The sequence below is a fragment of the Haematobia irritans genome, chromosome 3 (assembly GCF_050003625.1).
Source record: "Haematobia irritans isolate KBUSLIRL chromosome 3, ASM5000362v1, whole genome shotgun sequence".
Taxonomy (NCBI): Eukaryota; Metazoa; Arthropoda; class Insecta; order Diptera; family Muscidae; genus Haematobia; species Haematobia irritans.
In genome coordinates, this window is record NC_134399.1 from 213,117,584 (window position 1) to 213,261,762 (window position 144,179).

General features: G+C 29.8%; 7 protein-coding genes and 1 long non-coding RNA gene across 15 annotated transcripts; 4 read left to right on the plus strand and 4 right to left on the minus strand.

The window, feature by feature from the left end:
- Positions 1-6,337: 6,337 nt before the first annotated feature.
- On the minus strand, positions 6,338-7,425 carry LOC142232010 (pyridoxal phosphate phosphatase PHOSPHO2-like). Its single transcript, XM_075302692.1, has one exon. It carries the CDS (start codon positions 7,364-7,366, stop codon positions 6,509-6,511), a length of 858 nt encoding a protein of 285 aa, XP_075158807.1. The 5' UTR covers positions 7,367-7,425; the 3' UTR covers positions 6,338-6,508.
- A 4,005-nt stretch (positions 7,426-11,430) lies between these two features.
- MKP-4 (dual specificity protein phosphatase MPK-4) lies at positions 11,431-16,353 on the plus strand. The gene is made up of 6 exons (XM_075302693.1): positions 11,431-11,764; positions 11,835-11,966; positions 12,103-12,202; positions 12,262-12,497; positions 15,311-15,760; positions 15,829-16,353. Exons 1-6 carry the CDS (start codon positions 11,605-11,607, stop codon positions 15,930-15,932), a joined length of 1,182 nt encoding a protein of 393 aa, XP_075158808.1. The 5' UTR covers positions 11,431-11,604; the 3' UTR covers positions 15,933-16,353.
- A 4,740-nt stretch (positions 16,354-21,093) lies between these two features.
- Ctr1A (Copper transporter 1A) lies at positions 21,094-57,910 on the plus strand. 5 transcript variants are annotated; one of them, XM_075302695.1, is made up of 7 exons: positions 21,095-21,286; positions 21,342-21,414; positions 43,524-43,609; positions 43,703-43,917; positions 43,982-44,226; positions 49,937-49,966; positions 57,017-57,910. In XM_075302695.1, exons 3-7 carry the CDS (start codon positions 43,576-43,578, stop codon positions 57,216-57,218), a joined length of 726 nt encoding a protein of 241 aa, XP_075158810.1. In that variant the 5' UTR covers positions 21,095-21,286; positions 21,342-21,414; positions 43,524-43,575; the 3' UTR covers positions 57,219-57,910. The 5 variants fall into 5 exon arrangements, with proteins under 5 accessions (XP_075158813.1, XP_075158810.1, XP_075158811.1 ...); XM_075302696.1 differs by having other exon boundaries at positions 21,359-21,414; XM_075302694.1 differs by having other exon boundaries at positions 21,095-21,414.
- Positions 57,911-60,826: 2,916 nt separating this feature from the next.
- MED20 (Mediator complex subunit 20) lies at positions 60,827-62,081 on the minus strand. Of its 3 annotated transcripts, none has more exons than XM_075302699.1 (2): positions 61,965-62,081; positions 60,827-61,702 (listed from the first exon to the last, which is right to left on the minus strand). In XM_075302699.1, exon 2 carries the CDS (start codon positions 61,622-61,624, stop codon positions 60,902-60,904), a length of 723 nt encoding a protein of 240 aa, XP_075158814.1. In that variant the 5' UTR covers positions 61,625-61,702; positions 61,965-62,081; the 3' UTR covers positions 60,827-60,901. The 3 variants fall into 3 exon arrangements, with proteins under 3 accessions (XP_075158814.1, XP_075158816.1, XP_075158815.1); XM_075302701.1 differs by lacking the exon at positions 61,965-62,081 and adding an exon at positions 61,765-61,958; XM_075302700.1 differs by lacking the exon at positions 61,965-62,081 and adding an exon at positions 61,756-61,958.
- Positions 62,082-71,471: 9,390 nt separating this feature from the next.
- On the minus strand, positions 71,472-86,824 carry LOC142232026 (uncharacterized). Of its 2 annotated transcripts, XM_075302725.1 has the most exons (4): positions 85,282-86,824; positions 72,389-72,970; positions 72,245-72,323; positions 71,472-72,178 (listed from the first exon to the last, which is right to left on the minus strand). In XM_075302725.1, exons 1-4 carry the CDS (start codon positions 86,377-86,379, stop codon positions 71,724-71,726), a joined length of 2,214 nt encoding a protein of 737 aa, XP_075158840.1. In that variant the 5' UTR covers positions 86,380-86,824; the 3' UTR covers positions 71,472-71,723. The 2 variants fall into 2 exon arrangements, with proteins under 2 accessions (XP_075158840.1, XP_075158839.1); XM_075302724.1 differs by having other exon boundaries at positions 71,473-72,323; positions 85,282-86,821.
- A 22,793-nt stretch (positions 86,825-109,617) lies between these two features.
- Positions 109,618-120,199, plus strand: LOC142231420 (uncharacterized). Its single transcript, XM_075302028.1, has 6 exons — positions 109,618-110,205; positions 115,968-116,319; positions 117,118-117,416; positions 119,007-119,294; positions 119,469-119,820; positions 119,886-120,199. Exons 1-6 carry the CDS (start codon positions 109,939-109,941, stop codon positions 120,191-120,193), a joined length of 1,866 nt encoding a protein of 621 aa, XP_075158143.1. The 5' UTR covers positions 109,618-109,938; the 3' UTR covers positions 120,194-120,199.
- Positions 120,200-124,730: 4,531 nt separating this feature from the next.
- LOC142229662 (uncharacterized) lies at positions 124,731-126,456 on the plus strand. Its single transcript, XR_012720453.1, has 5 exons — positions 124,731-124,789; positions 124,918-125,069; positions 125,135-125,498; positions 125,563-125,894; positions 125,959-126,456. It is a non-coding gene; the product is annotated as an uncharacterized LOC142229662 (long non-coding RNA).
- A 9,899-nt stretch (positions 126,457-136,355) lies between these two features.
- eIF2Bbeta (eukaryotic translation initiation factor 2B subunit beta) lies at positions 136,356-142,054 on the minus strand. Its single transcript, XM_075302726.1, has 6 exons — positions 141,912-142,054; positions 141,744-141,830; positions 141,552-141,684; positions 140,618-140,941; positions 136,613-137,001; positions 136,356-136,542 (listed from the first exon to the last, which is right to left on the minus strand). Exons 1-6 carry the CDS (start codon positions 141,968-141,970, stop codon positions 136,470-136,472), a joined length of 1,065 nt encoding a protein of 354 aa, XP_075158841.1. The 5' UTR covers positions 141,971-142,054; the 3' UTR covers positions 136,356-136,469.
- Positions 142,055-144,179: the final 2,125 nt, after the last annotated feature.

A 144,179-nucleotide genomic window follows, 5' to 3' on the forward strand; every position in this document is an offset into this window, starting at 1 on the left:
ATAAAGTGACACCATGCCGGAAAGTAGCTTCCTAGGACTATACAACAGTGGTCATCCCTTGTCGGCAGGATAATTCGTTCCCAAGATATGGCCACTGCTCCCGGCCAGAATCTGCTATGAAATGGGCCACATTTGAACAGGCGTATCTGGGTATACCGAAATCAATTCTGCAATAAAGTGACACCATTCCGGAAAGTAGCTTCCTAGCACTGTACAACAGTGGTCATCTCGTGTCGGCAGGATATTTCATTCGAAAGATATGGCCACTGCTCCCAGCCAGATTCTGCTATGAAATTGACCACTTTTGAAAAGGCGTATTTGGGTATACCGAAATCAATTCTGCAATAAAGTGACACCATTCCGGAAAGTAGCTTCCTAGCACTGTACAACAGTGGTCATCTCGTGTCGGCAGGATATTTCATTCGAAAGATATGGCCACTGCTCCCGGCCAGATTCTGCTATGAAATTGACCACTTTTGAACAGGCGTATTTGGGTATACCGAAATCAATTCTGGAATAAAGTGACACCATTCCGGAAAGTAGGTTCCTAGGACTATACAACAGTGGTCATCCCTTGTCGGCAGAATAATTCGTTCCCAAGATATGGCCACTGCTCCCGGCCAGAATCTGCTATGAAATGGGCCACATTTGAACAGGCGTATCTGGGTATACCGAAATCAATTCTGGGATAAAGTGACACCATGCCGGAAAGTAGCTTCCTAGGACTATACAACAGTGGTCATCCGTTGTCGGCAGGATAATTCGTTCCCAAGATATGGCCACTGCTCCCGGCCAGAATCTGCTATGAAATGGGCCACATTTGAACAGGCGTATCCGGGTATACCAAAATCAATTCTGGAACAAATTGACACCATTCCGGAAAGCAGCTTCCTAGTACTATACAACAGTGGTTATTTGATGTCGGCAGGATAATTCGTTCCCAAGATATGGCCACTGCTCCCGGCCAGAATCTGCTATGAAATGGGCCACATTTGAACAGGCGTATCCGGGTATACCAAAATCAATTCTGGAACAAATTGACACCATTCCGGAAAGCAGCTTCCTAGTACTATACAACAGTGGTTATTTGATGTCGGCACGATAATTCGTTCCAAAGATATGGCCACTGCTCCCGGCCAGAATCTGCTATGAAATGGGCCACATTTGAACAGGCGTATCTGGGTATACCAAAATCAATTCTGGAATAAAGTTACACCATTCCGGAAAGTAGCTTCCTAGCACTATACAACAGTGGTCATCCCTTGTCGGCAGGATAATTCGTTCCCAAGATATGGCCACTGCTCCCGGCCAGAATCTGCTATGAAATGGGCCACATTTGAACAGGCGTATCTGGGTATACCGAAATCAATTCTGGGATAAAGTGACACCATGCCGGAAAGTAGCTTCCTAGGACTATACAACAGTGGTAATTTGATGTCGGCACGATAATTCGTTCCAAAGATATGGCCACTGCTCCCGGCCAGAATCTGCTATGAAATGGGCCACATTTGAACAGGCGTATCTGGATATGGCCACTGCTCCCGGCCAGATTCTGCTATGAAATTGACCACTTTTGAAAAGGCGTATTTGGGTATACCGAAATCAATTCTGCAATAAAGTGACACCAATCCGGAAAGTAGCTTCCTAGCACTGTACAACAGTGGTCATCTCGTGTCGGCAGGATAATTCGTTCCAAAGGTATGGCCACTGCTCCCGGCCAGAATCTGCTATGAAATGGGCCACATTTGAACAGGCGTATCTGGGTATACCGAAATCAATTCTGCAATAAAGTGACACCATTCCGGAAAGTAGCTTCCTAGCACTGTACAACAGTGGTCATCTCGTGTCGGCAGGATATTTCATTCGAAAGATATGGCCACTGCTCCCGGCCAGATTCTGCTATGAAATTGACCACTTTTGAAAAGGCGTATTTGGGTATACCGAAATCAATTCTGCAATAAAGTGACACCATTCCGGAAAGTAGCTTCCTAGCACTGTACAACAGTGGTCATCTCGTGTCGGCAGGATAATTCGTTCCAAAGATATGGCCACTGCTCCCGGCCAGATTCTGCAATGAAATTGACCACTTTTGAACAGGCGTATTTGGGTATACCAAAATCAATTCTGGAATGACACCATTCCGGAAAGTAGGTTCCTAGGACTATACAACAGTGGTCATCCCTTGTCGGCAGGATAATTCGTTCCCAAGATATGGCCACTGCTCCCGGCCAGAATCTGCTATGAAATGGGCCACATTTGAACAGGCGTATCTGGGTATACCGAAATCAATTCTGGGATAAAGTGACACCATGCCGGAAAGTAGCTTCCTAGGACTATACAACAGTGGTCATCCCTTGTCGGCAGGATAATTCGTTCCCAAGATATGGCCACTGCTCCCGGCCAGAATCTGCTATGAAATGGGCCACATTTGAACAGGCGTATCTGGGTATACCGAAATCAATTCTGCAATAAAGTGACACCATTCCGGAAAGTAGCTTCCTAGCACTGTACAACAGTGGTCATCTCGTGTCGGCAGGATATTTCATTCGAAAGATATGGCCACTGCTCCCAGCCAGATTCTGCTATGAAATTGACCACTTTTGAAAAGGCGTATTTGGGTATACCGAAATCAATTCTGCAATAAAGTGACACCATTCCGGAAAGTAGCTTCCTAGCACTGTACAACAGTGGTCATCTCGTGTCGGCAGGATAATTCGTTCCAAAGATATGGCCACTGCTCCCGGCCAGATTCTGCTATGAAATTGACCACTTTTGAACAGGCGTATTTGGGTATACCGAAATCAATTCTGGAATAAAGTGACACCATTCCGGAAAGTAGGTTCCTAGGACTATACAACAGTGGTCATCCCTTGTCGGCAGAATAATTCGTTCCCAAGATATGGCCACTGCTCCCGGCCAGAATCTGCTATGAAATGGGCCACATTTGAACAGGCGTATCTGGGTATACCGAAATCAATTCTGGGATAAAGTGACACCATGCCGGAAAGTAGCTTCCTAGGACTATACAACAGTGGTCATCCGTTGTCGGCAGGATAATTCGTTCCCAAGATATGGCCACTGCTCCCGGCCAGAATCTGCTATGAAATGGGCCACATTTGAACAGGCGTATCCGGGTATACCAAAATCAATTCTGGAACAAATTGACACCATTCCGGAAAGCAGCTTCCTAGTACTATACAACAGTGGTTATTTGATGTCGGCACGATAATTCGTTCCAAAGATATGGCCACTGCTCCCGGCCAGAATCTGCTATGAAATGGGCCACATTTGAACAGGCGTATCTGGGTATACCAAAATCAATTCTGGAATAAAGTTACACCATTCCGGAAAGTAGCTTCCTAGCACTATACAACAGTGGTCATCCCTTGTCGGCAGGATAATTCGTTCCCAAGATATGGCCACTGCTCCCGGCCAGAATCTGCTATGAAATGGGCCACATTTGAACAGGCGTATCTGGGTATACCGAAATCAATTCTGGGATAAAGTGACACCATGCCGGAAAGTAGCTTCCTAGGACTATACAACAGTGGTAATTTGATGTCGGCACGATAATTCGTTCCAAAGATATGGCCACTGCTCCCGGCCAGAATCTGCTATGAAATGGGCCACATTTGAACAGGCGTATCTGGATATGGCCACTGCTCCCGGCCAGATTCTGCTATGAAATTGACCACTTTTGAAAAGGCGTATTTGGGTATACCGAAATCAATTCTGCAATAAAGTGACACCAATCCGGAAAGTAGCTTCCTAGCACTGTACAACAGTGGTCATCTCGTGTCGGCAGGATAATTCGTTCCAAAGGTATGGCCACTGCTCCCGGCCAGAATCTGCTATGAAATGGGCCACATTTGAACAGGCGTATCTGGGTATACCAAAATCAATTCTGGAATAAAGTTACACCATTCCGGAAAGTAGCTTCCTAGCACTGTACAAAATTGGTCATCTCGTGTCGGCAGGATAATTCGTTCCAAAGATATGGCCACTGCTCCCGGCCAGAATCTGCTATGAAATGGGCCACATTTGAACAGGCGTATCTGGGTATACCAAAATCAATTCTGGAATAAAGTGACATCAATCCGTATAGGTGTTTCTTGGAGCTTTATAATGGTTTTTATGCTATGTCGGAAGGAGATCCCGTTCCATCGATATTAGCACTGCTCCTGGCCAAGCATCTGGTGCGAAATTTTTCTGCTTTGCTTCTGTTCAGTTTTGTATTTTTTGGTCTGAAAAAGGGTCATATTGATGAGGAGCTGGAGCAATCCCAAAATCAATTCTTGATTCGCTGTTTCTTTTGTTCGAAAAGGCGTCTTTAGGAGTATGGATTTGTGTGGGAGCTATGTCGGCAGGATGTACCCCACTCCTCCTGGACGCATTCCTCCCCTCCGAAAATTCATAGGTAAAATAACCAATATTGGAGGAACAATTTTGGAGTTCTGAAATATCGCTTCAACAAATGTTTACCCTCTGATTGAAGGGTGTTACAAGCACATTAATTTGTCATAAATTTTAGGTCAGAGGGTAGCTTCGTTCCTGAGATATGGCCACTGATCCCCTCCAGAAATTTAGGATAATAAATACAGAAATTAAAAGAGCGTATTTGGTGTCTTAAAAATCAAATCTTGATATATGCTATACCTTGTTCGATAGGTATTTCATAGGACTATACACTGCCGCATAAGTAGTCCTGGCAGGATATCCCGTTCCAGAGATATGATTCCCCTCCCATTGCCAAATGTCCCACCACATATCTCTTGCGGTGGTTAATGTATTTCCAAAATAAATAAACCGTTATGTAGGGTGTTCCCCTGGCATTGTTCCTGCGAAATTTTAATTTTAAATTCCCAGTAGTTTTTCCAAAAAATCAGTTTTTCGAAAAAATCCCAAAATGTTTTTACCCTAATCTATTACAATTGGTTTGTGTCTAGGGTTTTAAATACGTATTTATCTTCACACACATTATATATATATATATATATATATATATATATATATATATATATATATATATATATATATATATATATATATATATATATATATATATATATATATATATATATATATATATATATATATATATATATATATATATATATATATATATATATATATATATATATATATATATATATATATATATATATATATATATCGACCGATATAGACTTATATGGCCCCAGAAGACAGAGTTTTAGCCCAATTTGATTGAAATTTTGCACTAGGAGTACAATTAGTAGCGTAGTCAAGTGTGCTAAATTTTATTGAAATCGGTTCAGATTTCGATATAGCTCCCATATATATCTTTCGCCCGATTTTCCGTCAAAGTTGTAGTCCGATTTACGTGAAATTTTGCACAGGGAGTAGAATTAAAATACTAAGTATGCATGTCAAATTTGGTTGATATCGGTTCTGATTTGTAGATAGCTTCCATATATATGTTTTTCCGATTTGGGCAAAAATGGCCAAAATACCCACATTTTCCTTATGAAATCGCCACTGCTCGAAGTCGAAAACTTGTAAAAGTAACTCAAATTTTCCTTTATTTCTAATACATATCTATCGACCGATAAATCATAAATACACTTTTGCGAAGTTGCCTCAAAATTGGTACAGATTAAAACGTTTCCCACCCAAGGGCATTAGCCGACTTAAATTTTAAGTCTATAGATAAATTTTGTTCAGATAGATTATAAATTTTTGTGGAGATGGATGCAGATTTAAATGTATGCATTTGGGACAAAAACCTTTATATATAGCATCCAACATATTTGATTTGATATAATATCGAAAATGTGGATTTACAAAGTGGTGCAGGGTATAATATAGTCGGCCCCGTCCGACTTTAGACTTTCCTTACTTGTTTAAGTTAAATTTAAGCGGAGGGAAGATATCTGCAATTTACTTTCTGTTATCTGGCAGTTAAAGCCTGACAGAGCTACATGAAAACAGCCGTAAGCATATTTTCCGACAAACATACTCTATAAACAATTTTTTTAACTCTTAGGGATGCTCAGACTTTCCTTGTTCCCATTTTCTAGATACTCTCTACCTATTTTTAGGAAGACAGCTCCATTATTATTGAGGCCATAGCGTAATTTGACAGATATTTCGACAAAATTCTTAGAATTAAATTGTAATCGGAAACTAATTGATACAACTTCATTTGTACTCGCCCATTCTTTGTTAAAGGTACGAATATGGATTTGGATTTAATTTTGAGTACATAGATTGTCGCAAAAATCAAATGTATTAAAGGGTTTTGATACCAAATTTATATGGTTTACAAAAATCCACAGCAGTAAACAAAACAAACATATTTACCACATATATCAACATCATCATGCAACAGATTTATTTGTTTCAAAATTAATTTAGCACATATTTCAGATTATAGATACTTATAGCATTTTTTAAAACTTAATTTTTCTAATTTCTCATATTTGTGTTAAAATAAATCTACATTTACCCATAAGTGTAGATAACTTAATTAGCTTCCAGATTTTGGCGGACTTTCGTCTCTTTCACTATGCTTTAAATTCTCATCCTGTTGAGTTTTTACTTTTTCCATGTGCCGTTCCAGCTTTTCTAAAAGATCAAATCCTGTCTTCCAAGTAATTAGTTCTGCACGTACCTTTAATTTTAGGGGATTCTTTGTTAAAGTTTTATCCATGGAAAAACCTTCACGAGGGCAAGCAATATCGCGGGATCTTAATTTTGTCACTGGGCAAATATCGTTGTTTCCATCGCCCACATATATAACGTGATCATACCTCAGATTCAAGCGCAAATCTTGTTCTATGATAAAGTGTTCCAATATTTTTCCCTTGCACAAATTCACAGAGCTAAGATGACACTCTGTTTGATGATGATACGGTTGAATGGACAACAAACCGTTTTCACCAAAACGAGCTGGATTTGTGAATACTTTGCTAAAACATTCTTGCAGACCATGATATTTTAGCCACTCTTCTATAAAAACGCTGTTACTATCACTTATGATAATCAGGTCACAGTTATATTTTGTTTTAAGCCTTTTCAATAATCTCTGGAATCCTGGAACCTCTGGTATACTATGTATGGTTTGTATAATTTTTTCTGGTTTTGTATCTATATCGTGTAGTCTACGGAACACTTCAGCCATATATGCTGTCCATCCTTTCGCATCGATAATATCCTGGAGATCCTTGGTCTTTTTGTTGGCAGGTAATAGGTCTCGGATAACCGTATCCGTGTTTTGACTCACTACCGTATAATCGAAATCAAATGCTGCCAAATAGGCCTTAGTAGAAAACATCTTCTCTTTGTTGAAACGTTGTAATAAGTTTAAATATTTCCTGACACTCATTCGGACACCTGTTTTTCATTGTTTTTGTTTTCTCCCAAGGTCGGAGGCCAATAACAGCTGTTCAGTTTTAAAATCTGCAATCACTGTATTTGTGCCAGATTATTTTAATTTGCCTTTGTTTACGCACATGCTACAATGAAAAGCGTTTGTCGGCAAAATATATAATAAAATTTTAGCCTGAAATTGACTCGAATTGGACAAAAACATTTCAAAATCTACAAATCGCCGCTTTTACATATTATTTTATTTTACAACCAGAAATATTACATCCACACCCGGTTTAATAAGAACACTTTTCGTCTGAGGTGCTCCCTGCCAACATTTTTTGAATTTGACGGCACTACTGGGAATCCCCACCATAAGCCTAGTACTAAGATCACGTTTTCGCACGAAAAACTGTTATACTCCATATAAAAAACGTTAGTGCGGAATAAATGCGAAATCTTTATTTTGCGCATTTTTAAACACATATTTAAACAACCCTGGACTTTTCGCACGAAAAAATATGCAGGCATATTATTTCGCATAAATAAGTTAACATTCCTGCGTTTGAGACCCTATTTACGGAGATAGATGAAGATATTCGTTTTTCGCACAAACGAACTTAGTACTAAGCAATATCGAAAACAATCGTATACGACATCAAAAACTTGTCGGAAAAGCGCCGTCACACTGTAAGAAGAATCTTATGCGCTTTACAGACTATCAGTTATTCCGGACGGAATGTCGGTGTTTGTAAAGAATCTTACAGTGTGTCCAATCGATACGACTTGTCGGCGATGACTAAATAATCGGTAAATGTGTTATCGATCCCATAAACATGCAGCAGTATCGATTATGCCTTCGGAATTAACTTATAATGTGCACAATATATGGGATATGTTCGACACGAGAACTGTCGTTCGGAATAAATGACAGTCTGTAAAGCGCATTACAGTGTGTTGGATCGATACGACTTGTCGGCGATGACTAAATAATCGGTAAATGTGTTATCGATCCCATAAACATGCAGCATTATCGATTATGCCTTCGGACTTAACTTATAATGTGCACAATATATGGGATATGTTCGACACGAGCACTGTCGTACGGAATAACTGATAGTCTGTAAAGCGCATTATGGGATATATGTATTTCTCCGATGCTGATGGGAAATTTCTAATTATCCTGCCAGCATTTCAATGTTCCATTTCATCCTCATCGCTACCACAGACTCGTAAGTGACACTGCAACAATCGCCAACTGTGATAGTATTTTGCCATCACTATTGTTACAAGAGCCATTTTATATTTTGTGAAACACCAAGCGCAACTGGCTTATTATAATTTATGTCAATGAAAACGAAAATAAAGTGCTGAAAACATAGTTATTACGCTTAAAATTGTGAAAAGTAAATTGGTGAACAATTTTTGACTTTCCAAATGGAATAAAGTGATAGTTTTTCAAATATTTTTCCAGACACGCTGCCTCCATTGGGAATAAAGTACTGGCTGATAGACGCTACAACATTTAACTTACAACTTGTAACTCAACATCAATCTCTTATTAATGCATAAAAATGTGTTAAATGTGATGTGAGGGTTTAAAATTGCTGACTAATATTCATTTCCAATATGCGTTGTTGACTATGACTGCGGAATGATTTGAGAAACAAAATGAAATGAAACGAATGTGCACAAAATGATTGCGTTTGCAAAGACAACGACTTCGGAAAACACATATGCATAGTCAACAGCCACAAGCATACGAAGTAAAACGACTAACGACTGAAATATTAGCAGCAAATTTATTAACAGCAAAATGAACTGTCAATGAAACGACTAAAATGACTACGGTAAAAATATTTTGACTATTAAGGCAAAGTAGGTTTTTTTCTATTTTGTTCGCACTTCGAGTTGTTTTTGTTTTGTTATTAATGCAAAATGAAGTCAAATCATAGCTATCATTTAATTCAGTGATTTATTTATATTGATATTCAGCCAACAATTTGTTTGTTAATTATACCCTGCGCCACACTGTGGAACAGGGTATTATAAATTAGTGCATATGTTTGCAACACCCAGAAGAAGACGAGATAGACACATGGTGTCTTTGGCAATAATGCTCGGGGTGGTTCCCTGAGTCGATATAACTATTGATTTTGGAAGAAATCGGTTCAGATTTAGATATAGCTCCCATATATATCTTTCGCCCGATATGCACTTATATGGATCCAGAAGCCAGAGTTTTATCCCGATTTGCTTGAAAATTTACACAAGGAGTACAATTGGTAGTATAGTCATGTGTGCCAAATTTGATTGAAATCGGTTCAGATTTAGATATAGCTTCCATATGTATTTTTCGCCTGATATGGACTTATATGGCCCCAGAAGCCAGAGTTTTGGCCCAATTTGGTTGAAATTTTGCACTAGGAGTACAATTAGTAGTGTAATCAAGTGTGCTATATTTTATTGAAATCGGTTCAAATTTAGATATAGCTCCCATATATATCTTTCGCCCGATATGGACTTATATGGCCCCAGAAGCCAAATTTTTGAGCCAATTTGGTTGAAATTTTGCACTAAGAGTACAACTAGTAGTGTAGTCAAGTGTACCAAGTTTGATTGAAATCAGTTCAGATTTAGATATAGCTCCCATATATGTCGTTCGTCCGATTTACACTCAAATGACAAAAGTGACCAATCTTTTAAACCGATTTACTTGAAATTTTGCACAGGAAGTAGAATTAACATTCCAACTGTCTGTACCAAATTTGGTTGCAAATACCAACGTTTTCCTTGTAAAATCGCCTAAAACAATTTTTTATATATTTATTGGTATAATTAAAACCCCTACACCCGAAATTATTTTTTAACGAATTTGGCTATATTACCGCACTAATTGAACGATCTCCTATTCTATTTCTTCTAATGTAAATCTTAACTTTGTGCTATTCCACGGAAGTATCATAGAATATGCAATTTTCACAAATATCATTCAAGCCACCAACAACTATTTTTAAAATCCATGTGATATTTTATATATGTATAAACGGGCGGGCGGGCTTACGTTTCACAAGAGAAGCCCAAAAATAAAAGTAGAGATTAAAATGTTTCCCATATTTTTTACTAACATAGTGTACCATCTCAGGGCATTAGCCGACTTAAATTTTATGTGTATAGATTATAAATTTATAAATTTTGTTCAGATTTTTTTACATTTTACATTATGCATTTTCATTGTCTTCACAAATGTTAAACTTCTCTAATATTACACTTTTGTTTAGCCTTGGTGCCATTATGATCATTTTCTGCACTGCTTGTTGCGAACAAAACACACGACTAAACAGCAAACTCAAACGACTTACGCATATTCATTCCCTAACAACTACAACACAATTATCATAACTACCGTTAGTCTTTAGTCATTGTCGTCAGAATTATTGTTGCTACTGCTATCGACTTGTGTCTTTACGAAGTCGTTGTTGTTGCAGACGAAATCATTTTATGTGTAACTGTTTCATTTCATTTTTGTTCAAGTCATATTCATGGTTGTAGCTGTAGCAGTAGTCTTTTGACAAAATGTGTTTATGCGTTCGGTATGCATTAGTTAATTTTTGTCTGCTATTGCTATTTTTTCGTCAGCAATTCAAACCCTGTATAAATGTTATATTTATGAGAATTTATAAATGTTTCATAAAATTAATAAACATCTAAACAATCGTGTTTTACTTGACCACAATGATTCTTTTACAACTATCTTAAAATGCACTTTGTCTGATTGTTTGAAGGGGCTCTTATTGGCGTCCTTCTAAATGTACCCAGAAGGGCTCCTAATAATTGCACTCATGCGATACTTTTTTGTAGTAACTTGGCGTGGTACAACTTCTCAATAGTGACGGCGCTTTTCCGGGGAGTTTTGGATATCGTATACGACTGTTTTCGACGTAGTGGGGATTCTCTGAAGCGCCCCCAAATTCAAAAAATGTTGGCAGGGTAAAAACAAAACTTGTTCTTGCATGTATGTGAGCTTTGGCAATACTGGAATACAAATTACTTGGAATCTGGCATCTCTAATGGTGTACAGCTGTCTTTTGTTTTGATTAATCCTGAACTTTCCTTGAAACTGCATGTAGATACTGAGAGTGTTTAAATCCACTCCCATTTGGAAAAAATACCCTAAAGCATAAAACAAAGTTGGGGTTATCTCCTCAAATTAAAATAGATAAGTAGATAGTGCGCAAAGAAGTGACCTATAGAATGTCGGAAATAATGAATGAAAATGCAACCACCGGTATCAACAACAGTCCTCCAATTATAAATTCTAAGCAAAAACTAAAGGATGTAGGCAAATTGTCACGAGAAGATTTTGATGGAGGACCCATAAGCTTGGATGAAATTGTACCAGGACTTTTCTTAGGTATTTTAATAATGTGACATCATAAGTATATTACTACGTTCCATCTCATCCTTTGTCTATAATATTTTAGGAAATTTAACAGCAGCAACACATATGGAAACTTTAAGGACATTTAATATATCACATATATTAACATTGGACTCCATACCATTACCACAACATATAACAGAGGCTTCGTTTTTGACAACAAAATATATACATAGTAAGTTTTGAAAACCAACTATAACATAAAAAAGGGAATCTATATTCTAACTATATAATGGGGAAAATAATTGAATAATTAATTTATCGACTTGATTTTGTTAAAAAAAAAAAAACTGTTGTTTCATTGCTTTCAGTTGCTGATATGCCAAAAGAAGATATCTTACATCACTTGAATACTTGTGTTGACTTCATTGATGGTGCTATCAAAAAGGGTGAATGCATTCTGGTGCATTGGTATATATAGTATATTTACCAATAACTGATTATTATATTAATCCTAGTCGTGATTTCAGCTATTTCGGTGTCAGCCGTAGTTCATCTGCAGTGATTGCATATATCATGAAGAAAAATAAAATGGATTACAATACGGCTTATGAATTGGTCAAGTCCAAGCGACGTTTTGTTCAGCCCAATTCTGGTTTTATTGCACAACTCAAACTGTGGTATCGAATGGGCTGTACTATCGACACACAATATCAAAAATATAAAACATACAGATTGCGTTTAGCAGGCGATCAAGTGCGTAAAGGTATGTAAAAACTAAAGTTTGGAAAAATTGAAAACTTAAGTTTTGGAAAAAATTCGGAAAGTCGACTTTACAATGGTTTTTGCAAACATGGCATTTAGAAATTTTGATTTCGGGATTCAAAGTCGGTTAATCAATTTTGGAACGAATCAAAATTAGAGCAATTGATAGCAAATTAAACTTGAGATTTCTATTGCTAAAGCCTCCGGATTCATCGCAGTCGATAGTGGGATCCTGTTTTTACATCACTATTTATACTTCATACGGATTTTAGATTAACAAAGGTTTTGTTAATGGATGAAGCAGAACGGGTGTTTATTGATTTTCGCTACTATTTTCCGATAATGGCGCTGCAGGTGGTTAACCCTATTTATAGCTTCTTTGTTGGAGCGTGATATCTATGCAGTCGTCCTCGTCGTTTACGCGAGGTAAACTTGTTTCCAGCACATTCCCTAATCACCGTATTTATTCCCTAATCACCGATTATGTGATTTTTAACATTTTATTTATATTCTCTGAAATTAAACCAGGTTGTGGCTTATTCAGAAAGTGTCTTCATTGAAGTGGAAAAGGATTTAAGGTGCACTGCCCTATATCAGGTGCTGGTGGATGAAGAGTTCACAATCTTCACTCACCGAGAGTTTTTTGGACCCATGATGCAAATGCTTTTCAAGTGTCGGTTGCAATCAGCAGCGTAATATTTTCCACCGCTTGGAGAAAGATTAGCTAAGAGGGGGAAGTCCATACGAGGACTGCATAATCAAAAATACTCGTTGAAGACCTACATTTGTATCTCGAGCTGTCTTTAAGATATTCAACAGCTCTTCAAACTTCACACCGAGAAAGGGTTCTTGACACGGATGCTACTCGTGCCAAAAATAATCGACCAAAATTTGAAGAAAAATTGACCAAAAATCTACCACACTGAATAAAAAATCAAAATATTATTATTTTTTTTTTTTCAAAATATTATTTCTATGGAAAATATCGTTAAGAATTTATTTCTTAGCAAATTTTGTCAAAATTTATAGAAATTTTTCTCAAATTTTTATTTCTATAGAAGAAATTTTTGTCAAAATTTTATTTCTATAGAAAATCTTGTCAAAATTTTATTTCTATAGAAAATCTTGTCAAAATTTTATTTCTATAGAAAATCTTGTCAAAAATTTATTTCCATAGAAAATTTTGTCAAATTGTTATTTCTATAGAAAATTTTATCAAAATTTTATTTCTATAGAAAATTTCATCAAAATTTTGTTTCTATATACTATTTTGTTAAAATTTTATTTCTAAAGAAAATTTTGTCAAAATGTTTATTTGTCAAAATTTTCTTTCTAAAGAAAATTTTGTCAAAATTTATAGCAATTTTTACCAAATTTTTATTTCTATAGAAAATTTTCTCAAAAATTTTATTTCTATAGAAAATGTTCTCAAAATATTATTTCTATAGAAAATTTTGTCAAAATTTTATTTCTAAAATAAAAATTTTATTTCCATAAAAAATTTTGTCAAATTTGTATTTCTATAGAAAATTTTGTCAAAATTTTATTTCTTTAGAAAATTTGGTCTAAATTTTATTTCTATAGAAAATTTTGTCAAAATTTTATTCTATAGAAAATTTGGCAAAATTTTATTTCTATAGAAAATTTTGTCAAAATTTTATTTCTATAGAAAATTTTGTCAAAATTTTATTTCTATGGACAATTTTGTCAACATTTTATTTTTATAAAAAATTTTCTCAACATTTTATTTCTATAGAAAATTTTCTCAAATTTGAATTTCTATAAAAAATTTTGTCAAAAATTTATTTCTATAGAAAATTTTGTCAAAATTTTATTTCCATTGAAAATTTTGTCAAATTTTTATTTCTATAGAAAATTTTCTCAAAATTTTATTTCTATAGAAAATTCTCTCAAAATTTTATTTTTATAGAAAAATTTCTCAAAATTTTATTTCTACAAAAAATTTTCTCAAAATTTTATTTCTACAGAAAATTTTCACAAAAATTTATTTCTATAGATAATTTTCTCAAATTTTTATTTTTATAGAAAATTCCGTCAAAAATGTATTTCTTTAGAAAAATTGTGTCAAAATTTTATTTCTATAAAAATTTTTTTTCAAAAATTTATTTGTATAGAAAATTGTGTCAAAATTTTATTTCTATAGAAAATTTTGTCAAAGAATTTGTTTCTAGAAAATTTGTCAAAATTGTTGGTTCTATAGAAAATTTGTCAAAACTTTTTTTCTATAAAAATTTGGTCAAAATTTAGAATATTTTCTCAAAATTTTATTTCTAAAGAATTTTTGTTTATTTTTATAGAAAATTTTGTCACAATTTTATTTCTAAGGAAAAAATTGTCAAAATTTTATTCCTATTGAGAATTTTGTCAAAATTTTATTTTTATTGAAAAGTTGTATTTATAGTGGTGCAGTACAGTCGAGTTTAGAAAATACCAAAGCTCAAAAATATGGAAATATAAACAATCATTGCTATAATTTCCAAATTTTGTTTCAACTAAATAATATTTTCTCAAAAAAATATGCAAAATTTTTACTTTTCCTACGACTTCTAACACCAGGAGGTATTGATAATGTCATTGTATCATACCTTCGCTTGTAGAGGCGTTTTTGTTACATGATAATCAATTCTTCAACGTTGTACTGTGGATTCCGCAATCCGATCTTCGATCTTTTTCCGATCTTCGTCTTTTTCAAGTTGAATTATTTGGTTGTTGATCATTTTAAAAAAATAACGAATTTAACCTTTGAAAACACCATGAACAACTTTTCACAATAAATATTTTCATTATTTTTAGCAAAAATTCTTCCACCAAATTTCAATGACCTCATAAAACCCGATCCAGCTATTACGCAAGAGAACCCTGAACCTATTGTTTATCGATGTCGTAAATGTCGAAGAGTTCTGGCATCTAAATCAAATATATTGTTGCATTTGCCCAAAAATATGGCAGCAGAAAAAGAAGCAACTAATGGCAGTAATGGTAATAATGCAACTGAAAACAATCAAACATCAGAACAAACACCCACTGGCGGATCACCTCGACTTCTTGAGCAAATAGCTCAACAGATACGCAAAGTCTCATTGGGATCGCCTGGTGAAGGACAGAAATCAGAGTTATCATATTGTCAGAGTATATTATTTGTGGAACCGATAGCATGGATGAAACATATTGGAAATAATACTCAAGGTCGTTTGCATTGTCCAAAATGTGATCAAAAATTGGGTAACTACAGTTGGATAAATGGTATGTATATGATATTCACAAAGTGTTTTATAAACGGATTTGATATGTGTTCGTTTCTCTTTTTTTAGGATGCCAATGTCCATGTGGGGAAGAAGTATCACCTGCATTTTATATGATACCTTCCAAAGTAGAACTCTCGAAGGCTGTTCAAAATGTACAAACAACTTTGTAATCATTTATACTCCCACATTGTAGTTAAATACAAATATTTAATAATTTATTTATACATATTCTTATATAGCTATGTGTTTTTACATTTTAAGATATATATGTCTGTAAACAAATGCTTCCATATTGTTGTGGTTATGAAATAGTGTTTCCTAACATTAGATGTTTTAAGCAATATTTCTAACAATATATACTTATACATGTATGTACAATGTCCCTTTTTGAAATTCCCACTCTTGCAATCTTCAAGAATGCACACCCTGTTCCACAATAAATTGGAATTCCCCAGATAGGTTTATAAACTCACAACATTTTGTTCCAGACCTTTGTGTCATTAATAGATAAATAATATTCTACAACTGTTTAGTACATTTGTTAAATATTAAATGTTAAATATTTGGTAATATACAATAAATATAAATCAATTTTTTTATTAAGAGTTCTAAATGTGAGTGTCCAAAGAACATGCAAGTGAATATCACAATTTATAAAAGAAAATATCAATGTATGTTTGTTTTCTTAAATTTACTAAAATCATATGCTTTAAGCAATAAAAAAAAATGTTTATAATTCTAATAACATTGTTGTTAATGAAATATTTCAAATACTACGCAAAAAAAAAAATGTAATGTAAGAATGTAACTGTATATACAAAAAAAATATTTTCGTGAAACTTTTTTCTGTGTAGATATCTTTTGCCATCCATAAAGCCCTTGGAATTAACGTGAAATAATCGATAACTTATCTTCGAAGCGCGGTATATCCGGTATGTAACTGAAAATTCCTGCTACATCCCAATAAGTAATACCTAAAGCCCGGTATGCACCTCTAATGAAATCTCCTCTGAATCGAAATGCATTGCTATATTTGCTAACGAAAATTCCGTGAGGCGTTGTTTACATTTTGGTCCCATAAGAAATACGCGACAAAAATGTGTAAGGGTCACGCAAATGAAATTTTCTCTAGAAGTGCATACAAAATTTATTTGAGAAATGTATACATCTAGCAAACAATTCCTTACAAAAAGTAACGGATATGAGAACATCTCATATAAAGGGTGATTCTTTTGAGGTTAGGATTTTCATGCATTAGTATTTGACAGATCACGTGGGATTTCAGACATGGTGTCAAAGAGAAAGATGCTCAGTATGCTTTGACATTTCATCATGAATAGACTTACTAACGAGCCACAACGTCGAATTTTCAGTGAATGGGCCCTAGAAAAGTTGGCAGAAAATCCGCTTTTTTATCGACAAATTTTGTTCAGCGATGAGGCTCATTTCTGGTTGAATGGCTACGTAAATAAGCAAAATTGCCGCATTTGGAGTGAAGAGCAACCAGAAGCCGTTCAAGAACTGCCCATGCATCCCGAAAAATGCACTGTTTGGTGTGGTTTGTACGCTGGTGGAATCATTGGACCGTATTTTTTCAAAGATGCTGTTGGACGCAACGTTACGGTGAATGGCGATCGCTATCGTTCGATGCTAACAAACTTTTTGTTGCCAAAAATGGAAGAACTGAACTTGGTTGACAAGTGGTTTCAACAAGATGGCGCTACATGCCACACAGCTCGCGATTCTATGGCCATTTTGAGGGAAAACTTCGGAGAACAATTCATCTCAAGAAATGGACCGGTAAGTTGGCCACCAAGATCATGCGATTTGACGCCTTTAGACTATTTTTTGTGGGGCTACGTCAAGTCTAAAGTCTACAGAAATAAGCCAGCAACTATTCCAGCTTTGGAAGACAACATTTCCGAAGAAATTCGGGCTATTCCGGCCGAAATGCTCGAAAAAGTTGCCCAAAATTGGACTTTCCGAATGGACCACCTAAGACGCAGCCGCGGTCAACATTTAAATGAAATTATCTTCAAAAAGTAAATGTCATGGACCAATCTAACGTTTCAAATAAAGAACCGATGAGATTTTGCAAATTTTATGCGTTTTTTTTAAAAAAAAAGTTATCAAGCTCTTAACAAATCACCCTTTATAACGAAAATTCTTGGCGCAAAATGTATTTCTAAAGGATAGCGGAAATTTCGCTAGAGAAGAAACCGCTTAAGGCCCGTATGAATAACGAAGTGAATTAGTATTCATATTCATACTTTCACCCATGTTCGGATATCTACTTCAATTCCATTTCCACTATTCACGTTAAATCCACGAACGTGAAAATTTGGTGTTCTTAATTCCACTTTATTTTTTTAACTTTTCTGTAACCAGCTGCGTTGCACAAATCACCCAAAAATTAACTAAGGCGGAAATCAAAATAAGTGGAATCAACAGACTATTTTAATTAATTATTTTTTTAATTAAAAATGACGCAGTTTTAATAAAACTCATGTATTAAATATAAAACATTTCAAATTTTTTCGCGAGTACCTTTTTTTTAACCGGAAATACACCCATCTTGGACATAATACAACAACAAAAGTTTTTCAGCGGTGGATTATCCCACCTCAGTAATGCTGGTGACATTTCTGAGGGTTTCAAAGCTTCTCTAAGTGGTTTCACTAGAATGTGGAACGCCATTCGGACTCGGCTATAAAAAGGAGGTCCCTTGTCATTGAGCTTAACATGGAATCGGGCAGCACTCAGTGATAAGAGAGAAGTTCACCACTGTGGTATCACAATGGACTGAATAGTCTAAGTGAGCCTGATACATCGGGCTGCCACATAACCTAACCTAACCTTATAACAAAATTACACAGACTATAGCCTTCTAAAAAACTACAGTCTTCAGTCTACTAAAAAATACATAAATTCAAAACAGAATTGCAGAATCCTTAATGCTTGCCCTAAACTCTTAATAGTAGATACGTACACACAAAAAAATATTTTTTTGATTCAATCACGAAATTAATTGATCCAATTAATTTTTTAATTGAAATGTCTTCAATCACAGAAATGATAGTATCAATTAAAAAATTAATTGACAGTCAATTAAAAAATTAATTGATCCAATTAAAAAATTAATTGATAATATTAATTTGTGTGAACACCGAAAATTATTTCAGCGTTGGATTATCCCATTTCAGTAATGCCATTTCTGAGGGTTTCAAAGCATTTCTGAGGGTTTCAAAGCTTCTCTAAGTGGTTTCACTGCAATGTGGAACGCCGTTCGAACTCGGCTATAATAAGGAGGTCTCTTGTCATTGAACTTAACATGGTATCGCCAATGTGGTATCAATGGACTGACCTAACCTATCCCCTTGGGGTTCGCGTTAGCCCACTTTGGACCCTGTCCATAGAAGAAAGTCTCAAACCCCGCCACCTACAAGCCAATTTTCAAGGGTCGGTATCTCGAAAACGATGCTCTTCCGACAAAATTTTTACTTTAAAATGTACTATTTTCACCAAAAACGCAATTTCATTCATTTCATGAAAAATTGCTGTCAGAATTAACAAAAATATAAAGGAAAATACCGATTTTCAGATGTCGATATTTTTGAAAACTATACTGTTCCGACAAATTTTTTACTTTAAATTTTCGCTTTAAAATCCCTTCTCCTACACTCAAAAAAATTGTTTATTTTTAACAACTTTTGCTAATACCGTGTTCCCTCGAAGCATGTTTTGGCGTTTGAACTGTTTTCCCTTTATAAGCACTTCAAAACGAGTCGTTTTCGCCATACTAAAAAACAAGTTCAAAACACAAGTTTTCCTCCAAAACACGTCAATTTTAGAATGTGAACCCACCTAATTTGGAATATACCGCGAATAACAAATGTCAAAATATTGAAATAAGTTTCATAGAAAAAAAAGAATAAACAAAGGCTTTTAAGAACATGGAAATGTGAAAATAACATAAAAAAATTTTTCCCTTTGCGCTCGCGGTAATTATTTGGACATAGGTTGCATATATGTGAATTTCGAGTAAATGTGAATTTCTAGTTTCCATGGTAACTGTCAAACTAAAACATCTCAACCCGGTGTGAACGAAACGAGTCGGTGGGAACATAGCATAAAGTAGATTTGTTACATTGTTAACATTTTGCTGCTAATGTGAAATATTTGCCTTATTGGCATGTTACAGAAATTTTTGTAAGAGCTTCATACCGGGCTATATGATTAACCGAAATTTTACTAGAGGTACATATCGAGCTTAACAACCAATATCTCATACTAGAAGGGAACGCTTTCGTTCAACTGAAAAGCCAAAAACAGCTGATTTTCGTTTATAAATTCAGCTGTTTGGGGAATCCTATTCGAACGAAAGCATTTGTTTATGATATTAGAAATTGGTTGTAAAAACCCATGGGAAAGTGCTTTATTGGGATGCAACAAGAATTTTCGTAACAGATACAAACCGTTTTTGTTTTTCTTTGAATAATTTATTAGAAGCTATTTTATCTTGGTATTTCAAAAAATATCAAAATACTTGCAAAAAAACATTTGGGTACATATCCCCATTATGCGCTTTACAGACTATCAGTTATTCCGGACGACAGTGCTCGTGTCGAACATATCCCATATATTGTGCACATTATAAGTTAAGTCCGAAGGCATAATCGATACTGCTGCATGTTTATGGGATCGATAACACATTTACCGATTATTTAGTTATCGCCGACAAGTCGTATCGATCCGACACACTGTAAGATTCTTTACAAACACCGACATTCCGTCCGGAATAACTGATAATCTGTAAAGCGCATTAGAGTTGGCGATTGTTATAGTGTCACTTAAGAGTCCACGGTAGCGGTGGGGATAACAACGAATTTTGAAATGCTGTGTGGATAATTATAATCTTATTTTATGGTTTTAATTAAATAATACAAACATTTCTTGGCTGCTTGTATTTATTGGGCTATAAAAATTTACAAATATTCTTTCGATGTGAACATCCCATTATAAAGAGGTTATTGAGCATTTGTTTTAAGTGTGGCAACACTACCTTTAATTCTAGGATCCATATGATTGTCAAATTAGTTCAAAGACAAAGTGACATTACAAACAAAATTTTTTTTTCAAATAAAAAAAATTACTAGGATTTAAAGAAAAAGTATTGCTGTGGCAATTAGAGCTTACAAATATTACAAATTTACAAATACAGACAATATATGAACTTTTTTTTAAATCCAAATATATATAAAACTGTAATTCTAGATTTAATTAATTAAGTTCTTTTGGATTCTCACTAGCCAATGTTGTTATGTATGTTGTTCACATGTCAGTAGGTTGAACGGGTTGAAACGGAATCGTTGCAGAGGGTGTTTAGCGGATGAAAAAAAAGTTAAAATCGGTAAAGTGAAAATTTCTTAAATTGTCAAAGGAAAAAAAAATAAACACAAACAATTTGAAACATGTAATGAGTGGAAAATATCAGTGGAAGTATCACATAAATCGATTGAAAGTGGTATGGACAAAACGGTTCTTCCAAAATCTTCAGACAGCTAAGATTAATATTCCAGAGGACTTTTGATTTCAGTGCCCACTCAGTCAGTGTTAATAATTCCGACCAACCCCCCGGATATAGTTACAAAGGTAAGTTATAGAACCCTTCTTCAATTTTGCTGATTAGGTGGGTTAACATTTATTGCAATACTCTCCTCTTATCAATGTTTTCAATGGTTGGTTGAGTACGAACTTTATCGGAACTCTGTTTGTATTGTTATTAACTAAAACTATATAAAGTCATAAAGTGAATGCGATTGCATTAAAAAAAACCCTGCCTAAGCATATCGGGCATTGTATGCATTTAGTTTTTTCTATAGATATTAAAAATGTGTTGCCCCGAAATGTTTTATCTTGCAGCATTCCATAGGAAAGTGATGTAACTGCAAACTTAATTGGTTGAACATAAACCAATAAATAAATGAAATCAATGTTGCTGTTAGCAACTATATCCAATATTCCGGATAAATGATAGGCAAAAGATTAATTTAATGTATATGTATATCTTATTATTCTATATATTCCATGTCATTTGATTTCGACGATAAGTTATGTTCAATCCTATTATATCTACAACCCCTCGGCACGTTTGTAACAGGTTGTTGTAGGTCCCTCAACTCAACTCTTTGGGTTCTCTTTCTGCGTATTCAATGAAAATAACAGACGTCAACAACATCCCATTAAATTAAATTGTTCAATCAAAGTTGGGGCGTATTCGCATTATTCTATGTGGCCAGAATTGTGATTCGCTGAATTGCATACCAATGTATTTCAAATTCAGAAATTTGTATGTAAATTTGTTGTAGATATTTTCCTTATTACTTTAAACAGATGTTACGTTAGTTATTTTTTATTTACATCTGATGGTGTGTAATTCATCAGCGCAATGGATAAATAAATATGTTTGTTATAGTTGATGTTAATAAGATAATGCATGGTGCAATGGTTGGAATTCCTTTCTCGGAAGCTGAGTGTCATTGGTTTAAGATAGGTCGTGACGAATTTTCCAAACAAGGATGCTAAATCCTTCAGTCATGTGAACCATTCTCTATAACTGGTGCTTGACATTGTATGTCACCCGTTTCAGAATGGTAATCGAGCTGGTCATATTGATAGTAAAGAAGATCTCCAGTCTTCGAATGTATCGATAGAAGACAACCGTGAAACGAAGGAAAACTAAACCAAAAGCTACGTTCGTCATTGAAGTGGCTAATTACCGTTGCTTTTGTTGGTGGCACAATGGAGTAGTTTGAATTTTATACACCAAAAGAAATTTGTAAGTAGACACAACAGAAAAGTCTGCTGAAAAAGGGAAAGCAGTTACTGTTTGCTGAAACAGCAAACATTTTCTGCCCTTTTCTAAGGTCGATTCCTCTAAAATATATTTTAATTTGGCAAAACAAAAAAAAACTAATCTAGAGCCTATCGTAACGCAACAAAATCAATATTTATACCCTGCGCCACACTGTGGAACAGGGTATAATAAGTTAGTGCATATGTTTGCGACATCCAGAAGGAGACAAGATGGCAAATATAGCTCAGGGCCGGCCCCTGAGTCGATCTAGCCATGTCCGTCCGTCCTGTCTGTGCGCACATTTTTGTAATCAAAATCTAGGTCGCAATTTTAGTCTAATCGACTAATCAAATTTGGCACAAGTATGTATTTTGGATCAGAATAGAACCCTATTGATTTTGGAGGAAATCGGTTCAGTTTTAGATATAGCTCCCATATATATCTTTCGTCCGATATCTATCAATATGGCCCCAGAACCCAGAATTTAAGCTTGATTTGCTTTAAATTTTGCACAAGGAGTGCAATTTATAGTGTTGTAAAGTGTGCCAAATTTGGTGGAAATCGGTTCAGATTTAGTTATAGCTCCCATGTATATCTTTCGTCCGATTTACACTCATATGAACACAAAGTTCAAATTTTTAATCCGATGCATACCAAATTTGTTTGAAATCTGTTTAGTTTTAGATATAGCTGCTAAATATATCTTTCGCCCGATATCAGATTTGGCTTGCGGATCCTCTTGGAGGAGCAAAATTCATCCGATCCGGTAGAAATTTGGTACATGGTGTCCATATCGGTCCATAATCGGTCTATAATTCTATGTAGCCCCCATTTAAACCGATCCCCAGATTTGACCCCCGGAGCTCTTGGAGGAGCAAAAATCATCCGATCCGGTTGAAATTTGGTACGTGGTGAAATTTGGTACATTGCGCTAGTACACAGAAAAAAATATCACCAAAATATTTCCAATTAAAAAATTAATTGAAGTTGAATGTTTTTTCAATTAATAAATTAATTGATACAATTAACTTTTTAATCAAGACAGAAACATTAAGTTAATTAAGTCAATGATTGAAAATTTTAAAATTTTTAATTAAAAAATTAATTGATACAATTAACTTTTTAATCAAATTCGGAAGACTAAGTCAGTTAAAAAAAGTGATGAACATTTCTTAATCCAAATAAAAACTCTAAGCCATTTCAGAAAGTAATTGAAAATAGTTACATTAAAAAAAATTATTTGTGGTTTGCATTCAAAATCAATTAAATTTTTAATTGAATCAATTAAAAAATTAATTGAAAATTGCTAATGACATCAATTAATTTTTTAATCAAGAATTTTTTCTATGCCCAATTAAAACTGTGATTGATACTATCATTTTCGTGATTGAAGACATTTCAATTAAAAAATTAATTGGATCAATTAATTTCGTGATTGAATCAAATTTTTTTTTGTGTGTATATGGCTGCTAACAACCATGCCAAACTTGGTCCATATCGATCCCAGCCAAAAAAATTTGGTAGTTCTTCCAAAGGCACAACTTTAAAAGCACTTCCAGAAGATGCACTCCCAATGATGTTTTTTATTTTAACTACCCAGGAAGTTATTTTTGTTCAGTTTTTTATAACTTGGTTTTTTATACTTTTAATGGATAATTTGGATAATTTTAACTTTTTTTTTCAAATAATATGTCAAAAACAGAGTAAGAATTCATAAAATGGTACAAATCATTTAAATTTTGTCGACAAAAATGCTAAATCCAATCTGATTTAGCATTTTTCAATGTTTTGGATGCAAATTAAAAAAATTCTGTGACTAAACTACAAGTGTAGCTTAACCAACAGAGGAAAAGAATGTTTGTCAAATTTATTTGGGCAAAGCCCTATAGACTGCAAGATGGTTGAATGGACGCACGTTTCGGTATTACCACATTCCTCATCAGCATCCTCTACTTGCAGCAAAACTATCAACCAATTATCAGAATAAATTCAGGCAGTTCATTAAACCCAACAATGAACCACACTTGAACCTTCCGGAAAAAGGTTTTGCAGCGGTTATGCCGAAATAAATTCGTACAAACATATCTTGTTTCCTCTACCACTGTCAAATCATCGATTTGAGTGCAGTTGGCTGGGTTTATTTTGAGCGTGCTTCCTCTTTTTTTCATTCGTTTTGTTTTGTTATTGTTGGTTTTGTTCTTTAAGCATTGTTGTTGTTTTTTTGATTTCAGCTTAAAACCATGCATTGACTAAACTACAAGTGTAGCTTAACCAACAGAGGAAAAATAATGTTTGTCAAATTAAGATATGTTTGTACGAATTTATTTCGTACATCCTCTCCTATTACAAAAACTTTTAAAACCCTAAAATCATATTTCCATATAGCCCAATATCAGTTTTACTTCTTGAGCAACAAAAGTATGACCTATGAAATAAACAGTGGTTCTCCGTAAGACACGCAAATGAACCATTCAAATGCATGGTGAAGAATATATCAGCTTAGCTTTCGAATTCAATAGATTACCAACAAAATCTGCTATTAAGATCACAGAATAATAGATTGAATGTATAGACTTCAACTACCACACGTAGTCTATTCTGGAGATCAGTTTTATATAAATACCTTTCCAAAATACCTACAATAAATTTATATTACAAAAATTATTCATGTTACTATAATTATCCGGAAATTTAAAATCTTCTTGAGAACTGATTTCATTTTACAAAACACAGAAAGCTTTCTGTGTATGCTTTGTTGCAGCGCTTCATTCAATTCAATCATGTTCAAAAAATCTGTGTCAGTCAAAGCAATGATTCAAGCAATTTATTTCATGAGTTGATATTTTACTTTCTCACTGTAGGTTTTTAGTGCAGTCCGTTTAGTTAGTTTATCACGTCCATTGACACTTTATGCACTGTGGCAGATAAAATTGTAGGCAATCTATATTTTTTGGATTTTTCGTTTAAATTATAGTTAAAAAATGATTTAACGGCATGAAAACGTTTGGAAGTAATGCAAATTATGAGTTCGATGTGCCCTTCCATAAAAAAAAACTAAATATAAGGGATAAGGAAAATTCTTAAGATAGCGGTTCATCCACCATTAATAAAATAATTTATTATTTAAAATTTTATTTATATTATTTTTTTTTATATATTAATAATTTTTTGTTAATTGCGTTTCAAATTCTGTTAGTCAGTTATTAATACTATTTATGTAAGTTTTTTCTTGTGTTTAAGATCTTTTACCTTTTTTAAATTTTATGATTGTTGTTTAATATTTGTAGATTTGGAATCCGTATATGGCCTTGCGGCTTGGAAAGAATAAATAAATAATAATTATTATCAAATAAGATCTTACAATTCAATTAGCATCATCTAGTCTAATTCATGGGAGCCACCGTGGTGCAATGGTTAGCATGGCCGCCTTGCATACACAAGGTTCTATTCCTGCTTCGACCGAACACCAAAAAGATTTTCAGCGATGGATTATCCCACATCAGTAATGCCGGTGACATTGCTGAGTGTTTCAAAGTTTCTATAAGTGGTTTCACTGCAATGTGGAACGCCGTTCGAACTCGGCTATAAAGAGGAGGTCCCTTGTCATTGAGCTTAACGTGGAATCGGGCAGCACTCAGTGATAATAGAGAAGTTCGCCACTGTGGTATCGCAATGGACTGAATAGTCTAAGTGAGCCTGATACGTCGGGCTGCCACTACACCTAACCTAACCTAATCTAGTCTAATTCATCGGTGGGATAAATTCGTCCTAGTAGTTTTTGTTTTTTTTTTTTTTTATTATTGAAAGTTGAAGCGGGTTTCAAATGGTATATTTTGAAAGATAGGTACACAAATCCCATACCTCCTTTACCTCTTGAAAGTACTAAAAACTGATACATCATCCAAATAAGAGACACAAAATCTTTTCTTTGTTTTTTTCGCAAAGGTCGATTTCTGTCGATTATTTATAAATAGTCGATCGCACGATTTCTTTTTTTTTTTTATTGACAAAAAGTCATAAATAGAGAAAATCAATTTTATATGAATTAAATCGACTGTTTGTTTATGTTGACAAAGGTCTAAATCGATGTTCGTCAATATCGAATGGTCACCTTATTACGTAGTAAACTTCGAAGTTGATTTTTCGACTTTTTTTATTTATTTAACTCATTTTACAACCAAGCCGAAATGGCCATATACGGTTACAGGGATACTCAAAATAAAGAATTACATTAAATTTACTTAAAAAAATATAAAAATAATCAAAGACTACAAAAAAATAATTACACCTTAATACTAAGTATATATCTTACTACTATATGTAGACTACGTTACAAAAACAATTTGATATATAAATATGAAAATTTAGGAATTGATTACTACTCTCAAATGCCTACTTACAAAGGTTGTACTATAAATTTTGTTATATTATTTGCTAGACTTGTTTTTTATTTTATCTTATTTTATTTATTTATTTTTTTTATGTTATTTTATTTTTTTATTTGTTTTTTTATTTTTATTTTATTTTTGTACTTGTTTTTTTTTTATTATTATTATTTTTTTTTTTTCAAAAAGTTGAAAAGTCTTTAATAGGCAAAATCGACTTTATATGTTGGACAAAATCGACAGTTTGTTTATGTTGACAAAGATGTGCTTTCGATGTTCGTCAATATCGAATGGTCAGATTCTTCCATAGTAAACTTCGAAAAGTCAACTTTTTATGATCTTTAAAGGTCGATTTCGGTCCCTATAAAACGTCAATTATTCGTAAATAATCCGAATTTTTGTTTTTATTTTTTATTTTATACTTATTGTAAAAATAACCAAGCATTTGGGCCAAAAAGTCTTTAATAGGCAAAATTATCTTGATACACTGGTAGAAAAATTTTCGTTATATTAATGAAATGTGTCATTAAAATTGAGCCAATGAAACAAATTCATTGATATAACGAAATTTTTCGTTATTATAACGAATTTTCTGTTAGTCTATGAAACGTTTCGCACTAATAACGAACATTTTCATTGTCTTAATGGAAATGTTTCGTTGTATCAATGAAAACTTTTCGTTGGCTCAATTTTAATGAAATTTTCTTTGTGTGTATGTTAAACAATATCGACAGTTAGGTTAAGATCTACATTCGATGTTCGCCAAAATCGAATTGTCAGATTCTTACGAAAAATTATGTTCTTTAAAGGTCGAATTCTGTCTCTATTAAAAGTCGATTATTCGTAATTAGTAAATTTTTCGACTTTTGTGTTTTTTTTTGTCGAAAAGTCTTTAATAGGCAAAATCGGCTTAATATGTTGGACAAAGTCGATCGTTTATTTATGTTGATAAAGATCTACATTCGATGTTCGCCAGAATCCAATGGTCAGAGTCTTATGTAGTAAACTTCGAAAATATTACATTTTTATATCGACACCGAAAATGTGGTTTAAAATGTTGGTAATTTTTCCAAGTTGTAATTTTTCTTCATTTCAGCCTCAAATCGGCCTATAATATCTACTTATTTTAGATCGCACCTACTCCATCTGAGAATACGGTGGTCGTTATTTTTCCAGCCGTCTGAAACAATTTTCTCACGAGGCCTCAGTGGGGTCGATGTACACCTCATTCGAGTTTACCTGCCGCCTCTCATTAATCCATCCTCTTTCATGAATTCCGTGTCAACAGAGTCAAACACTGTCATACACTTGTCCTCAGTGAAAAAAACGTTGTAAAATAATCGAAAAGGTAAATCCCAATAGGTGGGTTGACACAGCTGTTCACAAAAATTGCCGTACACTCACCCTTTCGCATGCGGTAAAACCAAAATACTGATCGGATCTGGCTGAATTTTCTACAGTATGTAACATACTACAGAATGTACTACTAAATTGCTCAAAAATGACAACAAAAATGGATATAGTCTCTAATATAATTTCTGTATAATAAAGTTTCTATATAATGAAAAAATGTTCTGGTCCCGTCAAGATTCATTATAGGGAAGTTCGACTGTATTACTTTTTACATTATATACGCACTCTACTTTAATGATAATATTTACGTTATAAATTCTTTAATAGTGCCCTCAACTATCCATAGTAGCCCATGTCATATTATGAATTCTGGGGAACAAAATCCCCTGATTGGAATCGTTTTTTGTGAAGGGATGGAACATATAACGCTAATAAAATTTCAGTAATCTCTCGTATGAAGTGATATAGAAAAATTAACGAACGTTTTCCTAATTACACTAATAAAAAAAATTCACCAAACACCATGAAAGGGGTACATACTAAGTACCAATGAACACACCCATTAATTGAATGATTTAGCTGCTTGGGTTAGTATTTGGCGCATTTGATTCCGCCACATCACTTGGCAAAAAACATTATCTAATAGGTATTTTTTTCTAGCATATATTGAAATGAAGCTGAGACTTGTTTTTAACCAAAAAAGAAACTGGTGTTCAGTTGAATGAATAAAATACCTAACACAAATAATAAGAATCCAAACTTTTTCAGGTTTAAGCTTAGAAATCAAAAATTAAGTTTAACCTTTCAAAAAGCTTCCAACTGCATGCAACTGAAGCAATATTTATATTGTTTCACAGACAATTGTTTACACTCGAAAATAATGTAGTCATATTTATTTGCATGTTTGCAATTAAAAAAATACAAAAAAACTATATCAGATACTAAATGTAATATTGATGTCACTAACCGTGAAAATTGCTCAATGGATTAGAATTACATTTTGCACGAGTATTTAATTTGAGCTGGAGATGGTTTGTAACTAGTTTTTGATGATATTGGATAAAAACTTAATACGTCAATACGTCAATTTTATAATGTAAACGCCCTTAATTTGGAATATGCTCTACCTGAACATACTCTTTTCTAAATATATGTATGTCAACTTAAAATATTAAATTAAAATAAATTTCATAAAAAAATGAATAAACAAAGGCTTTGAAGAATATAACTTAAAAAACGTGCTTCCTCTTTTTTCATTCGTTTTGTTTTGTTATTTTTGATTTTTTATTTCTGCTGCAAGTAGAGGATGCTGATGAGGAATGTGGTAATTCCGAAACGTGCGTCCATCCAACCATCTTGCAGTCTCTAGGGCTTTATCCAAATAAATTTGACAGACATTCTTTTCCTCTGTTGGTTAAGCTACACTTGTAATTTAGTCAATGCATGGTTTTAAGCTGAAATCAAAAACAACAACAATGGTTCTTCGGCAATTTTAATTACTTTTAAATTTGTTAAATTAAAAATTAAATTGAGTTTTTGTTGCCACTCGAGCCACAAAAAATCTACCAAAATTTGGAGAAAATTCTACCAAACAAAAAATCTTCTATACAAAATTTTGTCAAAATTTTATTTCTATAGAACATTTTGTCAATATTTTATTTCTATAGAAAACTTTGTCAAAATTTTATTTCGTTTTGTTATTGTTGGTTTGTACTTCAATCATATTTGTTGTTTTGATCTCAGCTTAAAAACCATTGCGTTGACTAAACTACAAGTGTAGCTTAACCAACAGAGGAAAATAATGTTTGTCATATTTATTTGGGCAAAAGCCCTATAGACTGCAAGATGGTTGGATTGACGCATGTTTCGGAATTACCACATTCCTCATCAGTATCCTTTATTTGCAGCAAAACTATCAACCAATTATCAGAACAAATTCTGGTAGTTTGCAAGATGATTGGATGAACGCACGTTCTTTTCCTCTGTTTTTTTCTATAGAAAATTTTGTCAAAATTTTATTTCTATAGAAAAATTTGTCAACATTTTATTTCTATAGAAAATGTTGTCAAAATTTTATTCCTATAAAAAATTTTGTCAATATTTTATTTCTATAGAAATTTTTTTCAATATTTTATTTCTATAGTAAATTTTGTCAAAATTTTAAATCTATAGAAAATTTTTTCAAAATTTTATTTCTATAGACAATTTTGTCAATATTTTATTTCTATAGAAAATTTTTTCAATATTTTATTTCTATAGTAAATTTTGTCAAAATTTTATTTCTATAGAAAATTTTGTCAAAATTTTATTTCTATAGAAAATTTTGTAAAACTTTTATTTGTATAGAAAATTTTGTCAAAATTTTATTTCTATAGATAATTTTGTCAAAATTTTATTTCTATAGAAAATTTTGTCAAAATTTTATTTCTATAGAAAATTTTGTCAGAATTTTATTTCTATAGAGAATTTTGTCAAAATTTTATTTCTATAGAAAATTTAGTCAAACTATAGAAAATTTTTTCAAAATTTTATTTCTATAGAAAAATTTGTCAACATTTTATTTCTATAGAAAATATTTCAATATTTTATTTCTATAGAAAATGTTGTCAAAATTTTATTCCTATAAAAATTTTGTTTCTGTAGAAAATTTTGTCAAAATGTTATTCCTATAGAATTTTTGTCAATATTTTATTTCTATAGACAATTTTTTCAATGTTTTATTTCTATTGAAAATTTTGTCAAAATTTTATTTCTATAGAAAATTTTGTCAATAGTTTATTTCTATAGAAAATTTTGTCAAAATTTTATTTCTATAGAAAATTATGTCAATAGTTTATTTCTATAGAAAATTATGTCAATAGTCCATTTCTATAGAAAATTTTTTCAATATTTTATTTCTATAGAAAAATTTTTTCAGTATTTTATTTCTATAGAAAATTGTGTCAAAATTTTATTTCTGTAGAAATTTTTGTCAAAATTTTATTTCTATAGAAAAGTTTTTTTTTAAGAGGAATACATTGTAAAATCTACCGAAACATCAAGAATTCTACCAATCTACCAAACAGAAAAAAATCTACTATTTTTGGCAGAATTCTACCAACTGTGGCAAACGTGATTGAGATACCCAGCAAAAGATCTTCCAAAAAAGTAGTGTTTTTTGTATAATGTGGTAATAACTTCTGGTCTGACTGAGTATACGAGTATTTTCAGTGTCAAGTTTCTTAAGAAAAAAAGTAAGTAAAGGCTAACGTCGGGCTGGGCCGACTATATTATACCCTTCACCATTATGTAGACTAAAATTAGTGTTACCATATCTGATTTATATCTGAAAAGATTTGGAGACAATTTTTTGTACTTCTACAAAATCGCTAGAATTAAAAACTAAACCGCTAATACCCTGGGAAGAAACACAATGTTAGTAAAAAAATATGGGAAATATAAAGCTAGAGCAATTTTGATGCAATTGTACAAAATAGCATTTATGAATTATCGGGCGTTACATATGTATTCGAGATATAGGACAATTTGAGTAATATTTACAATTTTTTCTACTCAGCAGTGGCAATTTTACAAGGATATTGGTTAAATCTCGCCAAGATATGTGGTCAATTGTGGGTTGTGATATATTATTTAGGCAATTCGGGCGATATTTCCACAAGTCGGAGGTTTATTGAAAATTCGACCATTCTGTGGAAAGTTTGGTATTACAGTGTGTAAGATATGACGATATAGAAAAATTTGAAGCAAATCATGGCAAAACCTCTTGCTTTTGAGGCCATATGAGTCTAAATCGGGCGAAAGATATATATGGGAGCTATATCTAAATCTGAACTGATTTTAACCAAATTTAGCACACTGAATTAGACTCTTAAACGTACTCATTGCGCAAAATTTTGAGCAAATCAGGGTAAAACTCTGGCTTTTGAGGCCATATTAGTCGAAATAGGACGAAAGGTATATATGGGAGCTATATCTAAATCTGAACCAATTTCAACCAAATGTAGCACAATTAACAATACTATTAAACGTACTCCTTGTGCAAAATTTGAAGCAAATCAGGACAAAACTCTGGCTTTTGAGGCCATATAAGTTCAAATCGGACGAAAGATATATCTGGGAGCTATATCTAAAACTGAACCGATTTGGCTGATATTTATTTTGCACATCTTACGAAAGCCCCAAAAATATTTGGCTGGCCGAAATTTTGAGACGGACATCGCTAAATCGACTTAGAATTTAATTCTAAGACGATCGGTATACTAAACGACGACGACCAGACTTTTCCTTCTTGGCGTTACATACAAATGCACAAACTTATTATACCCTTGTACCACAGTAGTGGTGAAGGGTATAAAAAAACGGAATGAGTACTTCAACTGTATTCTCTTTTTATTATAAAAAAACAAAAACAAAACATAACATAACATAAAAAAACTATCACACTGAAAGTATTGCATGAATTATTCCTTAGTTTAGTTTCTAACGATCATTTTATTACAATGAATTGTTAATTTGAATAACTGTTTAAATCTCATTTTCACAGATTTAAATTTGTTTGTATTTTAAATGGTTTTGAAAAAAAAACAAAAACTGGTTTAAAAACTGTATTTTCGAAAAAACGAAATAAATTATTTAAACATCCTAGGTGTAAATCTTGTTTGAAAATATGAGGGTGGTCGAAAAAGTTTACATCCCTTAAAATAAAAATATTTATAACCCTGTAAATATTGTAGAATAAGTTTTCATAACAATCAATTTTTCAATGTGAACAGACATTTTATTTCGAGCTTATAACGATATATAGGTGTTTTCATGCAATTCAGTTGGACAGATCTCTGTTTTTTATGCTAGTGTGTTGTGAGCTTGTATCTATCTGTGTGTGTGTATATAAACATTATCGGTTTTGTTTTGTATTCTCTTTTTTTTTGCTGTATTTTATCTACGAATCGGTTGTTTAATTTGTTTACTTAGTTTGTTGTTTCTGAGTTGTCAAGTTGTGCGCTTTAGAGCTGTTGGTTCCCCCAACAAAAAGCTAGTCTCTCGTTTAACCCCTTTTTGTTGGGCTTTGCCAAAGAATTGCTCGATATTTTTTGGTACATTTTGCGATCAAATTGTGTAATTTGGAATTGGATGTGTAACTGATACCTGTTTGGTTTTACGAAACAATCTCATATTTTTTGCCAATTATAATTTTGGAATTTCCCAAAAGGGTATGTAGACATAGAGAATACGTTTAATAATGTACAACACTTGTAAATTGCAAAAAAAAAAATTATCGTGGCGCGAGAAATTTGTTGTGGGTATGTGTGCTGGTTTTTATCTTTTCGTGAATAGGAAGAATCTTTTTGGTGATAATTTTCAAAACATCTTTATGAAGATCTTCTTCATTTATCTAAATGTTATCTTTGCAACACTGGTATGTTTTGAAATTTTAAATGCTCTTACTAATTAAATTTTAATTAGTAGATAATGAAGTACTAACACATTTGCATTCCAACATATACAAGAGACATCAGATGAACCATTCGAATCGGGGGAAAAAAGACATCGACTTATTCTAAATTGTACCAAGATTGTTTTTTACTATTTATTTTGGTATTTCTAGACGATTCGATTCGTTTCACTTGAAATACCCTTTCACAAAAAATATCTACCAAGAATTGGAAATGAAATCGAGCTTAGTGTTTGTAAAGGGTCATTCACGTTCATAGCTATCAAGTTTTTGATATTGAAGGCCAATTTAACCGCAAAATTATCTTCACATGTAAACTGTAATCAAAATATAATTTTTTTGAATGCTTTCTTTACTAACAAAAGACATAGACGTAAAGAACATAAATACCCCTAAACATTAAAAAAATTGTTTAACCCAGAAAGATAAAAGTACACAATTTCACAAAATTCTAATTTCGTACCAAAAAGTTAATAACATTGTAACATTGTGTCTGTCTATGACGTTGTTGATCTCTACACAGAAAACATATTCACGAAATTTTTTCCAATTAAAGTCTTAATTGAGTTTTAAAAAATATTCAATTAAAAATTTAATTGATTCAATAAATTTTTTAATTGAAACAAAAATTAATCACAAAAATTGATAGTATCAATTAATTTTTTAAATGGATCAATTAATTTTTTAAATGGGTAAATTAATTTTTTAATTGATACTATCATTTCTGTGATTGAAGACATTTCAATTAAAAAAATTAATTGGTTCAATTAATTTTGTGATTGGATCAGAAAAAAAATGTTTTTGTGTGTATATATACAAAAAAAAACTTTTCTGACTCAATCGCGAAATTAATTGTTCTTCAATCACGAAAATAATAGTATCAAACACAGTTTTAATTGGGCATAAAAAATATTTGATCAAAAAATCAATTGATTTGATTTGAAAATTTCAATTAATTTTTTAAATGGTTCAATTAAAAATTTTATAGGTGTTGATTGCAAAACTCAATTTCTTGGAATAAAAACGTAACTTTTTTCAATTACTTTCTTATCTGACTTTGTGTTTTTAGTTTGCTTAAAAAATTGATTGTTTGAAATAATTTTTTATTTAAAAATTCAAATAAAAAATCCATCACTTTTTATACCCTAAACCAAATAGTGGTCACGGTATAATAAGTTTGATCTGCCAAAAAATGTGCCTAACAGAAATATTGATTTTAGACCCCATAAAATATATACCGATCGACTCACCTCCTGAGTCCATCTAGCCCTTGGTATCCGTCCGTCTGTCCATGTATTTGTTGTTCGCAGGATTCCGGTCGCAATTATTAAACGATTTTGATGAAATTTGGTATATGACATTTTTGTTTTTGGCACAAGGACGAACACTATTGAATTTGGAAAAAATCGGATCAAATTTAGATATAGCTCCTATATATATGTATCGCCCCATATCGTTTAGTAAATAAGCGCCCGATATCGCTTATTTACTAAACGATTGTCGTCAAATATGCCACAAAGTAATCTAATTTGCCACCCTTTAAGTGTGCAAAATTTCATTGAAATCGGTTCCGATTTAGATATAGCTCCCAAATATATGTATCGCCAGATTTTCCCAAAATTTTCCATAAGTCCCTTATTTATCAACCGATCCTAATCAAAGTTGGTCAAATCTAATTTTCTGTAGTACTTACTATATGTGCCCAGATTTAGCTATAGCTCCCATATATATGTATCGACCGATTTTCGAGAATTCGGTCTTAATAGCCTTATTTATTAACCGATCTTCCTCAAATTTAGCACACAGTAACCTTCTGTGGTATCAACCAAACTTGCCAAATATTCAAATCGGTTCAGATTTATATAGCTCCCATATATACATATCGCTCGATTTTCGAACATTAAGTCAATGATTGATTTTTTTTTTTTAATTTGTAATATATTTTTTTTTTAATTTTAATTAAACTCGGAAGACTAAGTCAATTAATAAAGTGTTTGAAAGCAGTTAGGTTTTTATTAAATAATTAATAGAGTTTTGCAATCAACATGAATTAAATTTCTAATTGAATCAATTAAAAAATTGCTCATGAACTCAATTAATTTTTTAATCAAGTATATTTTTTTATGTCCAATTAAAACTGTGATTGGTCTTATTATTTTCGTGGTGGAAGACATTTCAATTAAAAGATTAATTGGATCAATTAGTTTTGTGATTGATTCAGAAATAATTTTTTTCTGTGCATTTACGTTTTTAATTCAAAAAAATAATTGAGTTCTGCTCATGAAATCAATTAATTTTTTAATCAAGTATATTTTTTATGTCCAATTAAAACTGTGATTGATCTTATCATTTTCGTGATGGAAGACGTTTCAATTAAAAGATTAATTGGATCAATTAATTTCGTGATTGATTCAGAAATAATTTTTTCTGTGCATTTACGTTTTTAATTCAAAAAAATAATTGAGTTCTGCAATCAAAATCAATTAAATTTTTAATTGAACCAATTAAAAAATTAATTGAACTTTTCAAATCAAATCAATTAATTTTCTAATCAAATATTTGTTTATGCCCATACGAATTGTATGGTACTAAAGACAATTTTGAAATTTTTAAGGACAATTTTTTTCCAATAGAAAATAATTAATCAAGCTTGAGCTCGTTTTTTCACAATTAAATTTAATTGCTTCATAAGGAGTCGATCGAATAAAATCAAAATTTCTAAATAATTTTTAATTAATTTTTTCTTCAAACTTCGACATTTTTTTAAAGAAGTAAGAATAAATTAAATTAAATTCTTGAATTTTTTGAAAAATATTTATTTATTTTTGTGTAATCGTTGTGACATCTGCGTATGTTAGTTAAATTTTTCTAAAATTACCTTAAAAATAGCCGAAATGTTCTTTTCTTGTGGGTTCACTGTTTTTTGAGTGTACGTACTCGGTTATTAATATTATTCAAAATACTACGAAGTCATTTAAAATTTAATTTAATAATAGATATCATCACAAAGTATGCCATTTTCATATTTTATAAATACATACTTCCTAACAATAACAAATTCAAATATTTTGAAATTATGCAATTATAAACGTGCGGTTTTGAAGGACTTACTTAGTCTCCCAGCAAAAAATTTTGGAAGTTCTTCCAACGGCACAACTTTAAAAGCTCTTTCAAAAGATGTACTCCCAAAAATGACGAGCTCATGTTAAATTCATCGCTTCTGCTCCAATTTTGCACTACTTCCGGATCCAAAAAGAACATTTTCACTACTTTTTTGGCGACGCTTTTGTTACTGGACTACTTGTCCATCGAAATGCGCGCTCATAGAAGTATCACGAACGGGCTCCCTTTAAAAGAATAGGCAGCCCGTTAGAATCTGAACTAGAGTACACGACCGCATGAAATACTGTGAAAAAATTCCAGAAATTCCCATTTTTAATACCCGGGAAACCGGGAGAAAAATATGGCCAAATCTCGGGATCCCGTTCCCGAAAAAAACTTCTAGTTATTAGACTCGCATTTCGTACCATTTTTGTATTTTATCCCAAGATAAACAGTAAGATAATTGCACGCAAAAACAAAAATTAAAACGTTTGGAAAACAGGTGTCGCTAACATTGTTCTTTTGGGAGCCACCGTGGTGCCATGGTTACCATGCCTGAAATTTTTTATTTCAACTCAATTATAAAAACTCATCAAAACAGACATTCAAGACCTTGAAGTTCAAAGCGTTCATTGAATATATACAAAAGTAACTGATATTAACGGTTAATGCCATTATTATATTTAATTTATATTTTTATATTTGAGCAACAGAAAACCAATGCAGTCGTTTTACGATTCTTTATCTGTTATGCAAATTTTGTTAACGAGAAGCAGCATCTTAAATATCTTTAGCACTTAGATGTCCAAAAAGCCATATTCTTAAGATGTTTTGATAAATGATAACACTTTTCATTGTTTTTGCAATTAAAATAACTTTTTATCATGGTAACGATGCATTTAGGTCAAATGAATGTTGTGCGATATTAATAACTTACTCTCAGAAAAAAGACAACGAAAATTTCAATAGCCGATTTAACTTTATTTTAGTCCACTAAAAACTTATTTTAAAAAGTTTTTTTTTTACTTAAAGTTTTGTTCACTGTACCATTTCATAATTTCATTAATTTTTATTTTACTTTCAAAAATTAACGGTAACACGTTATCAATATAAAATGAAAGCAATTCTAATCATGACAATCAAAAAGTAATTGTATAATTATTTATCTCTCTTTTTACCCTTTCATATCATTGTACAGCAGATCGTTACAGATATTAAATCACTCCCTTAGTGGTAGTGACCCATATAAAGCCTTACTCCATTTTGACCATCAAAATTATCTCACTTGACTGTTGTTTGTTATCCATTCATTCATACATTGTTATTATCCGATACAGAAGACAATCACTTTTGGTATGTGGCTTTAATTCGTTTCGTTTTTTTTGAGGTTTTTAACATAAACATAAACAGTGTCAAACACAAAAGGAAAATAATTGAAATTTTTATGGTGGTATTTTAACCAAAAAAAAAAGGTCTTATCTCAAAGATACATTCATTTTGTAGTAGACTAAATCAATCTAGAACACTTTGTACAAAAATAATAATAATTGCTTTTTGCTGTAAATACGATTCTTTGGAAGAAACGTTTGCCTCTTTTACAGGATGTGAAAACTTTACTAAAGACTACAATTTTTTCCAGATATTTGTGGCTATGTTTTAATTCCTTCTCACCTCTTTCGGTTCTGTAATCACGGTTGCCACAGTTGGTAGAATTCTACCAAAGATGGTAGATTTTTTACTGCTTGGTACACCGAAATAAATATTATCGTGAGGCCAAAGATTTCATGTCCTGAACATACGAATGCACATTTTGCTTAGCATAGAAGACGCATTTCTATAATATACAGTTTATTTCCTTGTCCAAAAGTCGATAACCTTTTCAATGAAGTCGTATTATCCTTATAATTAAGTGATTTGACTTAAAAATGTGTATCATAACACGAAAGAAAATTTTTATGAGGTAAGGTCAACTTGACTTTAGTAATTCAGAAAAATTCTTTAAAATTAATGAAACTGTCTTTAAATTTGTTATCCTTTTGCATCTTGACTACAAAGCAAAAAATCGTTCAAAAATAGGACATGTTTTTCAACACTTTATTTTAAAGACATTTTTTACTTGAAACATAGTATAAATTCTACCAGAAATCGAGTCTGAATTTGGAAAATAAAGTTATCGTTAACTCGTTTTTAAGGGACTTTGATGGCATATGAAGAGAAATAGCTGAAAAGCGAAAAATTTAAAATAAAATACACAAACGGCAAATTTAAAAGAGAATTGTCCCGTGTAAAAATTGGGGGATCTGATTTGATATGGTTAGATCTGAGCCAAGATATGGTCAGATCTGAGCAGATCCGAAAAATGGTTATATCTGGTCAGATCTAAATACTATGAAATTGGATCTGATCAGATCTCAAAAATGAGACACATCTAATCAGATCTAATTTGATATAATTGTATATTATTTGATACAATTGTATCTTTCGAGATCTTTCAACACATAAAAGCCCATAATTTGTATATAAAATGAGATCAATTGTTTTATTTAATAATACAGACAAAAAGTATGTGCATAATAAATATGTTTAATTTAAATTGATCCATCAAAGCTATTTAAGAGTATTGACAGTTCAGTTAGAGTGTTGTCCAAGGGTTTTTCGTTTGTTTCTTCTGCTTTGGACTTAGACACGCGACTAAAGTAATACAGCGTTAAGGCAATCTGCAATGAAATTAAGTAAAAAAAAACAATTATTAAACAAATATAGGAATAAAAAAATATGGGAATATATTGAACTATGTAAGCAAGTATTAGTATTTTTTTGGATCATTCTTCTTTAAGTTGCAATAAAAATTGTCATATAATTTTATACTCACATTTAAAGTGTATTCGGGATTAGGTTAGGTATAGCGATAGGCTGTTATTTTAGGCTCATACATACTATTCAGACCATCATGACATCACAGTGATCAACATCTCACTTATCACTGACTGCTGCTCGATTCAATAATTAGCTCAATAACATGGGACCTCCTTGCTATAATCGAGTCCTATCGGCATTTCACGTTGCGCTGAAACAACTTAGAGAATCTTTGAAGCAGAAATGTCACCAACATTACTGCGAGGAGATAATCCACCGCCGAAATAATTTTTGGTGTTGGTCGGAACTGGGATTGAACCCGTGACCTTTTGAATGCAAGGCGGGCATGTTAACCAGTACACCACTGAGGTTTCCTTTTTTTCTAAATCTAGAAAATAGTAAAACAATGTGAAAATGACTACTAAGGAAATAACAAATACAATCTACTTACCTACATAATCTCCGCAATAAAGGAAACGATATACACTTTATCAAAGGAACACATTTAAAACAATTATATTAAATTTCTTAATTTTCTCAGCTAGTCTGCCGTTATATTTGTTTAGAAGTGATGCCCCTGACGGCGTTGACATTTGACATAATGACATTGAGGTTTAGACGTGTATTTCAAAAATCTTTTTAACTTGTTCATGATTTTTTTTTATTATATTTTGGACCGTATTTAACCCCATATATAGTCAGATATGATGTTATATCTACCATATCTTATTAGATATAGTGCTATATATGGCCCCATCCAAGCATATATTATTAGATATGCCAGATATAATTAGATATACTATATATGATGAGATCTGCAATTATATCTAACCAGATCTAGCACCATATATAGCATATCTGTGCATATCTAATTATGTCTGAACCAATATCTGAACAGATCCAATTTGATATTATTAGATAGGATTGGATCCTCCAATTTTTACACGGGGTGTCTTAAAAGTATCCTTACTTGTATTTTCCGCGTCTTTGACTCGGAATCAAAATTTTTTTTGGAACCTGGCATGCTTTTTTTTCAGTGCAGATTGGTAGAATTTTTAATGTTCTGGTAGATTTTGCAATTCATATATAGAAATAAAATTTTGACAAAATTTTTTATTGAAATAAAATTTTGACAAAAATTTCTATAGAAATAAAATTTTGACAAAATTTTCTATAGAAATATAATTTTGACAAAATTTTCTATAGAAATACAATTTTGACAAAGTTTTCTATAGAAATAAATTTTTGACAAAATTTTCTATAGAAATAAAATTTTGACAAAATTTTCTATAGAAATACAATTTTGACGAAATTTTCTATAGAAATAAAATATTGACAAAAATTTCTATAGAAATATAATTTTGACAAAATTTTCTATAGAAATACAATTTTGACAAAATTTTCTATAGAAATAAAATTTTGACAAAATTTTCTATAGAAATAAAATTTTGACAAAATTTTCTATAGAAATAAAATTTTGACAAAATTTTCTATTGAAATAACATTTTGACAAAAATTTCTATAGAAATAAAATTTTGACAAAATTTTCGATAGAAATACAATTTCGACAAAATTTTCTATTGAAATAACATTTTGACAAAAATTTCTATAGAAATAAAATTTTGACAAAATTTTCTATAGAAATAACATTTTGACAAAATTTTCTATAGAAATAAAATTTTGACAAAATTTTCTATAGAATTAACATTTTGACAAAATTTTCTATAGAAATAAAATTTTGACAAAATTTTCTATAGAAATAAAGTGTTGACACAATTTTATATAGAAATAAAATTTTCAAAAAATTTTCGATGGAAATAAAATTTTGGCAAAATTTTCGATAGGAATAAAATTTTGACAAAATTTTCCATAGAAATAAAATTTTACCAAATTTTCTATAGAAATAAATTGTTGACAGAAATTTGTATAGAAAAAAAATTTTACAAAATTTTCTATAGAAATAAAATGTTGACAAAATGTTCGATAGAAATAAAATTTTCTATATAAATAAAATTTTGACAAAATTTTCTACAGAAATAAAATTTTGACAAAATTTTCTATGGAAATAAAATTTTGAGACAATTTTCTATAAATCTTTCGCCCGATATAGACTTATATGGCCCCAGAAGCCAGAGTTTTAGCGCAATTTGTTTGAAATTTTGCACTAGGAGTACAATTAGTAGTGTAGTCAAATGTGCTAAATTTTATTGAAATCGGTTCAGATTTAGATATAGCTCCCATATATACATATTTCGCCCGATTTTCCGTCATATGACCACAGAGTTCAAAGTTGTAGTCTGATTTACGTGAAATGTTGCACAGGGAGTAGAATTAAAATAGTAAGTATGCATGTCAAATTTGTTTGAAATCGGTTCAGATTTCTATATAGCTTCCATAGATTATTTTTCCGATTTGGGCAAAAATGACCAAAATACCCACATTTTCTAAGTCGAAAACTTGTAAAAGTAACTCAAATTTTCCTTTATTTCTAATACATATCTATCGACCTATAAATCATAAATACACTTTTACGAAGTTACCTCAAAATTGGTTCATATTTAAATATTTCCGATATTTTTTTTTTACTAACATTGTATTCCACCTCAACGCATTGGCCGACTTAAATGCAAAATCTACAAGTATTGTAGAACTCGGTCCAGATGTCGTCAGATATACAGAATATATATGTATGGGTGCATATAGCATCCAACACATTGGACGGATTTGATATGGCATCGAAAATGTGGATTTACAAAGTGGTGCAGGGTATAATATAGTCGGCCCCACCCGACTTTACACTTTCCTTACTTGTTTTATATTGATAAATGGACTTGCATTCATCAACATCAAATACTTTAAATGCTTAAATATAAACATTATTCAATTTAGGGCGGAATATAAAATATGTTTGCATAATTTTTTGTTTGCTCGAAGCAGATTATGTTTGGGAGTATATGTTACACAGGCGATTTTTTGAGAATGTAAACTTATATGGAGATATTATATTATTATACTAAGGTTGCGATTTATTATATATTCATTATATTTTTCAAGCATTATACAAATATAAAACTATGATAATTTATCAAAATATAGTAAACCCAACTGTGGTTTTTGGCTTTATCGTCGATTTTGTCTTCTGTAATTATATATAAGTTCTGGAATAATTAGTTGTTTATAGTATTTTCGAATAGTTACATTAAAAACTGTCGTTATAACAAGCCAAAAAGACGTAAGCAATAATCGCCGCTGTGAATATGAATTGCTACAACAAAACTCAAAAGACATTTCTCGAAATATGATTTGATTTTAAGATCACTCTTTTTGTTTCGAGTGTGTGACCCATTGAATAAAGCTGTTAATTTCTCGATAACACTGATTGTTATGGAGTAGTGATACGCATTTTCGGATAGAATACGGCCTTTGTTATAGAATATGATAGTTTTAATAAATTAATTTTGAAATTACAAAATTGTGCATATAAATGCAATGAAAAAATGAAATTTTTGCATTTTGCACAAATTAAAAATAATTATTCACCATAAATCAATTATAATGTAATATAATAGACATATTTTATAACGAGATCCATTATAATTTATTTTTCACAGAATTGGTTTTATTTGGTACTGCTATCAACAAAAATTAATTCACTTTGTCTTTATTTGCTTTTTGAAGACGAGCAATTTACTTCTTTAGTTACTTCTTTACTCATTCAAATTAATATCAATGACTATTATTTTTTATTTTATTTCAGAATATTTACGGTATTAACCTGTTATCTGCTCATATAACCTAAATAGTTTGCAATGGATCATTCGGAACATAATATGGATCACCATGGTAAGTTTTTTTATTAAATACTTTTATAAAATATTTATTATTTATAGTTTACTTAACAAAATATTTATCATTGTTATTGTTATTTTCTTCCAGCCGGACATGATCATGGTCATAGTATGCACGACTCTCATGCCGGCCACGGTATTTTATCATTAACCACTACAACAACAATGTCGCCTGCCGATGTCATAGTACCCGCCTCTCATGATCATGCCCATATGCATCATGCACCAGCAGAACAAAATAATATGATGGGGGGACACATGAATCATATGAATCACATGGTGAATCATATGATGTCCATGTCGGTAAAGTTATAGATATAAACACATTGTTATCCTTTATTCTATATGCATATGTTTTTAATTCTAGTTTCATTTTGGCTATGAGGAAACAATACTTTTAGATTTTTGGAAAATCAATAGCATCGGTGGTTTAATAGCATCTATGGCTGGTATATTTATATTGGCCGTATTATACGAAGGTTTGAAATATTATCGTGAATTTTTGTTTTGGAAAACCTATAATTTATTGGAATATCGTCCTGTTACGGGACCACAAGCTAATCCAGAATCAGGACAAATGCCACCAGCTCCAAGTAATCCATCACCCGTGCAGTAAGTTTGTATAATGGTTTTGGTTTAAAAAAATCCCATATTTATATACCCCTCACTATATTGTATTGTAGAAATTGTGAAGACTAGTAGAAATTTTGGGAAAACCTAACCCTTCGGTCTCGGTTAAAGTCCGATAAATACTTTTAAAAAGCCAAATACCAAAAAGAAAAATGGGGTTCGTTTTTTGTCATGTTGTCGAAATCACCATAGCTTCTATCTGTGGGTCAAAGATATCCCATATATGGGTCAGAGTTCCAATATTCATATATACCCTCCAATATATTGTATTTTAGAATATTTTAAGCCTAGAAAAAAATTTGGAAAACAGAAAGGTTGGTTCGAAGCCCGATAAATACTTTTAAAAAGCCAAATGCCAAACAAAAAATGGAGTCCGTTTTTTGTTATATTCTCGAAATCACCATAGCTCCTATCGGTGGGTCAAAGATTTCCCATATTTATGAAGAAATTGTTAAGCCTAGAAGAAAAATTTGGGAAACAGAAAGGTTGGTTCGAAGTCCGTTAATACTTTTAAAAAGCCAAATGCCAAACAAACAAAATGCGGTCCGTTTTTTGTCATGTTCTCGAAAGCACCATAGCTCCTATCGGTGGGTCAAAGATTTCCCATATGTGCGCCAAAGATTTCCCATATTTATATACCCCTCACTATATTGTATTGTAGAAAAATTTAAGCCTAGAAAAAAATTTGGAAAAACAGAAAGGTTGGTTCGAAGTCCGATAAATACTTTTAAAAAGCCAAACAAACAAAATGGGGTCCGTTTTTTGTCATGTTCTCGAAATCACCATAGCTCCTATAGGTGGGTCAAAGATTTCCCAAATTTATGTAGAAATTGTTAAGCCTAGAAAAAAAATTTTGGGAAAACAGAAAGGTTCATTCGAAGTCCGATAAATACTTTTAAAAAGCCAAATACCAAACAAACAAAAATGGGGTCCGTTTTTTGTCATGTTCTCGAAATCACCATAGCTCCTATCGGTGGGTCAAAGATTTCCCATATTTATGTAGAAATTGTTAAACCTAGAAGAAAAATTTGGGAAAACAGAAAGGTTGGTTCGAAGTCCGTTAATACTTTTAAAAAGCCAAATACCAAACAAACAAAATGTGGTCCGTTTTTTGTCATGTTCTCGAAAATAACCATAGCTCCTATCGGTGGGTCAAAGATTTCCCATATGTGGGTTAAAGATTTCCCATATGTGGGTCAAATATTTCCCATATTTATATACCCCTCACTATATTGTATTGTAGAAAAATTTAAGCTTAGAAAAAAATTTGGAAAAACAGAAAGGTTGGTTCGAAGTCCGATAAATACTTTTAAAAAGCTAAAAACCAAAAAAACAAAATGGGGTCCATTTTTTGTCATGTTCTCGAAATCACCATAGCTCCTATCGGTGGGTCAAAGATTTCCCAAATTTATGTAGAAATTGTTAAGCCTAGAAAAAAAATTTTGGGAAAACAGAAAGGTTCATTCGAAGTCCGATAAATACTTTTAAAAAGCCAAATACCAAACAAACAAAAATGGGGTCCGTTTTTTGTCATGTTCTCGAAATCACCATATCTCCTATCGGTGGGTCAAAGATTTCCCATATTTATATACCCCTCAATATATTGTATTTTTGACATTTTTAAGCCTAGAAATAAAACAAGTATATAAAGCTGTAAGTTTGGCCTGGCCGAATCTTAAATACCCACCACCATGAATCAAATATTATAGTTTCCTGTGAAAATTTCAGGGGGATTTGGTGACAAGCGGATCAGTTTAACCAATACACTTCGCGAAGATAAATTCAAAGATATCACCTATGAAGACTAGATCAGATTCTGGATTTATAAGAACCATATTTGTTTGAGTTTTAGAGGAATCATAAACATCGTGAGCAAGTGTGCAAGAAAATGAAATAACGCCTTGATTTAAAATCTAACATCTGTAGATTTTTACCCCAATTATTTAAATGATTACCAAAAGTAAAATCTGGAAACTATAATTTCAAGCAATTTTCATTATCAGTGCACATGGACCGATATTCACCATTTTCGGCACACCTCTTTATGTTCCTAAAATACTTCTAGATTTAAAATTTCATGCAAATTTGATAAAAACTATGGTTTCTAAAAGCCCAAGAAGTAAAATCGGGAGATCGGTCTATTTGGGAAATAAACCAAAACATGGACCAATACATGCCATTTTCGGCTCTCATATTTAAGGTCCTAAAATACCTGCAGATTTCTCATTTCAGGCAAATTGGATAAAACTACGGATTCTAGAAGTACACCCCCCATATAGAGATCGGTCTATATGGGGGATATACCAAAACCTGGACCGATACTCACCATTTTTAGCACACCTCTTTATGGTCCTAAAATACCTCTAGATTTCAAATTTCAACCAAATTGGATAATAACTACGGATTCTAGAAGCCCAAGAAGTAAAATCGGGAAATCGGCCTATATGGGGGCTATACCAAAACATCGACCGATAGTCACCATTTTTTGGCACACCTCTTTATGGTGCTAAAATACCTCTAGATTTCCAATTTCAGACAAATTGGATAGAAACTAAGGTTTTTATAAGCCCAAGACCCCAAATCGGGAGGTCGGTTTACATGGGGACTATATCAAAACTTGGACCGATATAGCCCATCTTCGAACTTGACCTACCTGCAGACAAAAGACGAGTTTGTGCGAAATTTCAGCACGATTGTTGAAGACTGTAGCGGGATTACAACAGACAGACAGCCTTAGAATTTCTCCCTGATCAAGAATATATATACTTTATATAGTCGGAAATCGATATTTCGATGTGTTACAAATGGAATGACAAACTTATTATACCCCCGTCACCATTCTATGGTGGTGGGTATAAAAATTGGGAAAACAGAAAGGCTGATTCGAAGTCCGATAAATACTTTTAAAAAGCCAAATACCAAACAAACAAAAAATGGTGTCCGTTTTATGTATGCATACACTAACCATTGCCTCACGGCGGGTTTTCCGTTTGGGAATAATCGGATCAAATTTAGATATTGGTAGCATATATAGGTATCTTATATTTTTTTCTATGGTCATGTTACACTCATTATTAATCGATCTTGTACAAATTTGTCACGACATAATCTTGTGTGAAAAATGCCTACATCGGCAAAATGCCAATTTAGATTGTTAGTCAAATTGAAACATAGTTCAACAAGTGAAAGGAAATCTGCTTCCTTCGAAATGTTAGGAAATATGTTATGGTTCGCAATTCTTACCATCAAATATGAAGGCAATTTTTCGATACTTTTTTGTCATCATTTTAAAGAAAATTGAATATATTTGGGCAAAGCCCTATAGACTGCAAGATGGTTGGACGCACACAAAAAAACAAATCTGATTCAATTACGAAATGAATTGATCCAATTAAATTTTTAATTGAAATGTCCCCAGCAAAAAAAGCGTCGCCAAAAAATTAATGAAAATGTTCTTTTTGGATCCGGAAGTGGTGCAAAATTGACGCAGAAGCGAAGAATTTAACATGGGCTAGTCATAGTACGGAAGTCCTCCATTTCAACAGCCGTTGCACTGAATTTGCATCACTTCTTTAAGTGTGATCCGAATTCAATGTTTTTAATGTGAATTAAAAAATTCTGTGATATTTTGTCAAATAAATAATTTTTATAATTTTTTTAAATGATTTGTACAATTTTATGAATTCTTACTCTGTTTTTAACCTATTTGAAACAAAAAAAAAGTTAAAATTATCCATTAAAAAAATGAAAAACAAGTTATAAAAAATTGAATTAAAAGAACTTCCTGGGTAGTTAAAATAAAGAACATCATTGGGAGTGCATCTTCTGGAAGTGCTTTTAAAGTTGTGCCTTTGGAAGAACTTCCAAATTTTTTTGCTGGGTCTTCAATCACGAAAATGATAGTTTCAATCACAGTTTTAATTGGGCATAGAAAAAATATTGTTAAAAAGTTTATTAATTTCATTAGCAAATTTCAATTAATTTTTTAATTAAAAAATGTAACAATTTTCAAATACTTTCTGGCTTAGACTTTTTAGTTTGATTAACAATTGATTGTTTGAAATACATTTCTAATTAAAAATTTAAAAAATGTTTATCACATTTTTTAACTGACAGTCTTCCGAATTTGATTAAAAAGTTAATTGTATGAATTATTTTCTTAATTAAAAATTTTAAAATTTTCAATCATTGACATAATTAAGTTAATGTTTCTATCTTGTTTAAAAAGTATTGTATAAATTGTATCAATTAATTTATTAATAAAAAAATTTCAACTTCAATTAACTTTTTAATTGGACATATTTTGGTGATATTTTTTTCTCGAAATTACCACAGTCCTCATCAGCATCCTCTACTTGCAGCAAAAGTATCAACCAATTATCAGAATAAATTCGGGTAATTTACTGAACTCATAGGGAACTACACTTGAAACTCCCGAAAAAAAATGTTTTAGATAGTCGGCTTTGCCTCAACAAATTTACAAGCCTATCTCTTTTCCTTTTTGCTACAAGTAGATACTGATGAGGAATGTGGTAATTCCGAAACAACAGTCCATCCTACCGTCTTGCAGTCTATAGGGCTTTGCCCATAAAAAATTGACAATCATACTTTTCCTCTGATGGTTAAGGAACTCTTGTAGTTTAGCTAATGCATGGTTTTAAGCTGAAATCAAAAACAACAATGATGGTTGAACAAAAAACCAAGAATAACACACAAATCGAATGAAAATTTAATATTTCAAAATTTGTTATTTGTCACAAATTTTAGATAAACTGGCGGCAAGTAAGGTCATCCAAATTGTGCGCTTTGTTAATATACCTCAAAAAGTAAAAATAATGTAGATGGGAAGAACACAGAATATTTAGTACAAGTATAGATAACCATACAAAAATTTTAATTCAGCCTTTGGAATTTTTTGACAAAATATAAATTAGCAGAAACGTATATTTTTGGCAATTTAATGTCAATGATGATGCCATCAATTCTGCAGGAATGGTGGTATACTCCCTACTTTATATATTTCATACCTATTTGTAAATAGTTTTCAAACAGTGAAGGACGTATATAAAAATGCATGTTAACAAAAAATTCAATATTGTTGGTCTTAATAATCAAAAATGGGTCTGTTTAAAATATCTTCAATGCATATGGGAGGAAGAAATTATTAAATACATTTAGAAAGTGATAATTAGTGGATTATTACGTGGCACTAGAAGTATATCTTCTTTCGTCCTTAGTTTTACATATTTTGTACAAACTTATAAATATAAATCCCTGTAAAGAAGAGTAATGGTGTAAGAACTAAATCCCTACCCCCTTCCAAAAAAAACCGATTTCGAACTTGAAATATGAATTTACCCTAAAGCAGATGATATACTCAAACAAATTTGGAATGATTTTATAGTATTGTCCCTATTACAGCAAACAAATCTAAAACTTTCAATATAAATGTGGTGAGCGGTACCTTAAAGGTTGGCCTTTGTCAACTATATCAATTTTTGTGATATATATATATTTTATATTGTATTATACATATTTATTCATAAACATTTGTTTTTGTCTCTTGTGTCATTTTTTTTCTCTCCTGGATTAAACAAAAATTCCGCCATATTCCATCGCTTTTTCCCCATAAATGCACATAATTCACTGTATAAACATTTTCCTACTCATCCCTTGTAATGTTCAACCATAGATATGTCGGAGAAGTTATACATAAACAACCGTAAGTATTATTTATATAATAAATACATTACTAAGCAATAATTCAGTAGATGTTAAATACTTTTAAAATCCCTAATTTTTTATTTAATTTGGGCGTAAATTAAAATTGAACATTTCTTTGAACAAAAAGCAAAAAATAGTTGAGTTCGTGTTCTATTGTATAAAAAAATAATTTTTATTTTTGTTTAAACTGTAATTTTCCCTTATAAAATGTATATATATTTTGTTTAGTATTCATGTATATTTTGGTATATACGCAAAAGACCTATAACAAATTAGGGTATGCATGAATTAGAGATGCGCGCGTGACACGCGTGAATCACGTCAGTCGTGAATAAAATCCAAAGCAACTCTCGTGAATGTGCGTGAATGAGACTAAAATAAAAATGTCGTGCGTGAGAAATAAATCGGTTCGTGAATGTGCGTGGACAAAATCTCTGCAAAATCACGCTCACGAAAATAATTAAGATTTAATTCACACTGAAATTAATTTGACTCTCGAAGTACTATATTCTACTTTTGAATTTTGTTACCTTTGCTGATTTCCGTTTGGAAAATATCGTGAGTCTCGTTAATTTGTCGTGAATCGCGTGAATTGTCGTGAATCGTGCGTGAACGTGAGTCTTTAAAAGTAGTTCGTACTCACGGGTTTTCATTTCGTGAATGTGCGTGAGTGGGATTCGCTACCACACGTATCGTGCGTGAATAAATATTTTGCTTCATGAATGTGCGCGAGTGTTAGTGAAATTTCAGTCACGCGCACATCTCAAAGTGGCAGATTGAGCTGAGATATAATATTCTTACCAATGTTAGCATAATTAGAAAGCCACATTGCCACCTTACATACAACGTCTCGTGGGTTTAATCCCAGTTTTGACCAAACACCCAAAGGTTTATTTTGCGATGGTTTATTCCCTCTCACTAATGCTGCTGACATTTCTGACTGCAGCTCAGTTTAATCGTAATGTGAAACGCCATTTAGACTCGGTTATAATATAAAGGTTTCTTGTCATTGACAAATTTTAAATTAAAAAATTTATTGAAACAATTAACTTTTTAATCAAGCTCGGAAGACTCAGTTAAAAATGTGATAAAATTTTTCAATAAAAATTTATTTCAAACAATCAATTTTTTAATCAAACTAAAAATACAAAGTCAGATAAGAAAGTAATTGAAAATAGTTTCGTTTTTAATTCAAAAAAATAATTGAGTTCTGCAATCAACATCAATTAAATTTTTAATTGAATCATTTAAAAAATCAATTGAAATTTTCAAGTCAAAAAAAAAATTAATAAAAAAGTTTTTATGTCCATTTAAAACTGTGCTTGATACTATATTTTTCGTTATTGAAGACATTTCAATTAAAAAATTAATTAGATCAATTAATTTCGTGATTGAATCAGAAATTTTTTTGTGTGTAGACATATTTTTCCATTGCAATAATAAATGTATGACAGATTTCATTGCAAATATTATATTGCGGAATTTAATTATTTTATTGCCCTTTTAATAACTTGAAAACTCTAATAATTTGAAAAAATATTTTTGTGGAAAACAGTTGGGACGTATACTGTTTCATAAAAGTATGATTTTAATTCATTGAAAAATCGAAGATTTTGAAGACCAAACCCTCTTACCCAGAAAACTGATTTCCTGTTTTCATCACAAATTCCACTTTTTAAGCAAACTTAAGGACGCATTATATTTCCTTGTGGAAATGTTTATAAGATATAGATATCTTCCTATATATTAAAAAAATTAGGAAAAATCATTTAAATTTTCTTCTATTTTTTATTTCTTTTGTTTTTTATATACATGATTATCCGTTTATTTTTGTAAATACGCAATATTTATTTCCCTGTGCATTTGTCTTGTATAGTATGTGTTATGATTGCATGTTTTGTGTCTGCTTTAATATTTTATAAGATAAAAATAAAATTATGATTTTCTGTGTGTTCCAGTTTTATTGTCCATAGTAAGTGGCAATGTCTGCTTAATCGATATAATGTGTATTATGAATTTTTATCAATTCAATGAGTATGTTATATATAATTTATGAAACATATACACATAGTTATGAATGAGCGTCTATCACAGCGCTATTCAAACACTCATTTGGGAGGTCAATTGGCTTTTGAGATCCATGGTCGTTAAAATTTTGACTTTCGACGGATTTTTCTAGTGTGCAGTAATTTTAATGAAAATGAAGTGACTTCGATTTTTTCAGTTTCATAAGGCTCGCAATTCTGAAGCCCATGACTCAAAAGGGCATGGGAAACCTTCTTGCATATCTATATGTGTCCCCTCTTCATGAGGCACAGCATGTAAACCTAAATCCGCGATGAATTTTTTTACTATTTTCCGGTATTTATGATATTATCCATAACCCTTCGCGAGCAAATTGCTAGAAGCTATTTTTGCATACCCTTAAATGCATGAGTTGTATGTTAATTTCATTTCTAGTAATTTTGATGAAATTTCTGAGTGTTCTGAAAGTTCTTCCTATTATTTGCACACATATTGTAAAACTTCATATTTCTCCGAATACACTTCATACTATTGCAGACGAAATTTCGACGAAATTTTCTATAGGAATAAAATTTCGACAAAATTTTCTATACAAATAAAATTTTTATAAAATTGTCTAAAGAAATAAAATTTTGGCAAATTTTTCTATAGAAATATAATTTTGGCATAATTTTCTATAGAAATAAAATGCTGGAAAAACTTGCTATATAAATAAAATTTTGGCAAAATTTCCTATAGAAATAAAGTTTTGCCAAAATATAAATGAAATAAAATGTTGGCAAAATTTTCTATAGAAATAAAATTTTGGGTAAATTTCCTATAGAAATAAAGTTTTGCCAAAATATAAATGAAATAAAATGTTGGCAAAATTTTCTATAGAAATAAAATTTTGGGTAAATTTTCTATAGAAATAAAATTTTGGCAAAAATTTTCTATAGAAATAAAATTTTGGTGAATTTTCTATAGAAATAAAATTTTGGCAAAATTTTCTATAGAATGTTGGCAAAATTTTCTATAGAAATAAATTGCTGGAAAAACTTGCTATAGAAATAAAATGTTGGCAAATTTTTCTATAGAAATAACATTTTGGCAAAATATTCTATAGAAATAAAATTTTGAAAAAAATTTCCTATAGAAATAAAATTTTGACAAAATTTCCTATAGAAATAAAATTTTGACAAAATTTCCTATAGAAATAAAATTTGGCAAAATTTTCTATAGAAATAAAATTTTGGCAAAATTTTCTATAGAAATAAGATGTTGGCAAAATTTTCTATAGAAATAAAATTTTGGCAAAATTTTCTATAGAAATAACATTTTGGCAAAATTTTCTATAGAAATAACATTTTTGGCAAAATTTACTATAGAAATAAAATTTTGACAAAATATTCTATAGAAATACAATTTTGAAAAAAATTTCTATGGAAATAAAATTTTGGCAAAATTTTCTATAGAAATAAAATTTTGACAAAATTTTTTAAAGAAATAAAATTTTGAGAAAATTTTCAATAGAAATAAAATTTTGGCAAAATTTTCTAGAGAAACTTTTTTTGTTTGTTAGTTTTTTTTTTGTATAATTCTCTCCAAATTATTGTAGATTATTTATGGTTCGAGTGGCCACCGTGTTAGTAGTCTGTCTTCGATACTTATTCTAATGTTTTCAGTTACAATTAGTATTTATGACGAAATATAATCTTTTCTTGTGCATGGGTTAGCTCTTGCACTTCTTGGACCTTTAATGGCTTTAGTCCAATCTTTTTTTTCAATGTGTCACATCCATTCTCGCCATAATTTCAGGTCACGAGCAAGTTTTCGACAACTGCGGAGTTGATTTAAATCAAATCAGGTCCTCACTTTTAGGATTATTTTTGGTGTTGCCTTTACCGATTTTTTGTCCATTTTTTTTTTGGACGCTATGCCAGTATCACAGTAACGAGCAACGGTATGAGAAATAAAACATTTATATGCTGGACAGCTTTGACGATTGCCACATTCGATTTCCCAGTTAAATATAAAACAAATATTACACTATGACCACAGGTGTGACTCCAGCCAAAAATAATCGACCAAACTTTTGAGAAAATGTTACAAAAACTACCAAACAAAAAAATCTTACTTTGCAAAACTTTATTTTCATAGAAAAATTTTTCAAAATTTTATTTCTTAGCAAATTTTGTCAAAATTTTAGTTCTATAGAAGATTTCGTCAACATTTTATTTCTATAGAAAATTTTGTCAAAATTTTATTTCTATAGAAAATTTTGTCAAAATTTTATATCTATAGAAAATTTTGTCAAAATTTTATATCTATAGAAAATTTTGTCAAAATTTTATATCTATAGAACATTTTGTCAAAATTTTATATCTATAGAAAATTTTGTCAAAATTTTATGTCTATAGAAAATTTTGTCAAAATTTTATGTCTATAGAAAATTTTGTCAAAATTTTAAATCTATAGAAAACTTTGTCAAAATTTTATATCTATAGAACATTTTGCCAAAATTTTATATCTATAGAAAACTTTGCCAAAATTTTATATCTTCGAAAATTTTGTCAAAATTTTATATCTATAGAAAATTTTCTCAACATTTTATATCTATAGAAAATTTTGTCAAAATTTTATATCTATAGAAAATTTTGTCAAAATTTTATTTCTATAGAAAATTTTGTCAAAATTTTATTTCTATAGAAGATTTCGTCAACATTTTATTTCTATAGAAAATTTTGTCAAAATTTTATTTCTATAGAAAATTTTGTCAAAATTTTATTTCTATAGAAAATTTTGTCAAAATTTTATTTCTATCGAAAATTTTGTCAAAATTTTATTTCTATCGAAAATTTTGTCAAAATTTTATTTCTATAGAAAATTTTGTTAAAATTTTAGTTCTATAGAAAATTTTGTCAAAATTTTATATCTATAGAAAATTTTGTCAAAATTTTATTTCTATAGAAAATTTTGTCAAAATTTTATATATATATATATATAAAATTAATTTTTCTATAGAAAATTTTGTCATAATTTTATATCTATAGAAAATTTTGTCAACATTTTATTTCCATAAAAATTTCGCCAAAATTTTATTTCTATAGAAATTTTTGTCAAAGTTTTATTTCTATAGAAAATTTTGTCAAAATTTTATATCTATAGAAAATTGTGTCAAAATTTTATATCTATAGAAAATTTTGTCAAAATTTTATATCTATAGAAAATTTTGTCAAAATTTTTTATCTATAGAAAATTTTGTCAAAATTTTATTTCTATAGAAAATTTTGTCAAAATTTTATTTCTATAGAAGATTTCGTCAACATTTTATTTCTATAGAAAATTTTGTCAAAATTTTATTTCTATAGAAAAGTTTGTCAAAATTTTATTTCTATCGAAAATTTTGTCAAAATTTTATTTCTATCGAAAATTTTGTCAAAATTTTATTTCTATAGAAAATTTTGTTAAAATTTTAGTTCTATAGAAAATTTTGTCAAAATTTTATATCTATAGAAAATTTTGTCAAAATTTTATTTCTATAGAAAATTTTGTCAAAATTTTATATATATATATATATAAAATTAATTTTTCTATAGAAAATTTTGTCATAATTTTATATCTATAGAAAATTTTGTCAACATTTTATTTCCATAAAAATTTCGCCAAAATTTTATTTCTATAGAAATTTTTGTCAAAGTTTTATTTCTATAGAAAATTTTGTCAAAATTTTATATCTATAGAAAATTGTGTCAAAATTTTATATCTATAGAAAATTTTGTCAAAATTTTATATCTATAGAAAATTTTGTCAAAATTTTTTATCTATAGAAAATTTTGTCAAAATTTTATTTCTATAGAAAATTTTGTCAAAATTTTATTTCTATAGAAGATTTCGTCAACATTTTATTTCTATAGAAAATTTTGTCAAAATTTTATTTCTATAGAAAAGTTTGTCAAAATTTTATTTCTATAGAAAAGTTTGTCAAAATTTTATATATATAGAAAATTTTGTCAAAATTTTATATATATAGAAAATTTTGTCAAAATTTTATATATATAGAAAATTTTGTCAAAATTTTATTTCTATTGAAAATTTTATTTCTATAGAAAATTGAAGTGTCTCCTAGATGGAGAGAAATGTTTTACAAAATCTACCAAAACATCAAGATTTTTCTCAATCTATCAAACAGTAAAAAATCTACAATTTTTTTTGTAGAATTCTACCAACAGTAGCAACCGTGACTATGACACTTGAATTCCATCACAAACAACTTACTTCCGGATGCAATAGATTAAAATGCTTTTGTAAGCTTGTGAAGAATAAAATGAACTTTTACTGGAATAGACGAGCGGTTTAGAAATGATAGCATATCAGCCACACTGTAAAGGCCCTTATTATGTTCGGTTTTCGAGTTGAAATCATTTTATTTTCCCAATTGCTTTTGCTAAAATAATTAAAATTTAAAATGAACACAAACATATTCCTGACGAAATCTACAAAAAAAAAAAAAATAACCGAAATTTTTCCAATTAAAATTTAGCTCATTCACTAAACTTTAAAAAATAAATCTGCTAATTTTTTAATTAAAACAAAATTCAATTACAAAATTAACTGGATTAATTACTCAATTAATTTCGTGTTTGAGGACGAAAATATTTTTTCTGTGTAGATGATAAGAGAGTGCGTATAAATTGAGCTAAATTATCTGTTTTAAATCGAACTATTTCAATAATTTCAACGCGAAAAGCGAACATAGTACCTGCCCTAATGTGATAAACTTTCACATTTCTAATAATTAAATAAAAAAATTAATTTGATTTATAATTGTCTGCATGTTTAATAATTTTTCGTTATCTTTAAAATAACAGCAAATCTAATAGAATGTCACATGCAATAAACTAAAACCCTATTTATAAATTTATTTTATTATATGTTGTTTATTATTAAAAAATTATAAATGTATAATTGTCGTAATTTTATTATACTATTTTTGTTTACTATTAAAAAATCAAAACTAATTACCTCCCCTATGTAATTTCAGACCAACAATGTTCTCTCTGAATCACTTCATTCAAACGGGTTTACATATGGTGCAGGTCACTGTATCCTTTTTGCTTATGTTAATCTTTATGACCTACAATGTATGGCTATGTTTGGCTGTTGTGGTGGGTGCTGCGGTGGGCTATTTCCTATTCTGTTGGAAGAAATCCGTAATTGTGGATGTTACTGAACACTGTCACTAGCAAAAGACAAATTTTGAATGTTGGGAAACAACAGCTTGGCGACCAAGAATTGGAATGCCATTGGCGCGAGATAATGTAGCATCAATACAACGTCAGCTACTTATAAACGATGACACACAATAATCACGAAAACTATATTTTGCGAAGCAACCCAAACCCCCACAAAAACAAAAAACACAAAAACAACTCCACATAATATAAACTATGAAAACTTCCAGGATTCCAAGAGTTCTCTATAGGAAATGAAATTTTGCTGATTTACAACAACAACAACAAAACCTAAGCAAAATGCTTTATATATATTATTGTAAAAAAACAAAAAAAAACAAAACAAACAACAAAAATATGGAACAATTATAATCCGATTACTATAACATTTGGATAAATTCTCTACAGCATTGACCCCATACCCAGCGTGCTAGTGATGAATAGTTATGGCGATATCGGTGTTAATTGCTCAAATTATCGAAATATTGAAATTCTCTTAAGACTAAGTTTAAGATAATTTTTATGATATAAACTGTGAATTTGTAAAAAAAGCTGGATATTGTTATATAGACAAATACTACACTATTATTTTTTTCTATTACTGTTAAAAAATTTATATACAAACATTATAGATAAATCATTTAAGTTTGTTAAGTTAAAAAAGAAAGCATGTACAATAAAAACATTTTACTATATAAAAACTATTGCGGCAAAGGTTTCATAAGTGTTTTTTTTTTTTATTGGATTGGATTGGTAGCACGGTTGTCGGTAGAATTCCTGATGATTTTGACAAAATTTTCTATATAAATAAAATTTTGACAAAATTTTCTATAGAAATAAAATTTTGACAAAATTTTCTATAGAAATACAATTTTGACAAAATTTTCTATAGAAATACAATTTTGACAAAATTTTCTATAGAAATAAAATGTTGACAAAATTTTCTATAGAAATGAAATTTTGACAAAATTTTCTAAAGAAATAAAATTTTGACAAAATTTTCTATAGAAATACAATTTTGACAAAATTTTCTATAGAAATAAAATTTTGAGAAAATTTTCTATAGAAATAAAATTTTGACAAAATATTCTATAGAAATAAAATTTTGACAAAATTTTCTATAGAAATAAAATTTTGACAAAATATTGTATAGAAATAAAATTTTGACAAATTTTCTATAGAAATAAAATGTTGACAAAATTTTCTATAGAAATAAAATTTAGACAACATTTTGTATAGAAATAAAATTTAGACAAAGTTTTCTATAGAAATAAAATTTTGACAAAATTTTCGATAGCAATAAAATTTTGACAAAATTTTCTATAGAAATAATTTTTTTGTTTTGTTATTGTTGGTTTATTCGCCAATCATTTTGTTGTTTTTGATTTCAGCTTAAAACCATACATTGACTAAACTACAAGTGTAGCTTAACCAATAGAGAAAAATAATGTTTGTCAAATTTATTTAGGCAAAGCCCTATATATACTCAAGATGGTTGGATGGACGCACGTTTCGGAATTACCACATTCCTCATCAGCATCCTCCACTTATGACAAAATTTTCTATAGAAATAAAATTTTGACAAAATTTTCTATAGAAATAAAATTTTGACAAAATTTTCTATAGAAATAAAATTTTGACAAAATTTTCTATAGAAATAAAATTTTGACAAAATTTTCTATAGAAATAAAATTTTGACAAAATTTTCTATAGAAATAAAATTTTGACAAAATTTTCTATAGAAATAATTTTTTTGTTTTGTTATTGTTGATTTATTCGTCAATCATTTTGTTGTTTTTGATTTCAGCTTAAAACCATAGATTGACTAAACTACAAGTGTAGCTTAACCAACAGAGAAAAAGAATGTTTGTCAAATTTATTTAGGCAAAGCCCTATATACTGCAAGATGGTTGGATGGACGCACGTTTCGGAATCACCACATTCCTCATCAACATCCTCTACTTATGACAAAATTTTCTATAGAAATAATATTTTGACAAAATTTTCTGTAGAAATAAAATTTTGACAAAATTTTCTATAGAAATATAATTTTGACAAAATTTTCTATAGAAATAAAATTTTGACAAAAATTTCTATAGAAATAAAATTTTGACAACATTTTCTATAGAAATAAAATTGTTAACAAATTTTCTATAGAAAAAAAATTTCTATGGGAATAAAATTTTGACAAAATTGTCTATAGAAATAAAATTTAGACAACATTTTCTATAGAAATAAAATTGTGACAAAATTTTCTATAGAAATAAAATTGTGACAAAATTTTCTATAGAAATAAGATTTTGACAAAATTTTCTATAGAAATATAATTTTGACAAAATTTTCTATAGAAATAAAATTTTGACAAAAATTTCTATAGAAATAAAATTTTGACAAAATTTTCTATAGAAATAAAATTGTTAACAAATTTTCTATAGAAAAAAAATTTTCTATGGAAATAAAATTTTGACAAAATTTTCTATAGAAATAAAATTTTTAACAAATTTTCTATAGAAATAAAATTTTGACAAAATTTTCTATAGAAATAAAATTTTGACAAAATTTTCTATAGAAATAAAATTTAGACAAAGTTTTCTATAGAAATAAAATTTTGACAAAATTTTCTATAGAAATAAAATTTTACCAAATTTTCAATAGGAATAAATTTTTGACAAGTTTTCTATAGAAATAAAATTTTGACAAAATTTAGTATAGAAATAATATTTTTATAAAATTTTGTATAGAAATTAAATTTTGGCAAAATTTTCCATAGAAATAAAATTTTAACATTTTATATATAAATAATATGTACCTCGTGTTAGTCCGTTTATTGAAGTTAATTTTCTCCTTGAAAGCAAAATCTCAGTGTGCTTCAAATAGCAAAAATTAACCATTTCCTCATTTGGCGAGTAAGTTGGTACGATGATAAAGTGCCTTATTGGGCCAGATGATACGAGGACGATTTTTTTACTGAAACAAGTTAAAAGAGCTGTTTACAATTATAGAAAAAAAATCAGCTAAAAACAAAAGTCGATGTCTGCTGTCATCTCTTTCAGTCAGTAAAAAATTCATATAGACTGAAATCTCTCCGAAGTGGAAAATCACGTTTTAAATTTGTCCACATTTGGGAGGTGTCCACTTTAATTTTAATGTGATATTATAGCAAATATCTCACGAAGGTTTTGTTAGCTTAGGTATAGTAGCAGCCCGTTAGTTTAGGGTCCATTGTGGTATCACAAGCGGTGAACTTCTCTATTATCAATGAGTACTGCACGATTCTTTGGTTAGCTTAATGACAAGGGAACTACTCTTCCTAGCCGAGTCCAAACGGTGTTCACATTGCGATGAAATCACGAAAAGCAAATGAAATAAATTATTTAAAAATTGTATGCTTCAGGTGATTATAATTTTTTGGTCGAATGCCGAGGCCGATTCGTCGGTCGGTACTTTTTTTTAAATATTGTTTGGAAATGCTTGCACCTTTTTAGATCCCATTCTCAGCTTTGCATTTTTTTTAAAAATTCCCTATTCCTCTACTGCATTTGGTTATTAATTATGATTTTACCATTAGAGATCACTATTGTTCGTTTGAAAAATGAATTATAAAAAGAGATACAAAAAAATATGTTTACACATTTAAATTTATTTTCTTAGCCTATCTACAATACAAACACAAAAAGTTCCAAATACTTCACCATCTACGGTACTCTCATACCAGTATTCATGGAAATATTTGACGATGACTGTGTCGACACCTGTGGCATTATATTCTGTTTACGATAGTTCGTAAAATGTTCTAAATATTGATTTATCGTATCGATAGGTTCATAAATATCATTCTGTTTGGCGTGTAATTGTTGTTGACCCATCGCATTAACTACAGGTTGCGGTGTAAAATATGATGGATACTCTTTGGGTACTGTGACACCGAGGAAACTTTGCAGAACTTCTCGTATCATTTCCCAACAATATAATAGAACAACACAAGGACGATATTCAATTTCAATAAGGATGCCTTTGAAATTTTCCATCATTGTAACGGAGCCCAGTTTAATGAGAAAATCTCCATATTCAAAACGAGCTCCTTTAGATTCGATTTTCGTTTGTTTCTTTGATGTATAAACCGAGGTCATTTTCAGCATAAGCAAATCAAAGAGATTATCAGCTACTAAAGGGATTTGTTTACCAGTACCGGTATCAAGTATCGAGAATGTTGTTACAGGATATTCTGAATTGTGTAGGGCATGTACCGCTTTCGATGGACCATGTTGCGGGGCCGAGATGTATGTTTCACAATCAACCAAAAATTGACCAGTGTGCACGGCACCCAAAGCCAATAGACGCTTTGTTAGAAAATCAATAGCTTGTGCTCCAGTTTTACCTTCGGGGATTTGATAGGGTTGAAGAACAGTTACTCCCATTTTGCAGTCTCAATAAAAGTTATGGAATAATCTTAATAGGTCTCCAGATTTATAGAATCATGATAAGTGTCACAAAATCTGTAAAATATACAATTGTAAAAGTAAAATAGCATAAAAATTATAAAATGTACTTGACAAACAATATAAAAGATCCACGATGTTCCAAACAATGATGATTCCATGAACTACACTCTTGAGCAGAACGCCGGTTAACCGCTTGCTTTAACCATGCTTTACTTTAACACCAAGAGTTATAATTAATTATGTTTAAGAGCTATCGCTTTTAATGCTGTCGAATTTTTCCTAAGGGATCTCTCCGAGAATAGATATATTTACATACCTTGAAGAACTTCTGGATTTTGGTAGTTGTTTTGCAAAAACAAGAAAAATAACAAAATTAAACCAGGGATGTTTTAATGAACTCGGGTTGCCAGATTTCATTTTTAGCAAAATGTAAACACACAGTTCCCAATAAACACAGGATGAGCGTTTTTCAAATGCAACAACTTTCCAGTTTGAGGGTAAATATAATTTTCAACATAAATTCAACTTGACTTGAAATAGCTCATCTTTAATACATCTTCAAATTGTTTGCGAATTACTTACAATTTGCTAAAATGTTGACGAAATCTTTGAAAAGGTGTTGAAGATAATATGAGAAAACTTTGACAAAACACTACCCTAAAATGCAACGAAAAAACCATGTGGTTTTCAATACTTATTTGTGCAACGAAGTTCGTGGTCTTGCAAGAAATTAAAAAAATGGAAAATTTTAGACAAATAACCAAATAGTTTATAAAAATAGGTAAGTGAAAATAAAAAATGAAATAAAACTTTAAGGAAGTGAATTGTGAATTCCTTCTGCTGGAAATCAATTCTAACACGCGGTCCAGTACGTTCCTAATTTCAAATTGCCCGCATGTTAATACATTTTAATGCTGTTTTATGACACCAACAAGAAGGAAATCGAATGATCAATGCAAAAGTGTTTACTAATAATGTTTAAGATATTTAAAGTTTTGTTGTTTGTTTTTTTTTCTTATTTGTTGAAATGTTTAATAAGATTATCATTTATCAATTGGTATTGTAGTGTATTATGTAGTGTAGTGTAATATTATATATTTTATTTTGGTGAAAATGAATAAATTATACAAAATTCATAGAATTTTGGCTTTGACTTTCAATTTGAAGTGGGGATATCATTCATACAAATTTAGGTTGAAAAGTATTTGCAACGATGTTAATTTTGAATTTGATTCGCATCGAAAATTGTTTGACAAATTATTGAGTAGCGATGCATTTCAATTTGAGGATAACTCTTGAGATAAAGGGTGATTCTTTTGAGGTTAGGATTTTCATGCATTAGTATTTGACAGATCACGTGGGATTTCAGACATGGTGTCAAAGAGAAAGATGCTCAGTATGCTTTGACATTTCATCATGAATAGCCGAACGATCTGCCACAACGTCGAATTTTCAGTGAATGGGCCCTAGAAAAGTTGGCAGAAAATCCGCTTTTTTATCGACAAATTTTGTTCAGCGATGAGGCTCATTTCTGGTTGAATGGCTACGTAAATAAGCAAAATTGCCGCATTTGGAGTGAAGAGCAACCAGAAGCCGTTCAAGAACTGCCCATGCATCCCGAAAAATGCACTGTTTGGTGTGGTTTGTACGCTGGTGGAATCATTGGACCGTATTTTTTCAAAGATGCTGTTGGACGCAACGTTACGGTGAATGGCGATCGCTATCGTTCGATGCTAACAAACTTTTTGTTGCCAAAAATGGAAGAACTGAACTTGGTTGACATGTGGTTTCAACAAGATGGCGCTACATGCCACACAGCTCGCGATTCTATGGCCATTTTGAGGGATAACTTCGGAGAACAATTCATCTCAAGAAATGGACCGGTAAGTTGGCCACCAAGATCATGCGATTTGACGCCTTTAGACTATTTTTTGTGGGGCTACGTCAAGTCTAAAGTCTACAGAAATAAGCCAGCAACTATTCCAGCTTTGGAAGACAACATTTCCGAAGAAATTCGGGCTATTCCGGCCGAAATGCTCGAAAAAGTTGCCCAAAATTGGACTTTCCGAATGGACCACCTAAGACGCAGCCGGCGTCAACATTTAAATGAAATTATCTTCAAAAAGTAAATGTCATGGACCAATCTAACGTTTCAAATAAAGAACCGATGAGATTTTGCAAATTTTATGCGTTTTTTTTTAAAAAAAAGTTATCAAGCTCTTAACAAATCACCCTTTATTATTGCTAATGTGTTGAATTTCACTGTTGTGGGTAATGTCTGTTTTTTGTTGAGAACGCGATTTTCTCAACAATTTCTCAACTTGAATATTACCCTAATCCTTTGAAAAAATGTTTGATAAATTGTTGAAATTTAGCATTTTTCAAGCGTTTGTGTTTATTGGTACTTAGTACGTATAGTGTTGCCAGATATCAGATTTAAAAAGAAAACACTAAAAGTCGGCAACACGGTTGCCATATTTCGGTTCTACCAATAATGGTAATTTTTTACTGTTTGGTAGAATTCTTGATATTTTTGTATATTTTGCAAAATACTTAAAAATGTTTCAGAAATAGGATTTTGACAAAATTTCTATAGAAAAATTTTGAAAACATTTTGAGAAAAATATCTATCGGAAAACATTTTGAGAAAATTTTCCATAGAAAAATATTTTGAAAAAATATTCTAAAGAAATGAAATTTTGGCAAAATATTCTATAAAACTAAAATTTTGACAAACTTTTGGCAATTTTTTCTATAAAAAAAATGTACATAATTTTCTATAGAAATAAAATTTTGACAAAATTTTCTATAAAAATAAAATTTCGACAAAATTTTTCTACAGAAATAAAACTTTGACAATATTTTCTATAGAAATAAAATTTTGACAAAGTTTTTTATAGAACAAAAACTTTGACAAAATTTTCTACAGAAATAGGATTTTGACAAAATTTCTATAGAAAAATTTTGAGAAAATTTTCTATAGAAAACATTTTGAGAAAAATATCTATAGAAAAAAATTTTGAGAAAATTTTCTATAGAAAAATATTTTGAAATTATTTTCTAAAGAAAAAAAAAATTTGGTAAAATTTTCTATAAAACCAAAAATTTTAACAAACTTATGGCAAATTTTTCTATAAAATAAAATATTGACATAATTTTCTATAAAAATAAAATATTGACAAAACTTTTCTAAAGAAATAAAAAAAATCAGAAGTCGACGAAACACTAAAGGCCTTAAACTCATTTAATAGACAAATTCAATTTACAAAGGAATTAGAACAGGACAATAAACTACCATATCTTGACGTAATAATACATAGACAAGGAAGCCAACTGAGACTAAATTTGTACCAAAAACCAACGGCTTCTGGGAGACTGCTCAATTTTTACTCTAAGCACAGTAAACGTATAATAATCAATACAGCGACAAATTTCATACGAAGGATATTTAATATTAGTGATACAGAATTTCATTCTGAAAATGAAAATAAAATTAAACGAATTCTCCAAGACAACAATTTCCCACAACGAACGATATATCAACTCTTATCGAAAGTAAAAGCCAACCTACACAACAACCGAGAATTGACCAAGAAAAAGGATTCAAAAATATACAAACCAGTGACATATATACCAAACTTCTCCGAGAGACTGTCCAAGTCTGACATATACAATAAAGAAAAATATCAACTCGCGTCAAAAACTACAAACACTGTCAACGGATTATTTAGTAAAACAAAAACAAAAATTAAGAATGAAGACCAACACAACGTAGTATATAAGATAAAATGCAACGGTGACAAATCCAACTTATGCCAAAAGACATATATTGGTACGACAATGACAAAATTAAAAACAAGATTGTCTTCACATAAATCGGATATAAAAACAACAGACAAACCAATGGAACAAAAAACAGCACTTGCGGCCCACTGTACATTGACTGGTCACAAACCTAACTTTAATAACGTAAAAATCCTATGCAAGGAAAACAACTACAGACGAAGATTTACTCTGGAAATGTTACACATAATTAACACTCCCACTAACGAGAGAATAAACTATAAAAAAGATATTGAGAACTGCGCGAGAATATATCGACATACGATACAAAAACACAGGAGAAAGTGATCACCAGTAGAAAACCAGACAGCGAAGTAACAAGACATCGGATAAAATGTAAATTACAATAGTTTGACTTTAATTTGTGAATTTTGTAATTAACTTTTGTTTAATTTTGTAATTTGTAGCCTTGAAAACGGTCTGACGAAGTCAACCGAAATATCGGAAAATAAAAAACTAGAAACCAACAATTTCGAGTTTAATTTATAGACCTACAGCCGAGATTATGAGATAAAAATCATAGAAATAAAATTTTGACAAAATTTTCTATAGTAATGAAATTTTGACAAAAGTTTTTAGAGGAATAAAATTGTGACACAATTTCCTTTACAAATAAAATTTTGACAAATATTTCTATAGAAATAAAATTTTGACACAATTTTCTATAGAAATAAATTCTTGTCAAAACTTTCTATAGAAATAAAATTTTGATAAAAATTTCTATAGAAATACATTTTTAACAAAATTTGCTATAGAAATAAATTTTTGACAAAATTTTCTAAAGAAATAAATTTTTGACAACATTGTCTATAAATATACAATTTTGACAAAATTTTCTATAGAAATACAATTTTGACAAAATTTTCTTTAGAAACAAAATTTTGACAATATTTTCTATAGAAATAAATTCTTGACAAAATTTTCTATAGAAATAAAATGTTGACAAAAATTTTGAGAAAATATTTTGAAAAAAATTTTCTAAAGAAATAAAATTTTTGCAAAATTTTCTATAAAACTACAATTTTGACAAACTTTTGGCAAAATTTTCTATAAAAATAAAATTTTGGTAAAATTTTCTATAAAAATAAAATTTTCTATAAAAATAAAAATTCTATAGAAATAAAATTTTTACAAAATTTTCTATAAAAATAAAATTTTGATACAATTTTTTTGCAGAAATAAAACTTTGACAAAATTTTCTATAGAAATAAAACTTTGACAAAGTTTTTTATAGAACAAAAACTTTGACAAAATTTTCTACAGAAATAGGATTTTGACAAAATTTCTATAGAAGAATTTTGAGAAAAATATCTATGGAAAAACATTTTGAGAAAATTTTCTATAGAAAAATATTTTGAAAACATTTTCTAAAGAAATATAATTTTGTTAAATTTTTCTATAAAACTAAAATTTTGATAAACTTTTGGCAAATTTTTCTATAAAAATAAAATTTTGACATAATTTTCTATAGAAATAAAATCTTGACAAATTTTTCTATAAAAAAAAAATTTTGTCATAATTTTCTACAGAAATAAAACTTTGACAACATTTTCTATAGAAATAAAATTTTGACAAAGTTTTTTATAGAACAAAAACTTTGACAAAATTTTCTACAGAAATAAAATTTTGACAAAATGTTCTATAGTAATGAAATTTTGACAAAAGTTTTTAGAGAAATAAAATTGTGACACAATTATCTATACAAATAAAATTTTGACAAATATTTCTATAGGAATGAAATTTTGTTGTTTTTTTATTTCAGCTTAAAACCATACATTGACTAAACTACAAGAGTAGCTTAACCAACAGAGGAAAAGAATGTTTGTCAAATTTATTTGGGCAAAGCCCTATAGACTGCAAGATGGTTGGATGGACGCACGTTTCGGAATTACCACATTCCTCATCAGCATCCTCTACTTGCAGCAAAACTATCAACCAATTATCAGAATAAATTCAGGCAGTTTATTAAACCCAACAAAAACCACACTTGAACCCTCCGAAAAAAGGTTTTACATTGATAGCCGGCTTATGCCGAAATAAACTCGAAACAAACATATCTCTTTTCCTATGCCACTGTCAAATCATCGATTTGAATTCACATGGCTGGGTTTATTTTGAGCGTGCCTCCTCTTCTTTTTCCATTTGTTTTGTTTTGTTATTGTTGGTTTTGTTCTTTAAGCATTGTTGTTGTTTTTTTATTTCAGCTTAAAACCATACATTGACTAAACTACAAGAGTAGCTTAACCAACAGAGGAAAAGAATGTTTGTCAAATTTATTTGGGCAAAGCCCTATAGACTGCAAGATTTTTTATAGAAATAAATTTGTCAAAATTTTTTATAGAAATAAAATTTTGCCAAAATTTTTTATAGAAATAAAATTTTGACAAAATTTTCTATAGAAATAAATTCTTGACAAAAATTTCTATAGAAAAAAAATTTTAACAAAAATTGCTACAAAAATAAATATTGACAAAATTTTCTATAGAAATAAAATTTTGACAAAATTTTCTATAGACATAAAATTTTGTTAAAATTTTCTATAAAAATAAAATTTTGACAAAATTTTCTATAGAAATAAAATTTTGACAAAATTTTCTACAGAAATAAATTCTTGAAAAAATTTCCTATAGAAATAAAATTTTGACAAAATTTTCTATAGAAATAAATTCTTGACAAAATTTCCTATAAAAATAAAATTTTGACAAAAATTTCTATAGAAATAAATTTTTGACAAAATTTGCTGTAGTATTTCTATTTTTGACAAAATTTTCTATAGAAATAAATTTTTGACAAAATTTTCTATAGAAAAACATTTTTAGAAAAATATCTTTAGAAATAAAATTTTGACAAAAATTTCTATAGAAATAAATTTTTGACAAAATTTTCTATAGAAAAACATTTTTAGAAAAATATCTTTAGAAATAAAATTTTGACAAAAGTTTCTGTGGAATAACATTTTGAAAAAATTTTCTATAAAAAAAAAATTTTGGCAAAATTTTTTATAGAAATAAAATGTTGACTAAATTTTCTGTAGACATAAAATTTGGCAAACTTTTCTATAGGAATAAAATTTGGACAAAATTTTCTACAGAAATAAAAAAAAATGATTCAAATTTTGGTAGATTATTTTTTGGACGAGTGACAACTGTGGTCGGGTGCCGTTAGTGGAGAATTCATCTAGACGGCTTCGGTAAGTGAAAGCTGCAAGTCAACGAAATCTATATCAAGTATTGTAAATAACCAACCATATCGACTTTGGGAAGCTTAAAATTTTTATTTTATATTTAATATATAGTATGTCCAACAAGGGTGAGCGGTTTATAGTAAAATTATTTATTTTTAATTTTGGCGGTAAACTTACCACTAGCGCTGCCACTTTATCTAACCTAATCGAATGCATACTTTAGGACAATCGAACTGAAAAAAGAAGTAAAACTTTACAATTTCAGCAAACGTTGACCGCTTTTCTGTTTTCAGCGTTTAAATTCCAGCATAAGGCCGGTATGCACCTCTAGCGAAAAATTTCATTCCCATAAGAAATGCATTGCTAGGTTAAAGTGGCAGCCCGATTAAGATTCAGGCTCACTTAGACTATTCAGTCCATTGTGATAAATGCATTGCTATGTATGCTAACGAAATTTTCGGTAGCGTTCAATTTCGTAAGCTGGTACGCACCTCTAATGAAAATAACAGGGTTGTCAAAAGCATATTTAGGCAGCAAACATTTAATTTATTACAATCATTGTGTGCGTAAAAGTTTTAAAAGGTCTGTAAATAATAAACAATTTATTTGAGAAATATTTGGAATATATATTAACAAATTTTAAAAGCGATTAGCTGGTTTAAAATTTGTGTACACAACTTCTTTTTTTGTTGTAGACTTAAATAAATTTTTGCTACCGAAAATTTCGCTAGAGGTGCATACCGGTCTATAGCATGGAATCGTAGCGTATCATCATCTGACCCCAAAATATAATAGGAGGGTTGCCTTTATATAATATTGCATGCGTTTGAACCAACCAATCGAAGGACTTCTGTCATTCTGATTATCTGAGTAAAATCTCCAAAACGTACGTTCTGAATGTATTAACCGCTTCTTCAGGAGTCAAAAATCGTTGACCTATTATTTTATTTTTACTTACGGGGCCTCTCATTTTATTTTTACTCGTGTTCAGAACGAAGAACGGAGGAGCAGAGATTGCTATACTATCGTTTAGTAAGGGTGCATCGTGTTTGCAATTTAATTGCAATGGGCTCCGAGGTATGATTAGTAAGATCGTGGTCTTTATGAATCCGAAAAGGATCAGGGTAGCGGCGATTCAGGAAACTAAGCTGAATGCCATCTGCAGCCTACGCCATGTTGATGGATACAAAGTGCTACGAAAGACCTTCCGCCTTTGTGCCAGACACTAGTGGACCGTACATGGAATGTATGGAGAAGCAGTCAAGTCTGGGCCTGCCGAGATAGAGCTATACAACGAAACATTGAGCGGCTGTTTTTCTGGCATAAGCGATTGGTGCTAGGAAACTTTAATGCCCACCATGAACTTTGGCATTCTCTCCTAGGTAATGACCAGAGAGGCAGAACAGAGAGATGACTCCACATTTTGCACAGTAAACTAAGAGGCCTCCACGAGAATTATGGGTAATAACCCTGCTGATTCAAGAATCAGGGAACTGAATCTAAAGATTAGTAAGATAGTCGACGAGCACAAGCGGAACACTTGGTTAGAGCACTTGAAGCAATGTAACTTAGGCACAGGAATAGGTAAGATATGGTCAACAGTGAGAGCCCTCTCGAACCCCACCACAAGGGATGATGGGATGGCGGTCACCTTTGGCGGCGTGATGGTGACTTATCCGAAGGGATGCGCCAGATTTTTCAACCGACAGTTTGTCGAACATCCCGACAGTGATAGAGCGAAAAGGAGAGCCACACGATGTAGCGAAAAGGAGTGCCACACATCGCATTCGTGGTCTCCGAGCCGATATTACACCACAATTTAATATAGACGAAGTTACCAATGTAGTTACCAGCGCGAAACCATCTAAGGTGCTGGGCCCCGACGGAATCTATATGCTAATACTGAAGCATCTGGGAAAACTGGGAGTTGAGTATTTGGCCAGACTCCTCAATTTGTCCTTGGAATCACTCATTATACCCGATGTCTGGAAATTAGGTAGTGTGATTCCACTACTGAAGCCAGGCAAAGACTCGATGAATCGTACAGACCGATTTCCCTTTTCTCGCCAGTCGCCAAGGCGCTCCAAAGCTTTGTGGAGAATTTGCCACCTGGTAGTCATCAACATGGATTCCGCAAAGTACACAGTACGACCACGGCTTTGCATTCTATTTCAGCATTCATTAATAGAGGACTCAACCAGATCAAGCCGTGTCATAGGACGGTCCTCGTGGCGCTTGATCTATCGAAGGCATTCGATAAGGTCAACCATGCCAGACTCTTCGAGGACATCAAAAATACGCCCCTACCGGAACGAACCAAACGTTGGGTTCTAAATTATCTGTGCGGGCGCCAGTCGTATGTGGAATTTAGGGACAAAAAGTCAAGATTCCGTAGAGTGAAACAGGGAGCTCCCCAAGGTGGGGTTGTTGTAGCCCTTTGGAGTCCAAATGAGGTTTTGCAGTCCTTTGGCAGGGTTGAAAACCCTGTGTCCGCCCCGGGCCATAGACCCGTCTGCAACGAGGGCGGAAGGTGGGGTGACGACTGACGCCGTCGAGATTGTATCATATGCGGACGATTGTACAATCATGGCATCCGGCCCGTTTTTGATGACACGTGAGAAAACTGATCGAAAAATGTAAACAGCTGATTTTTCTGCAATACATTTTATTTGCAGACAAGAAACATAAAAGAAAAAACCGCAGAATGTGGCCGATTATTGCTTTTTTCCCGAACTTCGGCTCCGGCCAAAAAAACCTCTCCGGTCGAGCGCTAGTACCTATACGCAAATGGTTCTTTCAAAGAGTTTTTTTGATCTTTGTATACATTTTTGTAATAACATCAATTGTTTATTAACAAAAGTTAAATTTACAAATAGTTATTGCTTATTTTCATTATATAACAATATACATAAATACATATATGTGTGTGGGAATTAGAAGGAAATTTTGGAGGAAGAAGGAAAACTTATCCAGTATAAGTCTATAGTCTACAAACAAAACAAAAACTTTAACAACAAATTTTGCATCCACATGCAGGTGGTTGCTGCTTCACATTAACTTCTTTTCAGGAGATGACTTTTTTCCAAATGGCTTCATTTCGATAAGATCACTTTTCAGTGAGCGAAAACTCTTACGAAGTGTATTGGACATACGTTTCTTATAACTAGTGCTTGTTATGGATATCTTATCATCATTAGGAAGTTTTGTTGATTTAGGAGACTCATCGGTAGAGGAAGAGTTGTCGCTAGATGTGGCATTGCCCTTCAAATATTTGCGATTGAAATTCAGCTGTGGTGTACCCCATTTCTTGGCAATGAAAGCTTCAAATTCCGGATCAGTATCAGAACCACCACTATTGCGTTTTTTCTTAGCCTCTAGTTTTTCATAGAATTCACGTTTGGATTTTTCAAGTTCATCATCAGAAGAAACGGCACCAACCGAAGTCAACTCAGATTCGTTATCGGCAAATGGTATATCGTCCTTACGCCTGGTGACAATAACATCTGAGGGAACATTTTTTAAATTTACACCTTCAATATTGGTTTGCTGAAAATCTATGGGCAATTTACCATTCGTACCGATATTACGCCAGCCGCGTGATCTACGAGGTGTTTTAACTTCCAAAACACGTACGCGATAGTGCAGCATCTGAAATTAATATAGAAATTTCAAAATTACCATAGTGAAGGTAACAATAAGACAATTTACTTTACCTTATCGTCATCCAAAAATTTGGTCAAATCACCGAGAGGAAAACTGATGCAGGTTCCTTCGGCCAAGATGTCCGAATCATATTCACTATGTACTGGGAATTTCTGTGTCACCGACAATGCCTCAATATCCTCATTTACCAGTGTAACCTCATAGGCAAATTGTAATTTCTTCTCTTTTTGTGTTGATGTACAGGTCATGGTGAAAAGAATCCTTTCCTTGTCATAGATTTCATAGAAGTTGAACATTTCATTAAACACTTGGAATACATAATAGCCAGTCAGAGGTTTTTGTTTTCCACCCATATCCCATACCAAATCTACGGAATCTTTGGTAAATATCTTGCTCGAATGTTCAGCTTCCAAATGATCTTTCCAGAAAGCCTCACGGCCATTCCATTGGCAATCTCCCCATACTCGACCCATAAAGCATTTCATTGGTTTATAAATGCATTGTTTCTCATGCCATGATAATAGGTCGAGTTGTAATCGTACAGTACATCCACCGGCAGCATTCGAACACTTGAAATGAGCTTTAGAGCAGAGGGCTTCAACTGTGAGGGATCGTATGTTGGTATAACCTTCCTGCGAAATGAAAAAAAAAAAAATAAATTAGATTTTATGGGAATTAGGGTGTGAGGGTTTAAATTTTTATGGATTTATGGAAGTATGGATATTATCATAAATAAAAATTAAATTAATGATCATTATATCTCCCTAGATAATACCCATGTTCCGATATTCGCAATCCCAAGAATTGATCTTTCTTCATAAGGAAAAAATAGAGATACTCTCGGACTTCAAAACAATTTTAGTTTGAACTTCTCATTAATGAGAACTATATTGCCAAAATTTAAGTTTATAAGTTTCAAGGTTAAGAAATTATGGCAAAACGAAAATGTTGCGATTCCGAATTTGGGAACATGGGGAAATATCTGCTACATATTGGCTTTTCCAGATCTCTTCGAATGTGGATTGAAAATTTGCACCATTCCACTCATTTAATCAGAGAAATTTGCCTTGCCCCTTATCATTATTAAAGACTTAACTTTCACCCTCTGTAACACCCTGCTTTTATCCTTCATTTTATACTCACTTTAAGTCACTGCGATACTCAGCAAGTCAGATCAATGCCTATCAGGCTCGTAGCCATCGTGGTTCAATGGTTAGCATGCCCGCCTTGCATACACGAGGTCGTGGGTTCGATTCCTGCTTCGACCGAACACCAAAAAGTTTTTTAGCGGTGGATTATCCCACCTCAGTAATGCTGGTGACATTTCTGAGGGTTTCAAAGCTTCTCTAAGTGGTTTCACTGCAATGTGGAACGCCGGTCGGACTCGGCTATAAAAAGGAAGTCCCTGTCATTGAGCTTAACATGGAATCGGGCAGAACTCAGTGATAAGAGAGAAGTTCACCAATGTGGTATCACAATGGACTGGATAGTCTAAGTGAGCCTGATACATCGGGCTGCCACCTAACCTAATCTATCAGGCTCGTATAACATTAAGATAATGTCATTTCGCTAGGTACTCGAACTCAGAAATCTTATTTACTGTGCTCCCCCAACGGAATTTCAATGCTAATGCTGAAGCAACTGGGAATACTGGGAGTTGAGTACTTGACCAAGCTCCTCAATTTGTCCTTGGAATCACCCATTATACCCGATGTCTTGCAAATGGATCCCCCTACCTTCTATTCGAGTTTGATTCGTACAGACCGATCTCCCTTTTTTCGCCAATAGCCAAGATACTTGAGACACAACACCTCCCTCATGTGGAGAATTTTCCAGCTGCCAACCATCAACATGGATTCCGCAAAGTACCTGGCACAACAGTAGATTTGCATGACATTTCAACATATATAAATGGAGAACCTACTAGCCCAAGCCGTGTCATAGGACGGTTCTCTCGGCGCTTAACATATAGAAGGCATTCGATGCGGTCAACTATGCCAGACTATTAGAGGACTTCGAGAACATGTCCCTTTCGGCAGGAATCAAACTTTTGGTTCCTCATTATCTGTCCGGGCGCACTATCGCACTATTTACTACATGGACGACAAAAGTAAGCAGGCAGTTGAATGTCGGAGTCGTCGGCGAGATAATTCCGACTACCCCACGATAACTCGGGGTTACATTGGAAAAGCTTTTCAATCGTCTGTCCATGCCACTTCAATTTGTGATAAGCTCTGCGGTAGAAACAAGGTCCTCAAGTCCCTTGTCGGCAGTACTTTGGACAAAGTGGACAAAGACTATATGTTGACTACATATGTATAAGGAAAGTGGCCCGTCCGTGGTAAACTATTCACTAATCTCCCTAGATAATATCAGCTATATATTGGCGATCGATCTACCTTGCTGATCTTACTAGTTATTTCACTGCTGGCAATTTGAGTATATCCGCCACGAGATCCTCAGCCACACTATTCACCACATGGATGTAAGAATCATTGGCGGATAATTCCGATTACAAACTTCCTCAAGGTTTTTGGGGTTACATTCTACAACCTTTTCAAGTCATCTGCCCATGCCAATGCAATTTGAGACAATGGCTCAAGTCGCTTACCTGCTGCGCTTGAGGTGCCGGTAAAGAAGTCTTATTGACTACATATAAGGCAATTGGTTTGTCCGTAGTAAACTAAACTGTGCCAGTGTGGACACCTCAAACAAGCGACACGAATTAGAATAACATACAGACCGATCAGAACGCTACCCTTAAGACTGCGGCAGGATGTCTCAGCAGTACGACCACGGATCACCTTTATTTGGAGACCAAGTTCATTCCTGCGCGTAGACACAATTATATCTTGTCAAAGCAGTATCCACTAGGTTGCTATTGCAGTAACCTTCCAATCACTATCTTGGGGTTAGGCAACCAACAGCCAGGAATATAAGGATCGCCTTCTGGAGCGGCAGCATACCAGCCAGGTCTGAACAATATTCATGTGAATACTATAGCTGAAGCAGTGAGAAACAAGTTAATCCTGTTTTCGAAGCTCAACCACCGTCCATAGCATCGAAGGAAAGAGTCCTCCCGCGGTAGACCAGGGTAGTTTTGGTCCAACTAAGTCAGACAAGTGCAGGCGCCTCAATTCCTACCTATCAGTGATTGATGGAAGAGTAGCTGATGTGTGTCTCATTTGCAAACAAGGGCACTGGCACGCGCCGCCTTTTCGCTTGCCCAGCTAAACCTAACCGACTCACCACAATATCTCTCTGGACACACCCCTTTCTAGTCGCAGAGTTCCTTGATCTGGATACAATCTGATGTAACAAAGGACATGAACACATTTATGAAATCACAAAAAACTGTTACACTACAAAAACTACCACATATTATCCAAAGAATCTTTTCCCCGGATGATTGTTCCAACGTGCTCCTATATTGGTTTTTAATGATGGTGCATAGCAAATGGGTACAAATGTTGTACACGAAATTTCGGGCATGTGAAAACTTTCGTTGACGGAACTATTTAACGATAACTAACAGGTTGGCTGATAAGTTCCCGGTCTGACACATAGATGGCGTGCTAGTATTAAATGCATATTATTTTTATACCTATTTTACAACCTTCAAATGATTCGTGTCAAAATTTGACGTCTGTAAGTCAATTAGTTTGTGAGATAGAGCGTCTTTTGTGAAGCAAATTTTGTTTTGTGAAAAAATGGAAAAAAGGAATTTCGTGTTTTGATAAAATACTGTTTTCTGAAGTGGGAAAAATACGGTGGAAGGAAAAACTTGGCTTGATAATGAGTTTCCGGACTCGGACCCAGGGTAATCAACAATAATTGATTGGTATGCAAAATTCAAGCGTGGTGAAATGAGCACGGAGGACGGTGAACGCAGTGGACGCCCGAAAGACGTGGTTACCGACGAAAACATCAAAAAAATCCACAAAATGATTTTGAATGCCCGTAAAATGAAGCTTGCCCAGCTAAACCTAACCGACTCACCACAATATCTCTCTGGACACACCCCTTTCTAGTCGCAGAGTTCCTTGATCTGGATACAATCTGATGTAACAAAGGACATGAACACATTTATGAAATCACAAAAAACTGTTACACTACAAAAACTACCACATATTATCCAAAGAATCTTTTCCCCGGATGATTGTTCCAACGTGCTCCTATATTGGTTTTTAATGATGGTGCATAGCAAATGGGTACAAATGTTGTACACGAAATTTCGGGCATGTGAAAACTTTCGTTGACGGAACTATTTAACGATAACTAACAGGTTGGCTGATAAGTTCCCGGTCTGACACATAGATGGCGTGCTAGTATTAAATGCATATTATTTTTATACCTATTTTACAACCTTCAAATGATTCGTGTCAAAATTTGACGTCTGTAAGTCAATTAGTTTGTGAGATAGAGCGTCTTTTGTGAAGCAAATTTTGTTTTGTGAAAAAATGGAAAAAAGGAATTTCGTGTTTTGATAAAATACTGTTTTCTGAAGTGGGAAAAATACGGTGGAAGGAAAAACTTGGCTTGATAATGAGTTTCCGGACTCGGACCCAGGGTAATCAACAATAATTGATTGGTATGCAAAATTCAAGCGTGGTGAAATGAGCACGGAGGACGGTGAACGCAGTGGACGCCCGAAAGACGTGGTTACCGACGAAAACATCAAAAAAATCCACAAAATGATTTTGAATGCCCGTAAAATGAAGTTGATCGAGATAGCAGAGGCCTTAAAGATATCAAAGGAGCGTGTTGGTCATACCATTCATCAATATTTGGAAATGCGGAAGCTCTGTACAAAATGGGTGCCGCGCGAGCTCACATTTGACCAAAAACAACAACGTGTTGATGATTCTGAGCGGTGTTTGCAGCTGTTAACTCGTAATACACCCGAGTTTTTCCGTTGATATGTGACAATGGATGAAACATGGCTCGATCACTACACTCCTGAGTCCAATCGACAGTCGGCTGAGTGGACAGCGACCGGTGAACCGTCTCCGAAGCGTGGAAAGACTCAAAAGTCCGCCGGCAAAGTAATGGCCTCTGTTGTTTGGGATGCGCATGGAATAATTTTGATCGATTATCCTGAGAAGGGAAAAACCATCAACAGTGACTATTATACGGCGTTATTGGAGCGTTTGAAGGTCGAAATCGCGGCAAAACGGCCCCATATGAAGAAAAAAAATGTGTTGTTCCAACAAGACAACGCACCGTGCCACAAGTCATTGAGAACGATGGCAAAAATTCATGAATTGGGCTTCGAATTGCTACCCCACCCAACGTATTCTCCAGATCTGACCCTCAACGACTTTTTCTTGTTCTCAGACCTCAAAAGGATGCTCGCAAGGAATAAATTTGGCTGCAATGATCACCGAAACTGAGGCCTATTTTGAGGCAAAACCGAAGGAGTACTACCAAAATGGTATCAAAAAACTGGAAGGTCATTATAATCGTTGTATCGCTCTTGAAGGGAACTATGTTGAATAATAAAAACGAATTTTGACAAAAAAAAAATGTGTTTTTCCTTGTTAGACCGGGGACTTATCAGCCAACCTGTTAGGTTAGGTTAGGTGGCAGCCCGATGTATCAGGCTCACTTAGACTATTCAGTCCATTGTGATACCACATTGGTGAACTTTTCTCTTATCAATGAGTGCTGCCCGATTCCATGTTAAGCTCAATGACAAGGGACCTCCTTTTTATAGCCGAGTTCGAACGGTGTTCCACATTGCAGTGAAACCACTTAGAGAAGCTTTGAAACCCTCAGAAATGTCACCAGCATTACTGATGTGGGATAATCCGCCGCTGAAAAATTTTTTTGGTGTTCAGTCGAAGCAGGAATCGAACCAACGACCTTGTGTATGCAAGACAGGCATGCTAACCATTGCACCATGGTGGCTCCCAACGGTAACTAAGATCAATCTTGAGAGAAATTCTGTCTCGATTCGTGAAATTCGCCGATGAGTGGCACACACTGCATCCCAAGGAATAGCAAATGTGTTCCAAAGGAGACGAAAACTGTTCCACATCGATTGGTAGGAGAAAGACAAAATTATCACAAAGCCCCCTTGAGAAGATAAAAAAAGATCTGTAATATTGAAAGCGCATTAGCTCACATCTTCCGCCAATCTTTGTTGCTTTCCTAATTATTTTAGTATACAGTTTAGTATACAGTATTATGTCATGACGTTCGAAATCGACTACTACCTTCAAATACTTAAAATCTTTTAAAGATAACTATCAAATTTTTATTACAAAATATATCAATTTTAAAACGGGAAGTACGTATATAAAACTAATTCCGAATTTCCATATCTTGGAAGAAATTATCTCCGATTCATTGTGAAAAAAAATCGATTATATATTAACCAAATATTTATATATTAAAGTAATCAACAAATGATTACTCTGTTTTTTTTAAAAACAACAAATCCAATATAAACAAAAAGAAACTGATCATGGATAGCAAAAATATTCAATGTTATGACGCCATCAGTCAAGTCCAGCATTTGGTGTATGGACGTCAGGTATACTCATGTTTTATGTTATCTGGGAAGACCTTTCAAAAATTATGAAATTAAAATATGATATTTGTTGGAATAAAAGACGGTAGTTTGAATGATACCGATCATAACTCTTCAAGCATTTATTGTTTTGGGGTTTTAGATTACATTTCGAATGTTATTGACGTCAATAGCACACCATTAGCAAAACGTTACTATAATTGTTTGATTGACAGAAATAAACTTTGGTTGGTACATATAAGAGACTCCTAAACATTCAGTAACGTATTTTCGGTACATGTATGTTTTTACTGAAAAAAAGATGCCAGTACCAGACTGCAGTGAATGACGTTTTCTTTTCTGAGGAACGAAATCTTAAGGTGTAATTACATACCATCCAGTCATGCGTACGTATGTTATGTGCTTTGTCCGAAAAATGTTAAAATGTAGGAAATACTATTGTTTGAGTTACACGGTAACGTAACGGACGCATATGGCCGCATGAAATTTACGAACTTTTACCTTTCTAATGCGTTGGGTGCGTTGACAACACGTAAACAAATCAACAAACGAAAAACAATCTAAAATATGGAGGATTTTTGAGGAAGTATAAAAACATAAAGTAAATATACTTTAAAACGTGTGCGATATATAAAAACATAATAAAAAGCACAGAGGCGAGGAATGCAATCACGGCCATAAACAATCTACCAAGAATTGGAGAAAATATTACAAAAAATCTACCAAACCAAAATATGTTATGTTGCGAAATTTTATTTCTATAGAAAATATTGTTAAAATTTTATTTATATAGAAAATTTTGCCAAAATTTTATTTCTGTAGAATATTTGTCAACATTTTATTTATTACGAAAATTTCTCAACATTTTATTTCTATAGAAAATTTTCTGAAAATTTTATTTCTATAGAAAATTTTATTTATTACGAAAATTTGTCAAATTATATAATAAGAAATAAAATTATTTCTAAAAAAGTTTGTCAAAATTGTATCTCTATAGGAAATTTTGTTTTTATTGAAAATTGTGTCAAAATTCTATTTATTACGAAAATTTGTCATCATTTTATTTCTATAGAAAATTATGTCAAGATTTTATTTATTAAGAAAATTTGTCAACATTTTATTTCTAAAAAAATTGTCAAAATTTTATCGCTTTAGAAAGTTATTGTTTTCGTAGAAAATTTGGCAAAATTTTATTTATTTGTCAACATTTTATTTTTATAGACAATTTTGTCAAGATTTTATTTATTAAGAAAATTTTAAACATTTTATTTCTACAAACAATGTTGTCAACATTTTATTTATTACGAAAATTTCTCAACATTTTATTTCTATAGAAAATTTTCTGAAAATTTTATTTCTATAGAAAATTTTATTTATTACGAAAATTTGTCAACATTTTATTTCTAACAAGTTTGTCAAAATTTTATCTCTATAGGAAATTTTGTTTTTATAGAAAATTGTGTCAAAATTCTATTTATTACGAAAATTTGTCATCATTTTATTTCTATAGAAAATTTTGTCAAGATTTTATTTATTAAGAAAATTTGTCAACATTTTATTTCTAAAAAAATTGTCAAAATTTTATCGCTATTGAAAGTTTTTGTTTTTATAGAAAATTTGGCAAAATTTTATTTTTATAGATAATTTTGTCAAGATTTTATTTATTAAGAAAATTTCAAACATTTTATTTCTACAAACATTGTTGTCAACATATTATTTATTACTACAAATTTCTCAACATTTTATTTCTATAGAAACTTTTCTGAAAATTTTATTTATTACTAAAATTTGTCAATATTTTATTTCTAAAAAAAATTGTCAAAATTTTACTTATTACGAAAATCTCAAAATTTTATTTCTATAGAACATTTTATTTTTATATAGGATTTTGTTAACATTTTATCTCTATAGTAAATTTTATTTATTTTTTTTTTCTATACAACATTTTACCAACATTTTTATTTCTATAGAAAATTTTGTCAACATTTTATTTCTATAGGAAATTTACCAAAATTGGATTTCTAAAGAAAATTGTATTCCTATAGAAAATTTTTTCAAAATTTTTTTCTATAGCAAATTTTCTCAAAATTTTATTTTTATAGCAAATTTTCTCAAAATTTTATTTCTATAGAAAATTTTTTCAACATTTTATTTCTATAGAAAATTTTGTCAAAATTTTATTTCTATAGAAACTTTTGTCAAAATTTTATTTCTATAGAAAATTTTGTAAAAATTTTATTTATTAAGAAAATTTGTCAACATTTTATTTCTATAGAAAAGTTTGTCAAAATTTTATTTCTATAGAACATTTTATCAAAATTTTATTTCTCTATAGAATTTTGTTAAAATTGTATCTCTACAGAAAATTTTATTACATTTTTTTATAGAAAATATTATCAAATTCTTTAATTTCTATAGACAATTTTGTCAAAATTTTATTTCTCTAGAGACTTTTGTCCCAATTTTATTTCTATAGGAATATGGTAATTCCGAAACGTGCGTCCATCCAACCATCATGCAGTCTATAGGGCTTTGCCTAAATAAATTTGACAAACATTATTTTCCTCTGTTGGTTAAGCTACTCTTGTAGTTTAGTCAACGCAATGGTTTTAAGCTGAGATCAAAACAACAAATAAAATTTTTATTTCTATAGAAAATTTTGTCCAAATTGTATTTATATATAGAATATAGAATTCATAATTATATATAGATTTCAAAATTTTATTTCTATAGAGAATTTTGTCAAAATTTTATGCCTATAGAAAATGTTGTCAAAATTTTATGTCTTTAGAAAATTTTGTCAAAATTTTATGTCTATGAAAATTTTGTCAAAATTTTATTGCTATAGAAAATTTTGTCAAAATTTTATTTCTATAGAAAATTTTGTCAAAATTTTATTTCTATAGAAAATTTTGTCAAAATTTTATTTCTATAAGAAATTTTGTCAAAATTTTATTTCCAAAAAAATTGTTGTCAAAATTTTATTTCTATAAGAAATTTTGTTAAAATTTAATTTCTATGCAAATTTTGCAAAATTTTGTTTCTATCGAAAAAAATTTTCTATAGAAAAGAGTTGGAGAGGAATAGTGTGCAAAATCTACCAAAACCTCAAGAATTCAACCAATCTACCAAAGAGTAAAAAAATTTACCATTTTTTGTAGAATTCTACCAACTGTGGCAACCATCTAGCAGCGAATCTATTGGTGTTCATACACATGCTGTGTAACTCAAGTTCAACAGACGCAACTGTTGCAATGATTGTCATAAATTAGGGTTTATTTACTTCTAAAGAATTTACTTTACTAAGTTCCTGAGGAAACTATACTATTATATGTAAGTAGTACCACAATAGATACTTTTAATTTCCCATTTTGGCTCCAAAACAGTTTCTAATTTAAATCTGTTTCATTTGAATTTTTTTTGTTACACCCTATTAAACCTTTAAAAAAAACAATTGCAACAAATCTACACCCAATGATAAGAGTATTCAGTAAATATTAGTTAAAAGTTAAAACAAACATTTATTTATAGCACCTGTATATTTCAAAGAAAATTCTAAAAAAAATTGACGTAAGCTTTCGCTAATTGAGAGAAAAGATATCTACATAGAGCAACTGCAATTGTTAATATATAATAAGAAATATTAAAAACTAAAAATTCCCAGAGAAAAAATTATAATCAAAAATTCTCAATCATAATCAATATTGTTCAATTTGTGTTTCGAAATACAAAAGTAAAAGTGTTATTAAGTATAATTTTATAACATTATTCCAAGCAACATTCTTGTTTGTATGGTTTATTCAATAAAGATATCTTCTATTTATTTAATAATTAAATAAAAAAGCCTAGATACATCATCATCATGTGTCACATTATGAACGAATATTTTTAATCTAACATCTAGCCAGTGTCACTTAAACATGAATATAATTAACCGATTAAGGACCGGTTTCGCAATGCCTATGTCGTGTCGATAAAAGACGAAAAGTTAAAATTTTTTAGAGAAATAGCGCCATCTACGGCGAGCATGAAACATTGTCATGAAACGTCCAAATGGTAGTATCAATTAAAAAAATCAATTCAAGGTCAATTATATTAATCGATACTAGTTTTTGTGATTGATTTTTATTTCAATTAAAAAATTTGTTGAAACGATTAAATTTTTAATTGAATATTTTTTAAATTTCAATTTAAATTTAAATTGAAAAACATTTTCGTGATTTTTTTTGTGTACGGGAATATTGGGGACTTTTCAATTAATCTAATGGCGGATTTCTCACACTTCGCTTAGTAGTTAACCGGTGAATAATCCAACGGTTATTATCGGTACAATAAATAATAACAAGGTATTGTGAAACTGGCCCTAATTGTTTGTTTTCATAATGCAATTCACAAATTTACAACCTGGATATTTTTCATGGCTTATCTGAACTCAGTAGACGCATAGTACCCTGATTATTAGGTTAAGTTACAACAAAACAAAAACAACTCTGTCTTAGTTTGTATGTATGTGGGTTAGCCCATAATTATCAACTTTAGAATTTTGTAAGAATAAAATAATTGAAATGTATTTCGTGTTTTTTTTTTGGAAATAATGACCTTGTATAATGAGTTGTAGTACACAGAAAAAATATGAAAAACCCCTATTCTTATGGAACTTAAGTACAGGGTGGCTGATATGTATTGCAACTAACTTCAGGTTGTGGTGTTTTATCAAGAACAACTCATCAGTGCAAGTCGAGCTGATGTTGCTAGATTGTATTTTGATAAAGTGACGCTTCTTTGATTCACAATAGCAATTTATTGTGACTAATTTATCGAAAAACATGAAATTCAAAGAGGTACAGTAGGGCTGTTTTCTTTTAGCACTGGATACCCTAAGCCGTGAAGGACTAAAAAAAAAACAGAGTACTCGTTTATCCAGGACATCACCAAAAATATGCAACACTGTCATCAGCTGTTTAAAAACAATCACAGAAAAGAAGTTAAATCTTGCATTTTTAATGTATGAAATGCTCCAATTAGTAATAAATATTTACTGCTGCGATTATTTATGACACTATACCACTTTGAATTACATGTTTTTCGATAAATTAGTCACAATAAAGTGCTATTGTGAATCGATGAAGCGTCACTTTATCAAAACACAATCTGGCAAGATCGGCGCGACTTGCACTGGTGAGATGTCTGGATAGAACACCAGTGCAACGAAGTTCTGGATAGCCCATACAAATGTTGTATCCAGTGCAAAAAGAAAACAGCCCTAGTGTCATAAATAATCGCAGCAGTAAATATTTATTACTATTTGAGCATTTCATACATTAAAAATGCAAGATTTCACTTCTTTTCTGTGATTGTTTTTAAACAGCTGATGACAGTGTTGCATATTTTTTGAGATGTCCTGGATAAAGGAGTACTCTGTTTTCTTTTAGTCCTTCACGGCTTAGGGTATCCAGTGCTAAAAGAAAACAATCCTAATATTGAGGTGGTCTATTAGAATCAGCTGGTCACATATGATTATTGAATATGCATCCAAGTGCAAAAATGCAATAAAATAGTGTTGCCACATATTAATCAAATTACATTCGTCATCAAAAGTTGTAATACGTATTTAATTGCACTCCCATGTTCTGATTTACAAATTCGCAAACAACACACAAAACTTGAAAACATTTCCTTATTTTTTTTATTAAATTTAATTTATAATGGAATATCCCGCCTATTTCGAATTTTAACTGTTTTTAGTTTGAATTATGCACTGAAAGAATAGTTTTCTTTTCTGAAGAATGAGTTTGTTATTTCAAGGTAAATTAAAAATTTTAGATATAATCGTTAAATCGCATATTAGAATTCCAAATTAAATTACTCTAAACGAAAATACTTTATACGACGAAAGGGGCATTTCGTTTCTCTATAATTTTGTTCTGAAGGAAAGTATTTTTTCTTTGCGTGTGCATTTTGCAAAAAAATTGGAAATTTTGTAACACTCATATAAGTATAAGTTAAAAAAAATTGATGTATGACAATCATATATTTGTCTATTTGATATTTGAATGTATTTCTTATCCATCAGATTATGCGTACACACAAACATAATTTTTTTTTTTGATTCAATCACGAAATTAATTGATCCAATTATTTTTTTAATTGAAATGTCTTCAATCACAGAAATGATAGTATCAATTAAAAATGAATTGAAAGTCAATTAAAAAAGTAATTAATACTATTAATTTTTGTGATTGATTTTTGTTTCAATTAAAAAATTTGTTGAATCAATTAAAAATTTTAATTGAATATTTTTTAATACTCAATTAAAATTTTAATTGGAAAAATTTTCGTGAAATTTTTTTCTGTGTATGCAATGTATAATAAATGTTTTAAAAAAATGATAAAAGTCTTTACACTTACCTTACACAGTGGACATAGCAGCAATATCCTGGTGCATTGTTCACAAATACTGTGGCCAGTCTTACATAAATAAATTGGCGATTTCATGGGAAAGGCACATCCGGGACATTTCAATTCCTCAATTAGACGTTCATAATGTTTAACTGGTATATCCTTTAGGGAAGCTTCCGGTGCAAATCCGGCACCAATATCACCATTCATATTAGCTGCCGCTGTGGACCGCAGTACAACGGTAGCTGTTTCATCAGGATCTAATTGAACGCAAGTAACTTGAAGAGGTTCTGCACATTTTGCAGATGTTATCATGGTACTTTCCGTCGGCTGAATATATTGTGTGGTATGCGAAATAATTTCCGGTATGGCTGTTGTTACGTATGTAACATCTCCGTTATTGCCATTATCTTGTAGGATGGGTGAATTGAGGGGTGTAGGGGGAAATTTCGGTGTGGGCGGTGGAGAACTCATTGAACGACTGTCACCTACACCAATACTGCGGGTACGACTTAGCATAGGAGGTTTAGGCGGTGGTGAACTTGGACTTTTTGGAGTCTTCAAAGGCAATGTGGCATACTTTGGTGACGATGATGCGCCGTTTGCACTGCGATGCAAATGCTCAACGTCGGAAGAACTGTCAATGTGATGCTCTCGCACCAAAACTTTTTTGGCATTATAATTGGAGAAGGCAGTAGTATCATTGCCTTCGTTATTCTTACCCCTATTTCCGTTAGTGGCTTTTGTTGTGGTTTCCGATTTCTCATCACTGGAATACTCTGAAGATATGGTATTGGTTAAGAAAACCCGGCGTTTCTCATTGAGTTTCTCAATATTCTTAAGATGGCCAATGATTTTTAAATCTTCCCGAAATTCTTCCGAAAAATTAGAATTGGCATTTGTGGTAGGGCCAGCAGCACCATTACCATTGGATACACCACCACCGTTGGCTGTTTGTGGCGATGACAAATTACTTGTTGGATTTGTAGTGGAACTGGAAGTACTGGTAGTAGATTTAGAACTAATTTTAGTTTTTATAGACGATTGTTTATTGCCATTAATTCCCTGAACTTCAGAGATTTCAGAAATTTCCTCAATTGTATTCATGGTGGAAGAGTGTGGTTATTTATATCTTTTTTAGTTTTCGATTTAATTAAACGAATTTTACCATTTGTGGTTTATGACAGAAAATGACCGTTACCGTACGTGTTTGCAGTTACCACAAATGTTACCAACTGTCCTGTCCCTCAATATTTCTCTGTTATTGAAAGTCCCAACTAATTTTTTTTCTATTCTTTGGTCTATTCAGTTTAGTGGAGTATATCTGCTTTTCATAATTGTTTTATATCTTATCAATAAATAATAATACAATAAAAAATAACACTTGAAAGAGGTAACCGTCAGTAAATCAACAAAAACAACAACTACAACAAAACTAAAGAATTGGTGAGTGTTTGATCAGAGTAGAGAGTAAATGTGTGGGAGCTGTTCGCATTATAAATTTTTCTTTGATTTATTCTTATTTTCCATTGCCTCCTTTCTTAACTTTATAAAAAATTCAATTTTTTTATTCAAATACCGTATCAGTGTTAACGTGCGAAAATAATCTGAACAAACTAAACAAAATCTTGCGATGACAACTTCATTCAAAATCAATGTTACTGCCTGTCTCATCTGTCTGCGTTATCAGCTGCTCTAGTGTGAGAGAGAGACTGAGAGATTCGGTTTTAAAGGTTTATTTGCACCTTTGCAATCATTCTCATCGTTTTATTTCTACTCTAATGTGGAGAGTATTGAAGTGCTTGTATTGTTGTTGTCGTCGTCATTACGTGATAGTCCACTCTGCGTTTTAATAAAGAAGCAAAACGTCATGATAAACCTCTCAATGTGTGAATTGTTGTTAACAAGTTTTTTTTTGTTTGGGATTTTTTGCATTCTATGCTACCTCAAAGGTTTAGCACTTCTGAAATTCTAGTGTTGTAGAAAATCATAAATTATGAATGCAATGGAACCGAATCAAAATAGCCCTTACAATGTTAGATGATGTTTATAAAGAAGATGTCAAAATGAGTCTAGACCAGGGATGAACAAAGATAATTTGAGTTTGTTGGCATTTACAAATGTACTTTCATGAAAGACTTCAAGTAGTACACAGAAAAAAATATCACCAATATATTTCCAATTAAAAAGTTGATTTAAGTTGAAATATGTTCCAACTAATACATTAATTGATGCAATTAACTTTTTGATAAAGATAGAAACATTAAGTTAATTAAGTCAATGATTGACAATTTTTAAGTTTTTAATTAAAAAAATTATTGAAACAATTAACTTTGTAGTCGAACTGGGAAGACTAAGCCAAACTAAGTCAGATATTTTTTTTTTTATCAAAAAATTATTCCATACAACAAATCTTTTAATCAAACTAAAAACTCTAAACCTGTTAAGAAAGTAATTGAAAATAGTTATGTTTTAAATAAAAAATTGAGTTTCGCAATCAACATCAATTAAATTTTTAATTGAAACAATATAAAAATTAATTGAAATTTGCTAATGAAATCAACTAATTTTTGTATTCAAGTATTTTTTTATGCCCAAATTAAAACTACCATTTTCGTGATTGAATACATTTCAATTAAAAAATTAATGGGATCAATTAATTTCGTGATTGAATCGGAAAAAAATTTTTTGTGTGTATTTACGTTATTGAAATACTGTGGAAATAATAAATAATTAATTCAACATGCGACAAAAGATCTTGCTCGAGATTAATAGCGAAATGTCGATCCAATCCTTGAGTTTTGTCCGTCCGTTTTTTATCTATTTGTAATTCGCAAGGTATATACACAATGTAGCCGATATGTATTACAACCTACTTAAGGTTGCTATCATTTCTATTCCGCTCGCCTGACAGCTGACAGATTTATTCTGGTGAGATTTTATTTTATTACACAATGCAACAAAAAAATTCCAAACAAAAAATCTCATATCCCAGCCTAAAGTACTCGATAAAAGTATTGGTTGCCGTTCGTTTCCCGTTCGGTGAAAAAAAGTGGTTTTTGGGTCAAGAGCTCCAACTCCAAAAAAATGCTCATAATCGAATTGGGAGAAAAAACTATAAAGGCTTATAAAAAACGAACGGCAACCAATCTAGCAAAATCCAGAAATTACTTTTCTCCTCTCATCGAGTACTTTCGACTGGGATAAGTGATTTTTTGTTTGGCGTCTAAAAGTTGAATATTGTGTCATAATGTCCTACAAGCTTACAAAAGCATTTTGATCTATTGTATTCAGAAATAAAGTTATTTATGGTGAAATTCACGCATAATAGTGTGATTGCTACACGTAAAGAAACAAAAACGTTTGGAAAACGTGTACCGAAAACATTTTTCTTTTGTTAGAGTTTTTAGAATTTCTTCGAAATTTTATTTTTTCGATAATAAAAAAAAAATATTTTTGAACCAACAGCACAGTCTATTCCGTTTATATCAAGCAATCTTATTTTCTGACTTTAAGTCTTTAATAAGACACATTTTACAGTTTTATAGTAAAAAAATTATATAGTAGTATGTAATGTTGAATATCTTTTCGGAATCTTCCGAACATATGTGGAATATATGAAAAAAAACTTTTTGGTGTTCGAACGAAGCAGGGATCGAACCCACGACCCTTGGTATGCAAGGCGGACGTACAAACCATTGTTCCACGGTATCTAACTTAATGCATGTTTATCTTAAATAAAATTTGTTTAATCGGCTCGTGTGCGCCGAAAACTGTGCTACATAAATATAACTGTTTGACTGCTGGCGTTGATTGTGCGTTGATGGCTATAGCGATAATTGTCTGCTAATGACAATAACAGCTACGTAGACCAATGTATAGTGTGTTGGCTTACAAATCGCGGTTCGATAATCCGTCCATGTGAGAGGTGAAATTTTAAAAAATTTATAAAATCTAATAATTTCTTCTACATTGTATTGCAGAAAAATGTGCTAAGAATAAAAAAAACCTCGTGGAAGTGAGACAGATGTGAGGGAAAATGCAATTAGCCAGAAAAGATTTTTTTTTTGAGTTAGTCTTTATGAAATTGTTTTTACATCCTGGAAAACGTTTATCAAAAATATTATATACTTTGCTTCCAAATAATCTTCCTTACAGCGAAAAGCAAATGAGAAACGATATTTGTTTCTCTAAAATTTCGTTTGGGAGGAAATAATCATTTTTTTGCGTGAATCGAATTAGAATCCTCCAGTATTTAAATGTGAATAAATCTTTTGAGCAATACATATTGAAAAATGAGCTAGGACTAAAGCCACTGAAGTTCCATAAAGTGGAAGAGCTCACCGTTCCACAAAAAAATGTTAGGCTGGAAAGGAGCTGTTTCACATGTATGAAAATAGTCAGAAACCGAATTTACTACTATCCGATGAGAAGCTATTCCAAACTGAACGGTTGGACAGTCCAACAGGAATCAGCACCATCACATTCAGCACTCATAAATCAAGAATGGAGGTTCCTCGCTTCACTTCTACCGCACAATGACCCCTAAAATTTTGCATATGGGTCATTTTGGAGAGTAAGGTTGACACTAATCAATACCAATTTGTCGATCATCTCAAGACGGTGCTTCGCTCAATTGTGGTTCATGGATTCAATCCTAATGACGACCAACACCAAAAAGTTGTTTAGCTGGCGAATTTTTTTTATTCGCAGCCACATTAATTTCTCGGAAGTTATGTTTTGGCAAAAATGTTCCATGATCCCCATCTATAAATACATTTTTGCTCTTGAAAAATAAATGTGGGAAACGATAATTAATCGCAATAAAATCTATAAATTTCTGAAACGATGCGACCGTTCAAACTTGCAAAATATTACCCAAGTAGGTTCGGACTTAGGTATTGCAATATATATATTGTTAATATATAGAATCGACGATAACGTATTGATAAACTGTCGTTTGAATGTATTCGAAATAGCTGTGATAGTGGACATTTCAAAAGATCACACAACTATGGTCTATCGGTGCGGTGGGTAAAAAAAAAATAAAACAAAGTGTAAGTTAATTTTAGAAAAAAATTAATTAAACTGTATTGTGACCGCCCAGATCAAAAAAATAAGTAAATATTTTTCAGGAAAATTTATTCGATATATTTAATTTTGTCGAAGGAAAAATTTTGAGTTCAAAATTGCAAAAAAGTCTCTAGCGCCATACGAAGTTCATTTGTGGTAAAATTTACAAATTTTAATAAACTTTGAATTATTTTGTGGGAAATACGAATTTAGGAAATCTTTATGTTTCATTCGTGTATAATTTTCCCCTTATTAGTTCTCGTAAACATTTTCTATAGAAAATTCGGCCAAATCGATTCGTTTTTGTTTTACCACATAATCAGATTGTTCATAAAGTGCTTCTGTAGACTAAATACTTTTTCGACCACCACCGTATACCAAAAATATGATCTATTGTATGACTAAATTTCCTGTACTTTAATCAATATAATCTTATGCGAAACATCTAAAAAGTAAAATATTTATCTATAAAAAAAAAATATCATGTGGTAAAAACCGGTTAGAGGTAGTTTTAATACCGGTTCGAAGAAGCCTAAAAAATAAAATGACAACTTCTATACAATGATGATTTTGAGTTGAAGTGATGATTATTGTGTCTAAATGGCATATCGGCTGTGGCTTCACATATCGGTGTTGTTGATCATAAAAAAAATCTAATAAATGCTAAATATATGAAGATAAATGAATGACCAACCTATATGTATAACGTTTTTCTTGTTTTTTTTATTTTTTATTTTATGCTAAAGTTGAAAGAGCTAGTTTCGATTTATTACTAATGACGTATTGTCTATATAAATGAAAACAGTTATATAAATTTAAAATTATTTATTATTACGATATCTGTTTCATCTTTTTTTTGTTTTGTTTTGCTTAAATGCCTCATATCTCACAAAAGCATACATAAATAATTAAAAAATAATTAAAATATGAATAGCTGATTTGAAATATTATGACAATATTTAGTATTGATAAATATGAATAGTTTGCCAAATTACATTATACGGCATTCATGTGCCGAAAATTTGTATTATGACAAAAAAAAAAGAGATTTCACATCTCTAGAAAATGTGGATTAGAGAATATTAAATATGAACGTATACACACAGAGAGAAAAAATCCTAGTCCGAATATGGCATCATTTGAATTATCTAAGTGCCTGCTCACTGTGGGTGTGTTAATGACCTGGCTATAAAAGCTGTTGAAATAAACTTGAATAATCCAAAGACCTATGGGCCTACTCAGTAAGAGATAAAGGAACAGTGAAGCGGTCGGAAAGACTACAAAGATCATATGGGGAGATCCCCAATAAGAGAGCCACTGAAAGAGAGTTGGGGTATATGTAGGTCCCAACATACGGGATTCAAAAACTTCCCGAACTTAAACCGATTGCAGGGAGCAAAATGTAAACAAATCAAGAAATTCGTCGAGAGCAAAGAATTCTTAAAATAGTTATAGGGTTATAACCAGAGAAACTTACTGACTTAGCTGTATATCATGGGCATTAGACGGAGAATACCTTCCCCTCATCCCAACCTAACCAGAATGATTTGGTTATGAATTGAATTGTCTATACGACCATGAAGAGAAAAAAAAAATTAAATGGTTTATACTTTTCTGGCGGAAAAAATAGGATTTTATAAAATACGATTTTTTTGAAAATGTTGACTTTTCGCATTGATATTATTTGATCCACTTAACAGGATGGCTGATGAGTCCTCGGTCTAACAAAGAAAAATACATTTTTTTTTGTCAAAATTCGTTTTTATTATTCAACATAGTTCCCTTCAAGAGCGATACAACGATTATAACGACCTTCCAATTTTTTGATACCATTTTGGTAGTACTCCTTCGGTTTTGTCTCAAAATAGGCCTCAGTTTCGGCGATCACCTCTTCATTGCAGCCAAATTTTTCCCTGCGAGCATCTTTTTGAGGTCTGAGAACAAGAAAAAGTCGCTGGGGGCCAGATCTGGAGAATACGGTGGGTGGGGAAGGAATTCGAAGCCCAATTCATGCATTTTTGCCATCGTTCTCAATGACTTGTGCCACGGTGCGTTGTCTTGGTGGAACAACACTTTTTTCTTCTTCATATGGGGCCGTTTTGCCGCGATTTCGACCTTCAAACGCTCCAATAACGCCATATAATAGTCACAGTTAATGGTTTTTCCCTTCTCAAGATAATCGATAAAAATTATTCCATGCGCATCCCAGAAAACAGAGGCCATTACTTTGCCAGTGGACTTTTGAGTCTTTCTACGCTTCGGAGACGGTTCACCGGTCGCTGTCCACACAGCCGACTGTCGATTGGACTCAGGAGTGTAGTGATGTAGCCATGTTTCATCCATTGTCACATATCGACGGAAAAACGAATTAACAGTTGCAAACACCGCTCAGAATCATCAACACGTTGTTGTTTTTGGTCAAATGTGAGCTCGCGCGTCACCCATTTTCCACAGAGCTTCCGCATATCCAAATATTGATGAATGATATGACCAACATGTTCCTTTGATATCTTTAAGGCCTCTGCTATCTCGATCAACTTCATTTTACGGTCATTCAAAATCATTTGGTGGATTTTTTTGATGTTTTCGTCGGTAACCACCGTACTCATTTCACCACGCTTGAATTTTGCATACCAATCAATTATTGTTGATTTCCCTAGGGCAGAGTCCGGAAACTCATTATCAAGAAGCCAAGTTTTTGCTTCCACCGTATTTTTTCCCTTCAGAAAACAGTATTTTATCAAAAGACGAAATTCCTTTTTTCGCCATTTTTTCGCAATAAAAAAAGTTGCTTCACAAAAGACGCTCTATCTCACAAACTAATTGACTTACAGACGTCAAATTTTGACATGAATCATTTGAAGGTTGGTACTACACGCTCACAAAAAATCGCGGCTGTAACATATACTCCCAAACATATTTTGCTTCAAGCATATACATTTTTGGGTATTGCCCAAACATTTATATGTTTGATCTCTTCCAATATATAATATGTTTGAAAGCATATTGGTCTAAACAATATATGTTTGGGTAGTCTAAGTTCCAAACATTTTGTATTTTTGCATCCAAATTCAATAATGTTGTCTTCCAAAAAACAATATGTTATTATGTGAACATATAATATGTTTGGAAGCATTTTGCACCCAAAAATATTATATGCTTAAAAAAATTCTCCCAAACAATATTGTGCTCAAAATTTTATTTATTTATTTATATATTTACAATCATAATGAATTATGAAAATAAACAGGTAATATAGGTGCTAACAACATAGGTTTTCGACCTGAATGCTTAAAATTTTGTTTCTGCCCAATTGTATATTCCCCCACATCTTTCTCACTTCCACGAGATGTTTTAGTTCTTAGCACCTTTTTCTGTAATACAAACATTGTAGAAGAAATTATTCAATTGTATGATTTTTTTTTATTTTAATTTTACCTTTTGCCGGACGGGGATTCGAACAGCGGACCACACAGTTTGTAAGGATCAAAGAAGTAGCTGATCAATTGCCCAAGGAAAAATAAAATGTTAATTTTGTAATAACAAGCAACAACCACCAACTTAATTCAATATCGCTCCCTGTTAAATAGCGCTCCAAGCTACTAAACACATATATGTTTATAGGCTATTTCTAAATTAATATATGTTTGCATCCAAGCATATTATATTTACAAACATTTTATGTCCCAAACATAATATGTTCTAACATATTAACATACATGTTATGCTAGTTTATGAACATTATATGCTTGCACTCAAAAATATTGTGTTTAAAAATTTGTGTTCCAAACATATAATGTTTATAGCCAAACATATGAAAAACAGTCTTTTTCATCCGTGTATATAAAAATAATATACATTTAATACTAGCGACGCCATCTATGTGTCAGACCGGGGACTTATCAGCCAACCTGTTATTAGAGCTACTAGAATTAAATTCGCATGGTTTCTACTTAACCATAACCTTTAAAAATGCGGTTTAATTTTGACAGTCGTCGAATCATTTAGTTTATGACGGCGAAAACTTCTATCCATCGAGCATTGTTTTAAGATCTTAGAACAGGCGTAAGTGGACTCCCGGTCGGTGATTTCCCATTTTTGTCATTATCATGATTATAGCAGACGGCCAGACAGACAAAGGGACACTGCCATTTTTAAATGATCAAAAATAAATATTCATAATAGACTTGGAAATCGATACTACGATGTTGCACAAGAGGTATGGCAAAAATAGTATACCCTGCATACTATGGTGGAGAGTAGAAAAATACATATTATCGAAGTTAACTCTCACTGTCTCTCTCTCTCTCTCTTAAAACTACAATAGTATCTTATTCTCCTGGCTAAACAATAATTAAAAGCTCATTTGTGAATGGTGAGAAGTATTTACTTGGCTTGAGAAACAAATAAACAGAAATAAGCAAGTAAATCACCTCTATCTATGTATGTCGTTCTTAATAAACAAACACATGACTCCAGGGCACATCATCATCATCAAACAAAATAATACTGATTTAATAACAACCGTTTTTTTCTGTTTAATATTATTAACGTCATTTTCAATACTTTTATTTAGATAAATTATTCTTTTTTGTTTTATCACAGCAGCTGGAAAAAAATCAATTTAATTAGAACTCACCCAAAATAATATTTTTCTACATATCTACAATTAATTTTGTAGATATAATAATTTTGTATATGAATATTATTGCCCAGCTTAAGACGTTAGAATAATCCAAATTAATTAAAATGTGATTTAAAAAAATCACTTTTCACACTCAACCAACCATAAAACACCGAGAAACCGAATGAGCGCAAATATTTCGCGTGCTCAATATCCAACTTCAATCGATGACTACTAAACGTCAACTAAACTAAAAAGGGCTTGTCTACATAGTGGCATGTGGCGGAAAATGGTCATTTAGGGGGTCTGTCTACATGGTCATAAGGTCGCAATCCACACCATCCTCCCCCCCATACTGGGAGATGAAACCAGCGCCTTTTCTTGGGAGGAAGCATATGCTATGGCGGTTTACCTCTGTCAATAGTGTATTTGTGCAAAAAATTATTTTCCGCGTTATTTCTCTAGTATCGTTAGGAAAATGGGCTTTTGTTTCGGAGTAGACATAGACATTATAATTGTTTTCAAACAATAATAAGTTATTCTATTACGATATTAGTATAGGTGTATAGGTACATTTAAGTGGGTCAAATTTTTGCACAAGTAAAATAAAGAGACTTGCAATGTAGTTATTAGACTACCTACTTACTAAACGAAACTAAAGATACTAGAATCTATGGAGTTGCAACTAGAATGCGGAAATAAAACCAAAACAATTTCGTATTAGCTTTCAATAATCTTTCAAAGAGTCTAATCAATATTCTTTAAATTCGACTTATAAGCTTATGTTCTACCATCGAGCCAACCAAAAAAAATACACGGTTCGGAAAAACTCACAAACAAAAACGGTTCGGAAAAAAACTTACCAAAAACCGGTTCGGAAAACAAACAGCCCAAAAAACGGTTTGAAAAAAAAACAGCTAAAAACGGCACGGTTATGTTATGAGGTACAAGAAACTGTAACAGAGACTTACTGGTTTCAAAGGATTTCTTCAATTTGCCTAGATCTGAAGCTGAGCCGCTTACCCTATAAATACTTCGATTTACCGACTATTAGTATTTTGACAAATCAATTTCTATAAAATCGATTTTCAACACTCTTATCCCTTGACTTTTCGTGATTTGTAGACGTATTTATCTGACTTTCAGATATTTACCTGAACTATTTTAATAGTTTTCAAAATCGATTTATCTCATTTGCACAACTATCAAAATGTCTAATGGACTTTAGTCAAATTTTATGATATTCAAAATTGGCTTTTCGACTTTCAGAAATTTTCAAAATAGACAAATGGTTTTCCACTTAAAAAAAATCAATATCGATTTAACGACTTTCAATAGACATTTTATCATTAGACCATATAACACCACGGTAGAACTCTACCAAAAAAAATCATTTTTTTTAATGATTTTAATGATTTCATTCACACAAATTAATAGTATCAATTTGTTAATTGGATCAATTATTTTTTTAAGTGGCTGTCAATTAAATTTTTAATTGATGCTATCATTTCTGTGATTTTCTAAATTTTCTCAAAATGTTAGAAATAGAAATTTCTAACATTTTGAGAAATTTTTTATAGAAATAAAACTTTGATAAAAGTTTCTATAGAAATTAAATTTTGAGAACATTTTCTATAAAAATAAAATTTTGAGAAAATTTTCTATAAAAATAAAATTTTGAGAAAAATTTCTATAAAAATAAAATTTTAGACATAAAATGTTGACAAAGAAAAAAACAAAATTTTGCCAAAATTTTCTATAGAAATAAAATTTTGACAACATTTTCTATAGAAATATTTTCTATAAAAATAAAATTTTGAGAATATTTTCTAAAAAATAAAATTGTGACAAAATTTTCTATAAAACTAAAATTTTGGGAACATTTTCTATGGATATAAAATTTTGAACACATTTTTTATAAAAATACAATTTTGAGAACATTTCTACAGAAATAAAATTTTGACAAAATTTTCTATAGAAAAAAAATCTTGAGAAAATTTTCTATAGAAATATAATTTTGAGAATATTTTCTGCAGAAATAAAATTTTGACAAAATTTTCTATAGAAATAAAATTTTGACAACATTTTCTATAGAAATAAAATTTTAACAAAATTTTCTGTAGGAATAAAATTTTGGCAAAATTTTTTGTAGACATAAAATGTTGACAAAATCGTCAATAGAAATACAATTTTGACAAAATTTTCTGTAGAAATAAAATTTTAACAAAATTTTCTATAGAAATAAGATTTTCTCAAAATCTTATAATTTTAGAAAATTTTGTCAAAATTTTATTTCTATAGAAAATTTTTTTAAAATAAAATATAAAATTTTGAGATAAAAATATTGTCAAAATTTTATTTCCACAGAAATTTTTTAACAAAATTTTCTATAGAAATAAAATTTTGACAAAATTTTCTATAGAAATAAAATTTTGACAAAATTTTATATAGAAACATAATTTTGATAATATTTTCTGTAGAAATACAATTTTGGCCAAATTTTCTATAGAAATACAATTTTGACAGCAAATTTTGTCAAAATTTTATTCCTATAGAAAATTTTCTACAGACTAAAATGTTGATAACATTTTCTATACAAATAAAATTTTGTCAACATTTTCTATAGATATAAAATTTTGAGAAAATTTTCTGTAGGAATAAAATTTTGGCAAAATTTTTGGTAGACATAAAATGTTTACAAAATCGTCAATAGAAATAAAATTTTGTCAAAATTTTCTATAGAAATGAAATGTTGGCAACATTTTCTATACAAATAAAATTGTGTCAACATTTTCTTTCTATAGAAAATTTTGCCAAAGTTGTATTTCCAATGTTGACAACATTTTCTATAGAAATAAAATTTTGATAAAATTTTCTATAGATATAAAATTTTGACAAACTTTTCTATAGAAATAAGATTGTATTTGTTGTTTTGATCTCAGCTTTATCAAATTCATTTGGGCAAAGCCCTATAGACTGCAAGATGGTTGGATGGACGCACGTTTCGGAATTACCACATTCCTCATCAGTATCCTCTACTGGCAGCAAAAATAATAAATTTGACAAACATTATTTTCCTCTGTTGGTTAACCTACTCTTGTAGTTTAGTCAACACAATGGTTTTAAAGCTGAGATCAAAACAACAAATATGATTGAAGTACAAACCCACAATAAAAAAACAAAAAACGAATGAAGAGGAAGCACGCTCAAAATAAAACCAGCCAACTGCACTCAAATCGATGATTTGATGGTGGCAAAGGAAAAGAGAAATGTTTGTATGAATTTATTTCCGCATAAGCCGGCTATCATAAATCTTTTTCGGAAGGTTCAAATGTGGTTCACCATGGGTTTAGTGAACTGCCTGAATTTATTCTGATAATTGGTTGATAGTTTTGCTGCAAGTAGAGGATGCTGATGAGGAATGTGGTAATTCCGAAACGTGCGTCCATCCAACCATCTTGCAGTTTATAGGGCTTTGCCCAAATAAATTTGACAAACTTTCTTTTCCTTTGTTGGTTAAGCTACTCTTGTAGTTTAGTCAACACAATGGTTTTAAAGGTGACATCAAAACAACAAATATGATTGAAGTACAAACCCACAATAAAAAACAAAAAACGAAAAAATTGTGACAAAATTTTCTATAGAAATAAAATTTTAACAAAAATTTCTATAGAAATAAATATTTCTCACAATCTTATATTTTTAGAAAATTTTGTCAAAATTTTATTTCTATAGAATTTTTTTTAAAATAAAATTTTGACATAAAAATATTGTCAAACATTTTTTTTCTACAAAAATTTTTTGACAAAATTTTCTATAGAAACAAAATTTTGAAAAAATTTTCTATAGAAATATAATTTTGAGAATATTTTCTGAAGAAATACAATTTTGGCCACTTTTCAATAGAAATGAAATTTTGACAGTAAATTTTGTCAAAATTTTTGTCAAAATATATATAAAATTTTCTACAGACATAAAATGTTGATAAAATTTTCTATAAAAAATAAAATTTTAACAAAATTTTCTCAAAATCTTATATTTTTAGAAAATTTTGTCAAAATTTTATTTCTATTATTTAAATTATACAATTTAGAGATAAAAATATTGTCAAAATTTTATTTCTACAGAAAATTTGCTCAAAATTGTATCTCTATAGACAGTTCAACATTTTATGTCTACAGAAAATTTTCTGAAAATTTTATTTTTATAGAAATTTTTCTGTAGACATAAAATGTTGACAAAATCGTCTATGGAAATAAAATTTTGTCAACATTTTCTATAGAAATAAATGTTTTTATAAAATTTTCTGTAGAAATTAAATTTTGACAAAATTGTCAATAGAAATAAAATTTTCTATAAATTTTTTATCTAAAAAAAGTTTAATTTTCATTTTAGGTCATACTATAAAAGTCCATTGGGAGTAATTTCACCCTTTTACTATAAGTAGTAACTTTCTCTTGTTGCTACAAGCTAAACTCGTTAAAATATTTAAAATTCGACATATTCACAATTCAAAGGATATTTATAGACCACAAAAAGATAAAAGAGCGAATATAATATAATATATTATATTCGCTCTTTTATCTTTTTGTGGTCTATAAATATCCTTTGAATTGTAAATATATCGAATTTTAAATATTTTAACGAATTTTAAATATTTATATTCGCTTTTTTTGTGGTGTATAAATATCCTTTGAATTGTAAATATGTCGAATTTTAAATATTTTAACGAGTTTAGCTTGTCTTTTTTTATTTTGGTAGATTTGTTGGTAATTTTTTTTTAAATTTTTGTCAGATTATTTTTTGACGCGTAGCTGATGGCCTCAGCAGCCCATGCTTCTTTCTATTTTTATCATACATTTACGGTTAACGCATGCTTTTTAATTCCCCCTTTTCACGATTTAATTTAAAAAAAAGTACTGTGTGGCGAATAAGTTATATGAAGTTTATAATACCCATACGCTTAGTAGTCCATATTACAAGTAACTATACATCTATCGAAGGATTTCTTTACTTGGGTGTCTAATACTGGGTTCACTCCGCACTCGAAATCTCGCTTTTTCGTGATTTGTAAATCGCCTTTCCATTAATATGTAGCATATATAATCACACCAAAGATGTTTCAAGAGCAAAATGTTATTTTTGGATTCAACTTCTAATGGAATGTCCCATATTTGTTTCGAAAGCTATCCTCAAATTTATATTAAAAATTTGATCTAATTAAAACACAGTTCTTATTGATTTTAAATAATCTTCATAGTCAATAAAAGTCAAAAATTAGATTATAAAAAACCAAACATCGACAAACACAATGCCACAACAATTGTATGGTCTCATGGTCTATTAGAATTATTGATGATTTTATATCTCATTAGTTGTGGTTGCTAACGTACAATGCTTTTGGAGTTTCTACTTTAAACGTCTATCGTTGGCAGTAAAAATGAGGTTGTAAAGCACCATTCATGACATGGCGTCTAAGTGACTGTATTGGTTAAAACCATCTAGGTGTGTTGTCATGTTTTCTTGATCGGAAATGACCGTATTTATTTTGTACTATGTAGGGATATCCCAAATATATTAGATATTTTCTTTCGGTTTCTACCGACAGAAAAAAATTCAAATACATTTTGAAGCATACATTTAGGTGCTGTGAGAAAAAATGAATAAAGCCAATTTAAAACGACGAAATAATATTCGGTTAGTTTGAACTAAAACAAGTAAGGAAAGTCTAAAGTCAGGCTGGGCCGACTTTATTATACCCTGCACCACTTTGTAGATCTAAATTTTCGATACCATATCACATCCCTCAAATGTGTTTGGGGCTATATATAAAGGTTTGTCCCAAATACATACATTTAAATATCACTCGATCTGGACAGAATTTGATAGACTTCTACAAAATCTATAGACTCAAAATTTATGTCGGCTAATGCACTAGGGTGGAACACAATGTTATTAAAAAAATATGGGAAACATTTAAATCTGAAGCAATTTTAAGGAAACTTCGAAAAAGTTTATTTATGGTTTATCGCTCGATATATATGTATTAGAACTTTAGGAAAATTAGTCATTTTCATTTTTACAACTTTTCGACTAAGCAGTGGCGATTTTACAAGGAAAATGTTGGTATTTTAACCATTTTTGTCGAAATCAGAAAAACATATATATGAGAGCTATATCTAAATTTGAACCGATTTGAACCAAATTTGGCACGCATAGCTACAATGCTAATTCTACTCCCTGTGCAAAATTTCAATTAAATCGGAGTTAAAAATTGGCCTCTGTGGTCATATGAGTGTAAATCGGGCGAAAGCTATATATGGGAGATATATCTAAATCTGAACCGATTTCAACCAAATTTGGGACGCATAGCTACAATGCTAATTCTACTTCCTGTGCAAAATTTCAATTAAATCGGAGTAAAAGATTAGCCACTGTGGTCATATGAGTGTAAATCGGGCGAACGATACATGGGAGCTATATCTAAATCTGAACCGATTTCAATAAAATTTGGCATACTTGACTACACTACTAATTGTACTCCTAGTGCAAAATTTCAACCAAATTGGGGTAAAACTCTGGCTTCTGGGGCCATATAAGTCCATATCGGGCGAAATATATATATATATATATATATATATATATATATATATATATATATATATATATATATATATATATATATATATATATATATATATATATATATATATATATATATATATATATATATATATATATATATATATATATATATATATATATATATATATATATATATATATATATATATATATATATATATATATATATATATATATATATATATATATATATATATATATATATATATATATATATATATATATATATATATATATATATATATATATATATATATATATATATATATATATATATATATATATATATATATATATATATATATATATCTGAACCGATTTCTTCCAAAATCAATAGGGTTCTATTCTGAGCCAAAACACATACCTGAGCATTTTTGCCAAAGACACCCTGTGTCTATCTTGTCTCCTTCTGGGTGTTGCAAACATATGCACTAACTTATAATACCCTGTTCCACAGTGTGGCGCAGGGTATAAAAATTTATTTAAGTTCATTGATGCATTGTTGCCGAAAGTTTTAAACAATAATCGCACATGTTCACAATTGAATTCCATTTTCTGGGCGAAATTAATCTTTAAAGTTGGTGTAAACAATACAAATAGAGCTAGTATGTCTGCGAATGTATAACCTCAAAAATGTGAATTTTTACGATAGAGCTACCGGTTGGCAGATTGCAACACTAGGGTTGGCTAATCCCTAAATATAAGAGGCAACCCTCGAATTGGTATTTATAATGAATAGGCAGCTATATATTCATTCGTTCTCAGTTTGCGGCGGCTAACAATGGCGGCTTTCGTCTGATACCGACTTTATTTAATTCAAATTTAATTTTAAAAACACTGCATACTTTTGGGCGCGAACTGTTCTCGATAAGCTGCACTGAAAAACAAGTAAAGTACAAAGTTGGACGGGGCCGACTATATCATACCCTAAACTAGCTCTGTTGAATTGGTAAACATAACCATTTGTGGGGTACCATATTTAAAAACATTAAAGATTACATGATTATGGGAGTTTTATCGAAATCTCAACAGAAATGTCTGATATGAGCTATAGTTGATTTTGCACCTTCAGAGTTAGTATGCCACTAATATTGATCCCATTATTAAAAAAGAGGAAAGTGCTCAATTAGTGTGGGTAATAAATCCAAATTTGTGAAAATAGGGCAATATATTTACACCCAGAGAAGGAATATGATCACCTCAATCATGTTTCAAGAGCAAAATATTATTTTTGGACGGTGAGAACGAAACTTTTTTGTCGCAACCATGTTATTTTCTCGAAAATTATGTACCTGATTTGGGCAACTATGTACCTGTTTGTCGATAAAACAACATTTTTGCGAGAAAAATGTTCCATGCTCACCGTTCAAAAATAATATTTTGCTCTTGAAACATGATGGAGGTGATCATATTCCTTCTCTGCGTGTATGTAAGAGCTACATGTAAGTCTAAATACAATCGGTTAATACATCTAAATTTGAAATTAGAGTAACATTGGTTAACAAATGAGTATTATGACCAAATATAAGAAAATCGAGTGATGCATATATGTATATGGGAGCTATATCTCGTGAGTAAGATCGGTTAATAAATAAGGCTATTATGACAAAATTTTAGAAAATCGGGCAATGTATATATATGGGAGCTATATTTAAATCTGAACCGATTTCCACGATTTTTTGCACATATGGTTAGTACTATAGAAATTATGAGTAAGCCAACTTTGAGTAAGATCGGTTGATAAATAAGAGTTATGTGGTAAAATTTGGAAAAATCGGGCGATACATATATAAATATGGGAGCTATATCTAAATCTGAACCGATTCCGATGATATTTTGCAGATTTGAAGGGTGACGAAAAATATTGCTTTTTGCCAAATTTGAGACGATCGGTTTGTAAAATATATATGGGTGCTATATCTAAATTGATCCGATTTCTTCCAAATTCAATAGCGTTCGTCCTTGTGCCAAAAAAAAAACCCGCTGTACCAAATTTCGGTTAATAATTGCGACCGGATTCCTTTGAACAACAAATACATGGACAGACGAACGGACGGACACCAAGCGCTAGATCGACTCAGGAGGTAATTCTCGATCGTCGATCGGTATATATTTTATGGGGTCTAAAATCAATATTTCTAGTAGGCACATTTTTTGGCCGATGAAAGATATTATACCCTGACCACTATGTGGTTTAGGATATAAACAGTGAACCCACTAGGAAATAAAATTTTAGTTAATTTTAGAAAAATAGATTTTTTTTAGAAAATTTAAACTAAACTGTATTAGAAACGCAGATGTCTCGACGATTTCACAAAAATAAGTAAATAAAGTCAAGAAAATGTATTAGATAAAATTATTATTTTTCACTTATTAAAGAAAATTTCGTACTATGAAGGAAAAAAATTGGAGTTAAAAATTGCAAAAATGTCTTTAGTACAATACGAAGTTCAAGATAGGCGCAATATTGGTAATATTTACAAAATTTAAGAAATTCAACTGTTTTGTGGGAGAGACGAATTTAGTTAATCTTTATGCTTCATTTTTGTATAAATTTTGGCTCTGTTTTAGTTAGTTATTTTAGTCAGTTATTTTTTAATTAATTTTCAATTAATTGTTTTTAATAGATACTATCATTTCTGTGATTGAAGACATTTCAATTAAAAATTAATTGAATCAATTAATGTCGTGATTGAAGACGCAAAATATTTTTCTGTTGTGTAGGGTTTACGTTTTTTTTTTTTTGAGTGTGTGTGTATATTACTATAAAAATACAGTAATCCCTCGATTTACGTCGTGATTGGTTCCGGAATTTGACGACGTTAATCGAAAAGACGTAAACCGAATTAAAAATTGCTCATACTTATTCCTAAGTCAATTTATGTATGTATGTGTGTGTACATAATAAAAAATCTTCAAAAATAAAGGCAATTCAGTAAGAATTTCAGAAAAAAATGTTTCGATGTCATCATCGTTGATACTTATTGTACTAATGGAAGGCGTTTTTTATAATGTGGGCAAAAAAGTCGACGACGTAAGTCGAATGGCGTCGTAAATCGAAGTTTGAAGGAACGACAAATTTGACGACGTAAATCGAAACAACGTAAACCGAGACGACGTAAATCGAGGGATTACTGTATTTATTTTTGTAGATACATATTACTCGTATATATCTAGTATAACAGGTTGGCTGATAAGTCCCCGGTCTAACAAAGAAAAACTAATTTTTTGTGTCAAAATTCGTTTTTATTATTCAACATAGTTCCCTTCAAGAGCGATTATAACGACCTTCCAATTTTTTGATACCATTTTGGTAGTACTCCTTCGGTTTTGCCTCAAAATAACCCTCAGTTTCGGCGATCACCTATTCATTGCAGCCAAATTTTTTCCCTGCGAGCATCCTTTTGAGGTCTGAGAACAAGAAAAAGTCGCTGGGGGCCAGATCTGGAGAATACGGTGGGTGGGGAAGCAATTCGAAGCCCAATTCATGAATATTTGCCATCGTTCTCAATGACTTGTGGCACGGTGCGTTATCTTGGTGGAACAACACTTTTTTCTTCTTCATATGGGGCCGTTTTGCCGCGAATTCGACCTTCAAATGCTCCAATAACGCCATATAATAGTCACTGTTGGTGGTTTTTCCCTTCTCAAGATAATCGATAAAAATAATCCATGCGCATCCCAAAAAACAGAGGCCATTACTTTGCCAGCGGACTTTTGAGTCTTTCCACGCTTTGGAGACGGTTCACCGGTCGCTGTCCACTCAGCCGACTGTCGATTGGACTCAGGAGTGTAGTGATGGAGCCATGTTTCATCCATTGTCACATATCGACGGAAAAACTCGCGTGTGTTACGAGTTAACAGCTGCAAACACCGCTCAGAATCATCAACACGTTGTTGTTTTTGGTCAAATGTGAGCTCGCGCGGCACCCATTTTGCACAGAGCTTCCGCATATCCAAATATTGATGCATGATATGACCAACCTGTTCTTTCGATATCTTTAAGGCCTCTGCTATCTCGATAAACTTCATTTTACGCTCATTCAAAATCATTTTGTTGTTTTTTTTTTGTTGTTTTCGTCGGTAACCACCTCTTTGGGGCGTCTACTGCGTTCACCGTCCTCCGTGCTCATTTCACCACGCTTGAATATTGCATACCAATCAATTATTGTTGATTTCCCTAGGGCAGAGTCCGGAAACTCATTATCAAGCCAAGTTTTTGCTTCAACCGTATTTTTTCCCTTCAGAAAACAGTATTTTATCAAAACACGAAATTCCTTTTTTTCCATTTTTTTCACAATAACAAAAGTTTCTTCACAATAGACGCTCTAACTCACAAACTAATTGTGTCAAATTTTGACACGAATCATTTGCAGGTTGGTACTATATAAAAATAATATGCATTTAATACTAGCGACGCCATCTATGTGTCAGACCGGGGACTTATCAGCCAACCTGTTAATTCTACTCCCTGTGCAACATTTCACTTAGGTTAGGTTAGGTTAGGTTAGGTTATGTGGCAGCCCGATGTATCAGGCTCACTTAGACTATTCAGTCCATTGTGATACCACAGTGATGACCTTCTCTCTTATCACTGAGTGCTGCCCGATTCCATGTTAAGCTCAATGACATGGGACCTCCTTTTTATAGCCGAGTCCGAACGGCGTTCCACATTCCAGTGAAACCACTTAGAGAAGCTTTGAAACCCTCAGAAATGTCACCAGCATTACTGAGGTGGGATAATCCATCGCTGAAAAACTTTTTGGTGTTCGGTCGTGGCAGGAATCGAACCCACGACCTTGTGTATGCAAGGCGGGCATGCTAACCATTGCACTAAGGTGGCTCCCATAACATTTCACTTAAATCGGATTACAAATACAAAATTGCGACCCAGACTTTGATTACCAAAATGTGTTCATAGACAGACGGACGGACAGACGGACATGGCTAGATCGACTCAGGGGCCGGTCCTAAGCAATATTGCCAAAGACGCCATATGTCTATTTCGTCTCCTTCTGGGTGTTGCAAAAATACGCACTAACTTACGAGGGCGGCTCGGAAACTTCTTAGCCTATCAATGAAAGAGAATAGTTAGTTTTTCAAAAATATTTTTACTTTTCAATATAATATCCTGAAACTGCAATACACTTAGTCCAATTCTATCCCTTGATTAAAATAGTTTTCCTCAAGGTCTTCAAAATAGTGGTTTACAACTGTAATTGCATCTTCATTTGAGGTAAAACGCTTGCCAGCAAGGATTTTTTTTAGATTTGGGAACAAGTAAAAGTCACTGGGAGCTAAATCAGGAGAATAAGGTGGGTGGTCAAGCAACTCGTCCTTTAATTCGTTGATTTTAGCCATTGTTAAAACACTCTTGTGCACTGGTGCGTTGTCTTGATGAAATTTTTTGTTTTGTAAGCCTGGAGGTTTTTCTTGCATCATTTAATTGATGCAAAAGGTTGCAATAGTACTCTGAATTTATTGTTTTACCCTTTTGCAGATAGTCAATCAATAAAATACCTTTGAAGTCCTAAAAACCCGTTGCCATAACCTTACCAGCCGATTGAATTGTTTTTGCCTTCTTTGGGGCACTTCCCCCAGCTTCAGTCCATTGTTTGGATTGTTCTTTTGTCTCTGGAGTATAGTGGTGGATCCATGTCTCATCAACAGTTATGAAACGACGCTTAAAATCCATTTTATTTCGCTTAAAACCAAACAAGCTTGAGAAATTTTCATTCTTATGCGTTTTTGATCGACTGTTAATAAATGCGGCCCCCATCTTGCAGAAAGCGTTTTCATATGTAGTTCTTCATGCAAAATTAAATGGACTCGATCATTTGAGATGCCCATGATATTAGCAATTTCACGCACTTTTATTCGTCGATCATTTAATACCATATCATGCACTTTGGCTACAATTTCTGTTGTTGTTGTTGCTGTTTTTGGACGTTCACTACGTGGTTCATCTTCAATGCTTGTACCTAACACATTCACCATATCATTATTAATTTCTTGTCCCGATAAACCTTTTCTATGTAAATATTTAATGACAACACGCATTTCTAATTTTTCCATTCTAAAAAAAAGTGCGGATGCGTCTTTTTTGAACACCTGTTTCTATATGAAGGAGTTGCCAGATCGAAACAAAATTTAACATGTGTTCATAACAGAGATGGAAGTTTCCAAAACGCTTAACTTTTCTCTGTTTATACCGCGCTTTTTGTGCTAGGCTAAGAAGTTTCCGAACTGTCCTCGTATAATACCCTGTTCCACAATGTGTCGCAGGGTACAAAAACAAACACACTGCATACTTTTGGGCGCGAACTGTTACTATAAAATAGAGGTGTGCACGTGAGTAATATTTTGCTCACGCACACTCACGACGGAGAAATCTTATTCACGCACACTCTCGCACGATATTTTTTGGTAGGACTCACGCTCACGAAAAGAAAACTTGTAATCACGCACACTCACGCACGAAAATCTTTTAAATGTCGTGACTCACGAAAAATATTGTGACTCACGAAAAATTTCGTGACTCCCGAAAAACTTCGTGACTTTACCTTTAGAACCTAGCTGAAAACATGAGTATGGTTAAAATCGTTTGCGTTATAAAAATCTTACCACCTAGGATGTCACTAAAATTATAAATGAATTCCAATCGTAAGCATTTTATGTTCGTCAGCGGGATTATTTTCGTGAGCGTGTTTTTCCGAAATTCGTACTCACGCACACTCACGAAGATATTGTTTTCGTGACTCACGCTCACGCACGACATTTGGTTGGTTAATCACGCTCACGCACACTCACGCCGTTGCCGCTAGCGTGACTCACGACTCACGCGTGAATCACGACAATTTCGTGTCACGTGCACACCTCTACTATAAAAGTATTACTTTCTATTAGATAATACTCGTATATAACTAGTTATAAACTCAAAATTAATTTTCATTGAACATAAACTGATATATGATTTAATTTAAATTCTTTAATAGATTTAAAAATTCTAAATATTTTTTTTTTGCGTGTGTATGTATTTTAAGGAAGGTAAAATGTTATTATGGGTGGCCGTTTTCTTACAAGAAATATTAACACATACATAGAAAATGACTACAATGTCAAGGACCCCATGACATGATGGTCAACACAAACCATAAACAACCACAATAAGAATGAGCCATAGGCAATGAACCATCAACTAACAAGGTAACATTTGTAAAATGCTATATGGAAATCCCATAGTCATTGTTAAGTAACACTTTTACAAAAGGAAATGCTATGTCTTTTTGCAACTAAACAAGTAGTTGTTATTATTAATAATTCAAATAACAATAAATAGTGGGTGTTTCGTAATTTTGCCAGTAAAGGAAAGAAATTGAAATGTGAAGACTTAGAAATATTTCATTTTGATTTCACAGTAGGATTGCAAACAATATACCAGGAAATATTAGTCATTTTAATATGCATTTCCTTAAAATATGTTAACATTTAAGAACAATATTAATGGGTTTCATTATGTATAAAAATATTCTAATTTAGGAAAAGTTGTTCATGATTTTTTGGTTTCAGAAATTACAGATAATTAACTGATTAATCGTTTTCTAGTGCTTGATGCAAAATCTACTCTCACATGTTTACCTCCACATTTCCATCAGTTTCAAATAATTATTGAAGCGACTTATTTTCCTATCTTCCACCTATGGTGATGTGGGTATAACAATTACACTTTTTCATCGTAATTTAAACCATATATCATTCGTATCGCCCAGTAATTTCGTGTCATTGAACGCTTGAGTAAATATAAATGTTTGTTTGTCTTTTTTTTTAAGATTGTGTGGAATACATATGTGTCTATTCAAATATGTTCCGAAAAACAATGCACTTTAAAAAAAAAAAAAAAAAAAAACAATCTCTTATCTTAATTACACATTAAAGTAATGACATAGGAAGAAATTCGAAATTTTTTTGCTTGGCAGTTTTTGTTTCGCAAATCCTACAAATAGACATACTGGAAGGGCAAACATATTCCAACAGAAACACATTTTTGTGGGTGTTACAAAACGTTCCTGGAAATAAATCAAAAAATTCACTGCACAAATTTCGTTAACCATGTACCTTTGTAAAATTCTTACGATTTTATTGTTTACTTGGACAATCGCACGAAATATGCACTTCCTCATTTTCCAATATCATTAAATCAATAGACCGTGAGAGAAGAAATTATTACATAGTAACCAATACCTTATCTTGTGACTCATCAAAAATACCAAGAGACCACAATTCTGAGCTTTCACCAAAATTCAATGAATTCATTAAACCACAATCATGGTTAGCAATAAGAACATTAAAAATCTTCAGGATTTGTCTTCGCAAGAACTTCAAAAATTTTTAAATTCATTCGATTTAGTCTTATGTGATTGCGATGGAGTCGTTTGGATGGGTAGTGAAATTCCCATACCAAAAGCCATTGAAGGAATTCAAGTGATAAAGGATCAGGGTAAAAAGGTGAAATTTGTTTCAAACAATAGTTTGAGATCAGATTCACAATATGTGGCTAAATTCGTGGAACTGGGAATGAAAGATTTCCAAAAGGTGAGTGAGTGATAATTGGAGTGATCAAACCCGGTGAACCGATTTGTATTCTTACACCGATTGTCAGTTTTTTGTGAAAAAAAAAAAAAAAATCGATGAAATTTTTGGCAAAAATTTTATTTCTATAAAAAAAATTTTATTTCTATAGAAAATTTTGTCAAAATTTTCTTTCTATAGAAAATTTTGTCAAAATTTTATTTCCACAGAAAATTTTGTCAAAATTTTATTTCTATAGAAATTTTTGTCAAAATTGTATTTCTATAGAAAATTTTGTCAAACTTTTATTTCTGTAGAAAATTTTTTCAAAATTTTATTACTATAGAAAAATTTTTAAATTTTATTTCTATAGAAAATTTTGTCAAAATTTTATTTCTATAGAAATGTTTGTCTAAATTTTATTTCTATAGAAAATATTTCTAACTTTTATTGCTATAAAAAAATTTGTCAATATTTTATTTCCATAGAAATTTTTGTCTAAATTTTATTTCTATAGAATTTTTTTTTACATTTTACATTTACATTTCTATAGAAAATTTTGTCACAATTTTATTGCTATAGAAAATTTTGTCAATATTTTATTTCCATAGCAATTTTTGCCTAAATTTTATTTCTATAGAAAATTTTGTCTAAATTTTATTTCTATAGAAAATTTTGTCAAAATTTTATTTCTATAAAAAATTTTGTCGAAATGTTATTTCTATAAAAAATTTTGTCAAAATGTTATTTCTATAGAAAATTTTCTCAAAATTTGATTGCCATAGAAAATTTTGTCAATATTTTATTTCCATAAAAATTTTTGTCTAAATTTTATTTCTATAGAACATTTTGTCAAAATTGTATTTCTGTAGAAAATTTTGTCAAACTTTTATGTCTGTAGAAAAATTTGTCAAAATTTTATTAATATAGACAAATTTGTCTAAATTTTATTGCTATAAAAATTTTTTGTCAATATTTTATTTCCATAGAAATTTTTGTCTAAATTATATTTCTATAGAAAATTTTGTCTCAATTTTATTTCCATAGAAAATTTTGTCTAAATTTTATTTTTATAGAAAAATTTTGTCAAATTTTATTTCTATAGAAAACTTTTTTTAAACATTTTATTTCTATAAAGATTTTTGTTAAAATTTTATTTCTATAGAAAATTTTGTCAACATTTTATTGCTTTAGAAAATTTTGTCAATATTTTATTTCCATAGAAATTTTTGCCTAAATTTTATTTCTATAGAAAATTTTGTCTAAATTTCATTTCTTTAGAAAATTTTGTCAAAATTTTATTTCTATAGAAAATTTTGTCAAAATTTTATTTCTATAGAAAATTTTGTCAACATTTTATTTCTATAGAAAATTTTGTCAAAATTTTATTTCTATAGAAAATCTTGTCAAAATTTTATTTCTATAGAAAATTTTGTCAAGATTTTATTTCTCTAGAAAATTTTGTCAATATTTTATTTCTATAGAAATTTTTGTCTAAATTTTATTTCTATAGAAAATTTTTTCTATAGAAATGTTGTCAAAATTTTATTTCTATAGAAAATCTTGTCAAAATTTTATTTCTATAGAAAATTTTGTCAAGATTTTATTTCTCTAGAAAATTTTGTCAATATTTTATTTCTATAGAAATTTTTGTCTAAATTTTATTTCTATAGAAAATTTTGTCTAATTTTTTTTCTATAGAAAATTTTGTCTAAATTTTATTTCTATAGAAAATTTTGTCCGCATATTATTTCTATAGAAAATTTTGTCTACATTTGATTTCTATAGAAAATTTTGTCAAAATTTTCTTTCTATAGAAAATTTTGTCAAAATTTTATTTCCACAGAAAATTTTGTCAAAATGTTATTTCTATAGAAATTTTTGTCAAAATTGTATTTCTATAGAAAATGTTGTCAAACTTTTATTTCTGTAGAAAATTTTGTCACAATTTTATTACTATAGAAAAATTTTAAAATTTTATTTCTATAGAAAATGTTGTCAAAATTTTATTTCTATAGACATTTTTGTCTAAGTTTTATTTCTGTAGAAAATTTTGTCTAAGTTTTATTGCTATAAAAAAATTTTGTCAATATTTTATTTCCATAGAAATTTTTTTGTTTTACATTTTATTTCTATAGAACATTTTGTCAAAATTGTATTTCTGTAGAAAATTTTGTCAAACTTATCTCTGTAGACAAATTTGTCAATATTTTATTTCCATAGAAATTTTTGCCTAAATTTTATTTCTATAGAAAATTGTGTCAAAATGTTATTTCTATAGAAAATTTTGTCAAAATTTTATTTCTCTAAAAAATTTTGTCAAAATTTTATTTCTAAAGAAATTTTGTCAAAATTTTATTTCTATAGAAAATGTCAAAATTTTATTGCTATGGAAAATTTTGTCAATATTTTATTTTAATAGAAATTTTTGCCTAAATTTTATTTCTATAGAAAATTGTATCAAAATTTTATTTCTATAGAAAATTTTGTCAAAATTTTATTTCTCTAGAAAATTTTGTCAAAATTTTATTTCTATAGAAATTTTGACAAAATTTTATTTCTATAGAAAATGTTGTCAAAATTTTATTTCTATAGAAAATTTTGTCAATATTTTATTGCTATAAAAATTTTTGTCAAAATGTTCTTTCTATAGAAAATTTTCTCAAAATTTTATTGCCATAGAAAATTTTGTCAATATTTTATTTCCATAAAAATTTTTGTCTAAATTTTATTTCTATAGAACATTTTGTCTAAATTTTATTTCTATAGAAAATTTTGTCAAATTTTATTTCTATAGAAATTAAATTTTGTCAAAATTTAATTTCTATAGAAAATGTTGTCAAAATGTGGAAATATACCATAGAAAATTTCTGTATACAATTTTGTCTAAATTTTATTACGTTTTTTTGTTGATATTGTTGACCTTTTATTTTAATTTTTATGATTTTTATCTCATAATCTCGGCTGTAGGTCTATAATTACTATATTACTATACTAATTACTATAGAAATTTTTTTAAAAATTTTATTTCTATAGAAAATTTTGTCAACATTTTACTTCTATACAAAATGTTGTCAAAATTTTATTTCTATAGAAAATTTTCTCAAAATTTTATTTCTGTAAAAAATTTTCTTAAAATTTTATTTCTATAGAAAATGTTGTCAAAATTATATTTCCATAGAAAATTCTGTCAAAATTTTATTTCTCTAAAAACTTTTATTTCTATACAAAATTTTGTCAAAATTTTATTTCTATACAAAAATTTGTAAAATTTTATTTCTATAGAAACATTTTGTCAAAATTGTATTTATATAGAAAAATTTTGTCAACATTTTATTTCTATAGAAAATGTTGTCAAAATTTTATTGGATTTTTAAGGCCTTAGCAACCGGATTTCGGTTTTTATATTTTCATTTTATAATTGCCAATTTAAGCCAAATCTATGCAAATACTGCAATCAAAACACTTCCCAATAGGGAAGTCGAAATTCGAAATAGGTTACGAAATTTACACAATATTTAGAACAAATTTCTTTGGAATAAAGGAATTTTAAATTTTTTCTCAAAATTATATTTTTATAGAAATTTTTCTCACAACTCTATTTCTACAGAATTTTTTATTTGAAAAATTTCTTTCTGTAAAAAATTTTCTCAAAATTTTATTTCTATAGGAAATTTTGTCAAATTTTTATTTCTATTGAAAGTTTTTTCAAAATTTTATTTCTATAGAAAATTTTGTCAAAATTTAATTTCTTTAAAAACTTTTATTTCTATAGAAATTTTTGTCAAAATTGTATTTCTATAGAAAATTTTGTCAAAATTTTATTTCTATAGAAAATTTTGTCAAAGTTTTATTCCTATACAAAATATTGTAAATTTTTATTTCGATAGAAAGTTTTGTCAAAATTTCATTTCTATAGAAAATTTTGTCAAAATTTTACCTCTATACAAAATTTTGTCAAAATTTTATTTCCGTAGAAAATTTTGTCAAAATTTTATTTCTATAGAAAGTTTTGTCAAAATTTTATTTCCTTAAAAACGTTTATTTCTGTACAAAATTTTGTAAAATTTTATTTCTATAGAAACATTTTGTCAAAATTGTATTTATATAGAAACATTTTGTCAAAATTCATTTTGCCAAAATTTTTTGGATTTTCAAGGCCTTAACAACCGGATTTCGGTTTTTATATTTTCATTTTATAATTGCCAATTTAAAGCCAAATTTATGCAAATACTGCAATCAAAACACTTCCCAATCGATTAAGCGTACATTATAATTTAAAAATTTTGTCCAACACTGGAAATAAACGTAAATTTTAGGTTACGAAATTTACGCAATATTAAGGAATTTTAAAATTTTTTTCAAAATTATATTTTTATAGAAATTTTTCCCACAACGCTATTTCTACATAATTTTTTTATTTGAAAATATTATTTCTATAGAAAATTTTGTCAAATCCCAGCTCAAAAATCCAAATTTGTCGAAATTTTATTTCTATAGAAAATTTTGTCAAAATTTTATTTCTATGGAAAATTTTGTCAAAAATTTATTTCTATAGAAAATTTTGTCAACATTTTATTTCTATAGAAAATTTTGTCAAATCCCAGCTCAAAAATCCAAATTTGTCGAAATTTTATTTCTATAGAAAATTTTGTCAAAAATTTATTTCTATAGAAAATTTTGTCAACATTTTATTTCTATAGAAAATTTTGTCAAAAATTTATTTTGTCAACATTTTATTTCTATAGAAAATTTTGTCAACATTTTATTTCTATAGAAAATTTTCTCAAAATATTATATAGATAATATTATTTTGTCAACTTTTTATTTCTATAGAAAATTTTTGTAAATTTTTTTTCTATAGAAAAATGTTGTCAAATTTTTATTGGATTTTCAAGGGCCGAAATCCTGTTGTTATTTCGGTTTTTATATTTTCATTTTAAAATTGCCAATTTAATGGCAAATTTATGCAAATACTATGGGGTATTTTAAAAAAACTAAAATCAAACACTTCCAGATAGGTGCAACGTACATTTGAATTAAAAAAAATTGTGTGCAACACTGGAATAAATATATTAAGTTTAGGACACAAATCTTTGCGTCCCTCAGTCAAAATCGCATTTCTTTGAAGTAAGGCAAATTTTCCTTAAAATATGGGGAAGATTTTTTTTAGAATCTTTGAATACAAGTAAACTGTGTCTGAGTGAACTTTAAGTAAATTATTGAATTATTTTTGTTTTCGTTAATTTTTTTGACAATAAAATTATAATTCTCGTTTCAAAATTACTTGTATTTTATGAAAATCGGTTATGTCGGTTGTTTGTTTCAAACGTCCAAGGGTTTTGGAAAAAAGTTTTTTTTTTTAATAAACAAAAAAACTTCTTCAATTTTCCTTAAAGTATGGAGAAATATTTTTCAGAATCTTTGGATACAAGTAAACTATTTCTGAGTGAACTTTAATTAAATTATCGAATTATTTTTGTTTTCGTTAATTTTTTTGACAATAAAATAATAATTCTCCTTTCAAAATTACTTGTTTTTTATGAGAGCCGGGTATGTCGGTTATTTGTTTCAAACAAACACCGTCCAAAGGTTTTGAAAAAAAAGGTTTTTTTTTAATAAAAAAAAAAACTACCTAAAGAAAACGTTTTTTAATCAATCTAGTGATAATTAAAATTATATACAATAATAATGACACAACACAATATTCCCAAAAAATTGAGAAGAATTCACAATTTTCATATATTCATTAATAAATAATTAAAAATTTTTATTATCTCTTCCAGGATGATATTCTACATCCCATAAAAACAATGGCTTGGTATTTGAAAAATACTTATCCACATCCCATCGTTTATCCTTTAGTAGCCCCTACAGCTATAGATGCATTGATTAGCTACGGCATTCAAGTAGTACCCACAAAAATCGATGTCACTAAAACAAATATTAAAGAGTTTACTCAGTATTTGATGAAGCATGATCCTCCAAGTGTCGATGCAGTTATTGTTGATATCTGTATGGGTACGGCATATGGACATCTATTAAAGGCTTTACAATATCTTAAAGATCCAAAATGTGAATTAATATTTGGAGCTACGGATGCTACGTTATCAATTACAAAAGATTTCATTATACCAGGTTAGTGATACTCTATACTCGTAAAAATTACCACAAGGGAAAAATAAAAACCTAAAAAAAAAAATAAAATTAATATCAACAAGTATTTACGACCTACCCTTAAGGATTTTGGTATGTATTCCGAGGCAAGGATGCGGCTTCTTTAAAATAAAGGATAAATAAAATGCAAATACAGATGCAGGATACAGATTTCATTTTTCGAATTTTCATTTCCTTTTCCGGTATATTAATAAAGCTGTTTACGTACAAACAAATCCCAGTTCAAAAATCCAAATTCAAAGTAAAAAATGTTTTCTTAATTCCAAAAAAAAACTTTAAACCAAATATACTAAATCCTCAAAATAGGCCTTAGCTTATATTTGAAGCGTTTTATATTAAATGTAAAGATTCAACATTTCACTTAATTTAAGGACGATTTCTTTAAACCTTTATTTTACGGAAAATTGCCCTTAGTTCATACGACATTCATGGAGGGACGCAAATTTCAAAAATGTGTGTCCTAAATTTAATAAAATAAATTGAAACAATGGTTATAAACTTTCTTTTAATTAAAATTTCATAAAAATTAGGTTGTGTTATCTTTAATATATATTTTTTTTTCTATTTTATTTTTTATAATCGTTTTGGACTTGCTTTTGTGGTTTTTAATTCTGAAATTCATCAAATACTCAAATGTTATTGATATTTTCCGACATTAAAAGCCGTAACATAAAAAAATTAAAAAAAAAAACTTTCTTTATATTTTTCCCTATTTTGACAATCTAAATTAAGTTTCTTTTTGTTTTTTTTTTCCTGCAGGATTTGTGGATTTCTATGAAATTCTCATGAAATATTCCAAAAAAGAACCTATTATAGCTGGCAAACCATCAAAGACTTTGGAAAATGTTGTAAAACATTGCTTTGACATTACAAACCCCCAGAGATGCATTTTCATTGGTGATTCTTTAAAATCGGATATTGCTTTTGGAAACCGTGCTGGTTTTCAAACTTTATTTGTTTCAAGTGGTCTTGATAGTGAGGAGGCTATGTTTAATGCTGCGACAGAATGTAAACCGGACTTTTATACAAAAGGTGTTGCAGATTTTATAAATTTATTTAAATAAAGTTGTTTTTTTTATTAATATTACATACATACGTACAAAAGATTCGTGAAGCAATGAATAGATTATCGTGAAGTAATGAATAGATTGTCATCAGAATGAAAACGTGGAATTTTTCAAATTTTTTTGGAAAAGTCGGATTTTCGTCTTTTTCAAACCATGAATAAGTCGACTTTTAAAAATTTTGAGCTTTATTTCAAATGGATAATTTTACATAATCATATTCACTGTATATCCGAATCCTTTTTAAAATAAATTATATCATCCACACACGGACGAAAGAAACGTGTTTTTCATTTGTTTCAGTGTAAAAGGCTTTAACATATCTGCAGGTATATAATAAATAAAATTTAGACAAAATTTTCTATCAAAATAAAATTTGGAGAAAATTTGTTATAGAAATAAAATTTTTTACAAAATTTTCTATCGAAATAAAATTTTGAGAAAATTTTCTATAGAAATAAAATTTTGACAAAATTGTCTATTGAAATAAAATTTTGACAAAATTTTCTATTGAAATAAAATGATGACAATATTTTCTATCGAAATAAAATTTTGACAAAATTTTCTATAGAAATTTAACAAAATTTTTCTATAGAAATAAATTTTTGACAAAATTTTCTATAGAAATAAAATTTTGACAAAATTTTCTATAGAAACAAAATTTTGACAAAACTTTTATAAAAATAAAAATTTTCAGAAAATTTTCTATAGAAATAAAATTTTGATAAAATTTTCTATAGAAATAAAATTTTGAGAAAATTTTCTATAGAAATAAAATTTTGAGAAAATTTTCTATAGAAATAAAATTTTGAGAAAATTTTCTATAGATAAAATTTTGAGAAAATTTTCTATAAATAAAATTTTGAGAAAATTATCTATAGAAATAAAAATTTGACAAAATTTTCTATAGAAGTAAAATTTTGACAAAATTTTCTATAGAAATAAAATTTTGAAAAAAATTTTCTATTGAAATAAAGTTTTGAGAACATTTTCTATAGAAATAAAGTTTTGAGAACATTTTCTATAGAAATAAAATTTTGACAAAATTTTCTATAGAAATAAAATTATGACAAAAGTTTCTGTAGAAATAAAGTTTTGAAAAAATTTTCTATAAAATAAAGTTTGAGAAAATTTTCTATAGAAATAAAATTTTGCTACGCTACAACATCTTTTGTTGCAAGTCACTTGATTTAAATTTGTTGTTGTTTCCATAGAATAACAATAAATCGTATTAATTGTGTAAAATGGCATCTAAATTGTTGTTTGCATTGTTTATAAATATTAAAATCAAAAGTATGCTGTTGTTTTATTAAATACTAAGTCTCAATACACATTAGGATGGGTTCAAAAAATCTTACGATATAAACAAAATCATCATCAAATTTTTTATTAATACACAATTCCATATCGGTAGCTGTACATGTTAAGCGACCCAGTCTAAGGTTTATGATATTGTGTGATTATTAAAACAAGTTGATGCAAATTCGGGCAATAAGATTTGTGAGTATGTCTACTGGGCATACCCCGTCTCCACATTAGATCGTTTTAATTTAAAACACAAAATAAACGAATGCTTGCCCATAGCCGTTTCACTCTACTCTGAATATGGCAACGAAAAAGACCCCTAAGAATTTAAAACAATTGACGGCGGAAGAACGTAAAGAATTTTTTAATTCATTCGATTTAATTTTAAGTGATTGTGATGGAGTTGTTTGGATGGGATCAGGTGTATCCATGCCAGGAGTTGGTGAAACTATCGAATCACTGAAGTCGAAAGGGAAACAAGTGAAATTTGTATCCAACAATAGCCTAAGATCGAATGCAGAATATGTGGAGAAGTTTACACAATTAGGTGTTGCAAATTTTATAGAGGTTAGTCAAATATGAGTGGAAGTTTTGAAGTGTTGTGAAAGACTTGCAGAATTAATTAAAACAACCGAAACTAGTGGTATGAGGGCTGCCTTTCGGTATTCGAGAACAAAAACAAATATTAGTCGTCGAAAATTGTTTTGCTGATTTTTAAACCGAAATATTTTTATTTTCCAGAGTGATATTGTCCATCCAGCCAAAACTATCGCTTGGTATTTAAAGAAATCCAATCCCAATGCAACTGTGTATCCGCTAATATCTGCGGCTGCCAAGGATATTCTGAGAGATCATGGTCTAAATGTAATTCCCATGAACTTCGATGCAAGTAATTTAAATCTACATGATTTCGTTAAATATGTTATCGGAAATGAGTATCCAAAGGCAGATGCTGTTGTTGCCGACATATGTTTTACAACTGGATACACACACATTGTCAAAGCCTTACAATATCTAAAAGATCCAGATTGTAAGTTAGTATTAGGAGCAATGGATCTATTTTTACCAATAACATCAACAGTGACGTTACCAGGTGAGAAGAATTTTGACATTTAACATCAAAGTTTCAGAACTATTCGCTTTGCCATTTCTATTTAGGTCTTGTGGACTTTTATGAAATCCTTAAGAAAAATTCCTCCAAAGATCCCATCATACTGGGAAAACCCTCAGGACTATTGGAGCACTTCCTGAAAGAGACTTTTACAATTACAAATCCTGAGCGCTGTCTATTCATTGGAGATTCCTTAGCATCGGATATTGAATTTGGCAACAATTGTGGTTTTCAAACATTATTCGTTTGTGGTGGTGTTGATACCATGGAGACTATGTTAAATGCTTCAGACAACCAAAGACCAAATTATTACACTGATCGTTTTGTTGATTTAAAAGAAATGTTAAGTGAATGAAATCTATTTCGATGTTTTCTTCTAGGGCCACGTCAAATTTTTTTTCTCTGGAAAATTTTATCAAAATTTTCTTAAAATTTTATTTCTACAGAAAATTTTGTCAAAATTTTATTTCTATAGAAAATTTTGTCAAAATTTTATTTCTATAAAAAACTTTTGTCAAAATTTTATTTCTATAGAAAATTTTGTCAAAATTTTATTTCTATAGGAAATTTTTATCAAAATTTTATTTCTATAGAAAATTTTCCCAAAGTTTTATTTCTATAGAAACTTTTCTCGAAATTTTATTTCTATAGAATTTTTTCCCAAAATTTTATTTCTATAGAAAATTTTCTCAAAATTTTATTTCTATAGAAATTTTTCTCAAAATTTTATTTCTATAGAAAATTTTGTCAAAATTTTATTTCTATAGGAAATTTTTATCAAAATTTTATTTCAATAGGAAATTTTTATCAAAATTTTATTTCTAAAGGAAATTTTTGTCACAATTTTATATCAATAGAAAATTTTCTAAAAATTTTATTTCTATAGAAAATTTTGTCAAAATTTAATTCTATAGAAAATGTCAAAATTTTACTTCTATAGATAATGTCAAAATTTTATATCTATAGAAAATTTTGTCAAAATTTTATTTCTCTGGAGTATTTTGTCAAAATGTTATTTCTATAGCAAAAGTTGTCAAAATTTTACTTCTATCGAAAATTTTGTCAAAAATTTACTTCTATGAAAAAGTTTGTCAAAATTTTTCTTCTATGGAAAATTTTGTCAAAATTTTTCTTCTATGGAACATTTTGTCAAAATTTTACTTCTGTAGAAAATTTTGTCAAAATGTCGCTTCTATAGAAAATTTTGTCAAAATTTTATTTCTATAGAAAAATTTTTCAACATTTTATTTCTATAGAAAATTTTGTCAAAATTGCATTTCTTTAGAAAAGTTTGGCAAAATTTTATTTCTCTAGAAAATTTTGTCAAATTTTTTTTCAAAATTTTACTTCTATAGAAAATTTTGTCAAAATTTTATTTCTATAGAAAATTTTGTCAAAATTTTAATTCTATAGAAAATTTTGTCAAAATTTTATTTCTAAATAAAATTTCTCAAACTTTTATTTCTATAGAAACTTTTCTCGATTTTTTATTTCTATAGAAACTTTTCTCAAAATTTTATTTCTATAGAAAATTTTCTCAAAATTTTATTTCTATAGAAAATTTTCTCAAAATTTAATTCTAAAGAAAATGTTCTCAAAATTTTACTTCTATAGATAATGATGTCAAAATTTTACTTCTATAGAAATTTTTTTCAAAATTTTATATCTATAGAAAATTTTGTCAAAATTTTACTTTTATAGAACATTTTGTTAAAATTTTATTTCTATGGAAAATTTTGTCAAAATTTTATTTCTCTGGAAAATTTTGTCAAAATGTTATTTCTATAGCAAATGTTCTCAAAATTTAGTGGGGTATATCTATATGTTAGAATCTATATGTTAGAACATTTTGTCAAAATTCGATTTTTATAGAAAATTTTCTCAAAATTTTATTTTTATAGAAAATTTTGTCAAAATTTTATTTCCATTGAAAATTTTCTCAAAATTTTATTTCTATAGAAAATTTTGTCAAAATTTCAGTTTTATAGAAAATGTTGTCAAAACTTTATTGCTATAGAAAATGTTGTCAATATTGTATTTCTATGGAAAATTTTGTCAAAATTTTATTTCTATAGAACATTTTCTCAAAATTTTATTTCTACAGAAAATTTTCTATAGAAATACACTTTTTACAAGTTTTCTATACAAATAACTTTTTGAGAACATTTTCAATAGAAATAAAAATTTAAAAAAAAATCTATAGAAATAAAATGTTGAGAAAATTTTCTATAGAAATAAAATTTTGAGAAAATTTTCTATAGAAATCGAATTTTGACAAAATGTTCTATAGATATACCCCCATATTCATAAAATTTAACAAAAACTTTAAACCTACTATAGAAATTTTTGTCAGAATTTTATTTCTTTAGAAAATTGTATCCAAATTTTATTTCTATAGAAAATTTTGTCAAATTTCAGTTTTATAGAAAATTTTGTCAAAATTTTATTGCTATAGAAAATGTTATCAAAATTGTATTTCTATGGATAATTTTGTCAAAATTTTATTTCTATAGAACATTTTCTCAAAATTTTATTTCTACAGAAAAATTTCTGAAAATTGTTTTTTATAGAAAATTTTGTCAAAATTTTATTTCTATATTTATAGAAAATTTTGTCCAAGTTTTATTTCTATAGAAAATTTTTTCAAAATTTTATTTTTATAGATTTTTGTTTCAAATTTTTATTTTTATTGAAAATGTTCTCAAAAAGTTATTTCTATAGAAAACTTGTAAAAATTGTATTTCTATAGAAAATTTTGTCAGAATTTTATTTCTATAGAAAATTTTGTCAAAATTTTATTTCCATAGAAAATTTTCTCAAAAGTTTATTTCTAAAGACAATTTTGTCAAAATTTTATTTCTATAAAGATTTTATCAAAATTTTATATCTGTAGAATAGTTTGTCGAAAATTACTAAAAATATTAGAAAATTTTGTCAACAATTTAATTCTATAAAAAATGTTGTCCAAATTTTATTTCTATAGAAAATTTTCTCAAAAAAATGTTATTTCTATAATTTTTTTTTTTTTCAAAATTTTATTTCTATAGAAAATTTTGTCAAAATTTTATTTCTATAGAAAATGTTCTCAAAATTTGATTTTTGTAAGAAAATTATGATCTCAAATCTTTGGCGCTAAATCATGATCAATCTATGGATTAGTTTATTCTTCGTAAATAACACTTGTATGTACAAGTGTTTCATATATAAAACATGTTTTCTACCAAAAACAAACAAAACCAGATAAAAAGCTTTCTTGTTTTCCTAAACATTCTTATATGAGATTTGTTTACTCTACGATATGTGCTAATTTAGTATCAAAACATGACAAAGTACATTTAGGTTTTTTTCTTATTGCCCCATAAACAATAACTTAAAATTTCATTTATAAATTTATTATTCACTTTATTAGTATATCGTACTGAACAACTAACTAATCAACCATAGTTATAAAATAAAAACTATGTTAATTAGTTTAAATTCATTAATAGCAAAGTTAAAAGAACAAGAATTGATATATTAAGCACCTAGCGCGAACATAAACAAATGGAATGGTTAGTTAACAATATAAAAATTATCCATGGTAGTAACCAGGGATCCGGAGCGGTCCATTTTTTTCGCTCCGCTCCGCTCCCGCTCCGGAGAAAAAAAAACCGCTCCGCTCCTCGCTCCGCTCCGAGAAAAAAAAATCGCTCCGCTCCGCTCCACGCTCCGCTCCGCTCCTCTTCGAGAAAATTATAGTACAAACATTGTATTATTTATTCAATTGAGTTTTATTTTATTTAGAAAAATCGGGCGGTACATATATGGGAGCTATAGCTAAATCTGAACCGATTTCGATGATTTTTTGCACATATAGTTAGTGCTATAGAAGATTACATTTCGCCAACTTTGAGTAAGATCGGTTATAAGGGTTTTATGACATAATTTGACAAAATCGGGCGATACATATATATGGGACCTATATCTAAATCTGAACCGATTTCGATGAAATTTTCTGACTTAAAGGGTGATACAGAAGATTATTTTGTGCTAAATTTGACGACGATCGGTTAGTAAAAAAAGTGCAACGTGACCCCATTCGTCGAAATCGGGCAATACATATATATGGAAGCTATATCTAAATTTGATCCGATTTCTTCCAAATTCAATAACGTTCGTCCTTGTGCCCAAAAAAACTCCCTGTACCAAATTTCATCAAAATCGGTTAATAATTGCAACCGAAATCGTGTGAACAACAAATACATGGACAGACGGACGGATGGACGGACGGACGCCAAGCGCTAGATCGATTCAGGAGGTGATTCTGAGTCGATCGGTATATATATTTTATGGGGTCTAAAATCAATATTTCTTGTAGGCACATTTTTTAGCAGATCAAACTTATTATACCCTAACACCTATGTGGTTTAGGGTATAATGACTTTAAAACAATGTGTTGAAATATTTTATTAATTTTGAAGATTTTTTCAGAAATATTAAATCCATTTTGACTTCATTAAAACGAAATTTGCATTCATGTTAGGATACACATTTTTATGTCGAATCACTTAGATATAAGGACAAACAGACTTCATTGAAAAGTTTAGAGACTTTTAGACAAGGAAAAACTTTTTTCAGAGAAATACGTCTTCTATTCTAAGCAAAATTCGTATTCGTATTTTAAGCATGTGAAATATTTGGCCTCCCGACAATATTCTTTGCGGTGCACCATCTACTATTTAATATGTGATAGAAACCAAATTTATGAAAATGGACCAAAATGGACCAAATTCTGTTTGGTCTGACCATCGGACCAAATTTAAAAATTAGAAATCTTTTGTACCAATTTTGTTCCGATCGGACCAAAACGGCAACGCTGATTGGAATTGAAAGTCTATACACAGAGTAGAAGTAACTACCCAATAAACACAGGATGAGCGTTTTTCAAATGCAACACCTCTTCAGTTTGAGGGTAAATATCATTTTCAACATAAATTCAACTTGACTTGAAAAAGCTCATCTTCAATTCATCTTCAAATTGTTTGCGAATTACAACCAATTTGGCAAAATGTTGACGAAAACTTTGAAAATGTGTTGAAGATAATTGGAGAAAACTTTGACAAAACACTACCCTGAAATGCAACGAAAAAACCACATGGTTTTCAATACTACTTTGGACAACAAAGTTCGTGGAAGAAATACAAAAATGTGGAAATTTTTTAATAATCAATTGAAATTGCTTATAATAATTGGTAAGTAAAACTAAAACACGAAATGAAAACTTGAAGGAAGTCACTAAACTCAAATCTCTTTGCAGACAACTAAAATATTTGGATGCTGATTCTTGGACACATTAAGAGGCTGGCCGATGAAAAATGGTAGTGGCTTATCGAGAAGAGAAAGTTTCCATAAATCAAAGTGCAACCAAAAAAACTTGGTATTTATGCTTTTCCATATCAACAACTACTGGATGATAATTCGCATCACATCGATAGTTTAATTTATATCGCATCATCGGTTTAATTTGTTATTTTGTGAATTGAAATTGCTGGAAATTTATTCCAATTATCTGGCCATCAAGTTCCTGAAAATTGCCAGTATTTTAATAACAACAATTTTGTAATACCAACGTTCTTGAGGAAATCACGAAGTACCTGGTCAGTTGGAAGAAATACAAATTGGTAAGTCAAAATAAAAAGTGAAATGAAAACATAATGGAAATCACAAAACTCGATTGTTTTGCAGAAAACTAAAATCATTGAATGGTATATTCTTGGAAGATGTTGGCCGATGAAAACCCGATGAAGGAAACAACAAAGAAAAGTTTTCAGAAAACTTACAAAGTGCAACCAACTAAAACAAAGTGCAACAATTCCTATATCAAGAACTTCTGGATGAAAATGTGCATCATCGGTTTAATTTGTTATTTTGTGAATTGAAATTGCTGGAAATTTATTCCAATTATCTGGTCATCAAGTTCCTGAAAATTGCCAGTATTTTAATAACAACAATTTTGTAACACCAACGTTCTTGAGGAAATCACGAAGTACGTGGTCAGTTGGAAGAAATACAAATTGGTAAGTCAAAATAAAAAGTAAAATGAAAACATAATGGAAATCACAAAACTCGATTGTTTTGCAGAAAACTAAAATCATTGAATGGTATATTCTTGGAAGATGTTGGCCGATGAAAAACCGATGAAGGAAACAACAAAGAAAAGTTTTCAGAAAACTTACAAAGTGCAACCAATCAAAACAAAGTGCAACAATTCCTATATCAAGAACTTCTGGATGAAAATGTGCATTACATCAATTTACATCCCGTCATCAGTTTGATATTTTGTGATTTCCTCTTGCTGGAATCTATTCTAACACACAAGCCAGCAAGTTCCTCGATAGTAAATATTTCAAATTGCCAGCATATTAATGACACCAACATTATGGAGGAAATGGAATTATACATGTAAAAATGTTTAAGATATTTAAAGTTGTATTCATAGTTTTATTTATTAATACGTTTAATAAGATATTTACATTTTGATTGGTATAATATTATTATTTTCATATATTATTAATGTTATTTTTAAGATTATTATATTTGTTAACGAAAAAATAATAAAATTTACAAAATCCCTAGAAATTTAGTATTGACTTTCAGTTGGAACTAGGATTGACTTTCATACAAATTGTGGTTTGAAAGTATTCGCAACAATGCTAGTTTTTTATTTTTCTCACATTGAAAACTGTTTGAGAAATTATTGAGTAGCGATGAATTTCAATTTGAGGATTACAATTGAGAAATTATTGCTATTGTGTTGAATTTTACTGTTGAGGGTAATGTCTGTTTTTTGTTGAGAACGCGATTTTCTCAACAATTTCTCAACTTGAATATTACCCTAATCCTTTGAAAAAATGTTTGAAAAATTATTGAATTTTAGTATTTTTCAAACGTTTGTGTTTATTGGGTACTCTCCGAAAGTTTTTTTTTGTTTTGCAACAGACGTAGAGAAGAGGTTTTGTTATATTTGTAATGTGTGTGTGTATCAGCGTTGCCAATTTAGCTTTTTTCCCGCTAGATTTGGCTTTTTTTGAAGACGTTTAGCGGGAAAAAAATGCATTTAGCTTTTTTTTCTGGCTTTTTTTCATGACCCTTTTAGCTATTTTTGGCTTTTTTTATTTTCGACATGTTTCTATTGAAATATGGATAAATCGTCGTTTTTATCTAAGCCTTGCTGCTAGTATAAGGGTTTCCACATATTTCAAAGCACAGTTGAAACATTAATAATGAGTCCAGCCATTATGCGGGCATTTTTGTAGCAAATACACCTTGTTGTAAAGTTTTTTCATTATATACATAAAAGTTATCGTAAACTTTAAATCTACTATTACCATGCAAATTTGTTAGATAAACTGTCAGTAAATTATTGGGAATAATATCATTTGACTCGTTTATCCTTTTTATGTTATTATAATATTCTAAAGTTATTACGATATTACTAAATTAAAATAGTAGATGTGAATAGCTTTGTGCACTGAAAAATATTGTCGTCTCCTTAAAATACGAACGCGAATTTTGGTTATAATAGCATTTGTGAATTTCTTTTATGTTTTCCTTGTCCAAAAGACGATAAAGTCGTTTTGTCCTTATAATTAAGCGATCCAACTTAAAAATGGGTATGTTTTCATGAAAGAAGGAAGAATTAATGAAATAGTCTTTAAATGTGAGGAGTTTTTGCACCTTAACCACAAACCAAAATAGCGTTCAAAAATAGAAGATGTTTTTCAACACTTTATTTTAAAAACGTATATATACAATAATTTCTACTTGAAGTCGAGTCTGAATTTGGAAATTTAAGTTGGCGTTAGCACGTTTTTAAAGCACTTTGATAGGCACTTTGATAGTATTTTCTACAATTTAAATGAAAGTAATGTATTTCGAATTTTTCACAATTTCAAATCCAAACTAAAATTTTATTTAAAAAAATGACAAATCATTTTTTTACCAAATCCAAAGCATGCTTAGATCATTTATTATTTTAAAATAACAAGTAAATAAAATAGAGGTGTTGGGATGGTAGCTCCCACAAAACGAAGGACTTCCAGTAAAAAATTTGTGATAGTAATCAAAATGTATCGAATACGCAAACAGAGCTAATATGCCTTAGATATTGTTACAGTCTCACAGAAGTGGAACTAAAATGAAAATAATATGCATTGTAAGTGAAATAAAGCCTTTAAGTTTGTTAAATTTCAATCAAAAATGTGACTTTTGATACAAAAAAAATTAGCTTTTTTTCTAGCTATTTTTTAGCATTTTTTAGCTTTTTTTAGCTATTTTTTTGGGCAAATCTAGCGGTTTTTGGTGAAACAATTCTGGCAACGCTGGTGTGTATGTTTATGTTTGCAGCAACCTCCATCGACATCAGTCCGTGGTATACCTACGAATATTCTTACTCAGATCTAGTGTTACCTAATTTCGCTTTTTTCCCCTTTATTGTATAATAAATGTATATGCTCACATTTTTCAACCAAAATTGAAATTTTAATTAAATTTTCGAGAACTAATATCAGAAATAAGAGAATGCTAGGATATAGTACAATAGTAAAGCAAATGTGAATGAAAAAAAGCATGCCCGGTTCCAAAGATTTTTTCTTTACTTTAACAGTTTGGGTATTAATTCCGAGCCAAAGAAGCGGAGAATACAAGTAAGGATACTTTAAAGACGTAATTCTCTTTTAAATTTGGGGGCTATGTACTTGCTTCTAGGAAGCAAATGTTAATTTTTAATTTTTTTAGATTTTTTCGTCAGTTGTTATCAAAATCATTTAAAAACGAGTTAACGACAATTTTATTTTCCATATCAAGACTCGACTTCCAGTAGAAATTATGCTATGTTTAAAGTAAAAAGCGTCTTTAAAATAAAGTGTTGAAAAACATGTCTAATTTTTTAACGATAATTTGCTTTGTAGGCAAGATGCAAAAAGGAAACAAATTTAAAGACAATTTTATTAATTTTAAAGAATTTTTCTTAATTATTAAAGTCACGTTGACCTTACCTCAAAAATTTTATCTTTCATGTTATGATACACATTTTTAAGTAAAATCACTTAATTATAAGGACATTACAACTTCATTCAAAAGTTTATTGCCTTTTGGACAAGAAAAAAAACTTTATTTTAGAGAAATGCGTCTTCCATGTTAAGCAAAATTTGCATTCTTATTCTAAGGACATAGAATCTTTGACTTCACGACAATATTTTTTTCAGTGTAGAAAACTAAAAAATTAAATATAAATAAGATCGTTTAATTGCATTTATTTGACGTTCATTACAAACATCTTTGTAGTAATACGGAATGAAATTGATCGAAAGTACTGTTGTTACTTTTACAACACATACTAGATATATATTTTGACATTTGCCGTTTTTGTGTTTTCCCCAATGTACGTACGTACAAAAATACATATCGTACATTTTAAACGTTTACTCACACTACGCTAAGTACTAGCTAAATTTGAAATTACCTACACAGTGTAATTTCAAAGTTACACATTTCATTCAAGTAATATTTTATTCGGAGCGGTTTTTCATTTGGAAACCGCTCCGCTCCCGCTCGGCTCCGGATTTTAGAAATGCCGCTCCCGCTCCGGCAAAAAAAGAGCTTGCTCCGCTCCGCTCCACGCTCCGCTCCGGATCCCTGGTAGTAACTCATAATCGAGATTGACCGATTGTTTTTTTACTTCTGTATGGTCCGATCTCTTAGGTGACCCTATTATTAAGTTGTTCTTTAGAGCATGGGTATAAATATACTAATAGCTGGGAAAAGGTTCATGGTGATCTTCATGCCAAAAAGCAGGCAGAATAATGCATGAAACGGCTAAGGATTTCAGACCTATTAGCTTTAGGTCTTTTTGCTAAAGACCGCTAAAAAGAATATTGGATAACAAAATAAGGAATCAACTGAACGGGAAAATATCTCACTGTGAACATGCTTATTTAATGTACAGATCTAGGGATTCGATAACACACAACAAACATACACTGGTGGCTTTTCTGAATATTGAAGAAATTTTTGAGAAAATTTCTAAGACGTATTTAATAGTACAAGAATAGAAAAGGTATTAAAAATAGTGGTCTAAACAGATCGTATTGTTAAAATGGTGGCAGGAAATTTTTTGAACACGATCTCAGATATAATGAGGCTTTACAAATTCTATCCGCCTGTGTAAGGTATTGTGGTTTGGCCATTAACCCCAAGAGCACGGATCTATTGCTCTTCACTCGAGGAAGAAAAGCCACCTGGTATAAGGACCCACAATTTCAAGTAACGACAATGAGTCTCTCGAAATCGTCTAGGTACTTGGAAGTTATTTTAGATTCCAGACTAAAGTGGCTAGAAAATACGTCTAACGAAGGCCTATGCGGCGTGCCTAGAACTGGTCGGGAAACAGTGGCTTTTTACGTCGGTTATAAGACCTATGGACCTTTAAGAACTATCGGAATCGTATATCTACGTAAATTCAAGAGAATGAACAGGACGGATCTTATTTATATGACTGGTGCAATGAGAACAATGGTCACCGCAGATCTGTGCTTATGCACGCAGAGAAGGAATATGATCACCTCAAACATGTTTCAAGAGCAAAATGTTATTTTTGTATGGTGACCATGTAACATGTTTGTCACTAAAATGTTATTTTCTCGTCAAATATAACCTGCTTGCCGAAATCATATACACGATTTCCGAGAAAATAACATGGTTGCGAAAACCATGTTACATGGTCACCACCCAAAAATAACATTTTGCTCTTAAAACATGTTTGAGGTGATCATATTCCTTCTCTGGGTGTGTGCAGAAAAGATGTGCTTATCGGTCCATTAAGAGCTGTGATTAATTTGGTATACATCGGTGCATTTTTTGATATTGTCCCCATATAGATCGACTTCTTGAAGGCATGAAGCCGCAGTTTTCCTCCGATTTGCGAATTTACAATCTAGAGAAATTTTAACGTCGTAAGGTAAACAAATATCATTTCTATCCCCCAGCAAACACAATGGGCCAACATGGTCTGAGTGGGAACCAGCCCCTTTTGCCACCAACGTGAAAGTTAAATATATCTTTTATAAATCCAATACACCCGCTTGGGAGTCGATTCCAATTAAAGAAATAAGATTTTGACAAAATTTTCTATAGAAATAAAATTTTGACAATTTTTTTAAAGAAATAAAATTTTGACAAAATTTTTTTAGAAATAAAATGTTGACAAAATTTTCTTTAGAAATAAAATTTTGACAAAATTTTCTACTGAAATAAAATTTCGACAAAATTTTCTATAGAAATAACATTTTGATAAAATTTTCTATAGAAATAAAATGTTGAGAAAATTTTTCTGTAGAAATAAAATTTTGACAAAATTTTCTATAGAAATAACATTTTGAGAAAAATTTCTACAGAAATAAAATTTTGACAAAATTTTCTATAGAAATAAAACTTGGACAAATTTTCTATAGAAATAAAATTTTGACAAAATTTTCTATAGAAATAAAATGCTGAGAAAATTTTTCTATAGAAATACAATTTTGACACAATTTTCTATAGAAATAAAATTTTGAGAATATTTTCTATAGAAATTAAATTTTGAGAATATTTTCTATAGAAATAAAATTGTGACACAATTTTCTATAGAAATAAAATTTTGACAAAATTTTCTATAGAAATAAAATTTTTACAAAAATTTCTACAGAAGTAAAATTTTGACATAATTTTTCTATAGAAATAAAATTTTGACAAAATTTTCTACATAAGTAAAATTTTGACAAAATTTTCTATAGAAATAAAATTTTGACAAAATTTTCTATAGAAATAAAATTTTGACAAAATTTTCAATAAAAACAAAATTTTGACAAAATTTTCTATAGAAATAAAATGTTGGAGAAAATTTTTATAGGAATAAAATTTTGACATAATTTTCTATAGAAATAAAATGTTGACAATTTTTTTAAAGAAATAAAATTTTGACAAAATTTTCTATAGAAAAAAATGTTTGACAAAATTTTCTATAGAAATAAAATGTTGAGAAAAGTTTCTATAGAAATAAAATTTTGACAAAATTTTCTATAGAAATAAAATTTTGGAGAAAATTTTCTATAGAAATAAAATTTCGACAAAATTTTCTATTGAAATACAATTTTGAAAATTTTTTCTATAGAAATAAAATTTTGAGAAAATTTTCTATAGAAATAAAATTTAGAAAAAAAAATCCTATAGAAATAATATTAGATAAAATTTTCTATAGAAATACAAATTTGAGAAAATTAGAAATAAAATTTTGAGAAAATTGTTTATGGAAATAAAATTTTAAAAAAATTTTCTATAGAAATAAAATTTTGACATAATTTTCAATAGAAATAAAATTTGGACAAATTTTTTCAAAGAAATAAAATTTTGACAAAATTTTCTATAGAAATAAAATTTTGACAAAATTTTCTATAGAAATAAAATTTTGACAAAATTTTCTATAGAAATAAAATGTTGACTAAATTTTCTATAGAAATAAAATTTTGACAAAATTTTCTATAGAAATAAAATTTTGACTAAATTTTCTATAGAAATAAAATTTTGACAAAATTTTCTATAGAAATAAAATTTTGACAAAATGTTCTATAGAAATAAAATTTTGGCAAATTTTTCTATAGAAATAAAATTTTGACACAATTTTCTATAGAAATAAAATTTTGACAAAATTTTCAATAAAAACAAAATTTTGACAAAATTTTCTATAGAAATAAAATGTTGGAGAAAATTTTTATAGGAATAAAATTTTGACATAATTTTCTATAGAAATAAAATGTTGACAATTTTTTTTAAAGAAATAAAATTTTGACAAAATGTTCTATAGAAAAAAATGTTTGACAAAATTTTCTATAGAAATAAAATGTTGAGAAAAGTTTCTATAGAAATAAAATTTTGACAAAATTTTCTATAGAAATAAAATTTTGGAGAAAATTTTCTATAGAAATAAAATTTCGACAAAATTTTCTATTGAAATAAAATTTTGAAAATTTTTTCTATAGAAATAAAATTTTGAGAAAATTTTCTATAGAAATAAAATTTAGAAAAAAAAATCCTATAGAAATAATATTAGATAAAATTTTCTATAGAAATACAAATTTGAGAAAATTAGAAATAAAATTTTGAGAAAATTGTTTATGGAAATAAAATTTTAAAAAAATTATCTATAGAAATAAAATTTTGACATAATTTTCAATAGAAATAAAATTTGGACAAATTTTTTCAAAAATAAAATTTTGACAAAATTTTCTATAGAAATAAAATTTTGACAAAATTTTCTATAGAAATAAAATTTTGACTAAATTTTCTATAGAAATAAAATTTTGACAAAATTTTCTATAGAAATAAAATTTTGACTAAATTTTCTATAGAAATAAAATTTTGACAAAATTTTCAATAGAAATAAAATTTTGACAAAATGTTCTATAGAAATAAAATTTTGGCAAATTTTTCTATAGAAATAAAATTTTGACACAATTTTCTATAGAAATAAAATTTTGACAAAATTTTTCCATAGAAATAAAATTTTGACAAAATTTTCTATAGAAATTAAATTTTGACAAATTTTTTTAGACAAATAAAATTTTGACAAAAATTTGTATATAAATAAAATTTTGGCATAATTTTCTATAGAAATAAAATTTTGACAAATTTTTTTAGACAAATAAAATTTTGAAAAATTTTGTATAGAAATAAAATGTTGACAACATTTTCTATAGAAATGAAACCTTGGCAAAATCTTCTGTAGAAATGAAATTTTGACCAAATCTTCCATAGATATAAAATTTTGACAACATTTTTCTATAGAAATAAAATTTTGACAAAATTTTCTATAGAAATTAAATTTTGACAAATTTTTTTAGACAAATAAAGTTCTGACAAAAATTTTTATAGAAATAAAATGTTGGCATAATTTTCTATAGAAAAAAATTTTGACAACATTTTCTATACAAATATAATTTTGAAAATTTTTTCTATAGAAATAAAATTTTGAGAAAATTTTCTATAGAAATAAAATTTAGAAAAAAAATTATTATAGAAAAAATATTAGATAAAATTTTCTATAGAAATAAAATTTTGAGAACATTTTTCTATAGAAATAAAATTTTGGAGAAAATTTTCTATTGGAATAAAATTTTGCTAAAATTTTCTGTAGAAATGAAATTTTGACAAAATTTTCTATAGAAATAAAATTTTGATATAATTTTCTTAGAAATAAAATTTTGAGAAAATTTGTTATGGAAATAAAATTTTAAAAAATTTTTCTATAGAAATAAAATTTTGACAAATTGTTTTTAAAGAAATAAAATTTTGACAATTTTTTTTTAAAGAAATAAAATTTTGACAATTTTTTTAAAGAAATAAAATTTTGACAAAATTTTCTATAGAAATAAAATTGTGGAGAAAATTTTCTATAGAAATAAAATTTTGACAAAATTTTCTATAGAAATAAAATGTTGAGAACATTTTCTATAGAAATAAAATTTTGACAAGATTTTCTATAGAAATAAAACTTGAGCAAAATTTTCTATAGAAATAAAATTTTGGAGAAAATTTTCTATAGGAATAAAATTTTGACAAAATTTTCTATAGAAATAAAATTTTGACAAAATTTTGTAAAGAAATAAAATGTTGACAAAATTTTCTATACAAATAAAATTTTGACAAAATTTTCTATAGAATTTACATTTTGACAAAATTTTCTATAGAAATGAAACTTTGGCAAAATTTTCCATAGAAATAAAACTTTGACAACATTTTCTATAGAAATAAAATTTTGAGAAAATTTTCTATAGAAATAAAATGTTGACAAAATTTTCTATAGAAATAAAATTTTGATAAAATTTTCTATAGAAGTAAAATTTTGACAAAATTTTCTACAGAAGTAAAATTTTGACATAATTTTCTATAGAAATAAAATTTTGACAAAATTTTCTATAGAAATAAAATTTTGACAACATTTTTTATAGAAATAAAATTTTGACAAAATTTTCTATAGAAATAAAATTTCCTGTAGAAATAATATTAGATAAAATATTCTATAGAAATAAAAATTTGAGAAAATTTTTCTATAGAAATAAAATTTTGGAGAAAATGTTCTATAGGAATAAAATTTTGCTTAAATTTTCTATAGAAATTAAATTTTGAGAAAAATTTTTATAGAAATAAAATTTTGACAAAATTTTCTATAGAAATGAAATTTTGACCTCATTTTTTGGTACATATTCCTCCAAATTATGGTAGATTATTTTTGGCTCTTCATTGTGTAGATTTTGTCTTGAATGCAACTTTACTTTTTTCTTACTTGCTTTAGTTATAATTTACACCATTTTTCTTCTACAATTTTATGACAATTTCACTTATATTTCTTTTGTTAGTACATTTTTATTCTTTTTTTAGAAACAGACTCGCGTATTTATTTTTAAACTGTGAATTCATAGTATGTTTTTTACGTTACTTTTGTATGATAGATATCACGCTTCAGAAACCATCAGCCGTCTTAGTATGATTAAAACATATGAACAATACTGTCAATGATTTATTTGATTTAATTTGATTTATTTTATTATTTATAAGCAAAGTAAATATTATCAATATATTTTAAGTTTTAGTTTATATTGGCCACTATATTTTTTTTTTATTTTGTTTTTAAAAGTTCAATACATTTCTAAGCAATTTACACAGTCCACCACCAGTGAAAGGGTCAACACAAAATAGCAATGGCCAATGAACAACATTCCTCAACCATGTACAATTGAAAAGAAGAAATGTAAAAATTATTTACATAGAAACTAATTGGATTTCACAAATGGAAAATAAGACCAAATTCAGTAATACCGATAGTTGTATACTCTACCTTTTGGCCATTGTGATTTAGTTTTATCGATATCTAGTCTACACTCATTGATATGAAGATAATTTTTGCCTCGCTTCCTCAAACAATGTTCATGGGATGTTTTTATGTGATATATGCTAAAGGTTTGAATACCTACCATTTATGTTATGTTAAGGTAAGTACCAGCTTATTTTTACGGTTACTTTTTTGAATCAATTAATTAAGATATATAAAATGTTTCGCAATCAATGCTTTGAATCTTTTCCGTCTATAATTTGGTAAGACTTGATAAAAATATAATCGTCTTCATATATTTTTTTTTGTATTTTTAGTGAAAAAACTGTATTTAATAGTGAAAAAACTGAACATAGTACTCACCTTTGGGTACATTTCTCAAGTATATGATTTTTTTGCCTTTGTCCTTTCGTTTGCCAAATACATTATTTTATTTGCCCTTTTTTGAAACCCATAAACAAGCCATTAGATACATAGCTGATTTTCATAATTTTGAAAAAAAAAATGTCCAATTACTTGAAAAAAAAGGTGAGTATTCCATATCGAATTGAAAATATCACCTCATCTATGTACTGCCCATTCGATTCCAAAGAAATTTTAGATTAAAATAAAAACATTTTCTTGTTTTCTCTTCACAACAATCCGTTGCTCATTCATTGATTAAAGACAAAAATTTATTTGGTCAACAAAATGTAAGAAAACATACGAAAGCACCGCCGCTTAAAGCCAATTAGATTTCATAATCCTCGGGATGGTAAAGTTCAGTCAACAAACGATAAACATATGAAGGTGCATGTCCACCCCTAGAAAAATTTAATGTTTTCATTAATTCCAAAAAATATAAACAAACAAACAAAAGCAAAGAAAACTTACGTATTAGATATGAACAACGTCACCAGCTCCGGGGGTACATAATCGAATATGGGACTATAGATTTTGGCACAACGTGCTGCCGATGAATCATAGGGCAATACACCCTCAGCACAACCCAATGAATTGAATGCATCTTGCTCATACGAACACAAATGTACCGGGGCCAATTTGTACATGGGCGCCAAAACAATGACGGGAACCGAATAATGTTTAGCAGATAAGGCGACTGTGTAAGCTCCGCATGCAGCTCGTAGACCTCCATTGGCCAATACACTGTGTGTACCAATAATGACTTTATTCACACGAGACATCATGGCGAATATAGCAGAATCGGGTATGACAATAATTTCCACACTATTACTAGCCAAACTGGCGGCAAGATTGTGACCCTGTGTTGTGACATTTATTGAAAGTTAAATGGTTAAATATTCTTTTGGTTTTGTATGGAATGAAGGAATTTTAGTGCAAACATGAATGAAAACATTCAACAAAAAATATTTCAAATTCAAAATGTCCTGCTATGCAAAAATAATAGAGATGAAATGACCATTTCAGAAAATGGAATGGGAATTGTCTATATGTTGAAAAAAGAAAAATCGGTTTTTTGATGTTTTTCAATATCTTGCTTTTGTTCTGGCTATAACAATAGCACATGGCTTGGATCGGCTTCGGTCGATCATTTGTTTTTTGGCGAACATCGGCTTCGGCCACAAAAAAAAAAACTCGTTTCGGTCGAGCTCTATAAAAAATCATCGTAAGTTCACGATGAAGAATGTCGATTTTTCAATAATCACAAAAGTTTAGGAATGTGAGGGATTTATGGTACAACATATCAGTTATGAAACGGGAAATGAACTGCAAGCACGTTTGTCACTCGACCCCAAAAAATAATCTACTAAATTTTTAAGAAAATTTTACCAAAAACCTACCAAATAGAAAAATCTTATTTCACAGTGTTTTATCAATTTTTATGGGTTCCTATAGCAAATTTTGTTAAAATTTTATTTCTATAATAAATTTTGTCAAAATTTTATTTCTATAGAAAATTTTGTCAAAATTTTATTTCTATAGAAAATTTTGTCAAAATTTTATTTCTATAGAAATTTTTTTTTCAAATTTTATTTCTATAGAAAATTTTGTCAAAATTTTATTTCTATAGAAAATTTTGTCAAAATTTGTCAAAATTTTATTTCTATAGAAAATTTTGTCAAAATTTTATTTCTATAGCAAAATTTTATTTCTATAGCAAAATTTTATTTCTATAGAAAAATTTGTCAAAATTTTATTTCTATAGAAAATTTATGGTACAACATATCAGTTATGGAACGGGAAATGAACTGCAAGAACGTTTGCCACTCGACCCCAAAAAATAATCCACTAAATTTTTAAGAAAATTTTACCAAAAACCTACCAAATAGAAAAATCTTATTTCACAGTGTTTTATCAATTTTTGTGGGTTCCTATAGCAAATTTTGTTAAAATGTTACTTCTATAGCAAATTTTGTCAAAATTTTATTCCTATAGAAAATTTTGTCAAAATTTTATTTCTATAGAAAATTTTGTCAAAATTTTATTTATATAGAAAATTTTATCAAAATTTTATTTCTATAGAACATTTTTTCAAAATTTTATTTCTATAGAAAATTTTGTCAAAATTTTATTCCTATAGAAAATTTGGTCAAAATGTTATTTCTATAGAAAATTTTGTTAAAATTTTATTTCTATAGAAAATTTTGTCAAAATTTTATTTAAATAGAAAATTTTGTCAAAATTTTATTTAAATAGAAAATTTTGTCAAAATTTTATTTCTATAGAAAATTTTGTCAAAAATTTATTTCTACAGAAAATTTTGTCAAAATTTTATTTCTATAGAAAATTTTTTCAAAAATTTATTTCTATAGAAAATTTTTTCAAAAATTTATTTCTATAGAAAATTTTGTCAAAATTGTATTTCTATTGAAAAATTTATCAAAATGTTATTTCTATAGAAAATTTTGTCAAAATTTTATATCTATAGAAAATTTTGTCACAATTTGATTTCTATAGAAAATTTATGGTACAACATATCAGTTATGAAACGGGAAATGAACTGCCAGCACGTTTGCCACTCGAGCCTAAAAAAAATAATCTACCAAATGTTTAAGAAAATTTTACTAAAAAACTATCAAATAGAAAAATCTTATTTCACAGTGTTTTATCCAATTTTTGTGGGTTTCTATAGAAAATTTTGTCAAAATTTTATTTTTATAGTTTTTTGTTTTAAATTTTATTCCTATAGAAATTTTTTCAAAATTTTATTTCTATAGAAAATTTTTTCAAAATTTTATTTCTATAGAAAATTTTGTCAAAATTTTATTTCTATAGAAAATTTTGTCAAAAATTTATTTCTATAGAAAATTTTGTCAAAATTTTATTTCTATAGAAAAATTTGTCAAAATTTTGTTTCAATAGAAAATTTTGTCAAAATTGTATTTCTATAGAAATTATATGGTACAACACATCAGTTATGTTTATTTCTATAGAAAAAAGTGTCAAAATTTTATTTCTATAGAAAATTTAGTCAAAATTTTATTTCTATAGAAAAATTTGTCAAAATTTTGTTTCAATAGAAAATTTTGTCAAAATTGTATTTCTATAGAAATTATATGGTACAACACATCAGTTATGAAACGGGAATGAACTGCAAGCACGTTTGCCACTCGAGCCCAAAAATAATCTACCAAATTTTTAAGAAAATTTTACCAAAAAACTACCAAATAGAAAAATCTTATTTCACAGTGTTTTATCAAATTTTTGTGGGTTTCTATAGAAAATTTTGTTAAAATTTTATTTCTATAGAAAATTTTGTCAAAATTTTATTCCTACAGAAAATTTTGTCAAAATTTTATTTCTATAGAAAATTTTGTCAAAATTTTATTTCTTTGATTAATCATTTCATTATATATTGATAAAGGTCGAACAAAAAGAAAATTAATAAAAATAATATTTCTATAGCAAATTTGATCAAAATTTTATATCTATAAAAAATTTTATCAAAATTTTATATCTATAGAAAATTTTGTCCAAATTTCATTTCTCTAGAAAATTTTATCAAATTTTTATTTCCATAGAAAATTTTGTCAAAATTTTATTTCTATAGAAAATTTTGTTAAAATTTTAATTCTATAGAAAATTTTGTGAAAATTTAATTTCCTATTTTTATGTTAGCCTGATATCAATGCAGGCTGGTTCAATGTCCAAATCATTTTAAACTAGAAATTATTACAATATTTATTCGAGCTTATTGGACAGGAAGATTAAGGGAATTGACATCATTAAGGCTTGCGAGATGGGTATCTGGCATTTTCTTTTCAGTAACTTAATGATGTCAATTCCCTTAATCTTCCTGTCCAAATAGCTCGAATAAATATTGTAATAATTTCTAGTTTAAAATTTAATTTCTATAGAAAAATTTGTCGAAATTTAATTTCTATAGCAAAATTTCATTTCTATAGAAAAATTTGTCAAATTTGTTTCTATAGAAAAGTTTGTCAAAATTGTATTTCTATAGAAAATTTATGGTACAACATATCAGTTATGAAACGGGAAATAGAAAAATTTTATTTCCCAGAGTTTTACCAAATTTTTGTGGGTTTCTATAGAAAATTTTGTTAAAATTTTATTTCTATAGAAAATTTTGTCAAAATTTTATTCTTATAGAAAATTTTGTCAAAATTTTATTTCTATAGAAAATTTTGTCAAAATTTTATTTCTATAGAAAATTTTGTCAAAATTTTATTTCTATAGAAAAATTATAGACATTTTTTTCAAAATTTTATTTCTTTAAAAAATTTTAATTGATGAGGAATATTTTGTAAAATCTACCAAAAAAAATTTCGTAGAATTGTACAAAGTGTGGTAACTGTGAATGCAAGCCGTAAAGCTTTTTCCAATGAATTTGTATAAAAAAATTAAAAAAATCGAGAATTTTTGTTTAAGGAATTTCAGGCAAATAAATATACTTACCCTGCAAGCTGGAGCACACTCTGCTATTATTATGGTCAATGATTGACGTTTTTTAATGGCTCTTTTCAAAAAATGCTCTACACTTCTGGAGTGTCCAAGGGTTAATATTACCTCCGTTGAGTGGATATGTTGTTCAGCCTGCGAACAAGTACTTTCACAGCTTGTTTCCAATTCAGTTTCAATTTCCTCTAAATGATCGAGTAAGGCTTCCTTTAGACCAGAACGAGGTATACCGTAGTCTACATTGACATCACATTCGCTTGTTTGTGTGACTAATTTGTGTAAAGAGGGTGTAGCCTGGGAATCATCAGCTAAAGGATGGACCTGCAAAGATGGAATACTATGAGTTTCTAATGAAATTTTATTAAAATAGAATAGAAGTAAAAATTAAAAAAAAAAAATAAATAAATAAATCGAATATTAAAAACAATAAATTGAAATATACCCCCAGTTCGGGTTTGCGAATTCACAAAACGCAAAATTTTCCTCTATGATACGAAATTTTACATACAGTTCCTATGGATAAAAAATTAAATGGAAGAAATTTCTTGGCAAAATTTGAAGTGGTTCAGAAGTTATTTACAAATAAAAAATAATTGCGTTTTGCAAATTCGTTAACCAGAACGTGGGGGGATAGATAGGTATGATGAAATTCAGAATATTAAGTTCGAGAGTAATATTGTTAGCCTTGGGTCAATTTTAAGATGTATGGATATATGGATTTTCTACATTAAATTTGTTTGTTTTTATGGTACCACTTTTGCGGCGCCTATTATATGGGTATCATTAAGAGCAAACATTAAAATCATATACAAATAAATGCGAGAAACATGATCTTGTTCTTTGAGAGACTTTTTTTAGATATTTCCCTCCTTACGATATCGATTTCAAATTATTTTCGTTTGTAAACTTCATATACAATATTTCGATTTACCTTTGCCTGCAACAAATCAAATTCTTCTCTAATGATCTTTAATAGTCTCCTCGTCATATTAGAGGTTACAGTCTCCTGAGGTAAAGCAGATTGTAGAATTTGGCCCTGGGCACGAATAATTTTCATCAACTCTCTATAAGAAAAATAGCAATAGCAATTAGAAGAATGGAAAACAAATTCACATTTACTTACTCGGCATGTTGCCACTTGGCATTTCTTATAATACTTTTGTATAATTCCAATGTTTTTGTGGTTATATTGAAAGAGCCATCAATTTTGCTAAGTTGGCGGTATGAATGGTTAAGAAAATACAAATTTCACAATTTCTTGGAATATTACAATGATTACAATTAAACTTACTTAAGTTTTATGTCATGTATTAATTGTTGAACTTGTGGTAAGGGCGAAGATTCCTTCATTGTAAAGCCGTTTTATAAAAAGATTCCCTATTGACTGACAATTAAAAACAATAATAATGACAGATATCAGAGATGGGATGTATTAAAAAACAATACAACCAAATTGAATGGCGCTCCATTAGTACATAGCATTTGTTCCTGAGAGCATGTATCATTTACACTACGTTCACACATATCCAATATATTTATCTTCTCAAAGTAGATATGAGCTCAAATTTGATTGATTTCCAATTTATTTCTACACCCAAAAAAAGGGGCGCTAAAGCCAACTGAACTTTATTTTAGTTTATGAAGACTAGTTGATTTTAGTTAGATTTTGCGCAATGTGAGCAAATGTTCTTTATTTGAATAATTTTTTGCTAACTTTAATGACGTGAACTAAAAACAAGAAAAAAAGTTGTATACACCCAGAAAACAGATTCGTTGCCTCAACCGAATTATTTGCCAACCGAAAGCAGGTGGTTCCGTCAACTATCAATGATATCTGTCAGCACAACTAACATTTGGCAATTGTAACTGCATGGTAGTATGTTGGATCAACTTTGCATTTGTTGTCGCAATCTCATATTAATTGTTTTGTTTGTTGGTGCAACCGCTCTCGATTTTCTTTATTATTATCCTAACCAAATTTCAATACTAAATGAAAGGGCAGATTATATTGAGATTTTATTAATTTATTACAAGATTTACAATCATAATAAACTACGAAAATAAATACAAAAAGTGCTAACAACAAGGCTATTGATCTACATATATGTGAGATCAATTTACATTACAACTTACAATTTTTTATAGGTAATGTTTATATACCAATGATGGTTATTAGGTTGCAATTATGTGGTAAAACTACAGAACCTAATTCAATATATACTTGCCAGAAATTTCTTCCTTAAGCCTCTAGATATAAATCCTCCTCTATGCTTCATACAATAAAAAAAGCTCGCTTGCCGTAAAAAGTATTTGTGTTTGTTGGTGTATGAAGCCTGCAATTTTTATGGAAACTTTTGTAATATTCCTTTTTATAAATCGGTGCGATACTTACCTGAAGGCAACTTCTTTTCTATGAGATAAACTTTATTCAATGTATTGCGGACTATTATCAAGAAAATGCTGTTCCCCGTTTTGCAAATTTTGTAGCGTCATACCATTTACCATGTCGATGTTGATATATATATTTATTTGTTGCAACAACTACCTTACGCTCGTCCTATAATTGAACTAAGATTCTATTAGTATACTCAACTTTACGTTGTATCAACCATTTGTTGATTCGCATGATGTAGGTCTCACTATGCTGGTGGTTAGCTCAACAATTTTATGCAGCATAAAACCAAATTTATCGGCATTGTTTATTGTAACCAATTGAATGGTTATGGGAATTTCGTTTTGATCCTGTGAACTTTTTTATGGTCGTGTTGGATGTATAAAAGGGAAAATAATCAAAACATTGTTCTTGTAACAAAAAATAAGTTACTGACATCATTTTCTCATTGTAACGATCGAATTGCAACCAACCATTTCTCTGGGTGTACAAATATAGTGCACAATTTTACTAAAAAATAAATTAGTTCATATTTTCCTAAAATGGCAGAAGTTTGCTTAAAAATAAGTATATTCTACTAAATTTGTACCTGTCTTGAACTTCGTATAGCGCTAAAGACACTTCAACAATTTTTAAATCCAATTTTTTGTTAAAACTTTAATTTCTATAGAAAATGTTATAAAAATTTTATTGATATGGAAAATGTTGTCAACATTTTATTTTTATAAAAAAAAAATTGTAGAAATTGTATTGGTATAGAAAATTTTATTTCTATAGATAATTTTTGTCATATGCGTCTTACAGACTATACGTTTTCCGGGCGGAATGTCTGTGTTTGTAAATAATCTTACAGTGTGTCCAATCGATACAACAAGTCGTTGATGACTAAATAATCAGTAAATGTGTTATCGATCCCATAAACATGCACCCTGCCAGCATTTCAAAGTTCCATTTCATCCTCATCGCTACCACAGACTCGTAAATGTCACCACAACCATCGCGAACTGTGATGGGGGAAGCATATCAAAAAGTACAAAATGTACATGAAAGTATTTTGCCATCACTACTGTTAGAAGAGCCATTTTATTTTTTGTGAAACGCTAAGCGCAACCAGCTTGTTATATTTTATTTAAATAAAAACGAAAAAGTTCTGAAAACATAGATATT

Excerpts from the sequence above, each read along its gene's own strand:
- LOC142232010 (XM_075302692.1), bottom strand. The coding sequence starts at position 7,366 with ATGAGTGTCAGGAAATATTTAAACTTATTACAACGTTTCAACAAAGAG.
- MKP-4 (XM_075302693.1), top strand. The coding sequence starts at position 11,605 with ATGTCGGAAATAATGAATGAAAATGCAACCACCGGTATCAACAACAGT. Across the intron at positions 11,967-12,102 it reads GACAACAAAATATATACATA|TTGCTGATATGCCAAAAGAA; the intron begins GTAAGTTTTGAA and ends CATTGCTTTCAG. Across the intron at positions 15,761-15,828 it reads TAACTACAGTTGGATAAATG|GATGCCAATGTCCATGTGGG; the intron begins GTATGTATATGA and ends CTCTTTTTTTAG.
- Ctr1A (XM_075302694.1), top strand. The coding sequence starts at position 43,576 with ATGGATCATTCGGAACATAATATGGATCACCATG. Across the intron at positions 43,610-43,702 it reads ACATAATATGGATCACCATG|CCGGACATGATCATGGTCAT; the intron begins GTAAGTTTTTTT and ends ATTTTCTTCCAG. Across the intron at positions 43,918-43,981 it reads ATCATATGATGTCCATGTCG|TTTCATTTTGGCTATGAGGA; the intron begins GTAAAGTTATAG and ends TTTTAATTCTAG.
- MED20 (XM_075302699.1), bottom strand. The coding sequence starts at position 61,624 with ATGGGAGTAACTGTTCTTCAACCCTATCAAATCCCCGAAGGTAAAACT.
- LOC142232026 (XM_075302724.1), bottom strand. The coding sequence starts at position 86,379 with ATGAATACAATTGAGGAAATTTCTGAAATCTCTGAAGTTCAGGGAATT. Across the intron at positions 72,971-85,281 it reads TGCTATGTCCACTGTGTAAG|GAAGGTTATACCAACATACG; the intron begins GTAAGTGTAAAG and ends TTCATTTCGCAG. Across the intron at positions 72,324-72,388 it reads AATTTTTGGATGACGATAAG|ATGCTGCACTATCGCGTACG; the intron begins GTAAAGTAAATT and ends TATTAATTTCAG.
- LOC142231420 (XM_075302028.1), top strand. The coding sequence starts at position 109,939 with ATGGTTAGCAATAAGAACATTAAAAATCTTCAGGATTTGTCTTCGCAA. Across the intron at positions 116,320-117,117 it reads AAAAGATTTCATTATACCAG|GATTTGTGGATTTCTATGAA; the intron begins GTTAGTGATACT and ends TTTTTCCTGCAG. Across the intron at positions 117,417-119,006 it reads CAGATTTTATAAATTTATTT|CCGTTTCACTCTACTCTGAA; the intron begins AAATAAAGTTGT and ends GCTTGCCCATAG.
- eIF2Bbeta (XM_075302726.1), bottom strand. The coding sequence starts at position 141,970 with ATGAAGGAATCTTCGCCCTTACCACAAGTTCAACAATTAATACATGAC. Across the intron at positions 140,942-141,551 it reads TTGATTTGTTGCAGGCAAAG|GTCCATCCTTTAGCTGATGA; the intron begins GTAAATCGAAAT and ends CCATCTTTGCAG. Across the intron at positions 136,543-136,612 it reads ACGTTGTTCATATCTAATAC|GGGTGGACATGCACCTTCAT; the intron begins GTAAGTTTTCTT and ends AAATTTTTCTAG.